This window comes from Podarcis vaucheri (genome assembly GCF_965113315.1).
Source record: "Podarcis vaucheri genome assembly, chromosome: 4".
NCBI lineage: Eukaryota > Metazoa > Chordata > Lepidosauria > Squamata > Lacertidae > Podarcis > Podarcis vaucheri.
Window position 1 is genome coordinate 75,248,181 of NC_138762.1, and position 127,273 is coordinate 75,375,453.

A 127,273-nucleotide genomic window follows, 5' to 3' on the forward strand; every position below is an offset into this window, starting at 1 on the left:
AGGGGAACAATCCAAAGTCAGCCATATTGATTTCAGTGTGAGTGAAGTACATTAGATCGTTCCCACTGAAAAATTAAGGTGTGTGTATAACTTTAGCAAAATTTTCTGTATTCTGTAAAAGCAGATCACCTCCAAAAGTTTAAATTATGGTACCTGTGGAGTGAACTTGGTTGCAAATAAGTTTTGATTTTGACGAAAACCAAACATACTGAATGGACTGCCAGTCTTATAACATTGAAACATTATATGCAAGAAAGAATTGGACATAAGCAGGTGAGCACTAAAGAGCTTATAAAGGTATCTGATATGTGGCGTGTTATTTGTTGGATGCATTTAATTTTTTAATTTTTTTTTTGTAAAGGCAACTTCTTGTTTTTCTTCAAAGTGTCCGACTATCAACTGAGTGCTATACAAACCTAAAGAACATCTCAACCGTCAATAAGATGCTTATGTCTACTTCACATTCCCATCTGCATATCAGCAAAATTATAGAAGCTGTCTACTTCTCTGGAAGCCGATGCCTTGTCCTCCGATACAAAAACCTGTAGTTTAAAAGGAAAATGAAAATCACTAACATGCCCTCAACCAGATGATTTTATACAAGATTCTATTTTTAAAAAACTGGATCATATTGTTAAGCCATTCCTACTACTGAGTCAATTCAAGTTAAAAGCCAACTTAAATCCTGGATAAAACAGTAATACCAAAGTGAGAGAAACATGTTTTGTAGTTGGCTTGTTTCAAACATGCCATAGTTATCATTAACCACAGTTTGTCAATTTGGATACTGCAGGCTGTGGTTAAGCAAACACATTGGACCAGTCACTATGCTTCTATTAAGCCTTTCGCCGAGGGCTGAAACATATGCTGCCCCAAGCCCCTTGCATGAAGGAGGGGATAAAGTGTTAAAAAGTAGTCTTAATTTTGAAAGTTAGCATTGAATTAAAAAACAAACTGGTTTCAGAATCAAGCACTCTTGTGAATAACTATATTTCAATAACTAAAGTAACTGGCAAATGATACCAATAGCTCTAGAAAACTCTAGAACCTGTGCTGCTACTCACCTTCGCTCCACTGAAGACATTAACAACAACGTCTTGGCACACTGCTACAGAACCGTCACCACAGAACTCTAGCGCAACAACGGGACCTAAGAAAAAGATAGTATCTTTGTCGTTAGGAATTTTCAGATATTTGGCCCAAGGAAAATATCTGCACTCTTTTCACAATAAGAGCAGAAGCAGTCCTTGAGAGAAAAAGCTGTATCTCAGAAAACAAGCCTAGTGTTACACCAGAAGTCTGAAACCTACACAGAACCTCTCTCCACACTCCCAACTATAACGCTACTCCCCCAACAATCCAGAATAATTCAGTGAAACTACTGAAAAACAGCCACCTAATTACAATTTTTACCAAAAACATATTTATATATTCATTTTATATTATTTATATACTACCCTTCATTCAAGGATCATAGGGCAGATTACAGTATAAAAACACATAACATACTAACAAACGAGACAATAACCCCCCCAAAGTTTGAGAGAATACAACAGCATTCCCTCAAGTCTAAATATATGAACTAACATACCGGTACATTTTGACCAGCAATACATGTTTGAGAAACAATAATGCCTGTTTAAATATTAGGTTTACCTTTTGAAAAAGAAAATGCTTATGTAGAAGGGCTTAGCAAAGCAACTGGTAAACATCTTAACTCCTTTATATAAGTCTTTCTTCAAAAGATATATTTAAACATGCAAATCAAAGTGCTTCAATGACTTCATGGGGAAAACAATACATTACACTAAAGCAACTAAAGGTTTTGTCATCCTTATTTGCTAAACCAACAACAATTTCAGCAGCAAATATATTAGGAAAGCATGAAACACCAGGCAAAATATTGACTTTCTGTTTTAAACAAAAAAAGTGAGCATTATCCTGCTGGTTAGAGGTGGACATAATATGGTCTAATAAACACAAAAAGAAATAATTAAGTTTCAGAAGTATTACTCCATTTTTTACGGGAAGGATAATGTTCCTATAAAGATGAAAATGTTCCTATAGGCTGTGATTTTCAAAACTTCTTATTGCAGTTGGTTTTCCTGTAGATATGCGACAAAAGGAAAATCTTGCAAAATCTTTGCAGATGGAAGAAATTAAGAATGTCATGCATATGATGAAGACCAGGAAAGCACCAGGGCCAGATGGGCTTCCTACAGAGCAATATAAGGCATATTTATACTTTCTGACCCCTAGGTTTTGCTGTGTTTATCAAAAGCCTTTGAATTAGGCACCCTGTCAAGCTCAATGTATGATGCATATTGTTTCTGTAGATACCTATTTGGACTTCTGGAGAGCTTATATCAACTCATATTTTCAACTTTAGATGTAAGAACTAATGACAACTGTATTCTCAATGTGAGATTATGGTTATTGTGCTTTTTTTATGTCCTTAAAAAAAAGTTTTTTATGACACTTAAAATGTGTATCAAAGAATACAACTTCAATCGTTTTATTAAGTAAATTTAAAGGAACAGAAGGGTTTGTTTTTTGGAGTAGCCATACCTTTTTCAACTAAAGGGATAAATTCAGTCGCTCTTTCCTGGAACACTCGCCGAGCATCATCTGCTTTCATGGAAACCTCTTTAGTCTGCACTAGCCAGAAGCCTTTGCCAGTCATCTATTTCAACAAGAATTAGAATTTCTTATAAATTAACTAAATATTACTTAACATACCATTTTGCTTCCATAAAGACTATAACCAATATATGCAAAAAATAAATAAATCCTGTTTATAATATTCAGTCATTTGCTTCACCTTTGTTTCTTTATGCTTCCTCCCAGAGGTGGGAACTGGAATAAAATAGTGGGGAGGGGGGCAGGTAAGCTCTGCCCCACATTTGAATGCAATGCATGTCAACCATGGGAGGAGACGGTCCCCTCAAATATTTTATGGTGGGGCGAAGGGAACTTAGGCCCAAGGAGTTGGCTCCTATACTTCTTCCCCATTTTATTGTACCTCACGTTATCCACAGCTATTATGTTCCAAAGTGATAAGCCACTGTGGCAAGTGCACAAATGAAAAATGTGAGGGCACCCACAGATGAATGGGGTGGTATATAAATGGTATAGCTAAGGTTTCTGCATTGCAGGGGTTGGACTAGCTGACACCTGGATCCCTTCCAAGTCTTCAGATTCTATGGTTTTATGGTTCTATGAAATGGTGCTCTAAGGAAAATTATTTGATGCGGCAGAACCTTCCAGCAAGGCAATCTTCTTCAAGTCCCACTCTGATGCATACAGTGCATCAGAGACCCTTCCTTCACTAGGAGGACAAAGGTAAAGCAAATGACTGAATACAGTGGTGCCTCGGGTTACAGACGCTTCAGGTTACAGACTCCACTAACCCAGAAATAGTACCTCAGGTTAAGAACTTTACTTCAGGATGAGAACAGAAATTGTGTGGCCGCAGCGCGGCAGCCCCATTAGCTAAAGCGGTACCTCAGGTTAAGAACAGTTTCAGGTTAAGAACGGACCTCCAGAACGAATTAAGTTCTTAACCTGAGGTACCACAATAAACAGGAATAATTTTCTTGATCATAGCCTTTTTATGCAAGCTAACTGGACACAATCCATGGTCTTATCCAAATCTGATGAATTTTCTCCAATGGCTAGGTTAAAAGAAATAAGTATGCTACAGGATGAAGTTACAGCACCCCACCCTCACAGTAAATTTCCTATCTGCACAGTGAATGTGGATATAGGAAAACGGATAAATCCGGAGCAATAGTTTGGCTATACCAAGTACAACTTCCTAGCAGCCATTTAGAAACTAAAGAGTAGTTTGGCACTTAAACGTACGTCTCTAGAAAGGTTTCATAGTTTTTAAGAAATACAAGTCAAGATGTGAGAGACAGCTGTGTGTTTCTTACCTCATCAATTAACTTTCTAGCATTGGCAGTTGTATAATCCCCAGCAAAGAATACTGCCAGGCAAGATTCTTCACTGTGCTTTGGACGTCTACCCTGCGTAACTGGAATTATGCTCCTGTTGGCATCCGTTGAAATCCTGACAGCTTTCAGTTCCTCAGCAGTTGGCAGTGGCACATGGTCCTGAACTAAAGCGTCCGCAGCTAGAAGACTCCAGTTGTTCTCTCCCGATACTGGTGTGAAATCATGGATATTGCTCCATGTATTGTTAAAGATGCTCAGCCCTGCGTCTTTCAGCTGCAAAGCCAGCTCTGGGTAGTAGTACTGGAAACACCCAAACTTCATACCTGTAGATGATTCAATGATGGGTTGGGTGGCACAGCACAGAAAGACGTCCATCTTTCTGCAGTCCCGGGTACGAAATTGTTGGCAAGCCACTACACATTTACAATCTTTGCAATCGCGGAAAAACACACTCCCTTTCACAGGTCCTAAAAATATTCGGCAGTTTGTACAGTCATCAATAGTGATTGTAGCTGAGTGGTCAAAGATGTAGATATTGCAGTTTTCACAGTCCTGAATAACAAACTGTTGCCCTGCAACTTTCCCAGGTAAACGTCCTACTGTTTCGTCCTTGAGTCCAGAAAACATGTAGTCTTTGGGATCAATCTGAAAGAAAAGCACAGGCATGTAGCAAGACAATATGCTTAATAAGCTATCCCTAAGAGAAAGTTAGCACATTGTGGTGAATGACTTAATTCTTTTGTGACATTGCTGTATTTCAAAGTAATATTTTATCTGTTATTTATATAAGCAACTGTCCTGTTACTCAAGGTTAAGAGATGCAAGGAAGGACATTCTTTTTGGACTGATTTTTGTTGCCAATGAATGTACATGTGGCATACAATGGTCAACCAGTCAGATATGAAGTTGTGCCATGAAATAAAACTGAACACACAGAAGTGATGCCTTTTCACTGATAGAATAGCCTTTTGCAGAACATAATTGCTAAGGTTTACAGTTAAATATGTACGCTGGGGAGGGGCTGTAATTCAGCAACAGAGCATATGCTTTGCTTGCAAGAGATCACAGGTTCAATCCACCTTCCCTCCCCACCGGGGGGGGGGGTGGGGGGGGCTGGGGAAAAAACTCCATCATGAAATCTTGAAGAGCCATTGTCTTTCAGTATCAACAATATTGAGCTATATGAACTGAAGATCTGACTTGGCATAGGGCACCATCATATACTCCAGACTAACTTTAATAAGGAAAGGACAGAAGAATGATTACTGTTTTTAGGGAGTATATTATAGTTAGGTAACTTTAGGCTATAGATAGCAAGCCAAGTTACAACACATCCACAACGTCGACAGATAATTGAGGTAATTCAGAACATAATAATTTAATAAAATTAGCCAGCAAGTCGTATTACTGCCAGAAACAGAATACAAATAAAGTGCTTTTTAAACCTGCTATTTACTTAGAATACTCATATTCTGGTCTATTATACCAAGAGTGATTAAAAATCACCTTTCAGAAGACTCTCAAAATAAAAACCACACTCAAATCTAGTACAGGAACAGAAGCATCCATGTAGAACCAAGACTATTCAGGCTGCATTTCATGCCATCATTTTTGTTCTTCCCTGGTGTCATAGCGAATTGAAGGCCAAATGCTAAGAGCTGCTTTGTTTCCTTTTTGTCTTCTTTCCCCATTTTATTTGGTAATGTTAAGAATGCAGTTGAAGCACTGTTGCAATCTAGTTAAACTTCCTCAAATATTCATTTTCCTCCCAATTCCTTCAAGGAGCAAAAAGTAAAACTGACTTTTAGATACTAAATCTAACATTTGTATATTACCATAATGCACGGTACACAAATTGGTAACTTGCAGAATGCAGTTCTTATCGACTTGAAAAAGTTCATTCACACGAAACACTAAACTGTGACTTGGTGATAGTGTTAGAAACTGAGATATGAAAGCTAGGAGCTAAATGGCACCTTAAACCTAGCTTCTGGGCACAACAATGGAATGTCTAGGTGCGCTTTTTTATATAGTAAGACTACAAAGCTGAAAATGAATGAACTGCAGCTAAAATATTATGTTCATTTTTCACACGGTCTAGTCCTTCCCCTGCCCACCCCCCTAATATTCTTAAAAGGGTCTCTTCTCCAGTCTTCAGAGAGTAGCTGGAAGTGGGAAGACAGAAAAAGGTCCTCCTTTCCTTCCACTCTGCAGTTTTAATCTGAAATCTTAGGTGCAGTACTGCACCCCAGAGCTCAGAAACTGTTCATGCTAATGAAATTCCCTTTCGCAAAATGTGGAGTTTCGAACATTGGTGATAGAGGAATGGTGCCACAGTAAGCCTTGCTCCTTCTGTATAGTCTTAAGAAGCAGTCTGGAATGTTTTGCTTTGTTTGCCATGACATCCAAATTGTGACAAACCATCGTTAACATTAACTATGGTTTGTTGAAATAAGGCAACTTCAAAGTTGCATCTCTAAACCTTTTCTAAAAGGGATCCCTACATATGCTATTAAACCCAGGTAACATAACTATGTTAAAATAACTATTCAGTTTATTTACTAAATCCCTTATAAAAAAGGAAGTTGATCAGAAAGGGGGGGAAACTCCCAAGTCACATCACAGTAGTATTTTTGCTGTGAAATGTTCTATTTATACACTACATGCAGATACATGTACATAGTTTTCTTTCTAGCCCCAAGTGGAACTAAAATTGCCCAGAAAGCAAAGTTACACATATTGCTGGGAACTGTCACACGTTTTAGTTCTCTTGTTCTACCCTGAAATATGCTTTTAAAATGCTTTTAAAAGTGTATTGTGAATGTTGAAATTATAGATAGTCCATGATTGAGCAAGGCAGGACAAGAAAAGATACAAAGGCATGTCACGAACTCAGGAATGCCCAGTAATGCTGTTCTCTGTAACTGCACTGCACGAGTGTGTGTGGCCTGTTCCGTCCTGCTTCATTCCATGCTCATATACCAGATATTTTATTTAGCCTTCTGGCAGAGCACAAGAGAATTAAAAGAACAGGCAACCAGAGAGCCAGTGTGGTGTAGTGGTTAAGAGCGGTAGTCTCGTAATCTGGGGAACCGGGTTTGCGTCTCCGCTCCTCCACATGCAGCTGCTGGGTGACCTTGGGCCAGTCACACTTCTCTGAAGTCTCTCAGCCCCACTCACCTCACAGAGTGTTTGTTGTGGGGGAGGAAGGAAAGGAGAATGTAAGCTGCTTTGAGACTCCTTAAAGGGAGTGAAAGGCAGGATATCAAATCCAAACCAATTAAAAATTATAGCTACAACACCACAAGTTCATACTATCTACTGTACTACAAATGGTTTTCTTGCCTCATGTATGAAATGTACCTGTAGGAAACTCTTGAAAAGTGGTTACAGGCAGACTAAAACCTGACCTACTTTCATCTACATTCACACAAGCCCTTCAATAAAGTGAGTTTTAGGACCTAAAATTATCTGAAATTAAGGCTCACCCACATTCTTTATTTTCTAGCTATATTTGAAATATGAAAGTATAGCCAATTAGATTATGATTCTCTTGCTAATGCCAAACCATATATTCTAAAAAGCTGCAGTAGACAGATCAGAATCTACTGGTAGATCTCGCAGGGATCTGCAGTAGACCAGCAAGAGCTACAGACTCCCAATTATTGAACAATGTCTACAATATAGTATTTTTATGTAAATTAGGCTGCTGAAATGAAGAAAGCTAACAAGGAGTGGACTTGATTTAAAATATTAATTTGTTTCTAGATGTTGGCTGGCATCCATCAGTCTCAGAAGACAATGGAAGAATATGTCTTCTGGGGTGAAGTCAAACTGTTGTAGAGTTATAGCACCTGCTGTGAGGCATATGAAGGCATCCGGTTGTGCTCTTTACCACGTAGTTTCTTCTCTCTGCGCTCTTCCCAACTCAGTTCCTAGGCTCAGCATGCACTCATAGGCCTGTAGTTCTTTAATTCTGATTACATGCTTTCTCCTTATGTCCCTGGTCCCCCCCCCAACCCCTGTTCTTAGGGTTCAAGTAAAAAACCAAGTAGATTTGACAAGGCTGGTCTGCTCACTCCTGCTATAGAAGAGCTGGAGAAGATGACACTAGGAAAATTTATGCAGAACTAGCCCTGAATTAATGTGTGTGTGTGTGTGTGTGTGTGTGTACACATACTACAGAGAGAGAGAGAGAGAGAGAGAGAGAGATTTTAATTCTCAAAAAGCAGGTCCTCATATAGCCCAAACAGCACCACTTTGCATTTTCAGAGGAAACCATGATTTGCACAAGTACAAAACAAAAACAAAAACTTGGGGCGGACGGACCTAAGCAAGCTATGAAAACAACCCAACAAGGTCTAAACATAGATTCAGAACATTGCCTGGACACTGAGGTGGGAGAAAGAGAGTGAGTATCTAGAAATTTGAGGTGGAGTATTTCACACGGCAATATTTGTTGCAGGTCGCACCTGTGCAATATTTATTACAAGTCCTTCTCATCAAGCAGCCTCGTCTGCCTTAATTCCAATCCTCCCCCATCACCATCCGTTTTAAAACATATTAAACTGGTGGCTTTATTTAATCCACTTAAGAGCCTTAGGTGACAAGGGCATTTGACCATGGTTAAATATAAATATAAACCTTAAATTTAAGTGTGTCAAGTCTGCTGCAGGTAAGTCTGCAATGCTTTAGAATAGTGATAGCACAGGGAATTAGTAGTTTACCTAGGCACTCTCTTTAAAAGGAAGGGCTAGTCCCTGAAACACATGGGCATTCATCTGCTATATGCAGTCTCAGAAAAGGAACAGACAGGCCTAATGACAAGAGGTGGGGAAAGTGCAGTCCTCAAGACGATGCTCGGCTGCACTGCCATAATCCCTGACCACTGTCCATGCTGACTAAGCCTGTTGTGAGTCTTGCAATATCTAGAGGAGCACAGATTCCCCACCTCTAAGCATGCAGGATGGCAGATATTGGAAAATCAAGCTCAACAATAACTTCAAATGAAATGAAATTTGAAATAACACACCAATTAATATTTAACCTGATCACTTCAACAGCATAGGTAAAGGTAATGGTACCCCTGCCCATATGGGCCAGTCTTGACAGACTCTAGGGTTGTGCGCTCATCTCTAGAGGCCGGGAGCCAGCGCTGTCCGCAGACACTTCCAGGTCACGTGGCCAGCGTGACGAAGCTGCTTTGGCGAACCGGCACCAGAGCAGCACACAGAAACGCCGTTTACCTTCCCGCTATAAAGCGGTACCTATTTATCTACTTGCACTTAAGGGTGCTTTCGAACTGCTAGGTGGGCAGGAGCTGGGACCGAATGACGGGAGCTCACCCCGCCGCAGGGATTCGAACCACCAACCATGCGATCGGCAAGTCCTAGGCGCTGAGGTTTTACCGACAGCGCCACCCGCATCCCAACCTTCAACAGCATACTGCATGTTTATTTCAAGGACACTGTCACTCTGAAGAATGGAATTGTGTTTCATTTCCATATCTAAGTTGGGAGCAATTCATACCCTAACATATAAGAGGATTCATCCTATGTAGGACAGTGGTTCTCCAAGGGGGCAGTGGGATGGCTGACGGGAGCAGGCACCAAGAATCTAGGGCAAGCACCCCCAAACTCAGCCCTCCAGATACTTTGGGACTACATTTCCCATCATCCCTGACCACTGGTCCCGTTAGCTAGGGATGATGGGAGTTGTAGTCCCAAAACATCTGGAGGGCCGAGTTTGGGGATGCCTGGTCTAGGGGCTACCAGGGGTGTAAATGATTAGAGGTGTAAATGACTATCAGACTTTGAAAAGCTGGTATCACTGATTTAAATGCATAAATTATGCTGAATGAAACTAAATAGTTTAATTGGATTTTGTATACAGTAATTGTGCAAATGATTGTCACTGTTTCGCATTTTACTGTCTAGAATTTTATTGTCTTGCTATCTTCCTTAGCACATCATGCAAAGCACTTTTCTCAGTAAAGTTTTTTTTATAGGGCAGGGGGTACAGGGGATGAGTTTATGGAACCAAGGGGACAGTGGACTAAAAAGAATGATGGTGTCATACAAAGAAACATTTTAGACTCCTTAGTATGAGATCTATCAAATTGCAAACTATACTGTTTAAGGGAAGTTCCTTTCATTACCACAAGAGGAAGTTGAGTCAAAAACTACAGAAAAGCTTCCTCCGTTGAAATCACCTCCACCACCTATCAAGCACATGACCATAACATGAGTCAAGTGTTACATTACCTCTAAATTTTGAAATACCCAATGCACAGAACCATCTAAACAAAAAATCATTAGGGAGCCAGGAAAATAAAGTGTATGCGACCTCAAAGTGCGGCTTACATAGTGTTGTGGAAAGAATGCAATTAGTTAGCAAACAAGCACAGAATCCTCTGCGGGAAACAGCTGCCTTGGCTACTACCTGCACACTCATTGCCAATTCACAAGGGGTTGTGGTGGGTAGGAGGGATGAAATAAGAGGAAACCATTCTGTTTTACAATCAGATACACAAGATTACAATGATTCCCTCTTTGCTCAAAATCCTAGAGCGATAACTGTATCAGCTGCCAAACACAAGCTGTGCTGAGGTACCTCAAAGGCAAATCGATTGGTGGCATGATTTGAAATACCTTTTGCAGGCTGCTGAGAGTGAAAGTACAAAACAGCTTATTCCACAACCCGTTGTTGTAGTCTTTAGGATCCCACAACACTTACTATGCATAGTAAGGGCAGATTTAAGGAGTTAGATAACCACCTTCCTTAGGGATAAGAAAGGGATGCGCTAAGTGATGTTGAGCTTGCTCCTTAAGCAGGTAATAGGATAAGACGTGCTGGAAAAGGAAGTACACGCAGAGAGGAAGGAAGAGTAACGAAAGACAGAAGACGTGTAAAAAGAAAGGAACTCGGGACGTCAGCAGAGAGGCGCCGAAGAAAACACATGATGAGCGACATGGAAGTCCACACGTAGCAGAATTGCTTGCACAACATTAAGGACATTAAGGTACCTGAGCAATTTTGGACCACAACCACCACCCCAGCCTACGGAAGGGCGTCTAAATACAGATTTTTCTGCAAAATCACCCCCCCCCCCACGCTCAGATCCAAGAAGTGTGGCTCCTTCCACCCACCCTCTCCCGAAGAGGCACTTGGAAGAGCCGATGGGAGGAAACACCCAGGCTTCCGCCACCCCAAGCCGACCCGTGTCTGTTCTAAGGGCGTTCACACGTGCATCCTTGGCAGAAGCAGCGGGGAAGGAAGGAGCCCCAAGGGGAGAAAGGGACGTCCGAAAGGAGGATCACGCGTGCAGTCAAGGGAGAAGCAACGGGGGAGGAAGAAAGGGAGGAAAGCAGAAGCGCGTGCAGCTGGCCCTGGCGGGGAGTGGGCGGCAGGGCGGAGGGTTACCTTGGCTCGCTGGTCCCAGCTGTACTGCGGCTGCTTCTCGGCCTCCGAGGGCACCGCGACGTCTCCGTCCCCGCTTTCGCCGCCGCCGCCGGGCTTCGGCTCTTTGGCCTGCTTCCTCCGCTTGGAGAAGAAGCAGCCCATGGCGGTTCACCACCTCCTCCGGCCACACCGCGCAGCCCGCCTCCGGGATCGCGTAAGGCAGCGGCCACCACCCCAGCCGCGGCTCCCGCTAGCCGAATAAGCCTCGCCTGGCCCCGCCCTCCGCTTTAAGCGCCCGCTTCCGGCTTCAACCTCGCCCGTCTCCCAGGGCGACGGAGGAGGCTCCGCCCCCACGGGCGAGCGGCAGCCTATCGGCGGCTCGGGTCGGGGCCGTCAATCGGACTCGTTGACGAATCGGGAGGCTCTCCTCTTCTTCCTCCCCTGCCTGAGCCTGGAGGCAGAGGGAGAAGTGGGTTTTTTTTCCTTTTCTCAAAAAATAATAATAATGGAGGGAATCACTCGCTCCTCCTGTTCGTCACACTTTGCTGTCTTTCAGGGCGTGAAAATAAATAAATAATCCCTGTATTGCAAGGGGGTAGGACTAGATGACCCTTGGGGTGCCTTCCAACTCTACAGTTCTCTGATTCTAAACAGAAATGTCTTGGGGTCTGAAATATCCCCTGGGGACGGGTGGGGGAGTGTACTCTGTACATGCTCAGATGCAGGTGTGTATGTTAATTGTAGCCAGGTATGCTGCAACTACAAACTCATATTTGGCAAAAGGCACCAGGGCCAAGTGCTTGTTCATTTTCTCCCAAAATTTGGCCCTGCCCAATAACTAATGTGCTCTGGGAACTATTTTATGGCCTCCGTTAAGAAAATTTTAGTGCGTTTATCAGGGTTATGGGTGATGCTGTAAAGTTTATAGCATAAAGAGTCTGCCATTTGCTTGTGTACTAAACAGAGTTTGTGGCCAAGGGCTTCACACCCCATTGCTTCCTCAATCTCATTAGGTTTTATTTCACATTAAATGGGAGACAGATAGGTGTGCAATCCTATACACCACTATTCAAAAGTAAACCCCTTGGGACTTTCTCCCAAGTAAGTGAAGAAAGGACTGCAGCCTTCACATAATAGAACTTACAATGGAATCCTATGCTGCTTCCTCAGAAGTAGGCCTACGAACCTTAAAATACTAGGCTGTCTGTATATTAATAAGGAATAAAGAAGCAGTGGTTGCTTTAGCTGAAAGCTAGAAGCTTCAGTACAGACAAAAAAATCTACTTCTTCACAGAGTGTGTACTTAAAACAAAAGAATTTGTGACCACAGGATGTAGTGATGCCACCAACTTTGGATGGTTTTAAAAGGGGATTAAACAAATTCATGGAGGATAAAGCCATCACGGGCTACTAGTCCTGAGGGCTGTGTACTACCACCAGTACCAGAGGTGGTTTGCCTCTGAATACCAGTTGCTTGTGGGCAGTAATTGTATGATGTGTATAATAGTTGTTCTTCTGGAATCATCATTCAGGGATATGGAAACATGTAATAGTAAGATCAATTTGTAAATGAAGAACTTATGGGACTGATTCCCTGTGTTCCCATGTTGCAGTGCAGAATTCAGTCTATTGTGCTAGCCACTGGGAAAATGAATTGCTCACTATTTTGTATCCTTCTTCTTTTGCCTGATTTCGCACAGGCTTAGGCAAGCCTAAACAAATGGAGTTCAATGGATACACAACCCCATTTTTGTGTGCATAGTTAGTGAGAAGTAAGCTCTCCTGTATTCAGTTGACAGGCAAGGGAAATATGTTCCCCACATGAACTTGAACTCCTGTCATCTCTGACTATTGGCCATGGTGGCTGGAGCTTCAACATTATTTGATAGGGCCACAGGTTCCTCACACCTGTTCTGAGTAAACATGTATAGTATTAACATGCTTAACAAATGAATAACCTTGCTTAATATTTACCCAACAGAATATATGGTAAACATTGCAGTTCTCTTTGGGAAATGCTGCTAGTGGACTCCAAGGAATTAATTATCCCAGTTGTTGACAGTACAAAATATCAAGGGACTAAAAGGAGAGGATGTGTGAAAACAGTTACACCATAAATAATAATCTGGCTCAGATTTCCTATAATATTTAGCATTCAGTTAGAAAGCAAAGGTGGTCAAATTGACCTATTAGAAAAATGTCAAAACCCACATTACAGCAGTATCTTTATTAAGCCAATGTGGCAGCATGCAAGCTTTTGAATTCTCCACAATGCTTCATTAGGCTAGAAGGTAAACAAAACAAGAGGAAGGGAGGGGTGGAAAAATTTTGGAGCCAAAGATGGAGTCTGCTTTAAGTCACAGTCTTAAGATGAAATATGGGAGGTGACAGACATTTATATGAAGTTCTGCAATGTACTTTGCTGGCTTGAGGTTGCACCAAAGAGTGCTGGAAAAAAAGAAACATATATAGTAATGTTGTGTGCCGCCCCAGTCAGATGGGTTGGGTACAAATAATGAAATAATAATAATAAATAATCTCAAAGTGGTGCGAAATTCCAGAGGTTCCAGGTGCTTGCTCAGAATTCAGTTTTTTTGGAATGAGGAATAGTGGAGACTATGGTATCTATGATACAGTACATGGTTTTTAAATGAAGGGGCTCACAGCATTAACACCCCAAGATGTCTTGCTTCTCCCCTAGTCGCAGCCTTGGATTCAAGCAGAAGTCAAGCATGGTCGCACTTTCTGGCTTGTGCCTGCAATCTGCTTCTAGCCCAGCTCTCTCTCACACTGGCCTCTGTCTTTCTCACTGCCATCCATTTGCCCTCTGGGACAGAGCAATCTCCTTTGAGATACCTTACTTTGGTCACCATGACCCTTGCCTGGCTAATTCAACAATGAAAACCTGTTAGATTTTAACACTTGCTGAATCCAGGAATTAAGAAAGGACTCCGGCATCAGATAGTAGAACTCCCCCGTAAACTCACGATAGGAATTTTTAGAGTTCACATACATTATATCAGTAATCCCTACCGCGACCCTATAAGGCAGGTCTCAGTTTAACTATCCTCATATTGCAGATAAAAGGCTGAAGCTGACTGACTTTGTTAAGGCATCAAGTGAGACAATAGTTGCGGTGGAATTTGATCTGGAATCTTACCTGTGTGCAAACATTACTCCACACCAGCTCCTGAAGCACAATCTTATCTAGACTTACCTGGAAAGTACTCAATGGGTGCATTCGAGTTAAGGATGCCTAGTGTTTCTGTACCAGCATACACATTGCTATTTTTCTAAAAAAAGAGGTGCCAGAACTCACCATGAACGCCTCCATTGTTCTCTTATAATGGCAATGGCACCCACCTGAGAGGTGCCAGAACTGTGTTCCAGCAAGTTCTGGCTGAAAAAAAACCCTGGACAGCAACTTATTTTTAATTTATTGGTTGCGTTTATATTCCACCTTATCTCCAAGGAGCTGAAGGTGGCGTACATGGTTTTAATCCTCACCCAGCGGGCTTCATGGCTGCGTGAAGATCTGAACCCTGGTCTCCCAGGTACTAGTCCAAGACTGTCACCACAACACCACAATGGCTCTCTTGTTTTTTTGCTGGAGGGACACTGAGAATGGAACAGGCGTTGCGGCAGCCCCAAACCCCAAGCTTCCCACTAAGCTCCCTTTTCACTTCTAGGTTTGCAATTTCTGAGAGAGCAGCATCGACAAGAACTGGATGCCCACCCTCTGGCAACTCAAGGGACTTTGAGCTTTCTCTACTCAGCGTGTGGTGTACCCTGGCTGCGGAAGGAGGCGGTAGCATGGCCTGCACCACTTCAGGAAGTGGCGGGGGGGGCGCCTTACATCGAATATGCTTCTTGAACCCTCGCCCAATTAAGCACAACAACAACAGTCAGCAGCAGACCTTTCCAAGGCAGCGGACGCGGGGAGCATTCGGACACGATATTCCCCCGGAAAATATATATATTGTCTGCAATGGTACGGCCGTTCTCCCGCCTGGTTGCGCTGCCGGCGCAAATCCCGCCTCAGTGCGGGAGCGCAAGGAGGTGGCGCCGCCGCGCAGCTGGGAGCGTGGCAGGCCTTAAAAGAGGCGGGGCGGCGACGGCAGCGGCGAGAGACGGAGCAGTAGCAGCAGCAACGCAGCGAGGACTACAGCAGCCGGCAAACTTTGCCTGCCGGGGCCTGCCTACCGGAGAGGACCCGCGCAGAGGCGGAGTCTGTCGGCGGCGGCGCGCGCGCCACTGGGGATGAGGCTGCTGCTCCTGGCTTGGCGGCCACAGGCTGAGCGAGCGTAAGAGGCTGGCCAGGCATTGCAGAGGCTGCGGGCGGCTCGGTGCGCAGCTGCTGCGGGCCGGGGAAAGAAACACCGGCGGAGGCGGCAGCGGCGGCCCCAGCACCCCCAGCAGCATGACGCGCCCTCCTCCGCTCTTGCTCCTTTCGCTGCTGCTGCTCCGAATCCCCGGGCCGTGCTCCGGGGAGCGGAGCAGCAGCGCCCTGGAGGAGATCGCCACGGAGAAAGAAGCCGAGGAGAGCCACCGGCAGGACAGCGTGAGCCTCCTGACCTTCATCCTGCTGCTCACGCTCACCATCCTCACCATCTGGCTCTTCAAGCACCGCCGCGTCCGCTTCCTCCACGAGACCGGCCTGGCCATGATCTACGGTGAGGCTGGGGGTGCGCGCGCGCTTGGAGGAAGGAGGAAGGAGGAAGGAGGAGAAGGACAGGGATGGGGAAAGAGATGGGTGTGTGCGCGCGAGATAGAGATCGCCTTTGATGCAAGCGCCTGCCGCGAACAAAGGCTTGTTAGCACACTTGCATCAAATCCAGTAAGCAGAAGAGGGAGTGTGTGCGTTTGTGTGTGTCTTGCAAGGTCCTTCCGTTCCTCGCCTTGCTTTCTCTCTCCTTCATATACGATGACACAAAACTCTTCTGTATGTTGCGCGCGCGTTTGTGTGTGTCTTCCCCGCCCCCCTCCATCGAAACCTTATTTATTTGTGGAAGCGCCATGAATGTCAAGGCGATTTGCTAATTCCACCTGCCCTTGGCTGTGGAGGCGGGAGGAGGAGAGTTGCATTAGATTCCAAAGGGGCGGGAACAGCGACTGTGCCTATGGCAAAAGGATGCTCTGTGGAGGTCAGGGTGGGGGGTACATGGTGGGGTATTAGATGGGCGAGGAGGCATTTGCTCTGGTTGCTTGGACCCCCCCCCATCGTTTCTTTGCCTGGTGGATGCCACTCCATACCTCCTCTGCTTTTTTCTTCTGTATCTTCAGATATATGGTTGTTTTGTGGTGTCTTGCTGGCATCGTTTTCTCAAGGCCCAGGGTCTGGATAAATGCAGATGCACATGTGTGAGCCTCTTCTCAAGTCAAACCTGCACCTCCTTGAAGAAGAATGAGCATCCCTAGCCAGGCCTCTGCTATTTCCTAATTCAGCGTTTCCAAGCTAATGGGGGAACAGAAGGTCAAATTGCTTTGGGCATCATCTGTTTTCTCTCTCTATACACACCACCATATATACCACCATCGTAAGAGGCAAATTATGTAATGTGCATTTCAGAGAGGGCTTTTGCATATGCAAAAGCCCTCTCTGAAATGCACATTACATAATTTGCCTCTTACGATGGTGGTTTGCAGGCTTGTTTAGGGTCATAGGGAGTGGGACAGAGGCCAAATGTCAGTTGCTTTTTACATAATGGAAAAAAATAGAGATGTAAACTATGTTTTCGTGTCGCTTTTCTTAATGGAGATACATTATTATGACATGCTGAAATGTCCCCTGAGGAAACCTTCAGGCCTTATTTGAATGCTGCTCGCTAATTGAACTGGTAATGTGCATGGTGGTGCGGAAGTTAAATTTCTGTACGGTAAACATTTCAATTGTAGTCTTGACAGCAAGATTCTGCCATGTGCTACTTTTGGATTCCCTTATTTTTTTACTGGGAATAAACTGGGCATAATTTTGTTGTTGTTGTTGTTGTTATCTTGGACTCTGTACAGGAAGACTAGACACATCTTTAAACATTCATGCTCTTTAGCTGGAAGCTTGGCTGCCTGCTAGCTTTGTGTTTTTTGTTTTTTTAATCTTTGGCCCTTGGTGCTTCCTGGCTCCCTCCTGATTGTGCTGAAACTCTGCACCAGGAAAGGTTACCCAATGCACCTTAAATCCTTGTGTGTGGTCATGTGATGAAATTAAGTAAATACTGGTTTGGAGCTGTTCCATTTGCTGCTTCTGTTATATCAGATTTCTAAAATGGTTCAAAGTTGCAATGCACAGATGCCATGATCCCGGACTTTAGATCTGATTTTTATATCTTTTGCACTATTATTGTTCCCTGATGTTGTATTGGGTTTCATTCTGCTGCTGTGCTTTAGTCTGTTAGATGTTACGTTTGTGTTTAATTTGGACATTGTTATGATCTTAACTTTTCTGTAAGCTGCACAGAGAACTTGTTCTTTTTTTCTTTTCTTTTTTGCTAAGTACTGTAATTAAATGAGAAAAGCTTGCCCTTTGAAAGGTTTTGTGGTGGAAGATCAAAGTAAAAGTACCATACATTTGTTCCTATTATCTGATGTGGCACAGAACTGGGGAATTGTGATCAGCTCAGTAGCCACCAGATTTGATTAATGACTGGTGCAGAGGACTGCATGTGTACCTACACTGACATATATATAACCTTGTGCTATTTTCCTTTTGCATCTTCAGTATCATAGCAATTCTTAAGTGTTCAGATTTTGATCATAGGCAGAAGTCTGTTGATTCTCAAACTCTGGGTTTGATTACTGCATTTGGTTTCTTCTTTGCTGGTAAAAAATGAAATCTAAAAGGGCATAATGTCTGCTCAACATTCCATGGTGCAGATGTTTATTCTGGTAAGGAAATGCCCATGAATGTTTGCACTGGGCAAAAAGCAACTGTTTCCTCCACTATAACTATTCAACAAATCCTTAAAAGTTAAAACAGTTGAAAAGCAATGGGATTTTCTCTGCTGAGGTTTCTCAACCTCTGACAATCTTCTTAGTCATTTGTTCCCTGCTGCAGTGCTGTGCTGTTGTTGTTGTAAGTCTTCTTCTTTTTTTTAACACCCCGAACACTTGGCAGTAAAGATATGCAAATATTTCCTGTGTGCTGCAATCTTGTGCATGTCTACGCAGAAGTAAACCTCACTGAGTTTAATAGGAATTTCTCTAAGGAAAGCATGTATAGGATTTCATTCTTAGCGTAACAGCTTGCATTTGCATCATTTTCTAGACCATGCAAAATCAGTTTCCATAAGTTATGGGTATACATAAGAAACATCCACATACTTGACCTGGATGAGGATGATATGATACACTCTCACCATGGGACATTTGTCTCAATAATAGGTTCTATGTTGATTTTTATATTTATATAGAATGGTTTTTTCCTCAATTCTTGAAGCTAAATGCATGGAATACAAAACAGACTATTATAGGAAGTATAACATATGTTGTTAGGTTCTATGTACTTAAAATATCAAGAATCTTTTTTTGCGTGTGTCCATCAATAAATATAACATAGCGTTTCTGCCTGCTAAACTGTGTATTTTATTGAGATAAATGGCAGGCTTTTTTTAAAAAAAAAGAAAATTTTAAGACGCAAAGGTCTGTTTTGTTTCACAGAGTGCACATAGTACTGTAAAGTTACATAAGCAAAAACACAGAACCTTTCCCTGAGTTGCTTCCAAACTGAATTGACAGTGAAGAAGACAGCAGAAGGATAGAGGAAAGTGAGCTGGTGAAATTATACACACTTAAGCTCTGTTCAGTTTTAAAAATAGGAATTAAGGAATTAATCTAGAGGCTTGCTTAATTTATGAATTCTTTCTTATGAAGCATCTCGGAAGCAACATTGCAGTACATTAAAAACTCATATGAAACCATAGCACACGTAAAATAAAAGAAAAAAAAGCTATTGCATATAGAAGCAATTTCATGTCCAGTGTAGATACTGACCGAGATAGAAATCTCCACTTAGAAGGTCTCTTGAAAGAGAGATGTCTTCAACAGATGCCAAAAAGACAACAGATGCGCCTGTCCGGCCTACACGCTAAAAGCTTGATTTTTGACATCACATGGAATGGACCTCCTGATAAGATGGTATCTGCAAGATGAGACTTATGTGGCAAAGTTGGGCTTTGAGGAGGGGTTTGAAAGAAAAGAGAGCTGGCACTATCTATAAGTAGGGGACAAAATTGAAGTGTAAGACACAGCGAAAAAGCAAGGGAGAATGAATGCTGATGAGGAAGACTTACCACTTTGGGTATTAAAAAACTTGCATATCTAGGCTGAAGTCCGGTATTAGCTTACTTGAAAGCAAGCCCATTGAATTGAGTGGGACTTATTTCTGAGTATAGGATTTCGCTGTTAACTAGGATTGTATAGTATTTATCCAATCTTTCATATTGCTCCAGTCTTGTATAAAACAAGATAGTAAATATTTGACTATTTATTTTTGCTAAAACTTTGGCAGTAATGTTGTTTGTAGCGTTTAAGCAATGGCTAAACCATTGTTAAGATTTAGACAGGAAGACTTTAACACTAAGTCAGTCTTCTTTACAGCCATATAACATTTATTGCTGGTGTTTAGTTGTAAGCAGTCTCAGCTGCTCTTTATTTGCATTTCAGGGACTTAACTCTACTTCCAAAAAGCACAGAAAAGCAATACTGAAGACAACCCATTGGCCTTTTATTTCAGCACTGCACTAGAAAATCTAGCCTTTGGTGTGGAACATAGAATATGGCAAGCCAATTTGGGAATACTGTTAGTTCTTTCTGCGTCATGTGTACATTGCCCAATCACTGTGTGAGAGGAGAAAAGGGGATTTCCGGACTTACTTGAAAGAAATTTTAAAGTAAATTAATTAAACACTCAGGTTTTTTTTTCTATTTCTTTTGGTAATCAAATTTAGTAACTGCTGTTAAAGCTGTTTCATGCTCATTTCCCATTGCAGGTGTAACTTACGCATGAAAGAGTATTCATCATTGTAGATAAAGGAAACACATGTTTGGGAAGGGGGTTGTTTATGAAATGGGACAAGAGTAACTTGTCTCATGTGGTCATTTTGCTTAGACTCCCATGTGAGTCCAGAGTTTATTATTTAAAACGCAACGAACCTGAACGGTGGGAGAATAAGGATGGATGAAAAGAAGTACTTTTTCACACAGCTGGTAGGTAAACTATGGAATCTGTTAGCTTAAGACACGGTGATGATTACCACCAGCCTGGCCAATTTTAAAAGGGGCTTAGACTCAAGGAGGTGAAAGCTATCAATGGCTACCAATCATGGTGGCTGTGTACTACCTCCAGGGTCAGAGGCTGCACCCCTCTGAATATCATTTATTTCATTTATTATATTTTATGTATTTGTTGTTGTTTTCCACAGAAGTGTTTCAAAGTGGCTTTACAATGTGCTGTAAAAACAACATTAACATAACGCAGGGGTCAGCAACCTAAGGCCCGTGGGCCACAAGCGACCCATGGGGATTGTTTAACCGGCCCATGGACCCCCGCCACCCTCTCGGTTGGCTCCCGTGCGCCACGCTAAGCTGCCACGGAGCAGAGCGGGGACCGCCTTCCGCGACTCTGTCCAGCTTCCCATTGGCTGCAGGAAGCTCTTCAGCCAATGGGAAGCTGTACATGCCTCCTCCATGCCGGAAGAAGTGCTGGAAATAGTGTTTGCACATGTGTGTGCGTGCACTCTGGCCCACTGCGGCGTCTGCGGGACCATGAACCAGCCCAAGCCACAAAAACCTTGCCGACCCCTGACATAAAGTGGAAGAACAAATAAAAATAAACACTGTAAGGCTTCTGTCCCTAACCTGACTTACCTGGGAGGAAGCCTTAAGCACTGCTCACATGCTTTGAAGCCTATCTATACAGCTTATAAAAGCTAGAATTCAATTTACATTTCTTCATTCTTTTTTAAAATTAACCCTGAGATTCTTGAGATGCTGGAATACACGTGGAGCTGACCTGTAAGACATCTTGTTTCTATTCTTTTTTTAAATATGTATTCTGAGTTGATCATGGTGCTGAATTCTGTGCCCCATGCAAAATGACCAGTGTAACCCTTCCAGCCCACTTGCTGGATTCCTTTGAGCCTTTTTATGATGCTGCATCAATAAAACCCCACCCTTGGTTCCTGAGGATCAGTAGTGGAAGGGAACTGTTGCAGTTGAGGTCCCCGCTTGTCGACTTCCCATAGGCCTCTGGTTGGTCACTGTGGTAAACAGATTGCACATTGGGGCAAAATAAATCTTAATTTCGCATATACACTCATGAGGGTCTGAACTGTTGGAGCACAACCTTGGGGTTGTAGTGGACAGCTTGAGGAAGATGTTGGTCCAATGGGCCCCATTGAACCCAGTATGTCTTCTTTTGAGTAAACCTGTTTTGCAGTGCAATCCTACAAAATAATTTGAAGTTTTTCATCTTTAACAGCATTGCCATGGCAACCTTAAACAGTCCTCAGTTCTTAAACTATTTTGCGTGGCAGTTTGATTTTTGTTAACAGTGTTAAAATCCTTTCCTACACTTTTGTAAATGAGATAACTACAAAAGTAGCATTGCCTAGAACAAGGAACTAAAGTTCTGTGCCAGTTCTGAGAACTCTATTAGATATGTGGCACCAATTTCCAAGAACTTTAGTTCCTCATGAGGAAATGATCGCAATGAAAACACAGTTTTGGTTTCTTGTGAAGGCATGCCTTAATGTTGCACTCCTTCACCCTCTATCAGAAACTGCATTTATTATTATTTTAATGTTACCTGTATGAATTAGGGTGGTTTAAGGCAAAAATGATCTGCTAGGGGGTAAGTCTGGTCCCCAGCATCACCACAAAACTTTGTCAAGGTGTGGCAGAAATTCCTTATAGTGTTGCTCTTAAGGAAGACAGGATAAATATTACAAGTTTGAAAAATAAATAAATGAAAATATAGTTAGATAAATATCATTTATATATATATTTTTAAAAGGCGTTTTGTTCTAGAATACATTTCTCCTTGAATTCTCTACTGTGGTTCCAACTTTATTATGAAGTCAAACCGCTTTTAAGCTGATCAACTGATGTGACAAAATATGGTTCTTGAATGATTGTCAGGAGGGTAAAATGGATATTAGAAGTTGGCTTCTGGTGGTTTAAGATAAATGGAAGACAGAAACGATTGGTCTGAATATCTTCCAGTTCTTGCTTGTCTCTTGTCACTAGATATTTGATGCTGGTGCATGGGCGCATTTAAAACTTTTATGGGTAACTGGATCCCGAGAAGCTGATGAAATGCCTACGTTTGAGGGACAAGGGAAGACTATTCCAATAGCGGGGTCAGTTTTGTCCAAACCTTTTTGCCTAGGAAACTTCCTAGCTTATTTATTTTGGATTTCATAAAATTTATACAACACTTGATTGTAAAAGCGAAACGGAACACCCCTCTCAAAGCAGTTTAAAAACCTCCAAGTGTTTTTTAGCTGACTCCTGACAGCAAAAACTGTCTTGATTCCTTATGCTGCATTTTGATCCCCGATATCGCTAACATCCACTAGTCATCCTGACAGTAAAGTTTAAAAAGCTGAAGCATGAATAAACCAGATAACTAAGTGAGACTGCTGCAGTGTGTGTCTGTGGGGAAGCTACTAATTGTGGTTTGTTGGTGTCGTTGTCGGCCGGAGGAAACATTGAGTGATGTTCCGTACTTTTCGCTTTGGTGGTTGAATGAATCTCTGCTTGGATAATTATTTGCTCCTTTTTCATACAAAAAAGCTATTTACAGCCTCTCAGTAAGCAACAACTTATTTTTGTCAGATAGAAAATCAACCATCGGGTTCTCTTGAGCCACTTAGCAAACACCAGTCAGACACCAAATGATCAGCTCTGGTTTCAATGCTTGAAGTTACTTGTAGTAGAAGTCTTAAAGTTCATATATATATATGGCACACTTTTGCAGAAACATTGACACACCCTTTCTGTGGCCATGCCCCTTGAGGAAGTGGTGAATATGTGTACAATAAGATCACAAAACAGTACCCAAAAAAAGGGATAGGCTGTTGCTTGTAGGGCCTGTGTTATTGTCAGGGACTGGACTGAGGAGGAATGGTGGGAATCGTGTGCCCCCCTTTACCTGAACTTTCACAAGGGCAGAAGGACAGTATTGAATTAGAACAGTGGTTTGCAGAGGGACGTAGTCCAGAGGGGGAAAGCTGGGAAATTCTGGGTGAGGAGCAGCTAGAAGAAGAAACACCAGGAGAGAGACAGCTGGCAGATTCACTGTCCTTGGAAAGCATTCCTGACCCCCCCCCCCACCATCGCCTAAGACTAGAAGGGCTCTGAGAGTGATAGAACAGAAAGTGCAGCGGCAACAAGCTCAGATTACCTGACATAGGAGTGGCATAGATCAGGGGTCAGCAAACTTTTTCCACTGTCCCTCAGACCTTGTGGAGGGCCGGACTATATTTTGAAAAAATAATAATGAACAATTTCCTATGCCCCACAAATAACCCAGAGATGCATTTTAAATAAAAGAACACATTCTACTCATGTAAAAATACGCTGATTCCCAGACTGTCCGCGGGCCGGATTTAGAAGGCAATTGGGCCTGATCCTGCCCCCAGGCCTTAGTTTGCCTACCTATGACGTAGATTAATGAGGATGGAGGGGGTGGACCTTTACTGGGAGCAACGCCATTTCTAGAGAGAGAGGCATTCCTTTGTCTCTCGCTGTGATTATTAAAGAAACTATCTGTAAGAACGCTCCTTTTGTTTGATCTGCTAATTTACTGCCACCGCGGGAGGGATCCAGTTCCCCGAAGCCTGACAGTTATTCTGTTTTTTGAGCCCCTTTCAAGTGGGTTGTCTGCCACAGCATGTAAAGCTATACCTGTGTATGAATGGAGTGCGCCTGGTGTGTGTGGGGGGGGAGCTTTAGATTATTTCCTTTTTGTGCAGATTTTGTTTAGCGTGTGGACGCTGCACAATGCTATGCAGCGTGCGGGATTGGCCTTGGAAGACCCTGCTTATGAGTCTGGCATTGGTGGGCACAGAGAATAAGCCTTTTCCATAGTAGTTTCATGCTTGTGGAATTCTCTCCTAGTGAGGAGGAGGAGATGATGATGATATTTACATGCCACCCTGGGCGGCTCTCAACAAAGTATTAAAAGCACAGTAAAACATCAACCTTTAAAAACTTCCCTGAATAGGGCTGCCAATAATAATAATAATTTTGTGTAGCCCCTACTTGAACATATTCTGTAAGCTTCGGGGGGGGGGGATTCAAACTGCCTTTGGCTGATTAATATTCCACAGCCTTTTAAATGTGTTTGTGGGAGGGGGTTTATTGTTTTGTTGGTTTTCTTTCACTATTTATTTGTGCTTTTACCTTGTACTTTTTTCCTAAGATCTTGTGATGAACAGTGGCGTATAAACTACAGAACACCACATTATTATTATTATTTATTAGGTTAAACTACTGCTATTTTTAATGTAGTGCAGTTTCAGGTTTATATATCGCTCCACTGAATTGTGTCTTGAATTTTGTCTTGAAAGGTAGCATATAGGTTTTCTAAAAAAATAAATAGTGGTTCCCTGCAAAGCTGTGCTGCTTGGCATGATTTCCAAGGATGATTTAGCACATGTGTATGCCTGTTGAGTCAATATAGCTGCCTGCCTACCCGCTTCCCATGGTTTGTTCTGACAGGCCTATCGGCACAACACTTACTTGAACTGATTTGCTTCCATTTCTCTTTTCGCTGCAGGTCCTCAGTATGCACTTTGCTGGCGATATCACACCCACAATAGACCAATGCACAGAAGCTTGCACGCTTCATATAAGGGTTAGGTAAGTGTGAATCTTTTCGCCAATATTGTATTTTTTTCGCCTGCCTCAATATTCTTATTTTATACTTGGGTCTTATAAAATAAGAATATTTTAAAGGAAAACATGCCATATTGAACAGCAACAAAGACGTCGTCTTGTGTCCGTGAACAGGCTTTTCTGTCAATTATCCGGAGGGATATGATGTCGCCAGCAGAGTGCATCTGGGCTTGGACTGGCCAATCACTTGACAGCTGAAGGTTATGCCGGGCTGTCACTTTTCCTGGATCTTTTTTTTTTTTGGGAAAGAATTTTTTGGGGGGTTGGGAAAGGTAAGTAGCTATTCTGAAATGTTGCTGGAACATCAAGCTTCTAGCAGTATATGTCTCTGCTGGCAATTACTTTGCTATGCATATGTTTGTAATGTGTGTATAGTCTGAATGTAATACAGTATCCTGATCCAAGGACATGGAATAGAATTAGAAACTCAGTGCAAAAGGCAGGATTCCCAGTCCTCTAACTGGCATAATAGGAACAGGTAGGCACCAGAGAGAGAGAGAGAGGAGAGAGAGAGAGAGAGAGAGAGAGAGAGAGAGAGAGAGAGAGGAAAGGTGGAAGAAAGAGTGGTTAACCATTCTTCTACCACCTGGCTTTCCTCTGCAACATTACCTTTCTTTCCAGGATATGTTTCCTTATTTGTCTACAAAATCCAGTCCTGCAATCAGATTTGGGGGGAAGTGGTTCGATGGGAGGAGTCGGCAAGGGAAAATAAGTGGATGGCAGGAAGCTTAAGAGCTCTCTGCCTCTACAATGCTGCAGATTCTCCCACCCACACCCTGCTACTGCTGCTTTGCATGTTTGAGGCAGGTGCCCGATGGGGAATTCTTCACCGGTTGCCAAATCATCTCCATTTAGCTGGAGTATGGACTTGTGCAACTTCTTTTTCTTGAGAAATGTGTCATCAGCATTCAAAGCCTGGGGGAGTTTCAGCAGCAGCTTGGGACATGGAGTATGGTGTTGGCATGCGCAAAGTCAGAGATCCGACCTAGAGACTGGCATAACTGGAAATCGGCAAGAGGACATTTTAGCTTGGCCAAGGATGGGAAACCTGTGGCTTTTCTAGATGATGCTAGACTCCCAGAGTACTGAAATATACGCCGTAGCCAGTGTTCGAATTACGCCAGGCGTATTTTGCACCTGGCTGTCAGCCACTTGCGACCAAGTGAAGATGGCCAGGTGCCAGGATGACACGTAACGTCTCCACTGTCTGGAGATGCATGCCTGGAGATCCTTGGATCTTGACTGTTCTCACACACTAGCAACACGTCCTGTAGACTTCTACCTGTTGTATTTATCTGCACAATCAGAATTAATTTCAGGAACCAAAAAGACAAATTGAAAAATCCGATATTCAAGCCGTCTGCCCAAAAATGGCAACTAGGCGACTGTAACCCTGGTTTAAGGAGCCATTTGATGCCTAGCTTAAATCTCTCTGTTTCTAACACTGACTGCAGCATGTCACCAAGCAGCCCTGTCTTTTAGAATCGGTTTGTGACAGATTAACCAAAACTTTTGCAGCTATTGGATTCCAACAATCATCTGTCAGAAACCTTTGGCGAATGGTTGGGGGGGGGTAGGTAAAGGCAGGAAGAAGAGACCTGGCGTCTTATTACCAGTGAAATTATGGCGTTTACATTCCCACCCTAGCCCAGCCAGAGCACTGGCTATTTTAAGAGTCCTAGTACAGGAAACATCTCTAGAGTGCTGCTCTGAATGGCTGCTTTTCATTGGTTCCATTTGGCCATCTAGGGGAAGAAAGCTTCCATTGATGTGAAGAGCATCTGTGAAGGATGAAGTGCAAGTAGGAATGATGGACTCTGGCGCTAATGAAAGGACAAATTGTCTTGTTGGGCATTTGCATTGGCAATATCTTGGAGTGTGCGTACAGGCATAAAGTGTTGATGATGATCTTGGAAACCATTTGATACAATAAGGAATAATTTTGGTGCATTTTGGAGTAGTTGTTTTTTAAATTTGCAAGGAGGGGAAAGCCAATTCAGTGTTAGGGTGTGCATGGTATTATATCTCCACCCCCACCCCCATTTCCACTGATTTTTGCCATTTAGATGACACATGTAAAGCTACAAATAGATTTTGGCTGTGTGAAATGCAACATAAATAAGGTCTGCACAAAGCAGAATATGTTATGAATCCTAATACGTGGTACAGATTGAAGCTACGATGTGTATTGGAGAAAACAAATAAACTTTTTTATTTGTTTCTATTTTCATAAGCAGCTAAGAAAGAAATACTAGTTATTATTCCTCCTTTTTCAGTCTGTGTTAGCCAGATGGAAGCATATAGTAACAGTTGTGTGCACAGAGTTGCTATTTCTGTCTCTTAGCGTTACTAGAACAACATTTTCCCCATTTTGGAGACTGGCACAGGAAAAGGCTTGAAAATACTGAAAACAACTCCGTGTACAGTGACAGTAAGACGGTAACCAGCCTTTATGAAGCCATCTTTGGTGCAGCCTTTTTTTTTTTAATACAGTGGTTCCTCTGGTTACGAACTTAATTTGTTCCGGAGGTCTGTTCTTAACCTCAAACCGTTCTTAACCTGAGGTACCACTTTAGCTAATGGGGCCTCCTGCTGCTGCCATACCACCAGCGTGCAATTTCTGTTCTCATTCTGATGTAAAGTTTTTAAGCCAAGGTTCTACTTCCGGGTTAGCAGAGTCTGTAACCCGAAGTGTTTGTAACCCGAGGTGTTTGTAACCCAAGGTACCACTGTACTGTGTATGGATGGTAACTGTCAAAAAAAGCATCAAGAGTATCTTGGGTACATCTGAAGACTTCTTCGTTTTTGCCAGCCTGGTGACTAACAGCTTGCAAGCAATGTGCAAAAGAGTGGCTAGAGCGACTTCCCTTTGTCTTTCCTCTCTGCCAAGATCAGAATCTTAAGCCATTGTATGGCCTTAACTGGCAAGGGCAAAAGTGCTCTTTCATTCAGTGAGAACTTGCAGAATTCACTGGTACCAGTTATGGTGGGGTGACCACCATACTTAAATGGACTGAAAGGGGAATTAGATTCTGGTCCTGGGTGGGGTTGTACTAAGCATGCCGTTTTGAAGGAGTGCTCCTGGACTTGGTGCCATCTGTGGAGCTGCAGATAATGTCAGTGGCCGAAAGTGCAACTGTGGTGTTGTTTTGCTTCAGCGGTGCATGCTTTGGTAACATCCTGACTAGATTACTGAAGTGCACCCTGTACGGGCCTGCCCTTGAAGACTGTTTGGGCACTTTAATTGGAGCGCAATGTGGCAGCTGGAACATTTGTTAGGAGTTAGGCATTACAACAATATTATAGTTTTTCTACTTGAGTTATATGGGCCCTGGACCATTTTAAGGTGCCGTTAGTCCTAAAGCACTGCCTCAACTGTAACATTGGCATCTCAGGCCCTGTTCTCAGTTCCACCGATGAGTTCTGTCAGATTGGCAGCTACAAGGGACAGAGCTGTCTCTGGGATGGCCTGTCACTCATGCAATACGCTCCCCGGGGATCTATGTATGGCTTGGTGTTGTGCTTTCATTATTATTTCAGCCTGTATATGGATAATTTTTCGGAGCAGAGTCTTAGCAAATGTGCATCTGTTGCTATTTGTTTTATTTATTTGAAGCATGTCTGAGCCGCTTGATATTTTAAAATCTCTGATGCAGTATTCAATCATACAACAGTAAAACAGTGAAGCAGCACTGTAAAAAACAGATGCCACGTTAGAAACCAGTAAAGCATTGCTATTATTATAGGACCCTGGCCCAGTCCAGCAACGTAACTAGACTAATTTCATATAACACATTGTTTTTGTTTGAGTTAAGATTGCTTACTATTTTCAACTACATCCACAGAGCACCTTCTGTTAAAATAGCATTATTTTAACTATGATTATAACACTGGAAGCGCCTTGTAAGTGACTGACACACTCTCTTGGGAGAACAAGCTCCATTTCTGCAATGGTGGTGACAGATTTAGGTTATGTTATGTCTGCATACATATAGGTGCAATTTGGTAGAGCCTATTGAATACAGGTCAATGGTCCCTTGCATATTTCCTATTGGGTAAGCTAGTTTAGGACATCTGGACAAAAGTTTCCATACTGTTGTATCTTTTGTGTGATTGAGAGATATACTGGCAGGCAGAAATCAAGGAAAATATAAATGTTCTGCTCAACAATGATGCCTGATGCTCTTTTAGATATTTTGTCAAGGGAACGGAAATGAGCTGCTGCTGCTGTAGCAGACCAAATCTGACATGAATTCATACCTCATGTTGACATATTATTATGATCCGTTGGCTTCCAGACTCAAAATGTGGCACTGGTACTGGTGGTATTATAGTAAACAATGTCTTCATAAAATATGGATCAGAGAGACATCTAGGAAGATGGAGTTTTTTGTTTTAATTTTGTGCAGCATCCCCCACACGTGCCATCTCAATTATCCAAATTCTAGAAACAATTTTCTGAGGCACTATGGGAAAGCTGGTTCTTTTTTTAAAGGATCCCTCCCCCTCATTGCTTGTACACATGAGGAAAGGGACTTTCCGAAGTAGAGCTGCTAATATTAGACTACTTAAGCAAGTTCTCCTATTCTAAAAGCTCCTGTTTCAAGAGTCGGTTATTTGAAATAAATGAAGCTTAAGTTAGAAGTTTTTAAATGGTTGGATGCGGACCAGAGGAAGCCCTACACAATCATGAAGCTTAAAGTATGTTTTCAGCTGGGTAGCATGTGGTTTTATGGTGGATTATTATTATTATTTGGAAAATCTGAATTAAATGGCCGGGGATGGGGGGGGGTTAGGCTGCCACTTGGATGAGGACAACGTCTTGTGGACCACATGAGAATCCACTTTAAGCTGCTGCATGTACGCAGCTTGAAGTAGTTGGCAGCAATTCAGGGGATTGTGGTGCTGATCTGTTTGTGCCATAGCAATGGCATGATTGCCTGAGTCATACACCAAAATAGACCCTGGATTCACACATCAGTATAGCCCTATTGGCATTGAATGTTGAACATGTGATGGAGAGAGCAGGGTGCTTCCTTCTTGCTGTCCTTATCCATTCTGTTCAAATTACTCACCCTTTGCTCACTTTACTAGGGAGGGTGGTGGTCTGTGGGGGAGCCTGCTGTTTCAGTCAAAAGATTCTAGAGCCTTTTCTTGTTCCAAAGTTTAAAGCTTGGAGATAAAGCAGAATCCTTATCTCTAGCAAACAGCTTTCCTTGAGTCACTGCAACTCTGCAAAATCTGAAGGCCAGGAAAGTGGAATGTCTTCTTTTCTCCCACCATTGCCGCCACTAAGTCTTGTGACGTTCCAATTGTGTTTTAACTCCCTATTAAAAGACATTGCTTCTGTTTTCCTCAAGCTTGTTTTTTGCTTCACATTCATCTTTTTCTCTTTTTTTCCTACAATGATAGGTTGAAAAATGACTACATGTTGCAAAGGAGAAATGACACAAGGCCATTGTAGTGGATGGTTTGGACCAGGGAAATATGGGTTCAAATCTCTGCTCAGCTTTGAAACTTCCTGGTTGAGCTTTGGTCAGTCACCACCTCACGTACATAACAAGGTTCTTGTAATTAGACATGTGGACAGAGAGCTATGTAAATTTCCCCGAGCTCCATGAAATACCTCTGATCAATTCAAAGATTTGTGGAATGGCACAGGCACCAACACCAGTAAACATACCCATTTGTGTGTCATGTGAATTGTGCTTCTGCCCACTCACAGGCATGTGAATACTGCCAATGGTGTAGTGCTAATGATTCCGTGCTTCAGCAGTAGCCAAATGTGTTGCCCTTTGGATGTTGTTGAACTCTCAGTACTCTAGTCAGCACAGCCAATGGTCCGAGATGATGGAAGTTGTAGTCTACTGCCATCAGGAGAGAACTGAAGTCCCACCTAAGTATTTTATTGAAGTTGAGAATAGGTAACAGCTTTGCGGACGCTTACCAGTGAACATCAGCTTATTGTGCTGAACACCTCAAGAAGACTTTGAGATAGTCAGTGGGAATCTACAGGTGGTTATGGGGAACCTGCTGTTTTTATATAACAACAGGACTTTTGCCTACTGCTAAAGTCCTTTTCTCTTCCATACTAGTGGAAGAGAAGTGTGATACCACAAGACCATGTTTGCCCCACAAACCTACACCGATGATTACAACAGTTTCTTTTACCCAAGGAATTTTTAGTCCTGTGTGATGGCTTGAGAGCTTGACAGTTCTTGGTTATGCATGCATTTCACATAGCCCAGTGGTTGAGCATCTGCTCAACCCAGGTTGGTTCAAGGTAGGACTGGGAGAGACCCTTATCCAAAACCCTGCAGAGCCATTGCTGGTCAGTAGAGACAATACTGAGCTGAATGGGACCAGTTGGGCTGACACAGTATAAGGCAGCTTCTGAGGTAGGTAACTTGGAGAAAGCCATGATTTTTGTGTAGATGCTCTGCTAGTCACAAACCTTTGCTTCTTTTTGAATGGAACAAGAGTCCTTTGTTCATTCTCACCCGTGTACTTAAATGATTTTGCAAACAGGGGATATAAGACAGTTTGATTAATCACTTGCATGTTTCACCATCCAGTTGTCCTTTTCTCTTTCTCCTTTCTTCTCCTCTCCCCATTTGAAAATGTGTGTGGGTACAGTGAAGGCCTGCTAAACAGGTGAGTCATGAACTTGAGCAAACCGGCTGTGTTGTATAAAGGAGGAAGAAACAAAATTTCCTCTCACTGAATTATCTTTGCAGCTGGCTGATATGGCCAAGGATTCTGGCACGGCCAACCACAAATATTTTTAAAATAGGCACCAGCCTCTGCATCGTGGGATGGGTTTAGAAGCAAAACACATTGTTGCACTTCCATGTGACGTCTGTTTTTTGTCTCAACACCTGTGCTTCAAGCATACTTAATCTTGGTCATAGTAAGGACTAGAACAGTATTTCTCACACTGCTGATATGCTTGATTTCAACACACTAGCAATGTTTCTGGAGCCACAAGTGATCCCCAAACTTGAAATCGTGCATCCGTGGCTCAGTCTCCCCTTTGAAAGTATAACTTGTGTTCCAGCTTAGTGTCTGTATAAGCTATTACCTAATTATTAGGCTGTGTGCTTGATTATTTTTAGAGGCAGAGCTTTCCTGGATTTATGCTTGCTGTTAATTTGTGTTAGCAGTTTAGCTAGAAAGTGGAGCGAGATTGCACAACACTTGCCTTCAGCAATCCTTAATTTAGCCGCAATGTGCATTGGATTTTTATCTTATTTTATTTTTGTGTGTGGCATTTTGGTTTTTGCTATGTATTCAGAATTAATTTTTAAGTTGCAGGGAAGATGCATGCCCTTTGCAGTAGGCCTTTGAATCTTTGTGTGTGTATGTGTGTGTGTTGTTAGGCTTCTTCTTGTTGTTTAGTCATGTCCTACTCTTTGTGACCCCATGGACCAGAGCACGCCAGGCACTCCTGTCTTCCACTGCCTCCCACAGTTTGGTCAAACTCATGTTGGTAGCTTTTTCGCTTGGTTATTTGTAATGTGTCATGTAACACATTCTAGATGCTAAATTTTCTGGGGCGAGAGGGACTCGCCATCTCGAGAGTCAACATTAACATGAAAATACAGTGAGGTTGTTTACTGTCTGATCGGAGCAGGTACGTCATGCTCAGAATAACAAAATTCATTGTCGGCACTTTGAAAATAGTCAAAGTTTAAGAAATGGGCAAGGATGTACTGGTGACGTTTCTATTTGTGTGTAACTGTATTGTGTAGCAAGTACAAACGCACCAGACTACGCATTCACTTGTATTTTAGTTTCCTCTCCCTCGAGTTGGCAAGACTTGTCTGACAGCATCAAAAAACCCGAGCTTTTGGTGTCTTCAGCCCAGTCCTGAGGACTATTCTGCCAGTAGAAGTTCAGCAGGCACCTTCTGCTTTAACCTTGAAACATTCACTGAAAACTTTTCCTTTGTTGTTGGAGATACCTTATCAAAGGACAAATCCATTAGCCCAAGTAGGCAGAACACACCCAACTCTCGGTTAGTACTGAATCCTGCTCTTTTTGCAGTAGTTCTTTACAACTGAACTAAAGTACCGTATTTATCACTCTATAGGACACACTTTTTCCCCTTCAAAAATGAAGGGGAAATGTGTGTGCGTCCTATGGAGCGAAGACGCCGTAGCCCCGCGCGCGCTCTCCCAGCTGGGGAGGTGACGCGCGGCTATTGAGGATCCTGCCGTAGCTACACGTCACCTCTCCAGCTGGGAGAGGGTCGCGGGGGGCTGCTTTAGCCCCGCGCACGTTCTCCCGGCTGGAGAGGTGATGCGCGGCTATGGCAGGAGCCTCTACAGCCCCATGTCACCTCTCCAGCCGGGAGAGCGCGCGCGGGGCTAAAGCAACCCCCCGCAACCCTCTCCTGGCTGGAGAGGTGACGCGCGGCTATGGCAGGAGCCTCTCCGCTGCGCCTTTCCACTGCTCCCTGACCTGCTCTTTGGGGCTGGTGGTGGGCTTCCCCCCGCCAGCCCCAAAGAGCAGGTCAAAAGGAACCTGAAGCCTGGAGAGCGAGAGGGGTCAGTGCACGCCGACCCCTCTCGCTCTCCAGGCTTCCAAGGTAGCCACCTGAACGCACCTTAAACGGCACCTTGTTTTAGAGCAGGAAAACAAGAGGGGGAAAGTTCTCCCCCTCTCTGTGCAGCGCCTCCTGCCGCTTCACTGAAGGGGCGCTGGGCAGAGAGGGGGAGAATTTTTTTTTCTTGTTCTCCCCCCTCTAAAACAAAGTGCGTCCTATTGTCCGGTGCGTCCAATGGTGCGAAAAATACGGTACGTTTGAGGCTGGACTGGTGGCATGATGGGTCAGTGGCTATTGGAATAGGTGGAAGAGTAAGAGAAGCTTAGGAAAAGCAAACAACCCTACTTCTCAAAATGTGTTTTTAATAGCTCGTGGTGGTGTATAGACTGTGGCCAGTGAGTCACACTTCCATAAGTCAGATTATCCTGTGTTTTTGGGTGTTTATTCAGTAACACAAAATAAGAGCTGGTGATCATGTTTCAGAGTTGCTGTGACTTAATACTTCTTCTTGATGATCTGATTGTTTTTATGTGCTATGTTCCTCCTTTGCTATTTCTGTCTTCCTATCTTCCTCTCTTTGCACCTGTGATACCTTCAGCAGATGGCTCATTTTTCTTAAGGTATCTTTTAGTGAAATAAATAAGAGGCCCATACTTATATTTAGGCTTGTTTTTGTTGCATTGTGTACCCGTTTTTGTGGGGTGGACAATCTTACTTGATGGCTAGCTTCATTTTATTATATTTCATTGTTTTGAAATATATGTGCATCCAAGGATGCAGCATACAGTACCTGAAATTAAGCAGGTATGGTGTATGGTCCAGGTGTGACCCTGGATGAGAGACCTCACCTCAGGAGACAATACTGTGTGTGTGTGTGTGTGTGTGTGTGTGTGTGTGTGTGTAACAGCTTTGTGAATGTGTGTCAGTGTACCTTTCCAAACAGCTATTTAAATCAGTCAGTAGAAGATGAGACTCTTAATCTCAGGTTTGTGAGTTTGAGCCCCACGTTGGGCAATAGATTCCTGCATTGCAGGGGCTTGGACTAGACTGCCCTCATGGTCCCTTCCAACTCTACAGTTCTTCTAAATGTTAGGTGGGCAGAGGTGGGTTTGGGCTATACTGATAGATTGCTAGCTGACTTGCTGTGGGTTGACAGGAGTTTCTCACTCCTGTTTGTTTGACAACAAGAAGGTTCTGCTCTCCCTCCCTGCTAAATGAAGGCATTATAATCTCTGATCTGCAATACAGTGGTGCCTCGCAAGTCTTTTCATCTTGCGATGTTTTTCGTCTTGCGAAGCACGGTCCGTCGCAACTGCGCCTCTTCAAGCGGCTTTTTTAAAAAAGCGCAAGACGTTTTCGTCTTGTGAAGCAAGCCCATAGGGAAATTCGTCTAGCGAAGCAACACAAAAACAGAAAACCCTTTCGTCTAGCGAGTTTTTCGTCTTGCAAGGCATTCGTCTTGTGGGGCACCACTGTAGATTTGTACTTCTAGAATCAGGTCATGCTGGTGTTCAGTAGGTAACTGGTTCTGACTTCTAAGCTGCCACTTTGCATCCGACTCCCATTTGATGGATTTCAGTGGTTCTAGTAAAAATAAAAGAACGTCCTATAAGCCTGAGGTGTTCTCAGTGCTTTTGTTGTCATAGTGCTCACCAATGTGAAGTACCATCACCTTTTTCTTCTTCTTTTAACTGCCATTGGCAGCCATTTTGTGCTGCCACCCGCAGCAGATATGAGTTATAACACCTCATTTTTAACCCCCCCCAAAACATCAGTACAGAGAATACTTCGCTAGTTGGGCCACAGGTCTGAGGCAATATAAAAATCCCTTTAGAAGAACAATGTGCTCGTACTCAATTGCCTTCTTCTTTTTCTTTGTGCATGTTTAATATTAAAGCTAAGTGTTCTTACAGTGTGCCAAGCACACATTGTACCTTTGCATTAGCTACGTAATCAGTCATGTGTCCATCTTTAAAAAACATGGTCAGCTCTAAAATCAACAACAACCTGTTGACATCTGTATATGCCGGATAGGATATAAAACTCAAGACATAACATCTTCTCTTTCAGGGCTCATTGTTGGAGTGATCTTGAGATATGGCATACCTCCCACCAGTGGTCGTGATAAACCGTTAAGCTGCTCCCAGGAGGACCGGGCTTACACAACTTTGTTGGTCAATATCAGCGGGAAATTCTTTGAATACACCTTAAAAGGAGAAATAAGTCCTGGAAAAATACACAATGTGGAACAGAATGACATGTTGCGAAAAGTGAGAGCTACCTTTTTGTTAACTGTGGCTGTTTATGAATGCATTAATTTTTGTGCTGGCCTGTTTTCGCAAGTCTCTTTCAGATCTCAGTACGTGTGACAATATGTGATACTTTCATTGTAAGGTTCTGTATTTTGCAATGTTGTTCAGATGTGGTAAGGAGATCCGTTCATCTGGATTCCCTTACCCTTAGCATTTAAGAACTTATGCTTACTGGTTCCTCCAAGACAGTTTCGTAGTTCAAACCATTGACACTGGACTATCCAGAATAATCATTCCCCATTCTTCCTCACCCTGGTCCTGTAAAGTATGTTGCTGGTCTCAGTGCAGCGTGGAGCAGAATATCATATTGCCCAAGGTTACTTACTCAGTTCAATTCCTTAGAACCTAGATTTTCTTTTTTTGTTCAGCCTGCTGATTTTAAAGCAGCCCTTCACATCCTTAGGTCCCTCAAAACTTGCCACATCCCCAACTAGCATGTCTTATTACGACCAGGGATTGTTGAAGTTGTAGTCTGACAACATCCGAAGACCTAAGGTTGGGAAAGACTGCTGTGAAGGGCAACCAAGCTAGTATCTTTGCCTCTTCTGGAACACCTATATGACCACTTTATTATGTGCCAAATATAATCCTGGTTAGAAAACAAACAAACAAATAAATGCCATGAGAGTGATGGTTTTCTGAATGAACCCTAGACCATGGAACACTTAAAAAGAAAAAGAAAAACCTCTCTGCAGGAAACTGAGCATGTTTATAGCTTATTGGAATGAACCTGCGTTCCCTGATCTCTAGGAAATGATTGGTTTAATATAATGGCATAGGAAATCTGTAGACAGATGTTTTGAGGATAGTCACCTGGAAACATTGTCTTACAGCTGTTTTTTCTGTGTTTTCTTCAAAGGTAACATTTGATCCAGAAGTGTTTTTCAACATCCTCCTGCCTCCCATTATTTTCCATGCTGGCTATAGTTTGAAAAAGGTAAATCTGAAACATTTCCTGAACAGTATTGCTCTGCCGGTGTGGACTTTGGTCCCGAGAGTAGAATACTCAGCTGTTAAAATCTGTCGTATTTTGAGGCAGAGTTAACTAACTCCTACTGGCTTGAATCCAGTGGACCATTCAAGCAAGACCATTCCTGCAGCAGCAGACTATCTAGTCTTCCTCCACAAATGCTGAACTGTAGATTTTCATTCTGTGCTGTAGGTTGTTCCTATAGGTCCCCCCAAGAGATTTTTGAAGTTTGTTGGGTTGCATGGAGGAAGGCTGCTTGCAGGGAGCCTTTGTTCTATGCCAGGGATGTCCAACAGGTAGATCGTGATCTGCTGGTAGATCACAGTGTGTCCATGGTAGATCTTGCCCCCCCCCGAAAGCTCAAGAACTTTGGCTCCCTAAAAAAAAGCTCAACTTTCGTAGATCACCGCCAGTTTTGTTATAGTGGGAGTAGATCTCAGTCTCTTGAAAGTTGGATATGCCTGTTCTATGCCGCGTAGTTTGCATAATACTCTCTGTTCAGCCTTTGGCATAAAGGTCTGTCTCTAACTGATAGGCCTGTAGGGTTGTGCACCAAAAAATGCACCAGACAGACCTATCTGAGGATGATATTCCATAGATGAAGGGCCACTATTAAAGACACTTTCTCTTGCTGCCACACACCATAGCTTTGCTAGTAGGGGCACTATGAGAAGGGCCCCTGTTAATATCAGGGCATGGGTTGGTATCCCAAACCATGTCAGTAAATTATACACACAACCCAGATGGATACAACCTGATCTTCTAACAATCCACATACTCCTATGATCTTTGTTTCCCCCTTAAGAGATAACATGAGCAGATGGGACTCATTAACCCGGGAAGATAGCCCATCCAAGAGAAGGAAAACTCTGGTCCTAAACCTCAGCTGCCTTGTGGGATACCTTTGGGAGAACTAGATGCTAAGGAGTAAACCCTACACAAATCCAGAGTGGAGTTCCTAAGATGGATGGATGGCGCCTTGTACGCCTCCTTCCAGCAACTCCCGCAGCTAAGCTGGTGCCAAATGTATCGCTCTGATTTCCTTTGGACCACATCAGAGAAGCCAAGAGGGGGGTCTTGTTGTCTGGGCAGTCCAGGACCTCCATACACACTTCTCAGGCTTGCTCCCCAGGGAGGTCACGTCTGTGCTGCTAATGCAGTGGTTTGATTTCACCCGCAGAGGCACACTCCATTGTCTCTTTGTGCCAACAATCTGTGTTCAGGTAAGCAAGCTTCTCAAGCATTTACGGTACTGTAAGACTAAACAACAACAATAACAACAGATGCACTAAGTTGCTGATTGTTTTGAGAGCTCACTATAGTTAATGGTTGCTGAAGCCTTAATGGCTGCATTTAGTTCATGTTGGAAATTGGCTGTGGGCGACACATTACAAGCCAAGCAGGGTGTGAGAGGAGTTGAAGGAATAGGTTTCTTGTTCTGTTTCACCAAGGCATTCTTATGGATTTGCTCTAGTGAATTTGGGCCAGGTAGACCTTCATTCAAATCCCCTTTTGCTCAGTTGAGTAGTTTCATGGAGAATTAGGAATGTAGCTCACTGAATTACAGTAATTATATCTTATGCTGAATGGGGCTAACTGCCTCCCATGTCCAAGGTATATGTCTATGTTGCTTTTTGCTTCACCGAAGCCCAGCACTGGGTCTCCTTAACGTTCTTTGTGATGGAACCATTGCTAAACAAAGTTATTTCCTCTAGTCAGTTTCATAGCATGGATCTCACTTTCACACACTTGCTCTCAACCAAATCTTTTTCTTAGGAATTCTCAGTCTGTAGCTAGCAGAAACTATGCTCCCTGGAGTACATGCTACATCATCTTCTGCTCAGAAGGCTTAGGCAGTGGTTCTCAACCTGTGGGTCCCCAGATGTTGTTGGACTACAACTCCCATCATCCCTGAGCTCTGGCCTTGCTAGCTAGGGGTGATGGGAGTTGTAGTTCAACAACATCTGGGGACCCACAGGTTGAGAAAGTCTGGCATAGAGGGACCTAGATGATGTCCTCAAAAACTGCTGCCTTTTGTTATGGATTGTTTATTATCCACTGAAACATGCACATGAAAAAAGCAACCTTTTGTTCCTTTTATTTATTTGACTGTGATTCTTTGCATTGCTTACGCTTATTGACTTCTTGGTTAAATAAACCTGTGAGCTGGAGGGAGCCGTGATTAATCTTGCCCTTATTAACCTTTGCCCTCTTAACCAAGTCCCTGAGAGGTAATATGCTAGCCCTCTGGGCTCATTGGGTGGTTAGAGATGGGAATCTGGCAGAGTTTCACTGGGTACCCCAATTAAATCTCTTTCCCATGCACCCACATACTTAAAAACCAAACGTGCTGTTTAGCCTAGGGGATGGTGACAGTTATTCTATTGTGTTTGTCCAGCTTGGTGAAGTGATAGGTCTGATCCGCAGTAAATGGCTCCATGTGGGCTTTAACTATCAACCCACTGAGTGTTGCTTAGGTTATTAGCTGAGGGTGTGTTGCAGCAACCTGTAATCACATAGGGGCTGCCCTTTCCAAGTTGAGCTGCGGGTGCCCTGCTTTCCCTGCAAGAGCTAAAGAACCTGTTCTTGGAAAGCTAGGAGAGAAGAATTAAGCTTCCTCTAGGAGTGGTCTCTTGCTGAGGAAGCTTTTCAAAGCACTGCTTGGGCCAGATGGATCCTGTCTGGAGAGTTGTCTGATGGAGCAACGAAGAAGTTCTCCACCAAACTTCTTCTTGCACTTGCTCAAACTCAAGGCGTTTAAACAACCTCTTTGTAAATCCACACTGTTCAGAATGGCACAGCTTCCCTACTTGCCTTGTCTCTTCCACACCTCTGTCTGGGGTTCTGTTCATGATTCCCTAAGTCACTGGGGTTTTGAGCCTTGATTTGATGGCCAGCCTGAGCCATTTATACCAGGCCGTCCCAAAGTACGTGGAATCAAAATATGACTCGGACAAGACTAATAACAATCTCCCCAATACTTATTTATTAAAAAATTATGCCACTTGCTGTAACAAAAATCTCTAAACTGCTCACAATAAAAACACAACATCCAGTGAATTTTCCTAAAAATGAGAGAAAAAGAAAATGCAGCTGTATCTCATAAATAAAATTAAACAGTACAGGAAAGAAATTTGTTAAGAGGTGTTTAAGGATCATTACTGACTTTGCCTCATGAATTGCTCAAAGGAGAGGATTCCATAGAGTGGGTGCTATTATCAAGAAAGCCCACTTATTCATTGTCACCAAGTAACAAACTGCTTGTTGTGGAACAATGAGCAGGGTCTCCTCAGAAGATCTTACAAGATCAGCTTAGTTTTTTTGAAATGTTCCCTATATTTCAGAAGGATCACACAGGAGAGTTGGAATTTTTCTGTTCTCAGAATAGAATGTGACTTAACTAGAGCACTGAGAGTGTTGCATTCTTTGGAGTTAGAGAAGCATTGCTTCTATATGGCTGCGCCTAACCCATTTTCCCCCTCTACAGAGACACTTCTTCAGAAACTTGGGGTCTATTCTGGTTTATGCTTTCCTGGGAACTGCAGTCTCTTGTTTCATCATTGGGTAAGTTGAGTTTTGAGATACCATTTAGTCTTGTGGGATATAATTTTGGCATCTCTTTATCATCCATTGTTGTGCCTTAGCTTGTCCAGCAAGATCAGTGAGAGTATCTTGGATGCTGTAATCTCTTACCTCTCAAATAATCATGCATACACTGGGTTGCGTGTTTGTCATCAGTAATAAAGTCAGTTCAAAGAGAAGCTCATGCTATTCTCTTGACAGCAATGTATTTTTAAACTTATTTTAATATTTTATTCTAAAATTTGTCATGATGAAGGGCAGGTAACTTTTAAAAACGATAAATTAAAATATTGTACATTTAAAAAATAAATATAATCTAGAACAAGCTGGTTTAAATGCTTCACTGAATTCTTCTTTCTTTTTCCTCCCAGGAATCTTATGTATGGTGTTGTAAAACTAATGAAGCTTGTGGGGCAACTCTCTGATAAGTTTTACTACACGGATTGTCTCCTTTTTGGAGCCATTATATCTGCTACTGATCCAGGTATAGACTTCAGTTTTAAAAAATCATTGGGTTTTTTATGACACCTTTTTTTCCTTTTTACTGTTGTTGTTTATAGGATGAGAAGAAATAGCGTTAGGCAATTGTGTCTGATCTTTCCCGTGTCACAGAAATGTCTTTTCCCCTTCTATAAGGCGTAAGAATTGGAAGATTAAAGTATAAACTCATTACAAAAATCTATAGGAGAAGTGTGGTTGATGGCATTATTATTTTTAAATGCAGTATAAATTTCCTGTCTGGGAGCCTTAAAGATGGGGTAAAATGGCTAAGAAAAATGAAAAATGCACAAGGAGTTTTGCAGTGTGGCTCTCTGCCAAAAACAGTCCTGCAGAGGTAGTGATACAAGCATTTCCTTATCTCTCCCCAACCATAGTTTGTATAGACCTGGGTGGAGGGGGACCTCTTCTGTATCCCTAACAATGTGGGAATCTGCTTGTATGGATTCTTTCCACGCTGTCAGACAAGCATGAGGAGACCTATGCAGGAGGAGCCAGTGGCATTCATGGCCCTTTGTGGAAACTGAGGCAATTTATAAATAATTGCCTCCTCTGACACTTGTTCTGGGGCTTTTTGTGGGCTGCGGGAGAGGATTGGAGGGGGGGTGGAAAGAAGATGGAACATTATATTTCCCCCTCATATTTGTGCCAATATTCTAGGGTGCATTGTGCATCGAATTATGCCTGCTGCAATGCCTGCATTCCATTCTAAGACAAAATTGCAGACTTTGGGGAGGGGGCAATGCTATCTTGTCTTGTCCCCTCCCCCATTACCATCACCCCCTACCATGCCGTTGGGTTTAACACAGAACTTTGTGACAAATTCTGGAGAACTCAAACGTTTGTTCGTGGCTTTTTGGTTGGTTCTAATAAGGCCTTGGGACACGGGTGGTGCTGTGGGTTAAACCACAGAGCCTAGGACTTGCCGATCAGAAGGTCGGCGGTTCGAATCCCCGCAACGGGGTGAGCTCCCGTTGCTCAGCCCCTGCTCCTGCCAACCTAGCAGTCTGAAAGCACATCAAAGTGCAAGTAGATAAATAGGTACCGCTCCGGCAGGAAGGTAAATGGTGTTTCCGTGTGCTGCTCTGGTTCGCCAGAAGCGGCTTAGTCATGCTGGCCACATGACCCAGAAGCTGTACACTGGCTCCATCGGCCAATAAAGAGAGATGAGTGCTGCAACCCCAGAGTCGGCCATGACTGGACCTAATGATCAGGGTCCCTTTACCTTTAATAAGGCCTTAGTGTAGTTTTTGGGGTGTCCCGCCCCCCCCCCTCTGCAATGAACCAACATGGCTATGCACATTTTAAATCTAGGGCAGAGGAAAGGTGCACTATTGCAGAGGCAATACCCCCTTGTGGCAACAGTAAGTGTTTACCATGTACTCGGTGAGATAATGCCAGATGTCTCCACATGAGGTCGTTTGCTGACTAAATGTTCCCCATGTGGGAACTGACAAGGTACTGAGTTGCCTTGTGATAACTTGAGCACATGCAAAGTGAATGTAGGAACTGGGCCTTGGATAGATGTTTAGGAGACCCGGTACTTTTGTGTGTGTGACTGTACTCATGAGTAGAGATGTTAAATTCTTGAGAATAATCTTTTGGAGAATATTCTTGAATATTATTGATTATTGAGGTGTGTACATTTAAAGCAGTGTGTAGACGACACAGAATTTACAGTTTGTGGAGAATATTCTCCAGAGAATTTTATAGCAGATAATATTCTTGAGAATATTCTCCGGAGAATATTTTCACCTCACGTCACTATTCAAGGGTATTGAGTACTATCACCTCCTTTTCTGCTGCCCATAGCAGCCATTTTGTCCTGACATTCGCATCATCTACAGCAAGATAAAAATACTGGGACCTCTTTTTTTAAAAAAAAAAGAAGTAGTACTAATTAGACCTTTCACCAACTGCCAACCTATATTAAATACCTTTGGTTTCATGGTTGTGTTATAGCTTGATAACATTCACTGCATATGAAGTCGGCAGAGAGCTGTTTCTTTCCTGCTCAAAATCACATATACAATAAGACCAATTTTTGTTCTTGTTCTTCTCTTTTCCCAATTGTAGTCACTGTACTGGCAATTTTTAACGAACTTCATGCTGATGTTGACCTCTATGCACTGCTGTTTGGAGAGAGCGTTCTGAACGATGCCGTTGCTATTGTACTATCTTCGTAAGTAAAAAAAAAAAGAGTTTGTGATGTGTTATGTGAAAGACCATTAATACAAAATGAACCAATTCCTGATAGTCTTGTAAATCAGACTTGGAAAGACTGCTGTATTTGCATTTGCCTTGAGATCATTTGCGTGTGGTTGGGATGATAGATGGGAAAGATGCAGCTCCTAAGATAACTAAAGGAGGAAGAATTATGTGGGATAAATATTTTGCTCATTGCTGCTTCTTGTCCCCTCTGTTGCAGTTCTATTGTAGCGTATCAGCCCACGGGAGGAAACATCCATGCTTTTGATGCAGCTGCCTTTTTTAAATCTGTTGGTGTTTTCCTTGGAATATTTAGCGGCTCATTCATGATGGGAGTAGTGACAGGAGTTGTGACAGCTCTGATATCCTTTTTCTGTTGAATGCTCCCAGTTTTTTTGTGTGTTTTTTTTGCAGATGCCCACTCCCTTTTGACTTCATTCTCTGGTGAAAGCAGCATTTCCTCTTATCTGCTACAGGTCTTCTGACTGTAGAATCATAGAGGGCGTCATGCCATTAAAAAACCCAAAAAGCACTTTACTAGAAAACTGGCACTGAAATATAGACAACTTTGTTTTACAGGTAGATCAGTCTGGAGGTACAGTAGTCATCTGCAGGCGAAATCTCCCATCCTAAGAATGCTGGAATAGGGATGAGGGGGGAAAGGCAAGCAGGCAAACTGCGAAGCAAGACAGCCATGAGATTGGATGCCAGGAAGGTTGACAAGCAGAGACTCCCTAGAGCAGTGATGGCCAAACTTGGCCCTCCAGCTGTTTTGGGACTACAACTCCCATCATCCCTAGCTAACAGGGATGATGGAAATTGTAGTCCCAAAACAGCTGGAGGGCCAAGTTTGGCCATCACTGCCCTAGAGGGAGACAAGGAAGCCAAACTGATGTGATCAGAATTTGGCTGCTGCCTAGATCAGGTGTGGGGAATCGTTGGCCTTCCATATGTTACTGAACTACAACTTGCAGGAGCCCCCCAGCAAGCACAGCCAAGGGCCATGGATGATACGAGTTGTAGTATCCTGTAGCAACATTTGGAGAGAGCCAAAGGTTCCTTATGCCCGGCTTAGGCGAATACCCAGCTCTAAGCATTTATAACTTGGCCAGGTCAGGGAGAACCTGTGGTCTGCATTTGGAGCTACAGTACCATCACATGAGTACTAACTCATCACATTCAACCCTTTGGGAAGAGTTCTAATAGCTGCAGAAAATATCTAACGCTGTGAATTTTGCGATTCCTTAACACAATAATCACGTAACAAAGTTCACAAAACTGCATTGCTTCCCCTTACTGGAGACTGCACTCTTTTTTCTGATGTCTTGGAGTACATTCTTGCTGGCTGAAGCTTGTGGCTTTACAGGTAAGATGTTTTGATATATTAACAGGCTCCGGAATGAATAGATTTTGTGCTTATACAGTAATTGGTATTATTATTATTGGCAACATATTAGGTACTCATGTTGTCACCTTTCAAATTACACTTGTGCTGATGTTACAAAGTTGCATAGTATGCATAATATAAAAGCATAATATGAATTTGATTTCTGGCGTAATCTATTTGGCAAAATGTAACATGGAAACGAGTGATGAACATATGATAGTTAGTACTTTATCTTTTGGCCCTGGAAACTCGATTGCCTTCACATTGTAGATGTCCTGACATATATCTCCTTGTAGAAGTCGTGTGTTTTTCCTGGACATGGAACTCCTTTTAATGACCGGAGCTGTTAACATGTCCTCTTTGTAGATCTTCTTTTTTCACAAATGGCTTTTCTAATGTATTTTGCAATGTGAAGACTTCATTGCTGCAATGTCAACAGATGACTGGGTGGTTGGAGTGCTCTTTATTTATTTTTATTTAATATAGGATTTTAATAGGTCCACACCGGGTTTGGATCCAGTGGATTTTTGACTTTGTGGTATGGCATGGGGATCTGTTCTTCAGTCTGCTTTTGATACCCCCCATCAGTTTAAAAAAGAGTTGCAATGTAGCATGGAGTCAGGGGCCTGCTTTTCACAAAACACTGGGTGGCAAAGAGCAATACCACGGCTTTTTGGATTCCCAGCTGTAGATTTTATTCTCATTGCCTTTATAGCAGAGAGATTCACAACACATAAACCTTAAGAGGAGCCAAGGGAGTGGATGCCTTGTGTTCATTGTTGTTGAAAGGAGCAGAAAGCCTAGCAGAAAACAGACTTGTGTTTTCATAGAATTGTAGATTTAGAAGGGACCCTGAGGGTCATCTAGTCCAACCCTTGCAGTGCAGGAATATGCAGCAGTCCCATACAGGGATTGAACCTGCAACCTTGGCATTATCAGTGCCATGCTCTAACCAACCGAGCCTTCCAGGTTTTACTTGCATTTCTCCAATATAAATAGCTGATTTGCCGGCCATCCAGTTCTTGGCCAGTGCTGATAAAATTCACGCAAAGCCCTTGCATGCCAAGCCCATTTGGGGTTGATCTCTCCATATAAACATACCCAAGAGAGACTCTTTTAATCTTGCAAACCCTTAAGAAATATGAGGCACAACCCTGGGATTTGTTCCTGGCAACAGGACTGAATCATGGAGTATATATCTGCCTGCCTGCCTTTGGAAGAGTGCAGAATGATTTCCCTCACCTAAAAATTAACAGAACCTGGTCCCTGCACCCATGGGATTATGGGACTACCTTTCCAGTACAGATGGCAAAGCGTTGATGCAGAATTAAGCCCCGTTACTTGTCATTGGAACACAGGGCAGGCTCACTGGAAAAGATAACCCACAGAGATAGCAAGTATATATCAGAATGTAATGCTTCAGGATTTAAAGAAGATTGATATGAATACTAAGTCAGAAAAGAGATGATGTCTGCATTTAACCTAATGCTGCTTCTTGTTCTGTTTCTCTTGGCAGGCGTGGTATCTGTCCTGTTCTGTGGAATCACACAAGCTCACTATACGTACAATAATCTGTCTGTTGAATCAAGAAGCCGAACCAAGCAGGTGAAAGAATGTCTTCTTAGTTTTGCTTTCTCTCTCTCTCTCTCTATATATATATAATAAGGCATGCTCCTCTTCATTCATTTTGAATGAAGGCTGCTGATACCTGGTAGAAATGGTTAATCTCACGGTTGATGAATGCTTGATTAGGTGAAATACACAATTGGGAGGGTCTTATGTACTCCTGCACTTGCAAGTCTGATTAGTACAATCTAGAGAAAGTATTTTGGACAGTAATATGAAAAGTGTGTGTCAAGAAATTACGGTAGTTGCTTTCATTGCTTTTTCACCACGCTAATAAGAGTGCATTAAAAGCTTGGTGGCGGCGGCTTCTTCTTCTTCTTCTTCTTTAAAATCTTTTAGTACCTTAGATTTGCTCCCAAACCAGAAAACTACACAAGCAAATTTACAGTTGGCTGTCTCTGTGCTTTCGCACACTTCTTGGGCAGAGAAATTGTTTTTTTAAAAACAAGGTGTGCCCACAGCTATCTGCATGCATGCCGCTTTCGTATTTAATTGGGAACTGTTGTTTACTGCCAAGTTGCAATTCCTAGCACCCTCAGCAAACTACCATTTCCATGATTTTATGGCAGAGGGGGTGAAAAGTGCTTTACAATGTATGTAGTGCATGCTGCTTTAGATGGTTTGTTCAGAATAGGCTGCTCTGAAAAGCTAGTGTTCCTCTTGATAAGACATATATATTGCGTTGAATTCAGTTGGCAGACTTCATGTTTTTTCTCCCTTCCCTAACTTCCTTTCCAGCTCTTTGAAGTGCTGCACTTCCTGGCTGAGAACTTCATATTTTCTTATATGGGCTTAGCACTCTTCACTTTCCAGAAGCATATATTCAGCCCCATTTTCATCATTGGAGCTTTCGTATCCTTTATTGGGTTCTTCTGCATTATAACATGTTTCTCGGCAGTGTTGCACTTCTGAGAAGCCAGTCTTGAAAGGGGAGGGGGCGGATCTTTGGAGCAGCTAAGATAAAGGAACTAAAACAGGATGAGAAAGGGGGAAGCCCTGTTTCCCCCAACAGGTACCTGTGCACCTATAGGGAGAAAACGGGCCTTTAGCACCTTGTGTGTCTAGTAGTACTTTCCTGCAAATGCCATGGTAAGAATACCGCCCTCTTAACTAGGCTGACTTCTGGGGCTTAGAGCCAGGGATCCTGAGGTGCAAATAACAAGTAAGAATTAGATATTTGCAGAGGAAAATGGGAAGGTGAGGGAAAAGGTAAGACCCTCCCATTAGCCAGTTCTCGCTGCACTTGAGGAACAAACAGATACACAGAAACCATGTCTTCCTTGTAACCCGAAGCTCTGCTCTCTGAGGTAACTGCAACCTAATTCCTCTTGACAGTACTTTCCACCCAACCTTCCACTGATTTGGTGGCACACCTGAGACTTCTCTGTTGGCCCCTGTGTTATAACGTTACAAGAATATTATGTGGAAACCTTATGTTAGGCTTTTTTTAAAAAAAACCGTCTCAGTACGATGATAGCTTAAAATCCTTTAAGTTGTGCAATGAATGTTAATAACAGTGGAATATCCTAACATACTGAATTTCCCCTGAGCAAACGGCCAAGGCTCTTGTTTGTTTTTGCTGGCATTCTTAAGAAACGGAAAGCAGCTTTATCCATGTGGTGTGTGTGAAACGGGCAAGCGGTCTCAAGTTCAGTCCCTGGCCTCTCCAGGTACGAACTGGGAGAGAACCATGTCTAAAACCCTGGTGAGCTATAACTAGCCACTGTAGGTCATGCTGGGACTATATGGAGCAATGGTCCTGACTCACTTTAAGGCAGCTTCCAAAGGTAAGGAGTGAAGAGGATCCTGGTAAGGTTCACACATATGTGCACAGTTCACGAGTAAGAATCATAGAATTGCAGAGTTGGAAGAAGGGACCCAGCAAAGCAGCTGTCTCATATGGGGATCGAACCTGCAACCTTGGCGTTATCAGCACCACGCTCTTAATTGAGCTATCCGGGCTGTGCAAGAATTTTCCTTGTTTTTGAAGAGACCACACCAGTTCTTCCTCTTCCATTTTATCTCCTCTAAGCACTGTTTTTTTGGCCTTATGGAGCAGCTCAAAAGCTGCCTGTGTGAAGGTTTAAGAGGAGGAAAGTGCCCACATGAGAAATTTTGCCCTGTAGGAGTGAGCGTTTCTACCCCTCATATGAATGCTTATGTGACACAGACTCTGTTCAGTGTGAATGCAATGCTAATACAGTGGTACCTCGGGTTACAAAAAACACCTCAGGTTACAAACTCCGCTAACCCAGAAGTAGTACCTCGGGTTAAGAACTTTACCTCAGGATGAGAACAGAAATTGCGTGGCGGTGCAGCAGGCCCCATTAGCTAAAGTAGTACCTCAGGTTAAGAACGACGTGTCACAGACTTTCACTTGAGTGTGTTTGACTCAGCAGTGAGGGAAAGCCATGTGGGAGTTAAGTGCACTCTTAACTCTCTCTTTCTTTAGGGTACCTCAAACAGAATAGCAGCAAACAGGCTTCTCTGTACTGGAGGGTTGTTAAGCAAGGGCTGCCTCCCCCCCCTTCTTAAAAAATACACGCAAAGACAGCTGTAAGGGAGCAATAGTTACAGTATAGAGATACTGGCTTTACCTGTTCAGAGCCACATAACAGCAGGTTTCGAAAGAACAGGAAAAAGGGTATTTCCTGGGTTGGAACAAAACACTTAAGTTTAAAGAAACTACCTGATCTTAGTGTGGCGTAGATAACAATATTGGATCCTTAACCAAAAGGTGCTGTTAGATAGCTGTTTTCCTGGGACGAGCTGCACACATCTACCCTCTTTCATTCTTCTTGAATCTGGGCAGAAGGCACAAGATCAGCTGGAATTTCCAGCACATGCTGATGTTTTCAGGTAAGACGATAAGATGAAGCTTGTAATCTTATCTCATCTACAACACAAAGTTCCCATCTGTAGATACAGGTATCACAGATATATAGCCAGGGTTTTTGTGGGAGGGGGGCAGGATTTTTTTTTGGGGGGGGAGAACCTCAGTTTGCTGTGTATTTTTATTGATTTTTATTGATCTGGGCTTGTCTCCTACCCTCAAGGGCCTCCTCTTCTCTCTCTCTCTCTCTCTCTCTCTCTCTCTCTCTCTCTCACACACACACACACACACACACACACACACCAAACTTCACAAAGGGTGACTATTTTTTCAAGAAATAGCTTCATTGTTTCCTGTAAAGTCCATCAGATTTATTTATACCCCCCACTTCTTGAGAAGTGTTGTAGGGGCAGAAAGGTTTGAAGAGGGGGGGGGGGGAGCCAGAGCAGGCCTTGAATACAGTTGTAATGCTGCTTGCCACCTTGGATCGATATCTAAAATAATAAAAAGAAATAAATGCCTTATAGTGGCTCAGGATGGGGAGGACGGGTTTTGCGTTTCCCTACCCTGTGGCTCTTGTGATGTTGTATCAACTGCTCTTTGTCGAGGTTTCCAAACTCTGCAAAAACCCGGTAGCAGGCTAAGTTGCACATGTCTTGTTGCTCCGCTGATTAACAACCTCTCTCAAGAGACCTGAGCAGAAACCTGCTTCCTTTGCGTAACATAATTAGTTACTCAGAGAGCATATTTTAGGGCATCTTAATGGGGAACTGACAGCTTATTTTTGGAATGGAATGCCAACAGCCCTTAACACTTAGCTGAAGCGACATATCCTCTTGGGGAAGGGCCCATAGTTCAGCGGTAGAATATCTGTGTTGCTTGCAGAATGTCCCAGCATCTGCAGCTAAGACTCTCTGCTTGACAAAGTCCTGGAGAGAGAGATGGCTGGTCCATGTGATTCATACTGGACTAGATGTGCTTCTTATGTTCACTGCTCCCCCCAAGTCTATATGACTTGGGACGAAAACACCTTAGCATTCCAACTCTAGGTTTGAGGGGGAAGTATCATACAAAACAGCTCTTGTATTGTCAGGTTTTACATTCCTCTCACTTGTTTATCTACAGGACTTCGAGGAGCCATGGCATTTGCTCTAGCCATACGAGACACCGCAACTTATTCTCATCAGATGATGTTCTCCACCACACTCCTCATTGTCTTCTTCACTGTTTGGATCATTGGCGGAGGCACAACGCCCATGCTCTCATGGCTAAATATAAGGTGCCCATGTTGAATCTAAACTCTACCTTTTTCAGCGTCACGTTTACATTTTTTAAATAACAAGGAAATGACGCGAACTGCGTGATAAGTACAAAACCAGTGCCGTATGCATTCGATGTTTGACCTTGCATCATAGGAGAATAACTGCTTATAACAGAATTGCATAACAGCAAAATCTTGCTGTTCATTCAGGGGTCGAACATTTTGCTTGCTTCTTAACACCTAGTCATGTTTGAGGTCTGTGTGGGGTTTTTGCAGGGTTAGGTTACCAAGATCGTGGTAGCTCACAATAAGTGGCCACAGTTAAATAGCAGAACCCTATCCTCTGTTATAACTTGTGGGATGCTGGTGCCTATCAAGTAACATGAGAAGCTCATATAGCCTACAAGGGGTGTGGGGCATTTAAGAACCTTCCTCTGCAATCAGTTTGCCTGGCACAGTTCAGATACGTTTCTGTAAGGCGATACATACAAGCAGAACATTTGTACAAGGGGCGGAGACTGTTTTACTCTTCTATTGCAAGTTAATTATTTATAGGCTTTGTACTTTCCCGACAAACAGCTTCTGGCGTGGGAGCAATATGTAGTCAGATGCTGGAGAATTGGCAAAATTGCTTGTAGCTTGTAGTGTACTTCTTGTGATCCTGTTTGATCTTAATTTGTCATCTAGTAATTTCCCATTTTCATAAGTTTCCAATGAGGTTAATAGGGGTTGTGGAAGCCCATTGACAAGAAGAGGACTCTGGTTCTGTACTGTGCTAAATGGCTTTTCATAACGAGAAGAGTTTGGATTTGATATCCCGCTTTATCACTACCCAAAGGAGTCTCAAAGCGGCTAACATTCTCCTTTCCCTTCCTCCCCCACAACAAAAACTCTGAGGTGTGTGAGGCTGAGAGACTTCAAAGAAGTGTGACTAATCCAAGTCACCCAGCAGCTGCATGTGGAGGAGCGGAGACGCGAACCCGGTTCACCAGATTGAGTCTACTGCTCTTAACCACTACACCACACTGGCTCTCCTACAAGCCTACTGCTATCTAAATAGACCTGTTCGGTTTTCTGTATTCTTGCCAGTGTATCATAAGCAAAGATGTTGCAAAAGTGTCATTTCCTCTGTTGCACATCTGTCCTTCCCTCACCCCTTTGCCTAACCCAGCAATGTTTTTGAATGTTTCCTGGCTCTCTCTTACAAGTTCACCGTTAGTTATGCACCAGGTTATGCACCCCATCTGGAGGGGAAGCAAAAAAACCCCAAAACACTTAGTGAGGAAAACGGCTTAGCTTTGCAGTTACAGATATGGATGTGTCTGTCCATGCTGTAGGAAACTGGAATGTGAGCTCTTCCTTGAGAGTGCTAGGTAGGCTTTCTTGACATTGACTGGTTTACCAGGTCTGACACTTATTTGTTGCTGTATTTGCTCCTAGCATGATGAATAGGAAATATTTAAGTGATTGCTGTGCTGAATTGAAGGAGTGAGAGGCTGGGCCACTGATTTCAAACTTAATATTGGTACTCTTCCTGGAAACAAGTGTCACAGTCCTTTCATTTGTGCCACAGGCATGGGAATGTACTTCAATATTGGGCGAGCATTCTAGAACTCTCGATACAGTTCAGTGTAACATACCTTCCTTTTCATTAGGTCTGCTAGCCTCAGTGTGCTAAATTTGACCTTAGAGCTGCAGAAAAAATAATTGCAAGCCCCCATCTGCATTATCATATCACTTTTAAACAGCCATGCTTTCCTGCAAAGTGCAGATGAGGCTTCATGAGATGAAACCTTCAGTCCAGGAGATGGCAGTCATGTGCAACATTAGAATACCATGCGAAAGAAAGTTGGTTGTTCATCGAGATCCTGCTGCAGAAAATGTCTCTCTGTACATTGCAAGAGAGTGGGATAGTGGCTGATAGCTGAGGATTAGACGCTCAGGACTCTGCACAGTAGGAATTGGAAGGTTGGTCTTGACTTCGCATGCCTGGCAGTTTGCTGCAGAGGTACACAACCTGTAGCCCTTTAGATGCTGTTGGACTAAACTCTCATCATCCCTGACCATTGGGTGTGCTGGCTGAGACTGATGGGAGTTGGACAGCAACATCATCTGGAGAGACGCAGGTTCCCCAACGCTGTAATGTTTGCTGGAAGAATTATGTCTGGCTGAAGGTGCAGTGTCTGTTTCAAACTATCGCTAGCAAGCACAAATGTGGAAACTACTGATAGCACTTCCATGAGACATAGTGCCAATGCACTGCTACCGTCCTACCCTCACTTAGCAGTTGGAACTCTGTGGGACTTAGAATTGTAGAGTTGGAAAGGACCAGGAAAGTCATCTGCAATGCAGGAAGCTTTTGCCCAACATGGGGCTCAAACCCACAACCCTGAGATTAAGAATCTCATGCTCTACCAACTGAACTATCCCAGCTTCTAAATAAATGCATGAGATCAAGTAGCTATTGTGACATGGCTATCTGTAACGAGGTTATAACTGTCTGTTGTGACCCACTAGTCTGTATGCAATGAGTGCAGTTACATTTTAAGTAATGCATGAATAGGAGAGTTTAAAATCCGGTTGTCTTCAAAACCTCTTGCAGTTCACCCATCTTCAGAGAGAAGGGGCTTGAGCCAGGAAACCAAAAAACCACTGGCAGCGTTTTCTTCTGAAGAAAACAGCTGACTAAGCTTGTTTTCCTGGTAGTTCTCAGAAGAAATTCAACTAAACTGCAGCTAAATTCTGGTGTTCATTATGACCTAACGAAAATGAACTTTCATTTTTAAAATGATTGCTTTTGGAAACAAGCAGTTGCCTTAAGCATCTGTTATATGTTTGGTCTTTTTAGAGGGGTGGGGAACATATTGGGGTATGGAAAGGAAATGGGTACATTTGAAGTGTCTGTAATTTCCTCCATTTACAATGTTTACACTGTGAATTCCATTGCTTATGTAGTCAAAACAGCAACACACACACACACACACACACACACACACACACACACAGGGTGTATCAGTAATGTTGAGGAAATTCCAAGGTTTGCAGAAGTACAGTTTTTTAAAAGAGGAAAGAAAAAAAATCCCATAGAGGCTGGGGAACTCCAAAAACAGTCCAATGGGTAGTGCATGAGACCCTTAATCTCAGGATCGAGGGTTTGAGTCTCACATTGGGCAAAAGACTCATGCATTGCAGGGGTTGGACTACAGTTCTATGATTCTCTACGAATATGCTCATTGGCCATGGGCACTGTTTCTCTGAAGGCGGAAAATGAGAAGGCGGAAAATGAGGCGGAATGGCTGGCGCAGCAGTAAGTTAAACTGCAAACCACCGCCCCCTCCAAGCCGCCCGGTTGGGCACTTACCTGTGGGTGTGGTGCGCCAGCCAGGCGAGTGGGGCAGGGGGCGTAACACCCCCTGCGTGACGCAGAAGTCGCATCCCGCCCACAACACCTCCCCTCTGGGAGGAGGAGAGGCTTTCTTTACCAATATGCTCATTGGCCATGGGCACTGTTTCTCTGAAGACTGCTGGAGACTGGAGTTCTGAGCCCTTGGAGGGGGAAGCTGGCAAGTTGTTCTAAACCAAGTTTTGCCTGTTTATTCGGGTTCGTTTTGCTGTTTAGAGGCAATTGCACATGCCAAGCTTCTGCTTGTGCAACTAACTGAACCCAAGTCCCATGAACACAAGGGTTTCAGTCTCTCTTCTGCATTTGTGCGTGAGCCAAATACTTCCCTTCACATATAAGAGGTCAGGGGATCTGCAACACGATATACAGTTAGGACACTTTGGGGTCAAGGAATGGGACAGAAGGGCAGTTGCACCCTTTCTCTGTCTTTGCTGATGACACTGCTATACTCTCGAGTCCTTATTAGTTATCAGTTACTAAGAAACTCCTATTGTGTTTAAGTATACACCAGCATTTGAACCTATATGACCTGGCTGCCACGGTCTGTCTGTGCTATAACAGTTCACATCTAAATCTAGTCCATCCATCTAGCAGGGGGATCTTAGCATGTAAGAAGATACATTATCAGACTCTAGTTCTCCTTATCAGAACATTCTTAGAATCTTCAGCCATCTAGCTGAACTTTCTTCCCCAGGAAGCGTCAGTTTCTGAATGTGTCAGTTTAACCAGCAGGAAGGTTAGGGCATATGTCTGTATAGATATATATTGGGTTTTCTTTGTGGTTTGTTTTTCCCCACCTTGTTTTGCCACTAAGCTATGGTCATGTGGCAGTACTGAGCAGTAACGGGGAAGTTAAACTGGAAAATCACAGTTGGGGTTCCCAAGCACGGGAAGGGAGCCGAAACCTGAGAAAGAGGACCTTGAGGGGAGTGGGAGAGACAAATGGGGACGGGGGAGAAGCAAAACGCATTTGAGAGAAGGCGCAGGAGTCAAGAAAGGAGAGTGCAACCAGGAAAATAAGGAGGGGGTGGAAGGAAAAGACTGTTTCACATAAATTGGCAGAGAAGCACTGAGGGAAGAGTCAGGAGGGAAGGAGTTACAAGCAGAGGGCTTGAGTGAAGAGGAACCTAAGAAGACTGTAGAACAGGCATAGGCAAACTCCGGCCCTCCAGATGTTTGGGACTACAATTCCCATCATCCCTAGCTAACAGGACCAGTGGTCAGGGATGATGGGAATTGTAGTCCTAAACATCTGGAGGGCCGGAGTTTGCCTATGCCTGCTGTAGAATATAGGAATTGCAGCCATAGGCGTCTGGTTTGCTGCATTCTCCTTACGTTCTGGCTTTCCTTTTAAGTGTATAGCACTTGTATTTTTTATGTTTGTGTTTGCAAATGTGCTGAGGCCCTAGGGAGGGGCTTGTTTGAGTGGCAACGAGAGAGAGAGAGAGAGAGCTCATATTTGTTGTTGCACCCTGGAGTGTTGCCTGCTACATATGCCTAAAACATTTATTATTTCCGAAAGAATGATGGAATTGGTATTACACTAGCATTTCTCTTCTGATTTTATTGAGGTCTTTTTGTTGTTGTTTTTTAACATTTTAGTATTATGGCTGGGTGTGTGGGTGTGTGGGTGTGTTTGTGTGTGTGTGTGCATAAAGCTGCCCTAAGAAACTTTTTGGGAGGGGTGGGGTGGAAGGCAGGGTAAAAATCTATAATTAAATAAATTCCATTCTTGTGCTGTACTAGAGTTGGCGAACATGTTCCATCGGTGGAAGAGATGAATGAAAGCCGCTGGCTGTACTTCAGGTGACAAATAATAGTTCCATTGGTAATGAGCTTTACCTGACGCTTGGCTTTCTTCATCTTTCTAACCTAAGGTGTATGCACTCTCTGTCTGCTGTTGCATGTCTTGCCTCTTAATGCTGCAGGATTCCTGGATTTTCTGCAAACCTTGCTTCATGTGGGTTGAAAGAATGCAGTAGCTGTTATCTACAGTCTCTTAACCTATAAGTTAAAAGGAGTGCAAAGATTTAGAATGTAAACATGCATACAGGGAAGTCTTGCAATTCAGATAGAAATTGTGGTGCGTACTTTGGCTAAATTAGAACTTTTCTGAATTAATACCTGAACTTTTGCTGTGCTGTTCTTGTGAAGCACCAAGAATTTCATCCTTCATTATAGCGTATTAAAGCAAGCCAGTCTGATCTGGAAAATTGACATTTGTTTCTTAAGCACAGTGTACACAAAAGATGCCCATAATGGTTGACTACCTAGTAACTAGGGACGTTGGTGGCGCTGTGGGTTAAACCACAGAGCCTAGGACTTGCCGTGCTCCTGCCAACCTAGCAGTTCAGAAGCATGTCAAAGTGCAAGTAGATAAATAGGTACCGCTCCGGCGGGAAGGTAAATGGTGTTTCCGTGCGCTGCTCTGGTTCGCCAGAAGCGGCTTAGTCATGCTGGCCACATGACCCGGAAGCTGTACACCAGCTCCCTCGGCCAATAAAGCAAGATGAGCGCCGCAACCCCAGAGTTGGTCATGACTGGACCTAATGGTCAGGGGTCCCTTTACCTTTACCTACCTAGTAACTGTTCTAATAACATTCTTCCGGAACATCAATTCTAAGCAAATGCAAATATTTGCATTAAGATATTTTTTTTTGTATGAATGTTATACTGGGGTGCAACCAGCTTGTTTTGTTTTTGTTTTACTTAAAATTGAACACAATAGGCTATTATTATTATTATTATTAAAGGTAAAGGTACCCCTGCCCGTTCGGGCCAGTCTTGACAGACTCTGGGGTTTGTGCGCCCATCTCACTCTATTGGCCGTGGGCCAGCGCTGTCCAAAGACACTTCCGGTTCACGTGGCCAGCGTGACAAAGCTGCATCTGGCGAGCCAGCGCAGCACACGGAACGCCGTTTACCTTCCCGCTGGTAAGCGGTCCCTATTTATCTACTTGCACCCGGGGGTGCTTTCGAACTGCTAGGTTGGCAGGCGCTGGGACCGAGCAGCGGGAGCGCACCCCACCGCGGGGATTCGAAATGCCGACCTTTCGATCGGCAAGCCCTAGGCGCTGAGGCTTTAACCCACAGCGCCACCCACGTCCATTATTATTATTACTTCAATATAAAAACACAACAATACTTAACATGGCACCAAACAAAAACAATACCCCCTACAGTTTAAAAGGCCATAGGTTGTTTAATTAGCCAAGGTCAGGGAGAAGAGGAATGTTTTTACATGGTGCCTAAAGATATGTAACAAAGGTGCCAGATGAACCTCCCTGGGGAGAGCATTCCACAAATGGGGAGCCACCACAGACAAGGCCTGTTCTCACGTTGCCACCCTCTGGACCTCTCTTGGAGGAGGCACATGAAGAAGGGCCTCAAATGATGACTGCAGGGTCTGGGTCAGTTCATATGAGGAGAGGCAGTCCTTGAGGTATTGCAGCCCTGAGTCATTATGCACCGGAGTGGTTGCATAATATCGTACTGTAAAGGTTTTTGGAAGATTTAGTTAGGGTGGTATTTAGCTGGTATGTGATGCAATACCCACTTCCATTTTCAAAGGACAAACATGGGGAGGGAATTGTTATTTAAATTTGCATTTAATGAAAGACTTCCAGGCACTTAAAAGTAAAAGGTGTTTGTTTGCAGCGTTCCCCTTCCATGAATGGAGAATCTCCTTCCTTTTGTGGAAGGTGGAGGTTCCTGCTGTAAGAACAAGATAAAGTGATTTTTACTAATCCCTGCTTTTCCTCTGCTGCCCTCCTCTGCTGTTCTGGAGATTTCCTCAACCTTCCAAAGCAGATTTTTGTGAGTGGAAGGTCATCCGAAAAGGGGTTAGATAGATTTTGCTTGGGAAGCAGTTCTAGAGTTTGGAAGCTGCCACCAAGAAGCACCTTTATTTGGCGTCCACCAAGTATGCATCAAGCTTTGGTGGGACAGGAAGAGGAGTTTCTCTTGAACACCTGAAAACCTGGACAGGCTGATGTTGGGAGATGACCATATTTATGACCAAGTAGAGTAGTCCCAAGTCTTGAAGGGCTTTGTAGTTCCTTATCAGTACTTTGAGTTGTCCCCAGAAACAGACTGGTAGCCAGCGAAGCTGTTGTAACAAGGTAGTCGTGTGCTTTCAAGAAATAGCAGTTGCGTAATGGAAAGGGATGTGAAAGTTAAGTTGAGAAGATACTTTTTCAGGCAATGAAGGAATTGTGGGAAGTAGGGGGGAAATTGGAGATGTGACCATGTGATAAAACAAGGGCTTCTTTCCCCTTTTCTTTTTGAAAATACAAACTGTTGTTTGAGGGGATTTTACTCTCTTGGGTACGCTAAGAAAAGCATCAACACGAGGAGCTTGCCATAGTGATTTTAGCAAGTGCATACCCTTGCCTCTTTCCCCCAAATGCAGTATGGGAGCATCCAGTCTTCTATGGACCAGTACTGACAGTACTTAAGAAAACAAAAGTGAAGATTACCATCTTCAGTTGGGACTTGCAGGGGGTGAAGCTGTTCTTGCTTGACTCACTGGCAATTGCTCAGCGAAGCTCAAGAACTGCTGTGCCAAAGGGTATTCTATATATAAAAAACTACTCTCTTTTGGTCCTGCCACTTGAGAACCTTCAGCTGGAGAAATCAAGAACTGTAACTGTCCTATTCTATCCTTCTGGGACATATGGTTGATTGAACATTATCCAGCAGGGGAACTGACACCATATTTGCCCTATACTTGGAATTGCTGTGTTCTGCTTGGTCACTGATGGCTTTGTCTTTCCATGCTTTAAAAATGTGTGCTGTTTTGAAAAACAACTTCCTCGTGGTTTGCTCTCTTGTAACCTTCTGCAAACTGATCTCTTCTTGGGTTTCTAAGCAACGGGATCTTAACTCTCTGCTTTTGCCCTGCGGCTCCTTTCACCCAAAGTATCTGAACCTTCAAAACTGTCACAAACCAGCTGTTTTGGGGATACAATTCCCATCATCCCTGACCACTTGCCCTGCTAGCTAGGGATGATGGGAGTTGTAGTCCAAAAACAGCTGGAGACCCAAGTTTGGGAAACCCTGATTTTATACCAATGTCCCATTGTCTCACTGGCCAAAAAAAAAAACAAAACACCAGGGGCAGATGAAGCTTAAGTACATCTTGCTGAAACTAAGCAGATCTAGGTCTGGTCAGTACCTGGATGGGTGACTACCTGGGAGATGGTAGGTAGGTAGGTAGGTAGGTAGGTAGGTAGGTAGATAGATATAGATAGATAGATAGGTAGGTATAGATATGGTTTTATGTCAGAAGAAACATGTGATATAAATATAAGAAAATAAATATGTCGTGAACCCATCATAACAGAGGAATTGTAATCTACATATTAAATCATATAAGGAAAACAAGCTGATGTGATGCTCCAAGCTAGCGGACATGACAATCAGCATTCTCTCTCTCCAAAATAAAATGCTACTGCAGCTTTATAAAGTGATTCCTTGCCCAGAGTTTTGAAGTCTGGCAGCAGTGTTCAACTTGCAGTAGTTGGTGTGATGGGGCTTATCCTGACAGTGGCTGCAAAGAATCCTGTAGATTACAATAATCCTTCTGAAACTTCTTGCAAACAAAGTGTTCAGCCACCCTTTTACAATGGCGCCAAGCCCAGTTTAAAGGGCATTACAAGTTCACGTAAGCACACAGTATTCTGCATCCTCCCCTTGATGTTGTTTCGTTTTGTTCTTTGGCAGAGTTGGAGTTGATCCAGATCAAGACCCGCCACCCACCAACGACAGCTTTCAAGTCCTTCAAGGAGTGAGTAGCTACCTTTCTCCATAGGTTAATGAGATGCTGGAATCGTACTTCGACAAATCACAAGTGCTAATTGCATGCAAGAGGCCAAAGTCCATAAGGTCTCTTATTACTTTCTTTTATCACATGAAAATCAGAGCAAAAGTTGCAATTACTGGAAACCTGAGCTCATTCAAACCAGTTTCTTCTTGGTTACTAAAGGGGCATAGCAAATGCTTATATAGAAGAGACGCAAAAGTAGCAAAAAGGATGTGGAGTCTTTGGGGGTTTTCTACTGCTAGGATTTGGGACAACCCTGGGGGATATTTAAGAAAACAAAACAATGCTCAGGTCAATTAGGGGCAAGCCCAGACCAAATGGGGAAGTATGGCATTCAGATTTAGGCAAACTGGGCTAAAGGGTTCCTCTCTGTAACAGTTCTGGTGCTTTTGTCCATTCCAGCATTCTATTCATCATCACATTAAACAGAGTTCTATTGCATTCAAAATATGCTCAGTAATCTTTTTGCTAATTTCCCCCCCTTGATAGTTAAAATGCAGTGCAATATCCTCCTGGAGCACCATGATTCCGGGCCCAAGGTAGATAACAAATATCGCACCTCTAGGTACATATGTTACAATGCAGGTTGGCATATAACATGTGATCAGGGACACGTGTAGGCTTGGTAACATAGCATGAAGGAGAGCATAAGGGACAGACCTAATGCCCAGTAGAGAAACATCTTATATCTGTTCCTCCTTTGTGTAGGTCCATATGGCCATGGTCACCATCTCTTCCATTCATAGGCGCCGACTCCATGGGGTCTGAGGGGGCCCGAGCCCCCTCAAAAATTCGTTTGGGGGGGCTCTGCCCCCCCAATAATCTCGGGCACCCCTCCAGCAGAGCGCCGCCGCCGCCCCTCCCCCAGCCCAAAATGCACAGGGTCGGGCTGCATGCCTCCTGCCCTCCCTCCCGAGCAAAAGCTCCACCCAATTTCCTTCAGAGCTGATTAATAGGCGCAGCACGCTCTCCCCTATTCACTCATGAGGAGGTGGCGCCACTTTATCTGCATATTCATGAGCTTATTTATTATTCATGAGCTTTCACGGCCCCCCCCCCAATATTTTTTATAAGTCGGCGCCCCTGCTTCCATTTTCCATGCCCAACGAAAGTGAAGACTACCATCTTCACTTGGGCGCGAAGCTGTTCTTGCTTGACTCACTGGCAATTGCTCAGCAAAGCTCAAGGGCTGCTGTGCCAAAGGGTTCACCTCTTTGTATTTCTATATAGAACACTGGTCTTCTTCTTCTTCTTCTTGACAGGAGGGTCCAGATGCTGAAAGAAGGAACCGGACAAAACAGGAAAGTGTTTGGATCTTCAGGCTGTGGTACAGCTTTGACCACAAGTATCCTTTTCGAGCTGTTAGAAACCGCTTCGAACAAGTGGTAGCCACTGGCTCTTTATAGCTGGTCTCTAGGATGAGAGTGGACAGCTAGGATGAGAGTGGTCCAGCAAGAGCAATGGGCAAATAGCTCAGTTGGTTAGAGTGTGGCGCTGAGGTGGGACTAGATGACCCGCAGGGTCCCTTCCAACTCAATGATTCCATGAAATGAAGGCACCACTTAACTCACAAATGGCCTAACCAGCAGCAGTTCCCAGCAATAGGAAACTCCAAGAAATGGAGGGAGGAGGGAAGTTGCCAGAGGCCAGCATCAAGTAAAAGATTACTTCCCAGAAGGCCAGTCAGCCAGGAAGAATTTGGGGAGCCAGGTGGCTTTCCCGATCCCAACCTTTTTACCTCTCTCCCTAACCTTCCCCAGTCACACGATCATCTTCACATGCGGAACAAAATCTGGAAATAACCTTCCTCTGGTGGCTTCATGAAGCCAGTGTCGCAACGCAGAGCATGACACATCGTCTCGTTCTTCAGGGCACATGAAGAGTGAGGTTAATGCTAGCCAGTGCCAGGAACAGACTAGCATTGCATAACACAGCGCCCTGGTCTGTGTGTTGCAAGGAAAAGCTGTTGCCCGGGTGCCATGTCCAGCTTTTTCTGCATGAACACGCCGGCTGCCTCTAAGCCCCCTGATCAGGCAGCTTTGAAATAATGGCATGTGACACGGGGACAAATAGAAGAAGATACCTTCACCCCGGTATGTCTCCCCTTTATCACATACACAGCCCAACAAGACAACGACAAGAATCCACCAACAGCATACGAATCAATATGGCTAACCTGATTCAAAAACACCCACCCACCCCACTCACACACGAAAACAAAGTTCACCACAGCCAATCACAAACAAGCAACCACACCCTAGGTCAACCCCAATGTCTCTCACCACCAAAGGAACACAAGCGAATAGCAAAGAGAACCCGCACAAACGACGCTGACACAAAACCCCACACATACATTAAGCAAATTAGAAACATCGCCTCCCGACCCCACCCCAACTCGCCTTTCCCCCCTCCACCTCTCCCCCTTGTCCCCCTAATGTAACGCTTATATCTCAGCAAATGAAACTGACCTATGGAAAATGTAACTTGAAAGAAGAGACATTGCACATAACTTTATAAACCAAGAAAACTTTAATAAAAAAAAACTTGTTTACAAAAGCAATTTAAAAAATGAATATAGCCATGATGAATCGGGGTAGAAGTATTTTTTTTTTAATCGTTTTTACTAAGGCGTGTTTCTTTTCCTTAACAATGCATTAAAAGTTACCTCAAGCCCATTCTCACACACAGTGGCCCTCCGCTCGTTACGACTCTTCCAAGTTGGTGTGGCTTGATAGCGCGTTGCTTAACGACTCCCCAGGTTTATGAGGTCAGTGTGTTTTCCCCATTGAGTTAACAAACGTGTTTTCTTTAGCTACAGTAAAAAAAACTTGGGCGCACACTGCAGTGCTCTTCCATTTCTGAAATGTGGTAGAAGCACATTCCAATAAATGCTATCTGAGATGTTGCTGTTGGTATATTTGTGACTGTAGGAACACCTGAGTGCAGTAGGTTTTTGGAGGAACATGGATTTACATTCTTTTGGGTAGATATGGAAATAATTCAGAATGCTGACGTCATAAGACTGGCTGGATGAAGAGAAGTGGTGGGAGACACCCACAAGGGATGAAGGCTCAGACCTAGGGGACTGGTGGTGGGACAAGTGGTCAGAGGGAGAAGGAGCAGGCAGGAAGGGGGGAGGTATCGGGAACAGGAGAGGTGACTGTTTAGTGAGCAGGAAGAGGCTGGAGAGGAGGGGGGGAGCAAGAGGCTGTGGAAGAAAACGGGGAGTCTCCCCCTCCTGTTGCAGCCAGCTCCCCACTCCCTGCTCTCCCAGAACACTGAGAGGAATGATGAGGGCAGAGGAATGAGAGGAAGAAGGCAAAGCCTTAGGCTCCTGGGGAAGGAGTGTTAGAAAGCCTTCGGTCCTTACAACTGCTTCATTGGGGCAAGATCTCCTGGAAAGAGTTTCTGAGACGTGAGCTGTGGTTTGTTCCCTTGACTAAAGAGTCAACTGCACTGGCCTCAGTTGCTTTGTTGTTTTATTGCTGACCTGCACCTGACACCTTATTCAGAATGGACCATTTTCAGCAGATGCTCTGTGCGATTTGCACAGTGACACGAGAGAAACATTGGAATAAGCGACTCTGTTAACTCTTTAGGAGTTCCACAACATCCCTGTGTTGGTGGTCTTGCTGTTTTTAAGGTCCTCAATTGGATTTGAGAGGCAATCGGTGTAAATATTTGCGATTGGGATTCAGTCATGTAGCATACCCATGGCTATGTGTTTAGCTTTTAAAAAGCGACTTAATTGGTGAGCTGTTCTAGGTGAGGTTCAAAGTTTGCTGAGAACTCAAGAGTTGGGGAAGGAGACTCTACTTGCTCTCGCTTGTGAAGGGCAAGCGAGGCAGATTCTTCCCCTCCCACCCGTCCTCTGGTATGTTTCGGGTGGGTGGGAGGCAGCCTCTCTCACTTGCTGGGATTTGAAGGCACTTGAAAGTGCTGAGAATCTTTCTTGCTGCCTTGGAAAGCGTTCAAAGCATGGCAAATTCCCCTTTGTAACTGTGCTTTTGAAAGCTTTCCCAAGCAGCAAGGTGGATTCTGATCACCTGCAGATCTGAATGCAAAGCGAGAGGCTTGGGGGAGTGGAGAAGATAGCAGCAAATAATGGCTAGCTACCAAGGCCAGCCAAAATCTGTGGTCTCGTGCTGAGGTTTGTTTGTGTACATGCACAAAACTAACAGGAAGCTGGGGAAAAAACTGCAAGAGCTTTAAATTGCACAGGTAGGATTTAGCTTGGACTGTGTTCCACAGACTGGGAACTGAGTTGCATGAGTCGATTTCATTAGTCCCGAAAATGGCACAGGTTTTCAATCCTTTGTTAGCTGTGGGATTCCTATAATATTGACTTGCACTGCAGCCCCTGCTTTTCTTATTTAATGAGGAAGATTAAGTACTTAAAAAATTACATTGAAGTGTCAGTTCTGCTAAAACATTTCTCTTTCACTGAGGGCTTACCATGAGGAGTTAACATATGAATATATAAAGGGAAATGTCCATGCGGCTACTGTAGCATACCCAGTTTCTGGAATGCCTCCATCCGGGGGGGGGGATATATTTTAATATATATTTAACAGGATGAGCAAAAGTTGAACCCAAGCACATTCTTGCAGATAGCATATCTTAAACTCACTTGAGAAGTAAGGAATCGAGAGGCCGTTTTAGGGTTATTTTTGGATGATTTTCAAGTCCCCAGGGATCCGTGTTTTGGCCTCTTTCAAAAGAATGTTTCAGATTACTAGAGCTCCATCTGAAGTATTCGCTTGTCCCTTCCGCCTCAAGACAGCATAATCCTGAGCAACGCTGCCAGTTATGGTGTATTGGTGATAGCTGAGGGTGTGTTTTTTGTAAGTGGTGTTTGTGTCCCACTTGGCTGCAGTTTTATAGCTTGTTCTAGGATAATTCAAACCTAGCAAAGGGAATGTTTGGTAAAGAACATGGGTTGAGGTAAAGTCCTGTTTATTGCAAAGTACTCCTGGTGGGGAGAACCATGTGTTCATAGAGTTTTGGAGTTGGAAAGGGACCCTGAGGATCATCTATTCTAGTCCAAGAAAATGCAACTGCCCTATCAGTAGAAGGACTAGGACTTCTCCTTGTGCAGTGGCACTCCCCCCCCCCTTCTTCCCCCCCAAAATGGCTCTGGGGGGCAGTCAGGAGAACCCCCGGGGACAGCATGCAGGGGGAGGAATGTTTTATCTGGCAAGCCAAAATGTGTGAAAGTCTCCCCAAATCTCTCTTCGGAAAAGGAAAGAATTGTTCAGGAAACGACTTATCTCCTAACTTGCCTCCTTTTTTTTTACCTGGAACTGCACTGGCGCCACTAGTCTGCAAGCTACCTTTGCAAATGGTTCCCCCTTCCCTTTGCTCCAAACACCATTAGATCCCTTTCATCTCACTGTCAGAAACTCTGGCGTGGGCACTGGAAACAATTTCACTTAAACTCGATAACATGGGAAAGCCCTGAGGTGTGGAAAGAGGCTGGAGCTGCCGACGTGTTTGTCACTGTTGACAAAGAGCTCTGGCTTCAGCTGATTTTAAACTGGGCTTTGCTAGCTGTTAAGAGCATGGTGCTGATAACGCCAAGGCTGCAGGTTTGATCCCTGTACGGGACAGCTGCGTATTCCTGCATTATAGGGGGTTGAACTAGATGATCCTTAGGGTCCCTTCCAACTCTACAATTCAGCAAAGCTGGATGTACTCTGCATTATCAGATTGTTGAAAAGTTGCCGGACTCTGCATACCAGTGGCAGACATGAGAGTAAAGGATAAATGGGCAGTCTATAGCTTTCTGGCTGACACATGTGACCCCTCTTCCCCCCAATATCTTTGCATTAAAACCGCTTCTTTCTAGAGCTATTGAATGTGAAGATACTTCAGCTGATTGCTTATAATTGGTGTGTTTCATGCACTCCAGTTGTGCTCAAGATTTCAGTCACAACCTTGTTTGTCTTAAATCCGCAGCATTTTTGGTTTTGCTTTTTAGTAACTTGCACCGACTTACACTGGGAAATCTGTGTGGTTTTTCTTCTGCAGAACCAAGAGCAGCTTAGAGATGAAGACTCTGACTTTATCCTTAATGATAGCGACCTGACGCTGACGTACGGGGACACGACAATAACTGCTAACGGGTCCTCGGGTTCACATGCTGCTGTTACCAGCCTTGATGGCAGGAAGACAAAAAGCAGCTCAGAGGAGGCCCTGGAACGTGACCTGGGAACAGAAGCGCCTGAGGTGATGAGCAGAGGCACCCGGCTAGTGTTTCCACTGGATGCATGATGACTGGCTTGGTAAAAATGCAGCAATAGACCCCCAACACCCAAAGATCAAAGATGCCTGCAGGCCTCGGAGCTGGCAGAGAGGCTTATCAAACTGAATTCATGCCTGTTGTCCAAGTGGTTTTATTAAGGTCTGAAGATGCCCTTGCCCCCCCTCCCCAAATCTCTTCTCTTTAATTTCTTTCAAGATGCCGGCAAATGTCTAGAAGATGCCTGACAAGTGAAAAAGCGGTCAGGTTATTGTTAAAAAGAATACTTGAAATGAAAAGTAGCACGTTTTTAAGAGCCTTGTTCTACTGAGCCACACCTCGTGAGAAGAGGCAATTAATGGTAATGGTGGTTTAAACTAATTGAGAACCACTAAAAGCTTTTCAGCCTGGAAAGCGCAGGAGATGTTGAGGTCGGTCATCACTGAGAGAGGGTGCAATGTTTGACTTATACTTGAAGAAATGTAGGTGCAAAGGTGTATGTTTTATGTTGTGACCACACCCACAAATGTTGTTTTATTTCCTGAGACTTGTTGGAAAACAAAGCTCCGTGACATTTCAAGGGATATTTAAAAAGAAAGAAAAAAAATTATAATCGCCCTTTCAAGTAAAGTTTGCTATTAAATTATTCTGTGTCTAAAAGGGGAAAGAAGCAGTCTGTGCATTTCTCTTAATCTCTTATTGAGAATTTCTGTTAAGAGTCCTCTGGCTGTATTACAAGCAAAAAGTCTGATCTGTTCACCACCTAATTTTTAAAATTTAACTCTTAGTTCTATAAACTCCTGGACTTTACTTGGAGGAAAGCATCACTAAACCAGTGGTGACATTCCTCTTAACTATGAAGACAGTGTTGAATGAATGCAATGCAGCTTATACATTAAGAAGTATTGATGGAATCTGTTTTGGGTTCCTGTCCTCCAGGGCCCATCAACCCCAAACATTAAGGCCAGTGGTCAGGGGCGATAGGTGTTGCAAGCTCACAGATGCTCCATCCTTGCTGTATGGTGTCTGGATTTAAGCTACGATTCTCTTAACCAAGGAGGATGAATGAGCCTGCCATAAGTGAAAGCTCTTCATGTGATGCTTGCATCAGAACAAAAAGTGTTTCTCTTTCTCTGTTAGGAAGTCCATTTGTTCATGTGTGTGTGTGTGTGTGTGTGTGTTAGTGGCATATTGCACTATGAACCTGATCTATTAAAAACAGTGCAGTGCCTTTTCTGTAAAAAAAGAAAAGAAATCATGTTGTAATCTGAAAAGGGAAGACTTTGCTTAAGGCACAGAGATGCTCGTTTGCAAATAGAACACAGGCAGTCCTAATTGTGAATGAGTGGCACCCATGACACAATTAGGTGGTTCCTTGCTGCTTCCCTCAAAAGAAGCTTAAAACAGGTTTTTAAAAAATTATAATGCAATGTTTCGACTCTTAATGGGTAGGCTGTTGTTGTTTTTTAACTGACTACCCTGGTAATTGAAACATAAGAAAAATGCTTAGGAAAATTTAAGAAAATGTTCATTCTTTTCTTCTTACCATGAGGACAATTTTTTACTTGCTGTTTTCTTTTAGTCTGCTTGTGAAGCAGAAATGAAATTTGAACCCAGTCTATGTAATAAAAAGTCTGTAACTCTTCTGCTTCTCTGTTGTGATTATACACACACATTTGCAGATAAGAAGGTTGATCGTCATGGTGTTTTTAAAGAAAGCTATTCCATTTCTATCAATGGCACTACCTGTTCATACAAGAAATCTGGACTACAGTACACTCAGGCTTTCATTTACACCCTGTGAACTAGTGTAGCCTGGTGGGGTGCATGTTTACTCAAGACAAGTTTTGCTGACTTCAGTGGGGCTCAGATCCAAGTCAGTGCATAAAAACACCTTTAAAACCAGATGTCATTTATCCCTTCTGTGATGCCATGTGTCTCTCATCCTTAGAAGGTCCATGAGCCACAAGCTGAAGCAACAGATGTTCCTACAGAACAAGGGGGAAAGGGTTGGGGTTTTTTTAATAGCATTATTGCGTAAATAGCACTACTTTGCCCTTAAAACTAGCCTTTCCTTAGTTTTCGTATCTCAAGTTACTTAACGCTGCAATCCTAAACGCAATTAGCTGGTAGCAAGTCTCATTGGTTACGTCTGAGTAGACATGCCTAGGATTTCACTGTAAGTTTCAGTAAGATAAAGTTGCCCAAGAAATGTATTTAAGTGCAGTTACTCTTTTAAGAGCTGATATTTGAGGCTGCTATACCTCTTTTAGTGCATAGTCTGGCCATCATCGCACATGGAGAAAAAGGTGTGAGAACTTGGTGATGGGTCTTCAGCAATTACTGTGTTTGTGGCAGCAGCCCTCTTGCCAGCTGTGAACAGCTGCAGCAACTGCTGTACACTTTAGCCACAATCCTATGTGGAACTCAGGTGTCATGGAAATCAGTGCCCACCTAAACATGTGCTGATTTTAAGATGAGTTAATACCTTTCATTTGAAAAAGCAGCTTTGGTTTTGTTTGTTTTTTAACAGTAGAGGTGTGAAACCTGAAGGCCTCCAGTTCATTTTATGTAGCCCCCAGTGCTTCTGAAGCTGCGGGTTTTAAGTGCATGCTTTCTCTTTCCCTGTAGCTTCAGCTGTTTGATAAAAATAAATTGAATGGTTTTGCAAAACTGGAAGTAGGTTTCTGTCATATATGCATGTGCATAGCCAGTAAAGTATTCAATTTTCTTTCAAAAATGGCATCTATATTGGTCTGTTGTACAGTGGTACCTCAGGTTAAGAACTTAATCTGTTCTGGAGGTCCGCTCTTAACCCGAAACTGTTAAACAGGTTAAGAACGGACCTCCGGAACGAATTAAGTATGTAACCAGAGGTACCACTGTACCTATTTATCTACTTGCACTTCGTGCTTTCAAACTGCTAGATGGCCAGGAGCTGGGACCAAGCAATGGGAGCCTACCCCGTCGCGGGGATTCGAACCGCCAACCTTCTGATCGGCAAGCCCTAGGCTCTGTGGTTTAACCCACAGTGCCACCCGTGTCCCTATGTGCTGTAGCTAGCCTTAAAACCCACTATCTCATGTACTTTAGGTTTGGCATGTGCTTACAAGAAAGTTAGCAGCCACAATTTAAGAAGGATGTTGACAAGCTAGAACGTGTGCAGAGGAGGGCGACCAAAATGATCAAGGGTCTGGAAACCAGGCCTTATGAGACAAGATTGAAGAAGCTGCGTTATGTTCAGCCTGGAAAAGAGGAGACTGAGATGAGATTATGATAGCCATCTTCAGATAGCTCAAGGGCTGTCCCATGGAAGGAGGGAACCAGCTTGTTTTCTCCTGCTCTGGAGGGTAACTGGCTTCAAGTTACAAGAAAGGAGATTCTGACTAAACATCAGTAAAAACTTTCTGACAGTAAGAACTGATCGACAGTGGAACTGTCTCCCTTGCGGGGAGGTGGTCTCTCCTTCCTTGGAGGTTTTTAAGCAGAGGTTGGGTGGCCATCTGTCGTGGATACTTTAGCTGAGATTCCTGCATTGCAGGGGTTTGGACTAAATGACCTTTGGGGGGTCCCTTCGAACTCTGATTCTATGAGTTTTAAAGTAGTTTTGCTCCTCTCTCTCCCCCGTATACACTCTTGTGTTCTTTATGCTAAGATGCACGTTCACCGAAAGCCAGGAATTGAACCAATTATCTCTTGTAAACATTTTTATGACTATAGCAGCAAAACGCCTCCACAGACAGAAAGCAGTCATGTCTTACAAGGCTAGCGGCAAGAAGTGTCGTATTTGAAGGCAAGAGCCCTGTACAAGCCCTTTATTCGTGCTTATTCTATTTCAGTGTACATTTTGTGCCACATAACATTGCTTTCAAACAAGACAAGGGTCTTAATACAAGTTGAGTTTCCCTGCATGTGATAGTGCAAGTCTGAAACGTGCAGTTCCTCTTTTAAGGTAATCCAGAGATCAAGTGGTTCAAGAATTCACAAAAATGGACCCTTTAAATTACACTGTGCTATTTACATATAGAAATATGGGCAGAGCAATCCAAAGGGGTTGAGGGTGAGAGAATGAAAAGGCAGAGGAACCATCAAATTCAGAGTCCTCTCATGCTTGTTCTGGCAAGGTAGAAGGTGGTGGTGGTGGTGGTCTATTTTTCTTTCCTTTTTTGGTTTTTCTTTGGCTTATTTTTTATGATTGTCTTTCTAATTGGTTGCAGTGGGGAGAAAACAAGCCAGTTCCAAAGCTAGTTTACTTACTGCATTGCATGTAAATACAGTCGTATCTTGGATCCCGAACGCACTGGAACTCAGACGTTTTGGCTCCCAAGCGCCGCAAACCCAGAAGTGATTATTCCGGTTTGCAAACGTTCTTGTGGAACCGGAACGTCTAATGGGGCTTCGTGGCTTCTGATTGCCTGCAGGAGCTTCCAAGGTACGGCTGTAGTCAAAAAGCTGCTCTGTTAAAGTGCAGTTTGACTTTTGCAAAGTGCCTTTTTAATCATTTATCAGGTGTTCGGGGGGGGGGCAACAACAACACTTGGCCTGCTCTTTTCATATTTGAATGGTTTCCCGCAAACTCGATTTCCCCCCCCCATCCAGCCAAGCCTTGCCCATAATGTGCTCTGTGTAAAAAGCCCCATATACGAACCCTTTTTTTCGTATTTGAACTTGGAAAAAGAGTTCCCATGCAATTTGTTCATCGGTGAGATAGTGCAGTGAGAGGTTCGTTTGCATTTTTAGAAGCTGTAAGCGCCTTGGAAAAGCTATTGTGTTGCTACTGACTTCTTTAGCAGCACTGGCCTATGTGGGCCAAACTGGACGCTCTAATCAAAGTGTAGCTACTGCCCCAAATAACAACCTTGCATCAAGTTCCCCTTCCGATACCCTGTACCGTGTATTAATGGAAACGCATATGATGTGGCATGTGGTGTTAGTTCCCCTGCCCACCCACTAGTAGCTAATGATACAGCATGGGAGGGTGAAGAAATACATGCAATGTTAAATACACTAGCAGAAAATCGTGAAGTATTTCCACTGTTTCCCTCCATTAGTGCCAGGCAGCTCTGGGTTCTCCCCGTCCAATTTCCACCCCTCCCAACAACTCTGTGAGGTAGATTACCCAGCAAGTTGTACTGATGAACAGGGATTTTGTCTTATATGGAGTCTGCCCTCTGCCCCATCTAGTTCAATATTGTCTACACTGAGTGGCAGCTGCTCCCCAGGGTTTCAGTCTGTCTTGGACTGAATGTGGGACTTTCTGCGTGCAAAGCAGATGCTCTTCCAACTTGGCCATGACCCTTCCTCGAACCTGGCTTCCCATGGTCCCAAGGCTGATGCAACACCACACGGCCACAGTTACAGCTGAGTGGAAGGGAAATGCCACATGGTGGTGTAGCCTTAGGTTCTTCATTGCCTCCCAGTTTCCTTCCTTCATTCACTGTCCTCCTAACTCTAGCAGAGAGAATTAAATGCCATGTTCTTAAATGAATGTTTATCTGTCTTTATATGTTTTACTCCTATTCAGACAAGGCTCTATTGGTGAGGGCCACATGAACTATCCCGCATTGGTTTTAAGTCAGAAGCTAATGTGCATTGAAAGCACATTCAAAACTCATTATAATGTAAGACGGAACTAAACTATGTTGTTGTAATATGTGGCATGTGCTATAAATGAGGCGCTCCCAGTTGGAGAACAAGCACTACTTGAGCCAATCCGTCAAATAGATTAAGATTCCTCATGTATGGGTTTGAAATAAGGGTTTGCTCAATATCTGTTGCACCCTTACATGGTACAAGTCTAAGGCTGCAATCGTAAACACACTTACTTTGAAGTAAGCTCTGTTAAACAAAGTGGTGCTTTCCATAAAGAACAGCTGCAGCTGTAAATATGCAGGACTCACAGCTAAAGCTATCCTTCCAGCCCAAATCCTAATTCATTTTGTCCTGTGCCTCCACATTGTGCAAGGTTCCTGCAGTGCAAGGGGACCCTTGTGGTCTCTTCCAGCTCTACAATTCTATTCTTCTTCTGCTCTGTTAAAAGGTTGGTAGTTACCACTATTTTAAACAGTGTTGTGAATAAAGTGAAAAGGCTAGTCATGAGGTTGTGGATGCCATACATCTACTGCAGCCTGGTCCTGTCTTTAAATCTGTTTTGCATAAGTTGGCTCAAAACACTTCTACAATGAAGCTGGGGAAAGTGAGAAAAGATGCCCTCTTCTACGCCTCCATATTAAAAACTGTTTTTTGCACCTTACAACCCCAAACCAAGGTCCTTGGCAAGAACAGAACAGGCAGAGAGGCAAAGTTAGTATGCTGCAAACTAATCTTCTGAAGAGAGCTGTACTTAATATTCTGAGCAGCATACCTGTGTTTGCACAAATCAAGCACTAAATATATGCTTCAAACAAAAAGGTCTCTCAATATTGGATTAGAATGTTGGCCCTCTAACTTGAAAGTCTATTTATAAAGTTCACTTATGGGTCAGTTCAAACACAATCTACACCTCTCGTCTCCAATTACTTGTAGTAATGGCATTCTTTCATAGGCACACAGCCTAGTAACAATCACCACAATGTTTCAGTTCCTACCACCCAAAGTTCCTCTAATGTTTCTTAAAGTTAAAAATAAGCATGTCGGGAAATATTGTGTGTTTTGGCAGTTCGATCACAGCCTAATATTTTGTTCTCAAAATAAATTAAGTTCCTGTATCTTATATATAGCCTGAATGAAACAATGCATGTGTGTAGTTTTTTCAGATCACTGGCAATCTTCACTTCCTGGGTGACCAGCCCCATTTTTTATGTTAAACCTTTTTAACAAAATGAGACAGTCAAATAAAAAGAGCACGAGAGTCAGAAAAAAAGGAGTGGTAGATACATTGGCCTCCACATCTGAATAGGACGAAAGCTACTACCTTATTTCAACAGTCTACCATATACCGGTACCTTCTCTAGGCAGGACTCTTGAGTGTCAACCTCAGTCTAGAACAGGGTTTCCCAAACGTGGGTCTTCAGTTGTTGTTGGACTACAATTCCCATCATCCCTGACCACTGGTCCTGTGAGCTAGGGATGATGGGAGCTGTAGTCCAACAACAACTGAAGACCCAAGTTGGTCTATATACTTGATTGGATTTAGGCTTACTCATCATGCTTGAAGTAGATCTAATGAAAGGTCTAAGTTGGTCACTCATGACAAACTTGTTACACTGATTTCAGAGGTTTGCTCTAATCATGAATAAACCTGGATCCAACCTACTGAGCTAAAGTTTTCCCTCTATGAAATGATCAGGACACTTAGGATTCTAAAAACAGTACCAGAGACCCTAAGCAAAACACCACTCGTTTGTATTTTAACTTCACGTAAACAGTAGTCCAAGTACTGACAGTTTTTTAAAAAAGTAGTCTCTTGGAGGAAACAGTAGCACTTACGATCAGCAACACACGGGGAGACGGAAGAAAGAAGTTGAGGCACTCCACAAATGGAGGGCTACAGTTATTCATATTGCACCATGTAACCTTCCGTATGGAGGTCCTCATCACAATAACGTCCATTTCGTTAAAGCTAGCCAGTATTCATTCTGCCAGGCAGAACCTATAGTATAAGCTGCATTTCACTGAAGTTTCCAGTGTCCGTGGAATACACAGCTGCTCTTCCATGTCCTCTGTCACGGGGCAAACGCTGGCCAGTTAGCCTGAGGAGTTGAGAAAAAACAACCCCAATGTTTGGGTTAGAAGATAGCTTCAGCAGCAAAGTGCATACATTTTAAATAAACAGGTGCAAGCACAGACGTACTCAGTTCCTTACATTCTCCCAAGCATAACCTGTATTATATCCCAACAGGCAAACGGGTTTTCCATCATTAACTAATGCCTACCAGGGCTAAATAACATCAGCAAAACTATTTTTGTTGTTTTTTTATTGGCTTAAGGCAACAATATAGCAGGAGACAACAATATAGGCAGAGTTACTACAATTTAGTAAGTTCTACTTAGAGCAGAACCAGTGAAATTAATGGACCTAAGTTGGTCATGGTAATTAATTTCAGTGTGTGTACACTGTACACTAGCAAAGACTTAATCTACTTGTCAGTCCTTATATAGTTGCAGTCAGCTAAGAACCACTTATGAGGTGCTATTGCTTATCAGGTATTGTCTCCAGAAGAGGGGCCTTGCCTCTACCCCTTGTGTGACAGTGGTGTTGTTCATGGGCTGCATACCAGTGGGTGGATGGGGCCAAACACCCACACACCTTGGCACCCCCCCTTGCTCTGCACTTAAGAAAAGACAGAAGCTGGCCATTCAAGGGGGGGGGATCTCTCCCTGTATCTCCCCACTCCATTTGTGTCCTCACTGTGGGGTGGGAGGCATCGGGAGGTTATTTCTCAATGCACAGAGAAGAAATGCAGTGGTAGTAGTTTGAAGGCATGGCAGAAGAGATTGTTAGGAAACAGGAAGCGGGGTGGCTTAGGAAGAGTGATGGGGTGAGATTAAGAGGCCTGGTGGGCAGACTCAAAGCTCCCTACTGTTGCTTTAGTACAAGACTCGGTTTAGGTGAAATCACTCCCCAAAGCAGACAGCTACGATCACATCATCAATACTGTGGTACCTTGGGTTAAGAACTTAATTCATTCTCAAGGTCCGTTCTTAACCTGAAACTGTTCTTAACCTGAGGTACCACTTTAGCTAATGGGGCCTCCTGCTGCCGCCGCATGATTTCTGTTCTCATCCTGAAGCAAAGTTCTTAACCCGAGGTACTATTTTTGGGTTAGTGGAGTCTGTAACCTGAAGTGTCTGTAACCCGAGGTACCACTGTATAACTTATCAAACAGTAATGCTCAACAAGAGAAACTATTATTTCCAATAATGATTTTTTCCCCCACCCTAGGTTTTGCCAGCTATTATCTTTTCTATTCTCATAAACTGTTTAGAATAAAGTTGTTTGCCTTCTCATTGCAATATTAAAGGGCCCTGGGAAGGCTTATATTAAAATTAACGGTAGGTCGGGGTACCAAGGAGTTTGCCTGTGTGAAATCATACATATTTTCATGACCTCATGCTCACCTATTTCCCACCACAACCACCAAGTTAAACAGAGCCTGAACAAACTTATCCTTTTTATCTGAGAAACCGGCATCAAGGCTAGATCAGATAATGTAACACTTTTCTTAGACTTACGTTTCATGAAAGATGATACTGCGAAAATAAGAACTGAGGAAGATTGAATTAAGCTGAGCAAACCCCAAAGACTTAAATATTTATTTTTATCAAAGATGTTTGATCCATATGGAAGAAGGGAATGTCTTAGTTTGGTAAGGTTATTTCAAATGGAAACCATATTGGACAAAACACAGCTGATTCTTGTTTATGGTTAGTGAGGCACAATGGACTTCTTTAAATGCGTTGTTATAGGTAAACGCTCCTCGTTTTCTTTTCCCCCAGGTCATATACTATATTAAAGAGAGAAAGCTTTTAAAAATTCATGTTATGGCAGTCCATTTGGCTACTTTTCCACATTAATTTTGCACACTGTGCAGCTAGCTCTGGCAGCTTCCAGTAAGGAGTGAGTTTATCTAAGTTCTCCAAAAGCAGTGGAATCAGCAAGAATGCAGAGATGAAAAGGAGAAGGGCAAGAGCTGTTTCCATAACTTTTCTTGTTGAGCTGCTGGGCCAGCCCTACCCTTGGGCAGTGTGAGAAACAGAGGAAGCTGCTTTATACTGAATCAGACCACCTAGCTCAGCAGTGCCTGCACTGACTGTCAGCAGCTCTCCAGGGCTTCAGGCTGGGAATGTCTCCCAGCCCTACCTGAAAATACCAGGCATTGAACCTGGAGCCTTCTGCATGCCAGGCAGATGTTCTGGAACTGAGGTATGACCCTTTTGCTCTATAGAGGGATGGCCAGCAGCCTCCCTGGCCATTCCTTTCCATTGGAGGTCAGAGCTACACAGGCTGTCTAGTTTTAAAGATACAACATAAGCAGCAGCAGCAGCCAGGACCTTTGGAACTGCCCATCAATGGTTAGCATCTTGACATCAGACTGAGCAGGGACACATGTCTTCCCCACTGCAGTGAAATGCACTGAATTCCTGTTTGCATTATGGAAATGATTTCCAAATTTGCATTTCTGCATATATATATATATATCAGCATATGCAAATTGGTGCAAAGCTGTATCATCTTTCGTCCTCTATGTTTGGTGATGTGTAACCCATGATCTTAAAGGGAGGGTGTAAATAAATTTAAAAGCCAAGCACTGTGGGACAAATGCAGCCTCTGTGCTCTTGCTGAAGAGGGATGGTAAAGCCTATATTGCACACACACACCCCGTGGAAATTAACCAGCTTAGATATCTGCTTGGTATGAAATTCTTATTGGCGGAAGATAGCCCTCTGCTCGTACATGTAAATTCTGTATTTTTATTCAGTGCACAGAAGCCAAAGGATTGGACAATTTATTTTCAGCTAGGAAACAGATGAAATGTATGCTCAGCCTCACTCAGTCTTGCTGGGGGACCGGGTGAATATAGGTCACCGTCAGAGCTTAACACTTCAGTGGTCTCCTGGTGCTAAATACCTTGCTAGACACTCTCAACAGTATGAGGTTAATCAGGCTGACCTGTTGTGAAACCAGGGGCACAAGACACAGCTTGAAATTTCTTTCAGACATACCAAACCAGCCAAGGAACTATCCAAAGCACGCATACAATTATATGATAGGAGGAAACGTAAACATTAATATTTAAGCACTCTGGCAATATAAGTAAGGATTTTAAGTTTGGGGTTTTTTCTTCTTTATGGTTTCAAGGTGGATATAGTTTTACACTTTTTTGCTCCTGTGGCACCTCCTTAAACACACACACACACACACAAAACCACCCCTTTCACTATCACCTGTTCTCAGTCTTTATCCAGAAGCTGATTGTATGAAAAACCAGAATCTGCTTTATTCATTTTATTTAGCTCATCATATGCTGAGTGATATGAGAGCCTAACCGCACAATCATAAAAGCTTACATTTAAGTCAGGTGGGGCTTACTTTCAGGTAAATGAGTACAGGGTTGCAGTTTTAAGTTTTACAGTCCTAATTCCGCCTATCTGCCAGCAAGCCCTATTGAATTCAATAGGAATTACTGAGTAGGCATAGTTAGGATTGTGCTGTAAGGCTTTTTGCACTCTGTGCTTAAGCTAATTCCACAATAATCAAGTGGCTGAAAATTTGTGTTGCGGGGCTGGAGGGCATTAATCCACTCCAATGGTTTGCAGTAAGGAAAGCACTTTCTTCCCATTAGCTTTCCTTTCCACAAAGCCAATGCAGAGCCCCTAATGAACACATCTGCCTAGCAAATTCTAAAGTGGGACAATTAAAAATTGAAAGCAGAGATAGAGAGCCTGCCATGCTTCCTGACTGTTGCACTGTGAACAAGTGGACTCTTAGTTATTTAGACTCCACCTCCCCCCCCCCCCGAGTTCAAGATGGGTATTCCCACCCCCTCCTTTCTGCACAATCCTGAGTAGCAATGACTGGCTGAGCGGAGATTTGAACCCTGATCTCCCAGGTCCTAGTCTGACCACACAACCCAACTCTGCTCTCTTAAGTCTTTCTCCGCTGAGGTGCTAAGTAAAAGGGAAGCCCAAGGAATGCTCTTTGCCTCTTTACTTACGCAGTTTAACATTAGTAAATTTGTGTGCAAGGTGGTTAAGATTTTGCTCTTATTAGATGCAAGCCACCAGCAGTTTAATTATTTTTCTCTCTGTGTGTATGTTTGTGTTGGATAAGGGATTTCCTCCTCCTCCATCCAGCTCAGTTACACCTAGTTAAACCCTTTAAAGGCAAAGGATTTGCATGAGTGTCAAGGGGCACAGGCTGACCCACATTAATGCCTGAAGAGGAAATAGCCTAGTTGGACTAATCTGTCATCATTCTTAAGTTCGGCAGCACTGACAGCTACTGCAGCAGAGCAGCAGGGAGAGGAGTTTATCTATAAAAGACTAACAGGGACCATCCTGCAAACCTTAAAGCACTTCCAAGTCTCATTTATTTCATCAGCAGAGGTTTAAGCATGAGCCTACATAATATTCTCTTTTTTTAGGTTATTGATAACCATCATCAAGTGAAGTAGCCTATGGGCAGCAGCCAAATGGCTTAAGGTGACATATGGGAAATATCATTACATTGCCAAGTCAAAAGCATGAGCAGTATTGAAAATGTTAAGAACACTCATTACTTTAAGGAGTGGAGAATGAAAACATGGCACTACATTACAGTGACTAAAGGACAATGGAAAGAATATTAATGGACATTAAGGAATCAACTAATGGGAAAGACCTATTACCATTATTAACCCTCCTCTTTATGAGTATATGACTCTTTCAGAATAATGACTAGCAGTAGGTCACTTTCTCTGCATAACTGCATGCTTGGGCACATCAAAAAGTGCATCCAATCAGTTCAATACTGTGACGTTGTTAGGGGGAGCATGCAGATCCAGACATACATCTATATGAAGAACATGCACAGAACTTTGCTTTCATATACAGACTGGGGCAAGCATTATCCTTTTAGTAATGCAGTGCCAAATTACAGCATCCTGTTTTGTTTACTGTTATGAAACGCACCAGCCACTTCTCAGAATTTAATAAGTAATAAGACCGGCAAGACTGAACAGCTACATTAAGCTCAACCCTGGAAACCAAAAGGTACATTCAAACAGTTAGGATGTTTTGAGGACAGCCCTACGGATCTAAGGTGGTTATGTGAGTGAGCCCTGTCCAGGATGCAGTAACATCATCTGAAGTTGAACAGGAACGGATCTGTTTCTAGATTTTACCTCTCTGATTCAATCACTCTCATCCTGACATTACCATTTGCACAAGAGTAATATTCCCGTCGTTCGGTCCCAGCTCCTGCCCACCTAGCAGTTCGAAAGCACCCTTAAGTGCAAGTAGATAAATAGGTACCGCTTTCTAGCGGGAAGGTAAATGGCGTTTCCGTGTGCTGCGCTGGTGCCGGCTCGCCAGAGCAGCTTCGTCACGCTGGCCATGTGACCTGGAAGTGTCTCCGGACAGCGCTGGCTCCCGGCCTCTAGAGTGAGATGAGCGCACAACCCTAGAGTCTGTCAAGACTGGCCCGTACGGGCAGGGGTACCTTTACCTTTACCATTAATATTGGTAGGACTACACCCACATATGAGAGGCGGATGTGCTAATATGCTTTTGAGATTCTTTTCATGCAGCTGCCTCACCTGTGTTTAAGATCTTTCATCATTATTGTTATCACAGCAATTACCTGAAGCAAAAATGTAGGAAGCAGCACATTCTGCTGACAGCTGCTGCTGCTCCATCTCTCTGTACGGGTCTGCCTTAAGAGGAGTAATATTTTATTTCTCTTGCTTTCAGAAAGCTTTTCCTGGTGATTATTTCAAGACATTTGAGGCAATGGAAACATGTTGAGCCAAATTTCTGCCTAAGCAGCTAAATATGCCCGATTCTTGGCACTAATCTATAGTTTCAAGACTCAGGGGTGTTGATGCTTGTGCCCTGAATCCCAATTTATATGGCGCAATCTCCTTTGTCTCTCAACCCTTAAATACAAGCTTCGTGGGTCACGCCCCTGGGATTTTATGGTTTTTCCTGCAGCTGTTCTTAAAACTCCGCACTTCCCACTCTTGCAAAGGGACTGCTTTTGCTTAAGCTCTGAGGTCATTAGAAGTTCTAGCTGCAAATGTATTCTTAGCCTCTCACATCACAGTAGGCCACCTCCCAATAGTCTCTTGGCACCACACCACCACCATTCTGGGCATTTCCCAAAAAACAAAACAAAAGGAGTTTGCTCTCCAAACAATGCATACTGCAAATAAACAAAGAAATCTTGATGGCAAAATGCCTTTATGTGGAAAAACTGGGACCATTCATTTGTTGTTAGCAAATGAAGAAACTGAGTTTCTTGGGGATTCTTTAATGCCAATGTAGAGACCGCATGTGAAACATGCTATGTTTATGGGTGTTTTGTTTCTTAATTAAAAAAGAAACCTAGCAAATTCCAAGGCAGGAACATTGTTGGCTTGGACATAGCTGTATTGTGACAACCCTGCAAAGCTTTCTCTTTTCTCAGAGCCCCAAAATTATCACTTGAATGATTTACAGTGCATTTATTGTTTCAAAGATGTAAATAGGGCCCTTTCAGCTACTTGCCATAATCCCTCTTCAGTAATTGCTTCTCTCCCCCTCCCCCCCAAAAAAACCCTCCTTAATGTGCTTTGCATAATTGCCACTTTATACACCAGCTTCTCATTATTATTTTGTAGAAATCTTCCTTCTGGGGAAAAAAAAGTGGCTATCACTAATACCCAATCATTCTAGATATATTATATGCTTGCGCTGCAGGAAACACATTGAAAGACTGAGGTCCAAAATATATTTATACTACACAAGAAAGGAAAGAGAAGTTTCCCACTATGAATGGCAACTCCCATCTTTCAAGCATAGCCTTTTGCATTACATTAAATGGCTACGGGTGATATAAACAACTTGTCTGGCCACCAGTGCAATGAAATAAATAAATGCCTTCTTGCTGCCATACCACGGCAAACATAGATGCCTTCTTTGGAGGAACTTGAGTTGCACACCAGTGTTTTCAGAAAGCATGACTCTGTAGCAGGATCAGATTAAAGTAAAGAAAGGAAGGAAGCCAGAAAGCTACCGAGCATCTATATGCAAGTGTTCAAGCAGATGTTGCCTGAAGGGCAAAGTCATCCTCCTCCTCTCACTCTGGTAGTAGCTAGAAGAGCTTTATATGAGGGAGAACAGAAGCAGCTTCAAATATGTTATAACCATTTATAAGATGGAAAGATACTGCCCCGTTTTTCTCAAATCATACCAAAGTGAAAAATAATAGGGATGTTTCTATCCTTCTTAATGCTTCTACTATCTGTCAAAGTGAGGGCCGGGGGGACCTCCAGCTGTTAAGACTCCTGTACCTGGCATGCCAGATGCTTTTGGACTTTAATTTATTCATTAAAAGCCCCATCAGATCCAGCCAGCAAGGGCCATGTTCAGGTTTTATTGTGGGAGCTGTCGCCCCAACAACATCTGGGGCAACACAGATTCCTCATTTGTGACGAGGATGGCTATCTATCTATCATCTATCTATCTATCATCTATCTATCTATCTATCTATCTATCATCTATCTATCTATCTATCTATCATCTATCGCTGTCAATGAATTACCGTATAGGATTTTTAGTTCATCATATGAGATGCTCTTCAGCTGTATTTATGATTTTAGCCTAACTTGACTAATGTTGCAATCCTATACACACACCTTACTGGGAATCCGTAATACTCAATTTGATGAGGTCTTTCTTCCGAGTAGATGTTGATCGAGGATTGCGCTGTGAAAGTTGCAGCCCCTAATTGCAATCCTGCCTCAGTACACCAGCTCGGAGACAAATTCCACAGAGATCAAGAGATGGGTTAGCTGAACCTATGCATGTTTAATCACCAAGTCCCACTGAGTTCAACGTGGCTCACTTCTATGTGCGCATGTAACTGCAGATTTCCAAATAAGCATGTGCAGAATTGGATCGTCAAGTCATAACTGGATCTACTGATGTTCTCTGTAGTGTAGTGTAACATACTATACCATAATAATAAAAAACTACAGTCAGGTTCCAAAGCTTCCTTCTACAATGGTGGCAATAGTGATTTCTCAGCTATTTTTCTTCCCAATAATTTTAATGCATTGGCTGATTCTTGATCTGGGGGTAATCCCTTATTTGAGGTTCCTAGTCTGATTTCTGTATATAAAATGGATTTGTAATCTTAAATACCCTCTGCAGGTTTATTAGAATGTCCCCCCAAAAAACCCTAGGGTTTCACCCAGAAAAACTGCATCAATTCAAATTTTAGCCTGCAATACTTACACAAATGGAAAAGCTTTCTCACCAAGCTTGCCAAGGTTAATTTGAAACTGTTAGGAAGCATTTGGATTTGTTTGTATGCCAGACAGCATTTAAAATCTGAGAGGATGTTGTTGTAGCAATAGGATGCAAATCTCTGCATCAGTCAGGAAGCTGGGGAAGTTAGCTCTTCCCCCTTGAGGGTCCATGGATCCCCTGAAAACAAGCCTATTCTGAAGGAAATGAATCATGGCCACCAGCTTCACTGATACTCTGTTTCTCAGTCGTCTTTACAATTCATTCAATATAACATTACTTACTTATTTTTTTTTATTTAACGGGGCTTATATACCACCCAATCACCAACATCTCTAAGTAGTTTACTTAAATATACATTAAAATATATGCTCTATCTGACAAATCCATACTAGGCAAGACTCTATTAAGCAAACAAAACTCCTACAATCTTTACTTTTCCAAAGAAACTAAGTTTTTTTAAAACAATAACCAAAAACATAAATCCCACAGATGTTTTATTAACTGCCAAGTTCCTTCCAAACCTCACTGTAACCAAATGTTAACTGAGGGTCTACACAAGCAAAAGTTTCCCTGTCCCTTATCTGACTGTTCCATAACCTACACAGTTTTATACTGTCTTATGCTATACCACCTACACCAATGGGTAGAAAAAGTGTCACAGGTGAAAGCACCAGTTTCACATTACAAATGTCACCAGCAGCATAAATTTGTTTCCAAAAGGAACAATCAGTTCAGTGTGAGCTTTACTACTCATTTCAATAGGATCAGCGTATCTGCCTTTTATAGACTTTTTCTTTACACTGTTTCTCTCCTACTCAGTTGCACCAACCAATCCAGCAGTATGGCTTTCAACTTTTCGGAAACAGATCCGCGTTAGTTTGCTTTTTGCTGTATTGTTCTCAAAACTTCAAAGTGTGATCTGCATTCTCCCCTCCCCAAGTGAATTCAGCCTGCAATATGATGCATGAACACTTATGAGTCACATTGAAACCCGTGGGACTTACTTCCCTGCACAGCATGAACTAGTTTCAGACACTGCACTAATCAGTTATGGAGCTTTGGACACAAGCCCTATTCTTTTAAAACAACCTTTGATCTTTCTTCTCAACTAGCCTTAACTATTAGACTGAGGAGCATATTGTGCTCCTCCCAATCTTCTCATTTACTGTGCCCAGTCTGCAATCCTAATGATGAGCATTTACTTCTAAGGGAACATGCATAAGGATTGGGCTTGGGGCGGCATGTCTGAGAGTTAAGGATGTAATCCCAACTCCATTCACCTGGGAAAACTCAACTTGCTTCTGAGTAGGCATAATAAACAGTCTCCCCCTTTGTGCAGGTGCAAAGCGCTTCCCCCTCACTAATGAATGCTGATTTGCATATAATTCTGCCTGGATTACTGTAAAATGAATTATATGTGGGTCGGCTTTTAAAGACAGACTTGAAGCTTCGTTTACTACAGAATATAATTCTGGCAAGCGTATGTGACTCTTGTGTCACCACCATCAAAAGAGCTGCATTAGTTTGCGTCCAAGCTCATTTCAAAGCCTGACTTTTAAAACCTTAAAAAGCTTGCGACCCAGTTAACTGAACCATCCTACCCATACCTTTAACTCATCTCTCTCTCTCTCTCCTGCTCCCTCTCCCTCTCTGTTCCATCTTTGCTGATGGCAAAGCAGCTGCAAACCAAAAAGAGAGGTGATGTTTTGCACACATCTGTAGAATTGCCTCAACAGGGAGGCTTGCCTGGTACCAGCACTGCTTTCTTTCATGAATCAGGTTTTAAAAAACCCACCCTTTTCATTCTCAGGCTCTTAAACTCTATACATTTTTAGATTTTGCTGATGGTCATGTTTCATCTTCCAACTGTTTTGTTGTGTGTATTTGTTGCTGTGACATTTTAATGGTCTCTCAGATCAGTTTTATTGAACGATGGTATAGAAATAGTTTAAACAAGAAATAAAGCCAGTATGTTACAGAGCAGCAAATCCAATGTATGGTGTACATACATCCCTTGTCAGACAACATCACACTGGCTGCTCCTGGTGCGACCACCTGTGATGAATGGCTGGTGCGCAGCACCGTCCAATTATCTCTCAGGTCACGTGACTTGCCTTATAGCCAGTGTAATTTCCTTGCAGCCTAAGTGGAACTGCGTTCAGTGGACTTAACTTCTGGTGCGAACGGAAAAAGAACAAGGCAGCTCACAAAAAGCAGAGATCCAGGGTGGCGGTGTGCATTTCATCCATTTTAAGAGTCTACCAATGCCAATCCTTTTAGTGAACCTTACTGCAGGTAAAGAGGCCTGGATGCACATTACTGTTACAGAGTTTTAACAGGAAAGGAGATATTCCTGCACTTAGACAAATGTTTGGAGTGGCACAGTTCCTCCCTTTTTCTGCAGAGTGGGATTAACCCTCTTCCTTAAGTGGATGGGACCAAATCCAGACATCAGCAATGAAAATCTGGACCACACAGGTCTCCCTAGATCACACACCCCTCTCCCCATGCCAGGAGCGCCAGTGACCGTGGGTGACATGCAGTGTACATGGCCCTGGCACTGAAATTTGTGGGTGCCCGGCCCCTTCATGGGGTATTTTGTGGGTGCTTGGGCACCCAGGTCCTCAGGGAGTTGGCACCTATGCCCCATGGCCCAACAGGGGCAGCTATCCTTTCCCCCTGGCAATTCTCCTGAGGCCTTAATGCCTGCCTGCTAGAGAACCACAATCTCAAGTAGCAAACCGCCTCACTCTCTTCGCCCCTGAGGGAGAAAGATGCCCAAGGGAGGGTCAAAGGGACCGGAGGTGGGTCGGAGGCTACCTGGACGAGGAGGGCTGGGGCGCCCCCTGGAGGCCTCCTGCCGGTCGCCGTCCTCCTGGCCGCTGAGCGGGTAGGCGAGCAGGCGCATGGGCTCCCAGCAGGCCGCCTCCACCTCGCGCACCTGCTCGCGGCTGAGGCGCTCCCGCCAGGCGTGGATGGCTTCGCGCGCGTCGCGGGCGGAGATGAGGAAGGGGCGCTCGGAGGAGTAGGCGGCGCCGCGCGTCATGTTGAGCACGAAGTCCTCGAGCGCGGGCGGCGACGGCAGGTCGGCGAAGCGCAGCAGCCGGCGCAGCTGGGCGCGCGGCTCCAGCACCAGGTCCTCGTAGCGCAGCTGCGTGTAGCGCGCGCGCAGCCAGGCCGGCGCGCGGCGGGAGAAGAGCAGGTCGCGCAGCCAGGCCTGGCAGATCACCTCGAGGGCGCCGCCCAGGAAGAACTCGGCGCGGTGCTGCTGGCGAGGGTGGAACCCGGCCAGAGCCGCCGCCGCGGCGCCGCCGCCGCCGGCGAAGGGGGGCAGCAGAGGGTGGCGGCGGGGGAGTCCCCGGGGCTCGGCGGCGCGGTGGCGGCTCCGCAGCACCTGGATGCTCTCCCGCAGCAGCGCCTGCTTGGCCTTGAGGCGCGAGTTGTGGACGGCGCGCGGGTCGCGGAAGAGCTGCACCACGCGCAGGTCCAGCTCCGGGTCGCGCAGCAGCGGCAGCAGCGCGCCCAACTCCAGCAGCCTCACGTCCTTGATCACCACCACCGGGTACTTTCGGCACTCGGCCTCCAAGTCCCGCAGCGCCCGCGGAGGGCAGCTGCGCTCGCAAGCGGCGCCGTCCACCAGGCCCACGTCGGAGCGGGCCCGGGGCGCCGCGGGGCACAGCGGCGCGGAGCAGATCACTTTGTTGGTCCTCCAGCCGAAGATGCTGGCCGTGCTGAGGTTGACCCCGCCGCCGCCTCCGCCGGGCAACAAGGGCGCCAGCGGGTCTCGGGGCCCCGGCGGCGCGGCGTAAAGGCGCAGGACCGAGAAGTCGCACCGGAAGAGCGAGCGCACCATGTCTCGCAGCGCGCCCTGCAGGCTCAGCGCGTCGCCCGGGTACAGCGCCTGCCACATGTGCCACATGGGCTCGTACAGGTAGAAGACGTCCGGGTGCTGGTTGAACAGCTCGCCCAGGAACGACGAGCCCGTGCGCCAGGTGGCGTGCAAGTAGATGTGGCGCTTCCCGCCCGCCCGGCTCCCCGGGCCGGCTTCGTCGGAGTCCTCAGACTCGTTCTTCTTCGCTTGGTGCCTGGGCGCGGGCGGAGCGGCGGCTTCTCCCGGTGGTGGTGCCGGCGGCGGCTGCCCTTCCCACGCCCAGTCCCCGAGCGCCTCCTCGAGGTCGGGGCAGCGGCGGGGCGGCGGCGGCTGCTGCTGCTCCTTTCCCGCGCGCCCTCTCCTGGCGCCGTAGTCCAGCATGTAAGACACCAGCAGCAGGAGCAGCAGCGTGTAGAGCGCCAAGCCCAGCGCGAAGCCGCGGTGCTCCCAGCGCCACCTCCAGCGCCGCCGGCTCTTCATGGCGCTCTCCGGCCACGCCTGAGGGGAACAGCCCAGGGCGCCGCCGCTTGCTGCTGAGGCGGGACTCGAGCGAGGAGGCTGCTGCCTGTTTGAAAAACAGCCACAAACTTGGAGAGGCGGAGGAAAGCGAAGGAGGCGGCGGCCCAGAAACACGCCCACACGCCGGCGAGTGTGAGGAGAAAGCGGCAGCCAGCCTTGCTTTCAAGTCGATCCCGCTGCCGCCGCTCTGAGCCCAGACTGATGGGGTCGGTCTGGAAGCGGGTCGGTGTCCAAACAGTCTTTCTCCTGAGCGCATGTGCGCTTTCGCTCCCGAGAACCTGCAGGCTGCTAAGCCGGCGCGCTTCCAAACTTGATCCTAGACAAAGGCGCGCAGGGTCGGGGTGAGTGTTGACACTTCCCGAGGACTCGAAGACTCAATGGCGGAGCCTCATGATTTAACATTGAGGCTCCCGTCTACATTTTTTTTTTTTTTTTTGCAAAATAACTGTCAGTCGTCGCGGTACCTCTGCAGTGGAAAGCAGCAGGAGCGAGTTTGACATTTTGTACGCACGTTTTCCCTTTACGGCTCCATATGCCCATTCAAAACAAAACAGAAAAAGGAGGGAAGTGCCTAGAGCAGCGCCTGGAGAGAATGGTCGCCACAGTCTCCTGTTGTGCTCATTCATTCATTCATTCATTCAACCTCCCTTCCGCCCCATAAGGAATGCTCAATGCAGATTCCGTTGTTTAAAAACAATATACCATAAAATCATAAACAGGTAAGAGCCAGTGGTTGTGTATGTGTGCTGACGAGACCCGGGTTCAAAGAATTGTTTGGCGATGTGACTTTTGGCTCCTCACACTCTCTGAAGGTGACCTCCTACTTTGTATGGACAGCGGTGCGGTGGTAAGTTTTTCAATGTAGGAATTTGCCGTGATACAGTGCCAGGGAATGCCCCAAAACGCAGGTTACTCTTGTGATCTACACTCACATATATACCGTACATCCCAAAGAGCAAAAACACCAATGAGATGTTTTCTTTGCAGTGTTCTGCTGACCAGGAGTACCTCTGTCTTGTCTGGATTAAGTTTCAGTTTGTTTGGTCACATTTATCCTATTACTTGCTCTAATCTGTTCAAAACCTCCAGTGTCCCTAGTTTGAGATGGAAGTGTGTGTGTGTGTGTGTGTGAGAGAGAGAGAGAGAGAGAGAGAGATTGGGAGATGCACCATGATGTCTGCATAGTGATGACAAAAAGCTCAAAATATTTGGGCAGCCTCCACAACAGTTTCCCGTGGCTGTTGAGAAGCATACTTGACAATAGGAAAATGCTGAGAGACATGAAAGGCATCAAGCAGGAGTTCTCCAGCACCTCCTACAGAAATCTGACCTGTAGGAAGGACTGGAACCACCATAAAACAGTACCTCCAATGCCACCTGTCTAAACCAGGAGTGGACAGGAGGTAGCTAGCAGGGTGATCTGAAGTAGATCAGCAAGAATTTATGGCTCAAAATAGATTATTAATAGCAGCAACAAAATTACTCTTCCCTGGCCTACAATAAGCTGCTGAAACGAGGACAGCTCAGGGTAAGCAAGAGTGGCCTTTTCATACAGAATAATTTTGAGCTCCGTTCAGTTATGAGACTCAGAACAAATTTATCTAGGCTCAGGATTATTAATTCCTTAGTTAGCGTGTGTCTTTTGCCCCAAGCCCTCTTAGCTGACGGGTCTCGGAGTTATGACAGAACTAACACTAGATCTTAGCAGCCCAAAGCCTAGACCTATGTTTCCCAAACTTGGGTCTCCAGCTGTTTTGGGACTACAACTCCCATCATCCACAGCTAGCAGGACCAGTGGTCAGGGACAGGGCTGTCTTAAGCATATCCAGTGCCGTGGTGCAAAGCTCCCTCCGGCACCCCCCCCCATTTCCCAGAGTTTTTTAGGGAAGACGGTGCTGCCGGCGGGGCTGGAGGAGGCAGGCAGCGGCTGGAGGGCAGCTCCTCTGGTGGGGAAGAGGCAGAGACTGGACGCGGCGCCTCCTGGCTCAGCTGGCCACTTCATGCCACGGTGGCCATGGCAGACGGAGGCTCTGGGTGCAGTGCTGCTTCGGCGTGGCATGGCAGAGGTGGGCGAGGGCGACGAGCTGATGCCAGGAGGCGCTGCATCCAGCCTCTGCCTCTTCCCTGGTGCCCTCCAGAACTTGGTGCACCGCACCACTAGCCTCTATGGGTAAGATGCCCCTGGTCAGGGATCATGGGAACTGTAGTCCATGGGAACTGTAGTTTCCCAACTTGGGAAACATTGCTCTAGACAATCCAGAAGAATACCATGGTCAGTGAGTGGTATTAAGTCTGCTGAGAAGTCCAGGAGAACTAAAAAAGAATGTACACTCATATTGCCCAATTCGCAGCATAACATATCTACCAGGACTTCTTAGGGCTCTGGCCATGTGCCAGTGCCAATTAGTTGGAATAAATGCCTTGGGGAAGAGAATGCAGGTTCTCCCATATGTCGGCATAAGTCAGATCTCGTTACGTAATAACTAATAAGCACAACAGTCGCGTATTTACCCGGAAACCGTTGCTTTCTAAAGTTTCAGCATGGATTGAGCGAACATTTTTATTTTGGTATGTGTGAAAAACAGTTTTATACGTTTATTGTGTTGCTTTGAGGTTGTGTGGGATGAAATCCTGGCCCTATTGAAATCCGTGGGAGTTTTGGGCCGGCACCCCTCAGTGCGAGCAGCATGTAACAGTTTTACACGTAGAAGTCTGTCTCTCTTTAAACTAGGAACAGATTTTATTCCCTTGGATTTGCCCCATTTGGATCTGCCTCATCCCAAGGGGTCAACCAAAAAGCTCACACATGCCTAATAGCATCTTAAATTCCAGTTTTAAAGAAACCCAACAACTCTGGAGGTTCTTTGAACTGTTTTTCAGCCAATAAGACTAGCAGAGGTACGAATGAAAAGAGTATGCACGGTTAACATCATACATTAATTCTGGCCTTTTTGTACAGTGAGTTTCTCCCATGCATTGTGAATTTTCTCAAATAATAAGCATTTTGTGTGTGGAATATCATACTTGTGTCATAGGGTGTGAACGCTTATATCAGGCATAGGCAAACTTGGCCCTCCAGATGTTTTGGGACTACAACTCCCATCATCCCAAGCTAACAGGACCAGTGGTCAGGGATGATGGAAATTGTAGTCTCAAAACATTTGGAGGGCTGACTTTGCCTACGCCTGGCTTATATGAGCATCTCGTATTTCAATTTTCGAGATCCAGAACCCATATTGTAGGAGTGGGGGGTGTTTTTCAGCCTGAGGGTGGTATTCCTGCATCAGTAACCTTCCATGGACCACATGTCCATCAGCGATGGGCAGGGCCAGAGGGGAAAGTGGGAGTGACCAGAGGTAAATGTGAGTGGTTTCTTTGCCCCGTGTAGCAGCAACCTGAGACCTGCGTAGCATCTAGTATAGCGGGGGGTTGCCAGCCTTTTGGGGTTTGTGGGGCACGTTTCTAAACCAGAGAAACTACCATAGGAGCCACACATACCACAACCAAACATACAGTGCAACCGATTCTGTTGGCTCTAATAGAATGCTTCTTTCAATTCCTCATTTCAGCAGAGGGAAGGGGAGGAGAGACCCCTGCAGGTGCAAGAGAAGGTCTCTGTGGGCGTGAGATCCCTGTAGTACAGACTAATCCAATTAAGCCTGCCATCTCCTCCTCTGCTCTTATCTCAAGACTCTGACTAAATGCAGACTTTGTGGCCTTGGTATCAAGATACGGTAGTTTCCTCTCCTTTCACCATTTTGTTCACCATCCAGTCTGATGAAGGGTTTGGTGAATTCAAAAGCCTGGTCGCTTCTTTTGTGACGTTTTGGCTGGTCTTAATAAAAAAAAAATTGCCCAGCTGCGGGTTTTGAAATTATAATACATGAAAACCAAAACAGCGGAGTTTTGAAATGAAATTGAGCTTATGATCTTTCTCGGCGGTGACCTAGAAATAATTTCTCCTGACTTGCGGAGATGAAATGTTATGGACATCTTGTCCTTGTGAGTGGCAGGGCTGCAACTGCTAAAATTCCCAGGCCTCTGAGAAATAAATGAATATATAACCACTGCCAAAGTCTAGACAAAATTGTTTTAGTTACCAGTAAACATCCATTTATCTCCACGGTTGGTTCAGGAGAAATTAATTTTAATTTAATTAACTCTATGCATAAAATATTATGCATTTCAAAAATAATTCTGCTGACAGTGGACTGTATCCAACAAAGTCATAGTCAGAGTAGATGCACTGAAATTATTTAACCCAAGTTAGGCCTGGGAGTCTTGTCCATTAGGTTTACTGGGTTTTCTCTGAGTAGGATTAGCATTTAATACAACCCATCACTATATATTATGAATAATGCAATGTTTCAGTAAATAATTCTGCATCTGTCTCAAAGGTAACAACGTTTTACCTGGAAGTGAATTCTATTTATTTATTTTTGCTGAATTATCCCAAATCTAATGTTTTCAGCAGTCTCATCCTTTTACTTGCTGTGCCTCTTAAGCACAAAACCAAGAGTAGACATTTTCACCTTGACCCAAAGCAATGCAAATCACATCGCCCTGGATGAGGGTCCAACAAACTGCACAACTCAAAGCGGTTTGGGCTGTCTTGAACAACACCTGCTCAGCTACATAGCAAACTTCTTCTGAAAGCATGAGGAATTTCAGAAGGAGCTTGTAATGTAGCCTATGGGTGAGCCATTCAAAAAGGGAAAACCTGGAAAACATCAACTACAAGCATGTTAAATTTGCTTCGGTTACTAATACTAAGAGGGCAGCTTCAAATGTTCCACTTGCCACAAGTGAAGTATCAATTCTTACTTCCATGGGGTTTGTTTTGCAGACCTTCTGCCACAACGACAAGGTCATTATCTTCTTAAGTCTGCTTTGGGTTTCTTTGCTCATTTCTTGACTGCATTCACGATCCCTTTCCATCTTGAGTGCTACCAATGAGGACACAGAGATTTTTTTTCGTGCTTTCTTCCTCCACATAAACGACAAAGGCACTTTCTACACAGAAACTTTGCCATTCTCTCTCTGCACACTGCTAAGCTGCTTAAATCCCACAAAAGTGAGCTGTGGTACAGCAGCTGGCATCAAGAACTAGGGTTGGAGACAGCCAAGTTCCAATATCCACCAAGCAAGGGTACTCATTGGCTGAGCTTTTATCAGTCCCTCCCTCTCAGCTTAACCACCTCATGTATTTATTTAATATCAAAGTTTACATCCTGCCCTTCAGTCAAATTATTAGGCCATCTTAAAATGAAATATTACCATGAAATATTAAAACTGAAATTGAAAAACAGTAAATCCATAAAAGCTACATTTTAAAAAATAAAATACAAACCAGAGTAATAGAGAAAGGGAAAATTAAAGTGTAAAAGCCTGGGGAAACAATAAGGTTGGGGAGAGCATTCCACATCCAGGATGCCAGCACTGGAGAAAAAATAATAATCCCTTTGCTGGGTACCTCAGGCTGGAGAAAAGAGTCTCCAAGCAGGCATATGTGGAGAATCTGGTCCTAAGCCATAAAGGTCTCACAGGGTAGTTGTGAGCATGAAAAGCACTGGGAGAAATATATATGGCCCCATTAATTCCTTCAAGGAACGACAGAATAAAAAGGAAACAAATTCCACAACCCCACCCAACAAGGTCCTCAGCTCTCTCCCTATACTTTTTTATTCTCTTTGATTCCTCTTGCAGTTCACTGTCCACTGATGTTATTCCCCAGCCACTGGCCTTCTGAGCTGCTTGCCTCTAACCTAAGGCTACCAGATGTCTCCGTTTCCCGGGGACAGCCCCCAGATTTACAAATCAGTCCCCATACAAAATCCATTGAAGTTGAAAAGTGTCCCCGGATTCATTGGAAAAAAAATCTGGTAACCTTACTCTAACCCCACCTCACTGCTTCTGGGAAACCTCTCATTGGCTGGTAGTACTTGTCCCTGAGTGTCTCTTTGACTGGTAGTGCTAGTTTCTGAGTGCAGAATGACACCTCTTGTCTGCTGCTGCAAGACACGTGCTGTTGACTGACCTTGCAGAGTGTGGTGTATAAATAAATAAAACACCCAGTGTATTAAATAAATAAATGAGCAAGCAAGCAGCAAGCAAGCAAGCAAGCAAGCAGGGTCTTCTCTGATCCAGGCTCATATTGTGGTACTTCCATGCACTTCTATCACTCACAGTTGGCATTATGTAGAGCCTTGCTGGATTAGACCAAAGGCCTACCCAGTTCAGCATCCTGTTCTCATGGTGGCCGAGTCGATGCCTATGGGAAGCCCACAAGCAGGACTTTAATGCAACAGCAGCATTCTCCCCACTTACGATTCCCAGAAATTGGTATACAGAGACACATTGCATCCAGTTGTGGAGGTAGGACATAGAGCCATCATAGCCTTTGATAGCTAGTAGACACTGTAGGCTAAACCACAGTGCTTGCAGGGTTTGCCGATCATAAGGTCGGAGGTTCAAATCCCTGTGATGGGGTGAGCTCCCGTTGCTCGGTCCGTACTCCTGCCAACCTAGCAGTTTGAAAGCATGCAGTGCAAGTAGATATATAGGTACTGCTCCAGAGGGAAGGTAAACGGCGTTTCTGTGCGCTGCTCTGGTTCGCCAGAAGTGGCTTAGTCATGCTGGCTACATGACCCGAAAGCTGTACGCCAGCTCCCTTGGTCAGTAAAGCAAGATGAGCGCCGCAACCCCAGAGTCGTCCGCGACTGGACCTAATGGTCGGGGTCCCTTTACCTTTACCTAGACATTGCTAGCCTTATCCTCTATGAATTTGTCTTCACACACACACACGTAATAGTATCTTAACCTATTATTGTGGGTTTTTTAAAAAAAGTTTTCAATACTGCTGGTGCTGAAAGTAGTGACCAAAATAAAGCACATCCTCACCAGATGTTTCCACCATCGCCTACCCAAGGTCTTAATTCTCCTTATTTCTCTTCCTGGGCATTGAATGGCGGGCGAAGAAATCAGTTTTATCAGCAGGAACCATTCATATCTATTCTCTTTCCTTCAATTGTCACAAACTGCTTCTGTTGAGTTATTATGGCAGCTCATTCAAAACAAACACTACAACTGTTAATCCTGCAGGCAGTTAAAACTGCAATCTTCAAATGATAGGTTGCTCACTCTGCAGAAGCTCCACACAGAAAAGAAAGCATGGTAAGCTACAGTTTGGGGAAAAAATTCCCTCTGTAATCTTCTATAATGTAACAGCCCCTTCCTGCTCCCCCCAGCCAATGCATGTGAAATCTGTGTTTTATGTGACTTAAATTAGTGGAAAACTAATGCAGACAAAGCTTTTTTGGCCTTAATTTGAGCCTGGACTTAGCAGGACACCCTTCAGTCCTGTCTACAATATAAACTTGCATAGATTATATAACTTTAGCTGCCATTACATTCCAGGATTTGTTGCAGATCTCCAGTGTGGATCTTATTATTCATTGTATTTTTAAATGTCCTTTCTCTCATTTGGAAGCTTAGAGCAGCATACAATTAAAATAAATTCTGGTTGTAATGCATAATTAAAATACAGTCTGGTTATATTAAAAAAATCTGGACACAGGTACTGCAGGAGGTGGATAAGTCCATGCACACAGATATTCCATGTGATCCCAGTTTATGTTTGCTTTCCTTGTTTCCTGACCCAGTAACACACATCTGAAATAGCTATACAGTTGGTAGCTTCAAGACAGACCGTAACAGAGAATGGGAAAGACTCGAAACACTTGAATTCGGACATGTGGCATAAGAAACTATTATTCGTCTCTGTTTCTGAAAAGCTCGCACATCATCTAAAATGCAGTGTTTATGATGGTTCAAATGGAGGAGGTTTAGAACTAGTACATTGAGTGCAAGGGCATATGATGGTAACGGAGAGTGGCCAAAGCACCAGACAGTTAAACACACGTGCTAAAGACATTTGGGGAGAAAGACCATTTGAAGGTGTTTCCAAGCCAAGATGGGTGAGCTCCAGTGCTTGGTCTTAGAGATATTGTCGGTGTAATGGAAGTCTGGTGGAAGGGAGAGATCCAGTGGGGCATAGCTATCTCTGGATACAAATTCTGTAGGAAGAACAGGGAAAGGCATACTGGAGGTGGTGTCCTCAATTTCATTATTTTAATGCGGAACACTGGATAGTTTCTGCTACACTATTTCTGTTTTTGACTGCTATTCCTTTTCCTAGGCTAGTTGGGTGGTTCTTACTTGTGTTTCAGTAGTGAGTGCCTTTGGCTTTGAGGTTTGCAGTCTATTGTGTCTGTTATCGCATCATATCAAGCTGTCTTTGCCACAATCCTTTTCCTTTTGCACTAAAAACTCCTTCCCGATTCAGCAAGGGAGAAGCATGGATGTAGAGACAGTTGATGCTTGCAGGTTCCCTAATGAATCAGTAGCCAAAGTGCAAGTACAGTGGTACCTCAGGTTACAGACACTTCAGGTTACAGACTCCGCTAACCCAGAAATAGTACGGTTAAGATCTTTGCTTCAGGATGAGAACAGAAATTGTGCGGCGACAGCGGGAGCTCCATTACCTCAGGTTAAGAACAGTTTCAGGTTAAGAACGGACCTCTGGAACGAATTAAGTTCTTAAACTGAGGTACCACTGTAACACATTTGGATGTGATTGAGGACATATAGGTCAAATAATAATATGCCAACATGGTTAATGAGGCAAGTCAAAGATGCTATTAGAGGCAAGACATGTTCCTTCAGAAAATGGAAATTTTGTCCAAATGAGAACAAAAAAGGAACACAGGCTTTGGCAAAAGACACGCAAGAAGATGATAACAGATGCAAAAACCCACACAGAGCCCATTGCTAAAAACATAAATGCCACCGGACTTCTTTTTTTTTTGCAGCCGGAACTCACCAGAATTCAGTTCCGGCTCCTCTCAAATGGGCACCATTGCCATTCTAAGAGAACAAGGGAGGCATTTGTGTTGAGTTCCAGCACCTCTTTTTATAGAAGAATAGTGCTGGATACGAGTACCGCCACACACATACATAGGAGACTGGCAAGAGGGGCAGTTAAAACCTTTGTATGACAAGGAAGTCAAAGGTGTGCTAAAGGAGGAACATAAGGTTGCAGATAATTCTTTTTGATCCTCTTCACAGAAGATGTAGATCCTGTGTCTTAAACTTTCTCAAGAAGGGGGTCTGAGGAACTGAGGCAAACAGAGGTGACAAAGTCAGGGTCAAGGAACCTGCAGCTGTTCAAATGTTTGGGTTCATTTTCCACAATCCCTAATCATTTGCAATGCTGGTTGTAGCTGATGGGAGCTGGAGTCCAGAAGCTTCAAGAGGACATACAGAGTTCTCATCTCTGTTTTAAAGTGCTATGTTTTAATAAAAAGCAGTTTAGATCTAAAATAAACTCTTTCTCATAATCGGTGTATGCTTTAACACGCCATATAAGTTTCCAGTCCAAATACCTTTATTACGTTTGGATCAGTACATTTATAGGTCTCTACTCCAAGGTGTCAATCACTTGCATAACATGTAGCTATCATTCGCCCTGCTCACAGCTTTTCTGATTTTCTGCATGGCAGGACAGACATATTGGCTGAACTGTATTCTGCCAGTTCCAAAGCAAGCAATTTAACTCTAGGCAGAGATAGCACATTATTTGGAAGACACAGCTTAAGATATATGACTGCTGCAATATAATGTTGGCTTTTAAAATCTCAAAATGAATAAATACCTTTGTTCACTTTTCTATTCCTTTATGCTTTTGCTATTAGGAATAAATATTAGGGGCTGACCATTTACACAGAGAGGTTTTGTGTGTCTAAAAAGATAATGTTCCCCGCAGAGCACTCAAATTGTGTGGGTGTTCCCTTGATGTTAAAAGTGAGCAATAAATCTAGTGATAGGGACAGTTGCCATCTTAGCCCAGTTCAGCCCATTTTGGTAGCTTGGAGACAAAAGCCATCATTCAAAGAAATATACCAGCTCTTTGCCCAAGGACTTGTCCACACTCACTTGCCTTTTTATGAAGTGATCCACAAGCAAAGCCATTTCCGACTATAGGGAGGAGAGGGGGTTGCGGTCTAGCCCCTCCTCCCCAAGCGCGGGGGCTAACCTTGGCCCCCGCGAGAGTTGGGGGCATCCCTGGGCGTGCTCGCGACCCCGCCCGCCTATCGGCGGGCCGGGGGGAGGCGTGGCTTAAGGTATTTTAAGCCGGGCATGGCCAGGGTCCGCCCTCTTCACTCCACAAGCAATACCATTTCCTCTGTTTCCAATTCAGGTCGTCCCATATATGTAGCTGGAAGTGCACTGCCCCATGTACAAGGAAAGACAGAGGTATCAGCAGACTTGGGGTAATCCTGAGGTTTGCATGGGTACAAAAATCTTCAGAAAACAATCCTAAGGCATGGAAGAAACCTCAAAATGTCCAACAAGGACTCAGTGGCCACAAAATTCTGAATGATGGTGAAAAAGCATCATTCAGACAACCAGTTGTCTGGAAATAAGAAAAGCAAAGGAAACATAGGCAGATGCCTTATACTTCCGTCTAGCTCAGAACAGTATTGTTTATGTAGTGGCTCTCCGAGGTTTCATAACTTTATTTCTAGATAGGCTAGACTTCATATACCTTTAAATCCACCACTACTCCCACTCCCTGCTGATGTGTGTGGCTGTTTCGTATGCACGTTCATGAGTTTGGAGTGGCCTCACCCACCACTGGCATGGCCTCCCAGAGGTTAGCTAGCACTGCACTGGAGAGAAAACCCTCACCTTTTTGTGAGGGTGATTAAGCCTCACAGGAGAAAGTCATGGTAGTGATGGACAAATGGGACGGAGAACCAGCCGCCCTCTGGGCTATGTTTCCTCCTTTGTGGATGAAGACAAGTGTTTAAACACTCTCAGCTTGTAGAACAAGAACCATCTAACTTTCTCAAAACATACCTCAGTCTGAAGACCCAGCTTGGGAGAAAGGTGGGATATAAATACATTACATAAACAATAAACAAAACAAATAATCCTACTTGCCTTATATCTGGTGTTGCATATGATGCTCTGCTTCTGGTAAGATAAAGGCCTACTAGTCAGACATTGGGCTTATTTCAAATCCTGACTGATACAACTACCTTATCTAATGCTTACTTCACACATCTTTTCACAAATTCTTATCAGTATTCGCCAGCTTATTTTTAGGAGTCAACACACGCAGCAAAGTACCTTTAATATGTTCTCTTAAAATCTTCCCCTCAAAGTTCCCCTTTGCTCTGCAGGTCAATTTGTACACAAAACTCCAAACCATCAAATATAACACATGCATACACAAACATACATATCAAATAATGGAAACTGCTCTGGAAATTTCTATATTTCAGACATCACAAGATCATGGAGGTTCTAGGATATTTCCAAGCATCACACAAGGAACTTGTGCTTCTGGTTGAACTCGTCCTTCAAGTTGACCTATGAGCATTCTGGCATTAGCCCTGGTGTAGTGGCGACATGGAGTACCAGGACCATAGGAACAACCTGAAAGTAATAGACAAATGAAGTGTTTATTCAGTTCTCCAAACGCACTGATAACTTATTTTTAACCTAGTTTGATGCTTGGAATGCTTAGGATGCTAGAAGGCAAGCTGTTGAGACATTGTTCCTGCAAATCAACTCACAAGGACATTGCTAGAGAATTTAGCTCCCTGCTGATTCAGAGGTAAGCATCAGTCCCCTACCCCCACTGCTCGTTCCTAACAGTGACCTACTTTGTATCTGCCATACTCAGCCTTTGTTGTTTGATGGGGGTGGGGAAGATAGATGTCAAGGAAATTGCAAGACACACATTCCCAGGCAGCTACTGCAATTTTCTTTTTATTACCTTGAGCGCTCTTTTTACAAAGAGGTTAGCGCTAACAGTTCAGAAGGAAAGCATTGTCCCCGACAGCTAGTCTATATCCTGTGTCAAGCCAACATCTTACAAACAGCTCAAATGGTCCATACACCAAGTGATGCAGAAACCCATTTGCAAGTCAGTGTGATCTTTTCACTTTTCACACTCTGTAGTCCAGAGCATAAACCTAAATCTCTCTCTTGACACACCTGTTAATCTTTAACATGTTTGCTATTTTCAGCAATTGTTAGAATATTCATAATGTTGTTATCAGCTTTAGGGGACTTCTAAGTTGGAAACGAGGAATTAGCAATAAGGAATGAGGCTCAGTGTTAGAATATATGCTTTGTATCTCCTTTTCCCTTCTGTATTGTAGTTTCTCTGAAACATCCAGACTGGACGGCTGTCAAAGGCAAAATACGAAGCTGGACTAATCATTGTTCTAGCCTAGGAAGGTTGTTCTTATTACAGGACACATCTGACTGGAAACTCAGCAGCAGCAGTCGGCAAGGATGTAGCTGTATTGCATTTCATTTCTGCCAGGAAATTCAATCCTAAACATCTACTTGGAAATAAGCCCCACGTGATTCAATTTAACTTGTATCCACACCATCCTTGGGACTAGCAGTGTGCTGTGTTTTTGTGGGTGTGGAGGGGAGAATCATTTTAATGTGTTATATGTGGAACTGAGTTAAATGACTTCTCACGGAGGAATGAAGAGTTGACTCACCGTTTATACGGCTTTTGTTCACATTGACACTATTATTCATAGCAACTGAGATATTAAAATTACTAAATCTGTTGCCAGGTTTTCCACTGAGCATCACAGCTGTCAAAGAGGGTTTTCATGCTCTATAGAACACATTCTATTGTGCAAAAAGATATTTGTAGCATTGCAGCTGCAGTAGGCAGCATATTCAGAAAGGCTAGACAACTTCAGTATCAAAGGCTCCTACCCTGGAAAGTCTCCTACCTCTGTAGCTAGCAAAATATCTAATTGGAAAAATGCAGAGTTATTTTTATTTAATTGTTCTACTTCTCAAAAAAACTAAAAACAAACAAGTGTACAGTAATCAAGAACTACCTTTATTTTTAATGGAATGTTTTCTCAGCCATGTAGATGGAAAATAAAACAGGCCATTTATTAATTGTCCTTTACCTCCCCCCCCCCCCGGAACATTACTTTAAATCTTCAGGTGTAATTACTGCAATCAGTTCAGGAGCATTTCAGAGAATCAGCTGGGGGGGGGGATCATTGAAGCAGTAAACATGCTGCGGCTTCTGATAAGAGCTCCACGACTGTTTTCTACAGAGAAAAGACTTTGCCGCTTGCCTCTGATAATTTTCTTCATCCTTTTGTTGGTTTCCTAGTACAGTCTGTACATTGTTGGGTTTCTTCTCCATTCCACCCTGTATCATGGGGGATAAAATTAGGCCCCCAAACTAAATAATAACAACCTATGTTTTTAAAAAGGGTTCTACGTGTTACCTATTGTGAAGAAAATAGTCTACAGTGATTGGAGAACAATTAATAAATTCACAGCAGGGCAATATATTCATTAGGACCTACTAAAATATTGCTTACTACTTTATGGCATTTTACTTGGGTCATTTAAAATGTGTTGCCTTTATTAATTATTATCGTTCAATATAATTAAGAGAGCAGGCCTTTTCTGTGGTAGTTTCTTGATTGTGGAATGTCTCCCCAATGCTGCTCACCTAGTGCTGTCTTTGTCATACAGTATTTCTGGTGCCAGGCAAATATATTTTTCCAGACATTTGGACAGCGCTGATTATCAGGCTTTTGGTGGTCTTGTGTGGATGGAGGGAGTATTTTGTACTGTCTCAGATGACTTTTTCTTTGAATGAACATGTTTGGCATTTTGTGTTTGTGTTATTTTATTGAATTTGTTATGTATTTTAGTATTGTAAATAGTTTCTGGATGTGTAAAGCGATATATAAATATAATAAACTAATTATTGTTGCAGCATTATGGACAAAGATCATTATGAACAAAGACGAACTGATTGTTATTTCGCTTAATTCTGGAGACACTTGTAAACCACAATGTTGGAAAATTAGTCAGAGAAAGCCCTGCTCGGTGGTACAGCTGATATGAGGTTCCCTACATGATAAAATGGAAAAATAAAAACTGTGCCAATTGCAAGACATTCAGCACAGATGAGTGTATTTCCTTTGCAAATCTTGCATTTTGTTGCGTAATTCTAGCCAAATACGGCCATGCTGTCCCTTGCCAGATGCCACTACTCTCATTTACTTGCTTTAGCAGTAATGCTATTTCCAGTGAGATCAAAGTATTAGAAAAATAAGTAAACTTCATTCTCTGAGTAATGAAGTGATAAAATGCATTCAGACTGAATGGATTCCAGTGACATAATTTCAGAAACATCTCTTTTGTAAATGGGCCAGGCAATTCATTAACCATTAATTGTAACCAATGGTATTACAGCAATGTTAAGAGCCAGCAACGTTTTATATTTGTATTATGCTTGTATTACTTTTTAAACTATATAAACAGTGATCAACTATTGCTGTTGTTGTTTTCAATCCATTAAAGATCATTCTAAGTCATTGTCTGTGCTGAGGATAGAGTGTGGGACAGTAATGTCCTGTGTGCCATGAGAAGTAAAGGCTTCTGCAATCCAAAGGACACCCCATTTAGGAGGCTGCCTGTTGCCTCTCTGCAATAATAATTCTGGAATTTCTTAGGGAGCTTGAGCAAAATGTTTCTCCAATTTTAATTCGGAAATAATCCCACAACTGTTTCAGCTATCAGTATAGGATTTTCCTTGTGCAATGGAACCGCCTTCCTTTTATCCTCCCGCCATCTATTCCTCCAATCCTCCAAAGCAGATTTGGGAATGGTGTGAGGCATGCAGGGGAGGAGAGGGGGAAGTCACACTGCACTGGCGGGAATCTTTGTGATGGATACCTGTGGCACAAAAATTTTGTTGAATATGGTCCTCATCTTCCCTTCTCACTCCCAGCAGGCACTTCTTGGTGGGAGAATTTGGAACTGTAGGGCAGGGATAGGGAACCTGTGGCCCTCCAAATGGGACTATGACTCCCAGCATGCTTGACCATGCAGGCTGGGGCTAATGAGAGGTGGAGTCAACCACATTCAAAGCACCACAGGTTCCCTGTGCCTGCTGTAGGAGGAAATTTCACTACCTTGTCAGCAGAACCAGGACCTCCTCTCCTCTTTCTCCTTCCGCCTCTCTCTCTCTCTAGGATAGGATGCCACTGGTGGATTGTGAACTTTGATTCTGTTCATCTGCCCTAAGCCAAGCATGGACTGGATGGCAGGTAATACCTGGTCTGTATTGACCACACCCTTAGGCATCCCATCTATTTATCTTCTGCACAAAAAAAGATCGAGTAGAGCTCATGCCTGAAAATGAGTTTATTTTAACAAACCTGTATTTAAAATAAGTATTCCCCCCCCCCTTATTCTGGAACAATTTCTTCAGTAGAAATGGATGTGCACTGAGGATGGGAACTCTGAAATTCCAGCTAAACGTTAAGCACAGCTGAGCAAGAATAAAAACATTTTGCCATACGATTTTCTGCTGTCACAACTTGGCATCAAAAATGTCTCCACAGCAATAGACAATACATTTTTTCACACTTGCACAGTATCTGAACGGGATTCATTTTTTGTCGACTGGCAATGTGTCAAAGAGAAAATAGCACAAGCATTTCTCTGCTCATAGTTTCTGAGGGGTTTAGAGCTGTGCAGCTTCCCCTGTGAGCTGTAAGATATATCCTTTGAGACAGTACCATATGGGAAAAGAATGAAAAACTTCTGATGCTGTTATTGCAGAGTTGTATGAAACCAACAGCTGGGGATGAGGAAGAGAGACAGCTGTTTGTTATTCTGAAGCATTTGCTTTCCTTACCAAAGAGTTCAATGTTATTTTTAATTTTACTTGTAAATAATCTCTGGCTTTCCTTTTCCATAGTTAAATCCTTGATCTTATGTGAACAATAGATTTCAGAAATAAGGAAGTATCCAGTCTCTTCATGCCAAATGCAGTCAACAGACCCTACTTAAGATATAAATAGAACTAAACTAGGTGGGGCTTCTGGCCACCAGGACAACATTAAAACTCTCTAAGGGATTTTTTGTTGTGCTGATTTCAATTAACTAGCACAGTGATTCCCAAGTGAGGGGGGAAGGCCTCATGTTTTGAAGGGATACCATTACTGCACGTTCCAAGTATTGTAAACACAGCATACATATTCATCTAATGCATTTTTACATATGATAAACCAGAGACAGTGAACCTTTTGCCCTTCAGATGTTCATGGACTCCAGCCCCCATCAGCTTCAGCTACCATGGCCAGTGCTCAGGGAGGGTGAGAACTGTAGTCCCACATGATTGTGATAAACCATGGCTTATCACAATGGGAGTGAGCCTTGGGGAGCCTAAGGGGAGAAGACTAGGAGCTGGTGCTTTTGTTTTTTATTTACCAGAGCTCAATGATGCCCAAATCCTAAACTGTAACTAATTTTAAATACAGTTGTTGAAACAAGCCAGTTTCATAACCCATGGCATGAAGTTGGCTAGTTTAAAACAAAGCATAGCTGAGATTAAGCACAGTTTGTGCTAAGCTACGGTGCCCTGCTCTGTTTCAGGGCTTACTGCTGGCAAGCTATCTGTGTGCTAGGGCACAGCTGGGACCTCTGCTGTTCTGGAGTCCTTTTCCCCAGCAGTGTACCTCTGCTAGCAAAGGGGCTTTTACTCGCATCCTAACCCACTCGGGCATTAACATCTGTGTAGAAGTAGGACCACACTCTTAGACTGTAATCAGGGGGCCTGGCTTCATAGGCTACAGTATAGTATAAACTTAACTTTTATATACACTGGGAAACCTAAAAGACTGTGTGACTTGCTTTATTTTGATACTGTATTTGCTTTATTGTGGTGGTTTGGAACCAAACCCACAATATCTCTGAGGTATGTATGTATTGGTCCCAAGCTAAAAGGGAGTTTGTACACCAGTGCAGTACAGTGGTACCTTGGGTTAAGTACTTAATTCGTTCCGGAGGTCCGTTCTTAACCTGAAACTGTTCTTAACCTGAAGCACCACTTTAGCTAATGGGGCCTCCTGCTGCTGCCGTGCCACCGCTGCAAGATTTCTGTTCTCATCCTGAAGCAAAGTTCTTAACCTGAAGCACTATTTCTGGGTTAGCGGAGTCTGTAACCTGAAGTGTATGTAACCTGAAGCGTATGTAACCCAAGGTACCACTGTAATAGGACAATAGCACCCAGTTTGGCTTGAGTGTTAGGTGAAAACTGGGCCTCTGGAAGTGTTGAGACTTCTTGGTGCATATTGAATATCCCTGATAAGCACACATCCCTCTCCCTTCCTGTGAGCTGGGGAATGGCAAGGGTTCAACCACACCTTACTGTTGTGCTGGGTCTTAGTATGAAATCAAAACCTCATCCTACCTTCTTAAGCTTCCCCGCAAACTTGGGCTCATCTACCAGTCAAGCTTTTGAGGAAGCCTATGTTTGTAGCACAATTTATACCGTAACTTTAATCTCTTGGAATAAAGCTCAACAGACATCTAGAAGAAAAAGGAAGGTCTGGAGAAGAACACTTTTGACACAGTGTTATTAGAGAGAAAGATACTTATCTAAGAAAATTCCAGTTATTACCGTTTACATTTAACAAGAAACATGCAAACAGTACTAATATAGTAATCTTGGGAAACTTTCAGTGAAGCAAGACATTCTTGAAAGCTCTATTGGAAAAAGCAATGAAAGCAAAATGAATATAAATGAATGTGACAGGCTATGCAAGGAGAATGCTCATTAGCATTTGTAAAGGTCAGGCCTGGTTCCCAACATGGATTAAAAGCACTATTCCTCAACTTAATCCTCAACAGGTAAAAGGAACTGAGTCTTGCAGCAATATCCCTTTGGAAATATGTTACTGCCTAAAACGTATTTGATTAGAATAAAAGGGCAGAATAAGTGTTTCCAGTCTCAGCTATATCATTTTCATTCAACTACCATCTAGCTACAATCCCATCTATACAACTCTAAGACTGCAATTCTATGCATATTTTCCTGAGTGTACGCCCCGTTGAACACAGTGGGATTTACTTATGAACGAACATGCATAGGAGTACACTATAAGCATAGTGTTATATGTGCAGCAAGCAACATTCCATGTTTTGAAGTTCACCTGAACTGAAAAATGATCACACACTCTGTTTCAGTATAAAAACACAGACAAAAAATATAATTTGAGTCAAAACGAAAATCTGGTTTCCAAAACCGGATTAAGGTGCACAAAAACTCAGGAGTGTAACACAGTAGCATCTAGCGACCCCAAGCAAAAGTGGGCTGCCAATAAGTTTTGTTTTCTAGAATTGTTTTTGCCAGTACACTGTCAACCCATGCCTGCTGTTGGGGAAAGGTCTATGTCCCACAAGCTCTGAAGAGACTCTCCTCCCACTTCAGGAAAGGTGCTCTTCTGTCATTGACTGAAGTAATGTAAAGGAGTGTGGGGGTGGGGCAAAAGTAATAAATGTTTCAGAAGAGAAAGGGATGTGGATGAAGACAAACCTAAGAATCTGCTTTAGGTGTGCTTTCTCATGTCTTCTGCATTGAAAGGATCCCAATGCCTCTTTAGAAGCTGCAGAAGTGGTTTTTGGGTAGCGCGATTAGTGCGGCCACACTGGGTACCCATTGCAGGCAGCACCACAACAGTGCTGTAGAATGGAGCATGACAGGCAGGGGGAGGGAAAATTTTTTAGCGATATACAGGGAGCCGCTGAAATTTTGAGAGCCCAAATTCTGCCAGTGGATGTTGACAATGATTAAGGCAACACCACTAAACTAGTACTAGTTTCTACCACAGGCACCAAACTATTCCTGCTACTACTGTATTAACACGACTAAGGGCTTCACCATAGTTATATACATGGGGAAAAGCTGTTGGTTGAAAATAGCTGTTACTCTGGAAAACAAAGTTTTGCAGTGTAATCTTAGGCATGTCTACACAGAAGTAATTTCCACAGCATGGATGGGACTGTTTCCTACATAAGTATGCACAGGATTGCACATGCAGAAACTGAAGAGTGAGATTTGATTCCTTCCTATTCTCGAGCCCAAAAAACTGAGAATAAATCACGATGCTTTAAACGAATGTTGCGTCCTTGTGTTTTCAATAGGGGATTTCAAATCCCGATACAGCTTTTCTGACGCAGACATTACGGGGGTACATTGAAAGTTTTACTTTTTTTTTTTCAAAAGCAGCAAATTAACATCCAAGAAGCTGCTTGCCAAAACACAGCCCTCTAAGAAAGAAAACCTCCACAGTTTTAATAAGCAAGCAAAAAGCGCACGCGTAGAAGCCCCCCTCCCTCCTCCTGGAGAATCGGGAACGGAAACCTCGCGGTACTTGCCGCGAGATGTTATGTGGACGATGGCGACCGAAAACAAACGGAGGCGCCGAAAGGTGACCACATAGGAGGGGGGGGGGAGCGGAAACAAAAAATCCTCTCAGCTTCTTGCCTCGCTCAGGAGGCCTGTTTGGCGATGGCGGCAGCGGCGACGACACCCCCCGCGCACTGGAGCCGCTTCGAGCAGGAGCAAGACGTGACGTTGCGGGAGCTGATCCGGAGGGTAACCGGCCTGAGCGAGGGGCAAAGCAAGGAAGAGGCGGCCCACTTCCAGGCGGCGCTGAACTTCTCCTGGTCCAACTTCAGGTCCGTTACCTGGGGGCGGGGGGGCGTGGCGTGGGGGCGTGGCGTGGCTCGCGCCCAGAGCGGCGGTTGGTGGTGAGGGAGGGGCGGTAGACGGGAGAGGCGCGCGACCACTTTTACCTGTTACCGGTTAGAAGTCTCCGCCTTGGCCTCCATTGGGCCACCTATGTGGGTTAAGGAAGGTGGGGTGTGTGTGTGTGTGTGTGTGGAAGAGAGCCCCATCCTGGCCAGTGACCGCAGTAGAGGAATGGGTTGATGGGTGGGATCCAGTCTTAGTCACGCTTCAGAGAAGGCCCACTGGTTTCATTGGGTTTACCGCCCCCCCAAGTCTGGCTAAGACTGGATCCAGCCCCGAGTTGTTTAGTACATTTGTAGCCAACCTTCCTAATACCTTCCAACAGATCTCCGATGAAAATAGGGATGTCCTATTCCATAATAATAATAATAATAATACTATTCTATGACATCCTTTGACTTTTTAAAATGTGGCTCTTTTTTTGGAGAGGGGTGTTATTGGCGGGTTGTTTTTATTTTGATTATACTGTATATGTGTATGTATGTATATATATATATATAGTGGTTTTATATTTCTATTTTGTCCTGAGACCTCCGGGTATAGGAGGGTGTATAAATTCATTCATTCAGTCCATCAGTCCATCCATCCATCAGGGTACAGGGCAGTATATAAACTCATTCATTCATTCAAAAATAAATAAATAAAATAATAAACTTTTATTATTTACCCCACCCAACTGACTAGGTTTCCCCAGCCACGCTGGGCAACTTGCAACATATATAAAAACATAATAAAACATGAAATGTTAAAAAAAAATCCCTAAACAGGTCTGCCCTCGAGTGTCTTCTAAAGGTTGTATAGTGACTTATCTACTTGGCTCACATAACTCTGTACCCTCCATTTCTTTAATGAAAATAGGGACGTCCTAAGGAAAAGCGGAACCTTCGTGGATCAAATCAGAAACTGGGATGGCTTCTGTAAATCCAGGACTGTGCCTGGAAAATAGGGGCACTTGGAGGGTCCGGTGTTACATGGTCTCGGTAGCCACTTCCAGTCACCAGTCTAGCTGCTGCCTTCTGGATTAGTTGTAGTTTCCAGGTCACCTTCAAAGGTAGCCCCACGTAGAGCGCATTGCAGTAGTCCAAGGCGGGAGATAACTAGAGCATGCACCACAATACTGAGACAATACTGAGCTAAATAGACCAATGTTCTAACTGCTTAACGCAGCTTCCTATGCTGCTGTATAAGTGCATATAGAATTTTTACTTTTCTTCTAGAAGTGGAATGTAGCTTAGTAGTAGAACATCTGATTTTTATGCACAAGATCCTAGTTGCAACCCCTGGCAACTCTAGTTAAGAATGGGAATGTCCCTTTCTGAAACCTGGGGGAGTTGCTTCTGGTCATTGTAGACAATACTGACTTGGATATGCGGGGGTCTGACTTTGTATAAGGCACCTTCCTGTACTCTTAGAATTCAACTCCTATTAACTGCAGCCACCATGGTCAATGGTTAGGAATAGTGGCATTTCACTTCCAATTCATGCTTGAGAGATAGAAAATATTCAGGCTGTGAATGCCATAGCTTCTGTAGCCAAAACTCCACTACTCACTCACAAGAGAGGGGTTTCAAAAGGCACAAGGTTTGCAGACATAAAAAAATCATTAGAAATTAAACACTAAGGGGGAACCCAAAAAATAAATCTATTGAGGACTGGGCATGATCACTGGTCGTGGAATGCTAACTGACAGGGGTGGGGAGAAAGGAAAAATCTGGGTGGAATGAGCAGCAGAATGGAGTATCCTAGAAAAGGGGCTGGCTGGCTGGAATAGTCAACAGGAGTCCTCCACACTGCAACATTTTGTTGCAAGTCTTACTTGCATATTCTACAGCAAAACTTTTGAAAAATTAAACTATGTGGTGCAATAGATATTTTATCATTTTTTCTTTAGGTTTCATCAATTTCTTGATGTCAGCCAGCACAAAGTGGACAAAATAATAGAGGGGTGAGGCATTTCTATTTTTATGACATTGGATTAGTTGTTTTCTGTTGACAGATTTACTTATAAGCACTGAACTTTTTGATACAGGATTTATGAAAAGCTGATAATTCATTCAGACCTTGTTAAAGCTGCAAGCTGGAAGAGTTTAACAGAAGAGTTTCTGAATTCTCCACTTCCAACCACTGAAGGAACAAAGGTATGCAGTTTAGAAAACAGATTTCAGTTGTGTTGTATTCTTTCTTTCTAAATAAGGAACATACCATGGAAAATAAGTAGTCTTTATTTACAGAGTTCTTATAGTTCTAATTTCCTGTTCTAACTTAACTGTATTAACTGCTTCATAATAGATATCCTAGCTTTTATATATATAATTTACTTATTAATTTATCAACACAGCAAACATTTTGTGCTTAGCAGCATTTTAAATATCTGTACTAAGATATTTAAATTGTTAAAGAATTGTTCAAACAGTTGGAGGTTTACCATGAAGGCAGTAAATTCCAGTTTTAGTAATGTTTCTCTGACCAATTTGTGCAGATTAAAAGCTATTATTATGAAATACGGACTTCAGCTAATTGAAATGCACTGTTATGTAGCCTAGTGTCTTGTTTTTCATGTGATTCTGCATCGTGATCCTTTTACTGCTGTATTGAGATGTGTGATAAACTGAAGCTTTTATTTTGCATTTCTAAATATATCATTGTACTAGAAGTCCAGTCTATTCATTTCCATAACTATTGACAAATACATTTCCTCCACTGAATTATTTGTTTGTCTTCCGTTTAAGACAGATGCCCATTATGCCATACTCTCTCTTCTGTTGTGCTTGTCTGATTCTCCTTCCAACACCAGTTATGCAGAAAAACCAAGAGAAAAAGAAGTGGGTAGGTTTTAATATATTACATGTAATTCAGGAACCAAATGGGAAAACTGGATGTTTCATCCCTTTTGAAACCTTTATATAACATGATTGTTAATCTCATGCCAATTCCTTTTTATTTGTGAGTTATTAGTATTAGATTGTCCATGTATATTGAAATATAATAATGTATAATAAATAATGTATACTATTATTTAGCATTTCCATATCTCTCTGCACTGTAGTAGTTCAGACTACGTACATAGTTGTCATATTTTTGGAAGAAATGGGATTATTTATTTATTTGATTTCTTACCTGTCTGCCATTCTAAGAGGTCACTTGAGCCTTCAGTGACAATGTTGGATCCAGGAATATCCCAAAACTACAGACCTGCTTTTTTTTTAATGTAGAAAAAGAAGAATTTGATTGGAGGAAATACTTGATGGAAGGTGAAGAATTTGACTATGGTCCTGATTTAGAAACACCAGTAAGTAATCATAGAACTGCATTATAAAGTCACAGGATACATTGGAAAACTGGGGAACTATTTCTGCAGACCATAGTCTTCTGTAGATCTATCTGCTTTTTAAAATTTTTATTATGACTTACTAAATTTCTTGATGGCCCTTCACCTGAGGATCACAGTGTGTTTTATAATATAAAAATACATAGTAACAAACAAAAACAACTCCCCCCCTTAAAAAGACCATGGATTGTTTAATTAGCCAAAGGTATGGGAGAAGAGGAATGTTTTTGCTTGGCACCTAAAGTACACAACGAATGTGCCAGTTGAGCCTCTCTGGGGAGAGCATTCCATTATTATGCTCCGCTCATAAGCTTTTCTGTGGCATTTGTCAGGCCAGTGTTGGAAGAAGAGTGCCAAGCTAGATAGATTTTTTAATCTAAATTAATGAGGCAGTGATTATGCTTTTAGGGTGTTTGGTGATGGAACTTGTGAAGAAAGGCATTATTAATAGGTTGAAGGGGGATCTGATTTAGCTGTTAAGACATACGGTAATACAACAAAATGTTCATTTTATTTTGTAAAAATGCATTGTAAGGTTCCCACCTGTCTTGAATTAAAATACACTTTGTATGCTTATGTTTTACAGGAGTGGTCTGACGTAAGTGATGATGATGAAGATACTGAACCACTGAGTAGAGAAGACTCTGGCATTCAGGTGGACAGGACACCCCAAGAAGATCAGGATCAAAACAAGAAGTCATCACATGTCACATGGAAAGGTTTGTTCTTCAAGACTTGCTTCATTTGGCTAGAGTTTTTACCTTTTGTGAAGCATATTGCTGTCATGTGCCTAATTGCTTTGAACTTTATGAAAGTTTGTATAGTTAGTATTGAAACTTGAGCTGGCAAGTCTCAATCCTCCACAAAGCAGGAAAACTAGAGTTTGTGTTTTGGCAACAAACCATGATGTTTGGTGCCTCTCTTTGGTTGAACTCCATAGTACGAGGGGCCTCAGTTACGCTATGGCCAAATTCCCTTTTGAGAGAGTTGCTAGGCACCAAGGCACTATGAGGTTGGGTCCTGACTACCATTGGACGCTTCCCCCTCTAATATGCTCTTATCACTACATGCTTGTATTTTGTTTTCAGGCAATTTCATAGTAGGAGAGTTGTTAGGCTCTTGCTCAGTATAGAAGAGATGCCGTTTTTGAGTCCAGCTTCCTGGTCAACCAATAATCTTAGTGGCCATGGGTCTAAATTGTTTTCCTGCTTCTGGAAACATCTGTTTCTGGTTTGTGAATTTTCAAATTGACACCTATTTCAGTTTGCCTTTTTGCTCCTGAGATTTAGGATCCTCTAAACTTACCTGAGATGAAACCCTGTTAAACTCAGTGGGGCATTCTTCCCCATAGACATGTTAGGATTGCTCTTGTTATTTACATTATAAAGTTTTCTCTTCTATGTAAATGGAAACTGGAGTGAAATATCTTGCATGCAGGTGAACCTGATGCACGTACCTGGCTAGAGCAACATGTAGTTGCTCAATACTGGACTGGCAGAGGAGTTCGTTTTCCCCATAGTTTGCATTTTCATTCGAATTTAGCGGCTGTATGGTAAGTAGTTAAGTTAATTTTGTGTTGGGAGGATATAATTTATGATCAGCTGACTACTACTTTACGATAATTTCTAAAAACCCTATTGCAGATGCCATTGCATGCTATGAAATGCTATATTGGGTTGATTCCTGCCCTACACTCCCCTCTCTGGTTATTTTGTATATAAGTGTACTAACGATAAAACAGAATTTAATATGTATGGAGAAATGCTTAGATTCCTGAAACTGTCATGAATATCTCTGAAGGATTACAAAACGTTTTGGGACTGTGTTATTCTTATGTCATAATGGTGTCAGAATTGATGTATGCAGTTTGCAATTTAAGCATAGCATGCAACTCTTGAAAGGAAGTGATGCATTTAAAATATTCAAAGAGCTTTTCAAGCTAGAAACAGAGTAGTTCATATGCATTAAAAAAAAAATAAAGCAGAAATGATTAATTTGATTCCCTAAGTACATTGGATCTGCAGGAGAGGAGCAAATAAAAGGAATAATATTTGATATTGGTTACCAGCAGTTTTGGTTGTAAAAAAATAATGATGATTTTTCCTTCTAGGGAGCAGCACTTATATACTAGTGATCCCTTGTACATGCCGGAAGAGAAAATTATTGTTACTGAAACACAAGTCATTCGTGAAACAATTTGGTAAGTAGCAGGACTAAAGAAATTACCACTTGAAATCTGTTTAATGTTCTTTCATGGAATACACTCAACATTCAGACTCATGTGGTTATGCTATTCCTTTACTTCAATGCCATCACTCATAATGACAATTCTGGTATTGCAATAGCTTTAGAAGGAGCAGCTTTAGAAGGAATTTAATGCTTTGCATTGCTCTTAAAATACAATAATTCTAAATGTTATCTTAAAAGACCTTGCTACCTTTCTTGTGTAAATTTAATTCATTTTAGCATGCCTCTTATCAGTGAGAGATATAATGAAAATTGTGTTACTCAAAATCAAGCTGTTTCCCCCCTCAAGCATTAACAGTATGAATAACACAACTTTGAAAAATAAGCACCTTCTTAATGCAGTCTGCAAATCATTTTCTTGTGATGTACTCTGTAAAGTTGAGCCCGCTTCATGAAAAGTTGATGGAGAAAATGACCACAATTTCCCCAAACTTAATTGTGGGCTATTACTTTTAAAAGTCATCTGAAGGCAGCCCTCTTTAGGAAAGTTTTTAATGTTTGATGCTGTACTGTTTTTAATATTCAGTTGGAAGCCGCCCAGAGTGGCAGGGGAAACCCAGCCAGATGGGCGGGGAATAAATAATAATAATAATAATAATAATAATAATAATAATAATAATTATTATTATTATTACAAAACTACTTATCCATGCCACCATTTCACCAACACATAGATCTAATCCAAAGGTATGTCCAAATCAGTCAAACTTGTAAGACCTAATATTTGTCTGGGGTCCTTTTGAATATATCCTATATTTTGTATATATAATGATGTTTCTGCAGTCCTAAAAAATTGTTCTGTATGTTGTACTGTGTTTTGTACATGCTAAGTCAGTTCTTCTTACTTTTACAGGCTGCTTTCAGGCGTAAAAAATCTGTTTATATTTCAACTGAATGATGGAAAGATTACTGTGAGAAATGACATCATGGTGACTCATTTGACCCACGTAAGTTCAGTGATCAGCCTAAATCAGTAATCAAGGTGCAAAGAAAGCCTGATGTTGTCGCGTGGAAGAAGGATTGCTTGCAAAAGATGATATCTTACCCTCTGAGTTTTCTATATTGGTGTGTTAATACTAAAGACAAAACAAAACCACATTTGTTTTGCAGAACTCATTAAGATCAATGTTGGAGCGGATAGCAGCATATGGGCAAGTTGTATTTAGGCTGCAGAAGTTTATTGATGAAATAATGGGTCACAGCTCAGAAAGTGGAATACATGGAATCATTTCTACTCCCAAGAAATCGGCAGAAGCCCCATTTAGAACCTATCAAGCTTTCATGAGAGCCCTCTATAAATATTTCATAAGTTTTAAAGAGGAACTTACTGAAATTGAGAGGAGCATAATCAACAAAGGTAGTATACTTTGGATTATAGTAGAAGAGTTTCCGTAAGTCTTAATCTGTTGTGAAAGTATAGGATGTGAACTAATAACCACGCATTATGAAACGACTGTATTTCTGTTCTACAGATGCAACAATCACTCTTTCCATAGTCATGGATAAGTTATCACATCGGTTAGCTCAGCTCAATATACTTCATAAGGTTTTTAGCACTGGAGTAGCAGAAGTACCTCCTGACACTCGCAATGTTGTAAGAGCATCTCATTTGCTCAATACCCTGTACAAAGCAATTCTTGACTATGATAACGTTGGGGAAGCCTCTGAACAAACGGTATGTAGAAGCTGTTCATCATGATTTCTTTAGGAGAAAAATAAGTTATTACACCAGTCAACTGATGACTAGACGTAAATTATAAATGCTTTAATATACAAGTGGCAGTTGTAGTGTCTTCCTACGCTCAAACAATATGTTCTGCAAAACTATAAATGTTTGTACAGCTGATTGTGATAGTTAGGATTCGAAATTCACTGTATGCCATTTGCAAAAAAGATAAAATCCTTTCTATGTGTGCATATCGTTTTCCTTGACTCTATACTGTAAACACATTGGAGAGGCTATATATGCTTTACTTGTGAATTCATGAAATATTTATAAATCACCCAATAATCCTGTTTAAAATTTCATTGCAGGTATCCCTCTTGTTTTCTCTCTGGGTTGAAACAGTGAGGCCATATTTACAGACAGTGGACGAATGGATTGTCCATGGTAACTTATTTGATCCAGCAAAAGAATTTATTATTCAGAGGTAGGGATAATGAACTTGTCTTTTGGATATACTGGTGTTTCTTAGGGCAGAGAACACTTCCTATATGGCAGTATCTGAACACAAAAGCAGTAGTGCACATGTAAGAGACATTTTTCCTTTCTAACTACCAGCTTCCTGTACAGTCATAGGGTTTCATCTTCCTTGACGATAAGAGACCACATGTATAAATGCAGCTGACTTGTAATCTTCATCTTCTGCAAGGCTGAGACAGACCAGGACAATTGAGTTAACCTGGGTGATTGTAATTAATAAAATGACAAGCAATGTTTTAATGAAAAATATTGTAGCAGTGCAGCTGGGCTGTGATATGCACCTTGTATTTAATTTTGTGAGAATATTATTCACTGAATGTTAATTGTAAAAAGTGAGCTCAGGATTTTTAAATCATGAATATGTGGGTTGAAGGAAACTCAAAGGCATGTTTGCTACAGGTGCTTATGCTTGCAGTTCCTTTTGTTCAGTGTTCCTGCTTAAGACATTTGTAATGCCATGGCCACTTTGTGCTTTATAACATCATTTAACTACTGTTACGTGTTCAGTAAAGCCTTGGCACAGATATGTGTTGCAATATCTAAGAGCCTTATCCATTGTGACTGTTGATCTGTAAATCCTAGTTCTAAAAACTTAGTATTTTCTCAATCAGAATGTTTGTATTACTGTTCTGAGAGTTCAAAGCTGTTTCTGTGGATTCTGAACCTTAACAAGACACCCCCCCCCAAATATTTAATCTTGTGGTTGAATGTTTTTCTTTATCTTGATCACCTGCTTCAGGCTATTTTCAATAATTGTCATGATATAAAGAATTAGGAAGTGTTATAGTTTCCTAAGGAAGAACTAATGATCACATGTCTGTCTTTGCAGAAACAAAAATGTTCCAGTTAACCATAGGGATTTCTGGTATGCTACCTACACCTTGTATAGTGTGTCGGAAAAGACAGAGAATGAAGAAAAAATGAGTGACAATGCTAGTGCCAGTTCCGGCAGCGATCAGGCACCCTCAAGTAGACAGCATACCATGGTCTCTTTTCTGAAACCTGTACTAAAACAGATCATTATGGCTGGAAAGTCCATGCAGTTGTTGAAGAACTTGCAATGCACAGATGGTTCTCCACAGCAGGCTGCATCAAGAGGTGATAAAACCCTATTTTACTGTGTAAATGTTATTATTATTCCTGGTTTTAGCGGCATGCAGCACTTCATATTGCATGTGAAAATGCAGCCCACATAGTAATGAAATAGCAATGAAAAAAATAGTTTTGGCATATTGGTAGGTATTTAGCATTTCAGATATAGGTCCCTCTATTTCCCACTGAATTTTACTCCTTTAATTGTTAAAAATCTTAAAAATCAATTATTAGACTACTGATAGATTATATTTGAATTTAAATGATTTTTCATTATTGTTAATTTTTAGCCAGACCAGAAAATAGTATCATAACAGTGTAAAATACCAAGATAAATGCTATTTTCTGGTATCCATTTTCTTTTTTCCTTAAAGGATGTTTTACAGACCTAACTTTTCCATTTTGTGGAGGCAAATGTTTGTTTAAATTGCCATCACCACATGATTGTTTTGCTGTGAAACTTTTATCTTGTGAAAATATCCCAGTATGCATTGCACAGTCAAACTTCTGTGGTTTGTAATCATAAGACTCAAGTGTGCTATCAAACATGCACCAACGGGTCTCCTCTGACAGATGGACTATTGTTTCTTTATTGAACATTACTGGAGCATTAGAAGCAATAAGGAGCGCAAGTGTTATGTGTTTACAGTGCTTGAGAATCCTCCCTTAAAGCACCTCCTAATTATTTTTTTCTGAACTCAGTTGAGAGATTAAAATGGTTCATTTTTTCTTTTTCTTTCTTTTTTATTGTGGCTTACAACAAACAGCTATTTCTGAAAAGTAAATAATAACCTACAGATATTTGTCCTATTCAGATGCAGAGAGGAAAAGCTTGTACACATTATTTCTGGAGTCTGTGCAGTCACGCCTACGGCACGGGGAGGAACCTGTTCAAGATATCATTACAGAACAGCAGGCCACCAAGCAAAGTCTAATAAAGATGCAATCTATTGCAGCAAGACACTTAGAGCTGGATGATGTTCACGATCCCTTGCTGGCTATTAATTTTGCAAGGTAATAGAAGAGATTCAAAATAATTGATTCTCCCTACTGTGTCACTGTCCAAAGTCAGATTCTACCAGGCACATATTGGGGAATTCCTGCTGTTCAGGCAGCTAGCGTGTGACTTGGAATCCAAGTTGCTGAGAGGCAGCTTGTCACAGTACAGTATAGCCTTCAGAAGCCATACATCATTGATCTTTATTGCCTTAGGCACTGGCCACAGCAGTTGTCAGGATCTATAGTGTAAAAACACAGCAGCAAAACCTGTTGCTGATTTTAGGTAGGTATTTTCCCTCTTAGAGATACACTGTGTCTGAGGAAGTACAGGACGAGATGTGTGTCTGTTTTCCGGTTTGTGAGAGAATCATGAGAGTCTGGGGGTGAGGAAGAGGGGAAATAGTCACAAATTCCTGAAAAATATGAATCTGTCAAAGCCCGATTATAATGTTGCGCCTTGTAGCTTGGTTTTAATGATATGTTTTGCTTATCATGAACCCAAAGATTACTGTTCATAGAAATAAACTACAGTGGTACCTTGGTTCTTGAACGGCTTGGCTCCTGAACAAATCGGATCCTGAACACCACAAAGCCGGGAGTGTGTATTCCGGTTTGCAAACTTTTTTCGGAAGCCAAACATCCGATGCGGCTTCTGTTTGAGTGCAGAAAGCTCCTGTGGTCAGTCGGAAGCCACGCCTTGGTTGTCAAACCGTTTCGGGAATCGAACGGACTCCTGGAATGGACTAAGTTCGAGAACCAAGGTACCACTGTATTAGAATTGGGCTGTTTTTTTTTAACTGGGGGAGGGGAAAATTCTGATAAGTTCCAGAAGGTCATCTAGCACCTAAAGATTGTTAGGGTCTGTCCAGAAGGCTGTGAGATTGGTAAGAGGGCCCAATCTGCAAATGCAGGTTTCATCCTACACTGAAATTTTGTACTAGTAGGTGCTGGTGACAGGTTTCTAGATGCCAGCATGTGTTGCTGTAAAAGTTGCAAGGCCCACAGAAGCTAGAAAATATGCAAAATACATTTTGTCTCTCTCCTCCCCACAATTCACAGTATTCCAGACAGAATCCTGCTATAGAGCTAGAAGCCGTGTGGCAAACTGTCTCCCAGCTTTGGGGTGGAACTTCATGGGATTTCTACAGCAGATTTTGCTCATCACAAACAGCTCAAGTATTAAAAGAAGATTATTAAGACATTTCATGTCAATTATTATTATTATTATTATTATTTTATTTTGTAGGTTGTATTTGGAACAAGGCAGTTTTCATGAGACGCTTACTGGTGATGATGTTTGCATGGATAGATCATCCGAATCAGTTACGTGCCAGACATTTGAACTGACATTGAGGTCATGTCTTTATCCTCACATAGACAAACAGTATCTGGAGTGCTGTGGAAACTTAATGCAAACGTTGAAGAAAGATTATAGGTAAGAGTTAAAATACTTATGCACTGATGACTTTATTAGTTCTTGTAATATGCTTAAGGCAGTAGTAGAGACCTGGATCAGATTTCCAGTCATTAGTGATTGATACTACTTCAGTCACTCAGCTTAGGGACCCAGTCTTTCTTATGGAGGAAGCATCTGGGTCACTCTTGTTGCAAAAGGGGCGACAGCAGAGTGGGGCAAAAGTAGCAGAATTCAACAGTAGAAAGGCTGGGTACATGGTTGACAGAGAAAGTTGCCGTAATGCTCTGACAGAAGAATGTTGGCAAGCACAGTGATACAGTGAAAATAGAGTTTAAGGCAAGATGCAGCTTTCTTACTGCAGGAGTTGGGTCTTCTGAACCATGAAGTTTACTAGTATTTGTATTTTATTTTTTTTAAAGTAATTTTTTTGAGCTCAGTGTCCTTAATGGTTCACGTTTGGAAGGTTTCCTAGCATAGCTTAAGTATTAAAGGTATGATGAAGTGAAATTTGAATAAATGTGTGTTTTTGTTTCTTAGGCTGGTAGAGTACTTGCAGGCCATGAGAAACTTTTTTTTGCTTGAGGCTGGTGATACTATGTATGACTTCTATACATCCATTTTTGATAAAATAAGAGAGAAAGACACATGGCAGAGCGAACCATTCCTTAATGTCCAGCTCCAAGAGGCAGTTGGACAGCGTTATCCAGAGGATAGTTTAAGGTAATAAACATGCAAAATATATGTACAATATACATTTGGGTGGGAGGGGAGAGCCTGGTATGACTAGGAAAAGATTAAGAAAAAGTGTTTATTTGGCTGTATTTGGAGAGTAAATGATACCTTGCACATCTTGCTAACCATAGCACTTGAAATATAACCTTTCCCCCCATAATTTGGAAAAACCAAGGCTGTTTAAAAGACATACATTTTTATTGCTGCATTTGCATTCTACCCAATTTGAGAGTATTAAGGTTTCTCTGTCTTATTTAGACTGTAGCTATTTCTGTGAGCATAGATACCTAATATCCTTTTACAAAGTTTGCAGCGGAAGTAATTGTAGCTGTGTTGATTTTATCTGATTTTGCATTTGTTTCGTTTGCCTAGTAGTTGCCTAGCTCCTAGAGCAAAACAACGGTAACGAGTATGTGTTTCTATATGCAGGTTGTCTATATTGTGTGAAAATATAGATATAGCAAAGAAGAAGCTTCCTGTTCATACCTTGGATGGCTTAATATTGAGCTACAAGGTAATACTAGTTTAAATTAAAGAACTGAAATACAATAATGGTTTAATTATAAAGTAATATACAGATGGGGGGAATGAAATAATGTCTTCAATAATGTTTTTCCTCCTTAGGTCCCTTGGCCTGTGGATATAGTTATAAGTGTGGAGTGTCAAAAAATCTATAACCAAGTGTTTCTTCTATTGTTACAAATAAAGTGGGCCAAATATAGTCTGGATGTATTACGATTTCATGGTAAGGTAATTCATGGACACTTCTTTTATTCTGTATAACTGAAATTATAACACTAATAATTGGTGAACTATAGTTACACTGCTTCCAGCATTTGGAAGAACACAATACTTTCTGGGAAGATAGGGCAAAGGACAAAAAAGAATGTAAAAGGTAAAGGGACCCCTGACCATTGGGTCCAGTCGTGAACGACTCTGGGGTTGTGGCGCTCATCTCACCTTACTGGCCAAGGGAGCCGGTGTACAGCTTCCAGGTCATGTGGCCAGCATGACTAAGCTGCTTCTGGCGAACCAGAGCATGTAAAGGGAAGGAATTATGGAAAAGAAGATATTGTGGCGAAGTATAAGTAGATAGTATCTGGTTATCAGAAGGACAAGTGGGACTTGCCACAAGATGTTGCAGTGTACCACATACCTGTTTAGGATTCTAGTCAGCCATGATCTTTTTGAGAAGACTCCATTTCATTCTCACTCCCCAACAGTCAGTGAGCACTCCATGCCCACTGAACATGCTCACTTCTCATTCGACTTATTGTGGGGAGTAGGTGGGGAAATTGCCACTTTTACGTATTTCCACTAGAGTTTTTTGTACTCCTGCAAAACTTGGTGTCTTGTGGAGTTGCTGATATCTCCTTGATCCTCCTTTCACCCTTCTCTTGTGTGTGAATGTTGTCATTTTGGTTACATAAATCATTCTCCAACTGTGAATTCTTCACTGTTTGTTTATAAAAAGAGCAAGCAGATTGCTTTGAACTATATCTGATCTGGAGTAGATGTGGTTAGCTGTTTATCTGCAGTACAGAGCTGTGTGTGCTCTGCCAAAAATAGTCTGTACTGAGAAAAACTGAATTTTGTCACTTGACTCGGTACCCAAATTGTTCTTTGTGCAAAAAGAATATTGTGGCACTTTTTACAAAAACGTACAAGACCCTTCATTCATTTTTACTTCAACAGACTCTTAGTTTCAGGGCTGGTTCTGTTAGGTTATGCAAGTTTGCCTTTTTGTGTACCTTCTGTAGTTTATTCTGTATAGTCATAGGAACTAGCAGGCAGGGCACTAAAGTTCTTTGGTTTTTTTCAACTTAAACAAAAATTCAAGCTGTAGGAAACTCCCTACCTCTTTTCTTCATGAAATCTTATAAAGCTTAATGCTTTATTTTTGCATTTGTTGATTTTATAAAATGTTGTATAGTTTACTTATAATAAAAATGTATCTTAATACTTGGTTTTAACTCTTCCCTGTTTATAGTGACTTTACTAAAATGTGGATCCTGTGCATTTGATTGATGTCCTGATTTATGTTTGTTGTCTTTACATCAAAGAAACCCTGCCCTCTGCTGTTTGAACAGTTTATTGGCATCAGTAGATTTTTTTTTCTACTGAAGAATTTAAGGGCACCTGAACTGTTCAGATGCTGATGATGGCAGAATTGTAGTTGCGGTCGTGCCATTTCCTGTAATATCTTATTCTGTTGTCTTTAACTCTTTTAAGAACTAGTCAGGGCTGCAGAAAAGCCCCAGAACAAAGGAGGAGCTGTACTTGAACAAGAGACATTTATTCACTTTGGATCACAATTGGAGCCCATTAAGCAACAAACTCATCGGATGTTCCTTTTGAGGATGAAACTAATGCATTTTGTTAACAGCCTGCATAACTACATCATGACTAGAGTATGTGATGCATTATAATTTCATTAATAATATACTACTTTCCTTAACAGTCCAGGATGACTTATGACATATGTGCAGGTAGTTTGACCTTCACTTTGTATGGCAGAAGTACATTTCGTTCATTTAGGTTTTAGCTAATATCTGGAATATGCTTAAAATAGCAGTGGCTGTTCAGATGCTGAATAACCCAATTCTACTAAGTCACAATGCTTTTGGAACACGTGATAGATCCTTCCGTATTACAGTATTCTTGCCAGAACTCTTAATTCCATGTACTGCACACAGAAGCCCTTTGTAGAACATATAATGTTTAATAGCCAGCTCAGCTTGTGATCTTGGAGAAAAATTAGAGGTGTAAAACATTTGTCATAGAAGTGTGCTAAAGACAACATTTAAGCATAAAGTTTAATCACTATTTATGCACTCTGTTTTTCTAAAGATTCTTCATAGTACAGGTTTAGAATTTCAACATCAAGTAGAAGAAGCCAAAGATTTAGACCAGCTGATTAAAATTCATTACAGATACCTTTCTACAATCCATGATCGCTGCCTGCTGAGAGAAAAGGTACATCAAGTTAGACTGCTATGGTGTATTTAGTTTACACAACAAATACCTATAACACTTGCACTCTATTCAGGGGTTTTATATCATATATAACTGCTATAGCAAAAAATTATCTGTTGGGTCATTGTGAGGGTAAGCAGAGCTCCTTAACCTTCTTAAAATAGCATTTTCATTGTTTGTCCAGGAGACTTAGAATATTTTATTTGCCCAATATTTTGATTTAATTGTTTGCATAAATTGTTTAAACACTTATCTGAATGAGCCTTTATTATATTTACAAAAGCTCTTGAAACAACTGTTTCAAAACATTGAGAAGGCTTCGTTCATTCACAATTGATAGAGGGTGTATGTTCTCTATCAATAGGTAGAAGAGGAAGGACTATAATGATTCTGCAGTGCAATACTGCTGTAGATGTCAGGATCAAAGCCTGGGGGTAGGGCTTAAACTTGTGGAGGTGTGTGCTAAGCTGAATGGAAGCAGTTCCTCCTTCTCAACCACTGAAACTCCTAGCCTTGCCTGACTAGGAGTTAGCACTTACATCCTCCTATTTTGCTGCCAGAGAGCCATGGGGACAGGACACATGCACAACCCTCAGCCCACGCTAGTTTTGGGTGGATAGCTTTTACATTGGGTAGAGCAGTGGAACTGCTTGGGAGAGCTGGGAAAAATGGAAAATGCACTAGGGAAGTGGAACTGCCTTGAACTTCAGTATGGAACTATGATCACAGCTGCTACTTTTAAAATGTCATTTACAGGTTAGTTTTGTGAAAGAAGCTATAATGAAAGTGCTGAACCTAGTACTGATGTTTGCAGACCGTTGGCAAGCTGGTTTGGGAGCTTGGAAGTAAGCACACGGAAAATAATTTGGATTGTAATAATTTCACTGCATTAGGCTTTTAAATGGCATTAATCCCTTACTTGAAACATTGGCTGGGATGCAGTGGAACAGGCAAGAGACTAATCACATGACCAAGAATGAAATGGATTGAAGATAGATCTTATCAGCTCTGGGCACATGTTGCCTTGAAATCAGCATGCTTTTTAAAGATAAGGTTGTAAATCATACATTCATAAAATAAATTATAACTTTTAGATGCTTAACAGTAGAAAGTATTAAGTTAACATAGCCTTAACTTGGTGTAAGTACCAAACAGGATCAGTATGGTCTGAATAATTTTTCTTTGATTAGTGCTACTGGGAAATCTTCAATGCATTGAAGTTTTGTTTGAAGTGCTTTTATGGTGTGAGAATCATGAGTTTCTCAGCCAGTGACTTAATTTGATCTTTTGAAGATGCAAAGCTATTTTTAAAAGGGGTTATAACAGTTGTGTTGTGTAGACCCCTATATCTTTTTATTTATTTATTTCAAACAGCTTGATATCTGGATATATTTTCTGCATATTCATGCATCTCCTTTAGAGTAAAGAACAATAATGAGGAAAAACTAGTATAGAGGCCACATCCGAGAACAAACCCTTCCATTTGCTAGGTACCTGTGCATTTACAATAAAAATGTTTGCTAGGACCTTCTAATGTCAAAATGATTTGGGTTTAATCCAGTTCAATTTTTGCTGATTTCCACCAAAAGCCCCTGAAAATAGGTAGGGACCCCCCACAATAGTATGGGAGGGTGCAGGTAGAACTGAAAATAGCCTACCAAAAAGAGGAACCCTTTTTGTTCTCAAAAGTAATTTTATTATATTTTTACTACCACTTTATTTTTGTCTACTTAAAATGTTCTGACCTGTTCTCAGGATGGAATCAATAACGAAGATGGAATCTGACTTTAAAAACTGCCACATGTTTCTTGTGACAGTACTGAACAAAGCAGTCTGCAGAGGTTCTTTCCCACATTGTAAGTATTTAGAAAATGAAGGTAAAATTTGATTTTTCATACCGTTAGGCATTTACTGCACAGTGCATTGCTCTGCTTTCTTAGCGCTTTCAGTCTCTAATAATTTTAAAGCATAGTTATCTGCTGATAATTATAGGGGGGGGGGGTTGGTGTGTATTAACAAGGATTCTTTAGAAATCTATGTAATTCTAAACCAGTTTGTTCAACATGCTATTTTTCTTCTCTTCTGAGACTATGCAAAATACAAATGCCAGACATTAAAATATTTCACTTTGTGTTTTGGTTCACAGTGGAGTCTTTAGCCTTGTCACTCATGGCTGGAATGGAACAAAGTTAGTAAAATGCAGATGTGATAAAACTACTCAAACGCCTGCAACATCTTCTGTGTAATATTGTAATCGTCCAATGCTGATTGCTTGCATGAAGTACATTTTGAACTGTGTGGCAGGGTTTTCATTTTGAGTGATCCCAGGATTGCAGTATTATTTTTAGGATGTACATATTTGTGCTTGAAACTGTAAAAAACAACAACACATTCATCTGTAAATAAAACACTGAATGCAATTATTTATACAGTATACCATTTATTTTATATATTAGGAAATATTTAATCAGATCAGGTCATTCTTTTGTTTTCCTCTGTGAGGAACAGTTACTAAAATGCATACTGTATAGCAAAAATTTTAAAAGAATTTCTGTGAACTTTGCTCCTGTGCATAGCTTGCAAGCTGTCCCTGAATGCAGTGGCAGAAATGTTTTATTCAGAAACATTTATTTATTTAATAAGCATACCACCCTTCATCTGAAGATCACAGAGTGGTTCACAACATAACAATGCAAAATGAGAACGCAAAATACATAATAAAACAAAAACAAACCAATAACCCCCTCCCACAAACACATATAAAAGGCCATAGAATGTTTCATCAACCAAAGGCCTGGTTATAGAGAAACTTTTTCACCTGGTGCCTAAAGATATGTAATGAAGGCATGAGGCGAGCCTTCCTGGGAAGAGCATTCCACAAACAGGGAGCCATTAGATGCCTTCCTTTTTCCTTTTTTCCCAAGATAAATTGTCACATGCTCTCAAAATATGTCACATGCAACTGAAATCCCAGCAGCTGTAGTGCTATGGCAAATGGTACTATTTTGTTGAATTGTTTTTTTCATGGAAATGAATAGCACAGGTAAGGCACTTTATGCCACCATTAACTTACCGCACATCACAACATTCTAACATTTGTTTTGGCATTCCTAGCAGCTTCAGAATGTTCATTTTTGTAATCTTAACTGCTAGCAACATTACTGGTGCATTAGGATGGACTATGTTTGCATTATCTGCTTACATAATGTGTAAAGATAATACTTCTCTATACTGATAATGCATTTCTAGTTTAACTGCCTTTTATGAAACCTGATAGCAAGTGATTTGATTCTGGAAGGAATTTCATGGGAAATATATCATGAAGATTGTAGAAGATTGTGTAACTCGACCTTCACATGACCATAAATATATTACTGTCTGAAAACTGGCTGTTGTAACTTGCTGCTTTTATAAGGTACCGGTAGTTTCCCTTTTATATTGTGGGGTGTGTGTGTGAAGCTTTTGGTTAATTCCTTATTAAGGCAATACCAAGCTTGCTTTAAAAAAAAAAAATTGACACTGTTGTTGTGAGTCAATTTTTTTCTTACTATGGTTGAGAACAAAACTCTTTACCAACTTTAGAAAGTACTATTTATTTTATTTATGTGCTACAGGGATTGCCCACAGTGGCTCTTGTATATTTTCTTTAAAAAAAAATTTTTTTTTTAATGGCAGCCATGCCCTTCACTTGTGGAAAGGCTTATTTTTTTAACTTTGAGGAGGGGGGTGCTCAAGTATTTTGTGTGTGTGTGTGTGTGTGTGTGTGTGTGTGTGAGAGAGAGAGAGAGAGAGAGAGAGAGAGAGATGCATGTTGAAGCACACACAAACAGAGAGAAAGAGTTCTGGTCTGTTTGTATTTGTGGTCTGTGATAGAGATACACCTGGGCAGAGAGAGTGAAATATGTATGCGTGGCTTGAATGTGAGAAGTGCATGAGTGTGTGTGAGAGAGATGTGTGGTTTGACCCACTTGAATATTTTTTGTGGTACTGGGGATTTCTCTCTTACTATTAGACAGTAACAGTATTGTCCGGGTAGGAATTAATATTATGTGATCTGCATAATTAGGAGCAGCAAGGCATAGGTGACTTCCCATTACAAGCATGAGGTTGTCTGGAGGTGGGAAGAGTATTGTACTATTACTAATTTTGTGTGAAGCCATCCCCATGGAGTCATGTTGTGTTATGTCGTTTCCTTTCTCACAACAACCATTTTGTATTATTTTATATCTTCATACCAACTACGGTACTTTGTGAGTGGCATCCACAGCACTTTCTCAAAATGTGCCCACTGGCCCAGTAAGATTGACAATTTGTAAAACAGAATATTTAACCTGGTTTTTAATAAGATTTCAAAATAATGAAAGCATCTAATAATCCCAGTAAACAACCAAATCAGTATAATGAACAAAGCAAGAATGGACAACATGAAAACAGGTGTTCTCTTGAAGAAAGCAGTCTTCAGCTGTCATTGGAAGTAGAACAGGGCTAAATATGCTTCATTTAGACTGGTTTGCCTGCTCCTTTCAGAAGTTCTATAGAAGATCAGAACAGGATCAGGATGTTTTTAGAATATTTTAACTTATGTTTGTCTTTCTCCTTCAGAAGCTCCTTTTAGGGATTTGATATCCAAAGCCTTGAATTGGAGCTGGAAAGAAATGAGTCTGTACATTCTGTTCTAGAATAGGTGAAATACGAGAGAACTAGTCTCCACCTCTCAAGAAGCATGTTGTTGATTACTGTACTAGCTGATGCTTCTGAACCATTTTCAAAGGCACCCAGAAAAGGAATGACTGGCCAGGTTTCTTCCAGCAACCTGGGGACTGTGTATCACAGTTTTAGGGATATAAATGCTTGCGCGGAAAGAAAATTATATGGAACAGTGCTTAACAATGTGGCTTCATTTGGGGGGTGGGGTGACTGCACAACTTTTAAATCATGGATTATATAAAATCATGTGGCTGGCCTTTTTAAAAAAATGTTCCTTCTGAATGGGATACAGCTGATGTTGTTGTATTGTAGCTGATTATTTAAAAGCTGTTTCACATTTCAGACCTTACAGAGCAAGTCCACTCTGTGGTGCTGGAGAGTTTGGATGTGACCCTTTGGCCACCAAAATTGTGGGTGTGCTGAAGCTACTGCCAGTAGGACCCAGAGGACACTCCTCTCCCAAACCCAAGTGTTTCTGGGGTGAGGTAGGGAAAGGCAGAACTGGGCATGGAAGGGATTTGCTGGGTTGAAAACCAGTCCAGCTACTACCAGTGAGCCTCACCAGGCCCTTTTGCTGTGGCAACCTAGAGCAAAAAAAGGAGAGAACCACTCACCAACTTTTGTCCAGACTAGCATGAATGACAGGATTTAGGATGCAGCCTTGGCTCAATTTTCCATGCAGCTCTCATTCCCAGATGGGATTTAGGATTCTTCCCTTCAAGATTTAAAGCTGTATTATTTGATCCAACCATGGCCACTGGTCACAGCAAATAGAAGGGGAAGAAATGGAGGCAGTGAAAGATTTTACTTTCTTGGGCTCCATGATCACTGCAGATGGTGACAGCAGCCACGAAATTAAAAGACGCCTGCTTCTTGGGAGAAAAGCAATGACAAACCTAGACAGTAGCTTAAAAAGTAGAGAGATCACCTTGCCAACAAAGGTCCGTATAGTTAATGTGATGGTTTTCCCAGTAGTGATGTATGGAAGTGAGAGGTGGACCATAAAGAAGGCTGATCGCCGAAGAATTGATGCTTTTGAATTATGGTGCTGGAGAGTCCCATGGACTGCAAGAAGATCAAACCTATCCATTCTTAAGGAAATCAGCTCTGAGTGCTCCCTGGAAGGACAGATCGTGAAGCTGAGGCTCCAATACTTTGGCCACCTCATGGGAAAGACCCTGATGTTGGGAAAGATGGAGGGCACAAGGAGAAGGGGACGACAGAGGACGAGATGGTTGGACAGTGTTCTCGAAGCTACAAACATGAGTTTGACCAAACTGCAGGAGGCAGTGGAGGACAGGAGTGCCTGGCGTGCTCTGGTCCATGGGGTCACAAAGAGTCGGACATGACTAAACGACTAAACAACAACAACAAATTTGATCCAACGTATGCATTAGTTCCAGATTGCTTTATGAGGGTAGATATTTATTTTTTTTAAAAAAAAGACTATTAAAAGCACAAGCCGAGGTATAAAATGGGCGTTGCTCTTTACAAAAAAGGATGTACTCGGTTTGTCCTCATGTGTCTATAAATTCCAGACGGAACGTTTGTGACATTAAGAATCATTCTGAAGTTGCCTCAGCTGGACGCTAGAATGAGAGGACGCTAGGATATTTAGAAAGGGT

At 42.7% G+C, this 127,273-nt stretch overlaps 4 protein-coding genes across 6 annotated transcripts; 2 read left to right on the forward strand and 2 right to left on the reverse strand.

Moving 5' to 3' along the window:
* Positions 1-204: 204 nt before the first annotated feature.
* RP2 (RP2 activator of ARL3 GTPase) lies at positions 205-11,635 on the reverse strand. Its single transcript, XM_082220139.1, has 5 exons — positions 11,379-11,635; positions 3,936-4,601; positions 2,569-2,683; positions 1,065-1,150; positions 205-542 (listed from the first exon to the last, which is right to left on the reverse strand). Exons 1-5 carry the CDS (start codon positions 11,517-11,519, stop codon positions 459-461), a joined length of 1,092 nt encoding a protein of 363 aa, XP_082076265.1. The 5' UTR covers positions 11,520-11,635; the 3' UTR covers positions 205-458.
* A 3,773-nt stretch (positions 11,636-15,408) lies between these two features.
* SLC9A7 (solute carrier family 9 member A7) lies at positions 15,409-67,592 on the forward strand. 2 transcript variants are annotated; one of them, XM_082220183.1, is made up of 17 exons: positions 15,409-16,030; positions 35,872-36,071; positions 36,973-37,050; positions 40,571-40,647; positions 41,037-41,149; positions 43,240-43,345; positions 43,592-43,733; positions 44,632-44,737; positions 46,275-46,363; positions 47,123-47,236; positions 49,132-49,243; positions 50,343-50,496; positions 55,628-55,687; positions 59,606-59,669; positions 60,968-61,050; positions 62,367-62,472; positions 65,736-67,592. In XM_082220183.1, exons 1-17 carry the CDS (start codon positions 15,778-15,780, stop codon positions 65,976-65,978), a joined length of 2,100 nt encoding a protein of 699 aa, XP_082076309.1. In that variant the 5' UTR covers positions 15,409-15,777; the 3' UTR covers positions 65,979-67,592. The 2 variants fall into 2 exon arrangements, with proteins under 2 accessions (XP_082076309.1, XP_082076310.1); XM_082220184.1 differs by lacking the exon at positions 55,628-55,687.
* Positions 67,593-69,732: 2,140 nt separating this feature from the next.
* CHST7 (carbohydrate sulfotransferase 7) lies at positions 69,733-86,975 on the reverse strand. The gene is made up of 2 exons (XM_082220122.1): positions 84,700-86,975; positions 69,733-73,637 (listed from the first exon to the last, which is right to left on the reverse strand). Exons 1-2 carry the CDS (start codon positions 86,228-86,230, stop codon positions 73,633-73,635), a joined length of 1,536 nt encoding a protein of 511 aa, XP_082076248.1. The 5' UTR covers positions 86,231-86,975; the 3' UTR covers positions 69,733-73,632.
* Positions 86,976-103,913: 16,938 nt separating this feature from the next.
* TUBGCP5 (tubulin gamma complex component 5) lies at positions 103,914-124,329 on the forward strand. 2 transcript variants are annotated; one of them, XM_082220052.1, is made up of 23 exons: positions 103,914-105,874; positions 107,839-107,892; positions 107,977-108,085; positions 108,677-108,773; positions 109,160-109,236; positions 109,862-109,994; positions 110,713-110,827; positions 111,386-111,475; positions 112,376-112,469; positions 112,633-112,879; positions 112,995-113,197; positions 113,557-113,672; positions 114,555-114,823; positions 115,633-115,831; positions 117,063-117,251; positions 117,771-117,953; positions 118,395-118,479; positions 118,590-118,710; positions 120,198-120,376; positions 120,816-120,941; positions 121,698-121,786; positions 122,697-122,797; positions 123,088-124,329. In XM_082220052.1, exons 1-23 carry the CDS (start codon positions 105,705-105,707, stop codon positions 123,132-123,134), a joined length of 3,093 nt encoding a protein of 1,030 aa, XP_082076178.1. In that variant the 5' UTR covers positions 103,914-105,704; the 3' UTR covers positions 123,135-124,329. The 2 variants fall into 2 exon arrangements, with proteins under 2 accessions (XP_082076178.1, XP_082076179.1); XM_082220053.1 differs by lacking the exon at positions 103,914-105,874 and having other exon boundaries at positions 106,534-107,892; positions 108,681-108,773.
* The last annotated feature ends 2,944 nt before the right edge of the window (positions 124,330-127,273 follow it).

Excerpts from the sequence above, each read along its gene's own strand:
- RP2 (XM_082220139.1), bottom strand. The coding sequence starts at position 11,519 with ATGGGCTGCTTCTTCTCCAAGCGGAGGAAGCAGGCCAAAGAGCCGAAG. Across the intron at positions 4,602-11,378 it reads GCTGGGACCAGCGAGCCAAG|ATTGATCCCAAAGACTACAT; the intron begins GTAACCCTCCGC and ends CTTTTCTTTCAG. Across the intron at positions 543-1,064 it reads ATGTCTTCAGTGGAGCGAAG|GTTTTTGTATCGGAGGACAA; the intron begins GTGAGTAGCAGC and ends TTTAAACTACAG.
- SLC9A7 (XM_082220183.1), top strand. The coding sequence starts at position 15,778 with ATGACGCGCCCTCCTCCGCTCTTGCTCCTTTCGCTGCTGCTGCTCCGA. Across the intron at positions 43,346-43,591 it reads GTTGCTATTGTACTATCTTC|TTCTATTGTAGCGTATCAGC; the intron begins GTAAGTAAAAAA and ends CCTCTGTTGCAG. Across the intron at positions 61,051-62,366 it reads TGGTACAGCTTTGACCACAA|TTACCTCAAGCCCATTCTCA; the intron begins GTATCCTTTTCG and ends ATGCATTAAAAG.
- CHST7 (XM_082220122.1), bottom strand. The coding sequence starts at position 86,230 with ATGAAGAGCCGGCGGCGCTGGAGGTGGCGCTGGGAGCACCGCGGCTTC.
- TUBGCP5 (XM_082220052.1), top strand. The coding sequence starts at position 105,705 with ATGGCGGCAGCGGCGACGACACCCCCCGCGCACTGGAGCCGCTTCGAG. Across the intron at positions 108,086-108,676 it reads CAACCACTGAAGGAACAAAG|ACAGATGCCCATTATGCCAT; the intron begins GTATGCAGTTTA and ends CTTCCGTTTAAG. Across the intron at positions 109,237-109,861 it reads GTCCTGATTTAGAAACACCA|GAGTGGTCTGACGTAAGTGA; the intron begins GTAAGTAATCAT and ends TATGTTTTACAG.